We start from the raw sequence: 144,179 nt of genomic DNA, 5'->3' as shown, positions 1-144,179 counted from the left end.
ACTCCCAGGTATCCCTATAACTGTCCAGCCAGGGGAAGCCCACAGGTCTTAGTCTGACTTTCACCTTCAGTGACACTGCTCAGTTTTCATGAATGGTCCAAACTGTTTGTTTTTGACCAGGATGAAATCAACACAATGAGGTCATGCTGCCAGCCAGATGGGTATTTGCATAAACAGCTTTAAGCAACATGAGAAAAGGAACGATGACCAACACATCAGGCTGAATAGTTAGAATCTTCCAATATATGAAGATACAAATTGGGGCTGGAACAATAACAATGAAATGCATCCCTGATGGTGCAAAGGATGGAACCCAATGAACCGAGGAATGGGGGACGTGGGTGAGGACAGCCCAGAGACAAGAAACAGAAAATCTCTGCACCCGTTGTTGTGCTGGATTTGCAGTTCTTGGCCTCTGGACTCCTTTACACTTTTAAAAATGATTGATGACCTCAGAGAGCTTTTGTTTATATCTATTGACATGTACCATTTTATAAATTAAAACTGAGAAAAATGTAAAACAAGAATACCCAGCACACATTCCATTAGCTGACAGAGCTGGTAGTCTTTGGAAAACCCTCAGGAGGAAATGAGAGTGAAAAGGGTAAGTAACATCTTTTGTTTGTTTGTTTGTTTGTTTGCGGTACGCAGGCCTCTCACTGCTGTGGCCTCTCCCGTTGCAGAGCACAGGCTCCGGACACGCAGGCTCACGGGCCCAGCCGCTCCATGGCATGTGGGATCCTCCCGGACCGGGGCACGAACCCGTGTCCCCTGCATCAGCAGGCGGACTCTCAACCACTGCGCCACCAGGGAAACCCAGGTTAAGTAACATCTTAATATTTTCAGGAAAATAGTTTTGAGTTCGCAGCCCCGAGAGGGTCTTGGGGACTCTCTGAGACCCCTGCCCACACTTTGAGAACTCCTGAGCTAGACTGTTAAATAGTTAGCCTAGCTCATTTAATTCTCCTAACACCTTGAAATGTCTGTATTTCCTATTCCCATTTTGCAGATGAGGAAAGTGAGGATGAGAAAGGTCTAGTAACCTGCCCTGAGTGACACAGCTACTAAACAGCAGCCAGGATTCAACCCTGCTCTCTCTGCCTCCAGGGTCTGCATGTGAAGAGAAGACTTGACCACTGGCAGGGCCAGGCCCAGGAGGGGCATAGCTGGAGAGGCTTCAGGCCATAATGAGGGACCCCACGGTGGGACGAAGGGACCTTCCCATCAGGGAGCTGACTGGCCGTGAGGAAGAGCTGGTGCGTCCAAGTTTAACTGTATTGCATGAACGTGCAGAATGTGCACACACCTCGGACAGTGGGGTTCGGGGGAGGAGGTGCTGGAGCTGGGGTGGGGGTGTGGGGAGGCTTGGCTGTCCGTCCAGGCTCCGTGTGAGTCTTGTGCAAGGCACAGCCTGGAGGGGCCGGCCTAGAGGAGCCTTCAGACGACCCACCCTGGGACTCCCTCCCTAGCCCTGAGCTCTCAGCCCTGGATCCAGATGGGAATCCCAGGGTGGCTCGGTCAGCTGGGGGTGGAAGATGGGTCTGTGCAGCCTGAGAGGAAAAGAGCTTGATTCTCACGAACCCACATGGGGGAAGGATCAGCCCAGGCAATCTGGGGCCTTTTCCAGGACAATAATAGGTGATTTCATTCCAAAGCCTGACAGTGGGAGTATTGGTTGAAATCCACCCAGAGTGAGAGTTGTCTATTAGAACAGCATTCCAGAGCTACCGCTGGCCTTCCGCTGGGGAGCTCTGTTTCCAATCTCAAAGATGTCAAACGATTTTAAAGGCACAGGAGCTCGGTTTTACCCAGCAAGGCAACAACGGTGCAGAGCACGTGCCCACTGGCATTACCACAGCAGATGCTCAAGGCAGCTCCACGGCAGCCCCCCACACCATCTCCCCCCGACACTGTAGCTCCAAAGTGGGCTAGAGGAAGATCAGGTCTTGAAAGGGGGTGTGCCCATAGCTACCTACACTTCTGTGTGGACGTGTGTGTCCACAGCCTCAGGCACACCCACGTTCCCTATTCACACACCTGGCTCCTGGGCACCCTGTCCCGAATCACAGGCCACGGCAGGTCCCCCGTGGCCCACGCTCCTGCCAGCCAGGCGTTCTCTGCATGCCACCTCCCAGGCATGCAGAGGTGGCCGCAGGGATGGCGGCACTCAGCAATCAAAAATAACACTAACAGCAGCTGACGTTATGCAGCTCTTTACACCTCACGCTTCACTGCACCTGCCCTGACTCTCGGGAGCTTCGCAGAACCCTTGGGAGGTTTCAGATTTCCGGTTGCCCTCCATGAGAGGTGAGGAAGCTGTGGGTTGGCGAGGTGAATGGGAGAGCCTGAGGAGTGCAGGCCGAGCAGCACTGAGCCCTGGGTCTCTCCATCTCAGCCCAGGACTCTCTGTGCCGTGCGGGGGTTTGGAGTCAGGTGGGGAGCAGCAGAGGCACAGGGCAGCGGAGCCCGCAGCGGGGGGTGCGGATAGCTGACCTCTGCTGGCCCATCAGCCATGAGTCCTCGCAGAGTCATTCTTTGACGTTAGAAACATACAAGTTTCAATCGGTCAAGGAACTTGTTTGACCTTAATTCTCTCTCCTAGGGAGGCCCCCCATTTAGCCCATTCTCCTGTGCCCGGTTACCCTCTGCCTCCTGATTTCTAGGAGCAAGGAGCCTGCCATCGGGAATTTCAGGAGCGTTCCCAGGCAAGTCTAGCCTTTGAAAACCCCTTGTGTTGTGATCAGGGCCACTTAGCGGGTTATTTAATAATGTGCCCCATGGGAAGGGACCCCATCTGATCTTTCAGCCATGACGTGATAGCCCCTGTCTACCATCCCCGAGGTCAGGTCAACAACGAGGAAGAGAGCTAACCTCACTCAGGGGACCCACAGGGAATGCTTTCCCAGATAAAGCCACCTCTGGGAAACAGCTTTTTGCCTGGACCGGAGATGGGAGAACTTCGGGGTGGCCCTGCCAGGTGCAGGCCAGGATGACCTCTAGGGGTCCCTCTAAATCTGCAGCCGTGGGAGGACAGCCCAGGACCATCCTGAACCTTTACACTGAACTTCCCTTCAGCTGTGGCCGGGCAAACGAGGCCCAGAGCAAGCTGCAGCAACGGGCCAGGCAGCCCCCCGGGGGCCACAGAAGCCTCAGGAGCAGGGGCCCAGGTGTGATACAGCCACTGCCACCTCTGACCCTTCATTCAGAGGGATCACGTGCAGGTGAACGATGCTCGCCTGCAGCCTGGCTGAGGACACTGGCCTCCATGTTGAGTCTGAGTTTTCAGCAAAGACCTTATAAGTGAGTGTCACGGAACAGCTCAGCAGACCCTCCAACCAACAACGCCGTCACTCCTGGAGGGCTTTCCCCGGCAGGTACGGTATTCTGGGTCTGATTGTGGCATGGAGGTGCGCTCACCCGGCCACTCAGGGCTTCTGGCTTCTAGTAACATCGATTTCACTCCACCCAGCTGCTTCCTGGGTCCCGGGAGTTTCCACTGAGGGGCTCCTGGAGCAACTCCCTCCACGTGGACGTGGAGCTGGTGAGGATTCCAGCCCTCCAGGTGGAGGCCAGCAGCTCGCAGCTCCACTCTAGGAAATGTCTCTGAGAATCTAAGAAAGGCCCTCTCCCAAGCAAAGCACTAAAATCTGTTCTCTGAAAGCCCACCTCCTCCTATTAAACTGCCGTCTCAGAACTGTGTTCCTCAGCCCTGGCTTCCTCATGGGAGTGTGAGAAGAGCACATTTGGCCCTTCCGTCTGGGTCATTTTGGTGCTGGGTCATCAGCTACAGTGTAAACTGCTTCCTGGGTCACCACGTATGACACTGACAGCCCACAGCCCTGTGGGGCACAGAAGCAGGTGGGACGGCAGGTGGATAAACAAACAACTGCAAGAGAATGTGATCTGTCCTGCGTTGGAGGTGAAGACAAGGTGCTGGGAGAGTAGAGGTGGTCATGACTAATGCCCGTGGGAGCAAAAGAGGCTCTGAGGGCACAATAGCACCTTGGTCTGCTGTGGGGAGCTGCCCGATTAGGAGGCTGATGGCATGCCCAGGTGAGGCCTGGAGGGAGGGCCGAACGTGAGCAGTGAACGAGCTGACCCCAACGTGCGATGACCCCTATGAAGGCTCCCTGGGGCAGCCTGGCCCCTACCTGCTCCTGAGAGAGGATTCTTAGAATTGGCTGCCTATGAAGGTGTGGGGTGAGTCAGGGTCACTGGGGGCAGGTGACAGAAACTCAGGGGGCAACTTAGGCAAAGAAGAAGTCTGAAGGGAGACCACTGAGATGTTCACAGAATCAGCAGGAAATCTGGAGAAACCGGGCTTAAGTAGATGGGAACCAACCGGGGCAGGGCGGCAGCCAACAGGTCAAGGGCATATCTCAGAAATACCTACTGTTGCCAAGAGTAATTTCTCACTGTCGCTGCATCTTGACATCTTTCCTCCAAGGGTCTAAGTCCCAAATAGTAGAGACTTGGATCCCATCTCCGCATTCTGGCTGCCAGCAGGACGAGAGCAGGACCTTCTTTCTGGTTCCTGGTGTCTGGGCGAGGGAGGCCCGGGGTCCTCAGGGACAGACATCAGCTGTCCTCTGAGTGTCCTTTTCTTGGCTGGAGAGCTTCTTCCTGTGGGAGGTGGGCAGCAGTTCTTCCAGTCTTTTATCCCTGCCCCTACACTATGGAAAAGTTTAGGAATACCCTGGGAGACCAGGGTGAGGGGAGGGAAGAGGTTAATTTCCTAGTTTCTGCCTTTTCCAATGGGATAATTTGTTTATCTTTATGGCTTTTTGAGAAAACGTCTTTTAGGCGTGGAGATCCCACTATGTACTATGTGGGATAGGGTAGGGGAGTCCTAAACAGAACATAATGAGGACATCTCTGTAAGGGAATTTTTTATTTATTTATTTATTTATTGTTTTATTTTATTTTTGGCTGCGTTGGGTCTTCATTGCTGCGCATGGGCTTTCTCTAGTTGCGGCGAGCGGGGGCTACTCTTCGTTGTGGTGCACGAGCTTCTCATGGCAGTGGCTTCTCTTGTTGCAGAGCATGGGCTCTAGGCACGCAGGCTCAGTAGTTGTGGCACATTGGCTCAGTAGTTGTGACTCATGGGCTCTAGAACACAGGCTCAGTAGTTGTGGCGCATGGGCTTAGTTACTCCGCGACATGTGGGATCTTCCCGGACCAGGGCTCGAACCCGTGTTCCCTGCATTGGCAGGTGGATTCTTAACCACTGCGCCACCAGGGAAGCCCTCTGTAAGGGAATTTTAACGATCATAATTTATTAAATGTCCACTGTATGTCAGATATTGGGTTAAGTACATATTTTATGTAGCAGGGAGAAAAATTTATTTAAAAAGCTTGCTCTACACTACTTGTAATAGCCTCATACTGGAAACTATGCAAATGTCCACCAACATTAGAATATTATACATTAATTAAGTTGGAGGATATTCATATATTGGAATGCCATGCAGCAGCGTCTCACAGTATGGCCCGCCCCTGTGAGTTCCTGAGATCCTTTCAGGAAATCTGCAAGGTCAAACTATTTTCATAATAATTCTAAGACATTATTTGCCTTTTGCTCTCTGTTAACATTTGCACTGACGGTGCACAAGCAATGGTGGGTTAAAGTCCAGGTGAGTGAACACGAAACAAGGCAGTAACACCCCCCTGTACTAGTTGCTCCTTTGTATTCCTCATTGTCATACATTTTCTCAGCAAAAAGAATTGGCAGTTTCAATTAAGGTGATATCTTGATGAAACAGTAAAAAATATTAATTTTATTAAACCTCAACCCTTAAGTGCATGTCTCTAATGTCCTGTGTGACAGAATAGGAAGTACACATAAAGCACCTCTGCTGCATAGCGAGGTAGAGTAGATGTCGTGAGAAAAAGCATCTGTGTGACTGAGGCTCGAGCTGACCTAGCCACCTCCTCGTATGTGATTCTTGGTCCACATGAACAAGAGGACCAAGGACTAGAAATGGGATTGCTGGGCCATAGGGTATATGTGTTTAACTTCCTGAGAAGATACCAACTGTTTTCCAGAGTAGTTATACTAAATTGCAAGAATGTATACAAGATCTTGTGAATCCGCTTTCTCTCCAGCACTTGGTATTGCCAGATTTTTACATATTTTGCCCCCAAAATTGTTATAAAATGGCATCTCGTTATAACTTTTGTGTTTTCCTAATTATTGAGGTTGGATGTGCATCAACAATTTAATGTAGAGTCTCAAAAAAAAAAAGAGAAATATCACATCCAATTATAATTTAAAATTTGTTTAAAACGTTTTTAAATGAATAATGGTGTGCCTTTATTTATCTATACAATTGCATGCCATTTTCTACTTTAATGTAGCCATTTCCAGTCTAAGTTTTCTCTGCATTTGGGGTCTAAAGATTCTTCCTATTTGAGGCAAATACTGCCAAAGAAATAGAGTTACGGAGCCTGCACCCGTGAACTTGACCTCCTGAGTGTTCTTAGTAAAGACAGTTAATATGTCAGGTTTTGCATGCATTTCCTATTTGGTTAAATGCATGGTTTCATTTTCTCTGTAATTGAATTACATATCACTGGAAATCTGAAAGTCAGCCAGACACTTTTGACGAATGGATGCGTCTTGTCTGGTGATAATCTTCCACGAGGCACGAATAAGCCCCAGCAGCTTCTCACAGCTCTCACTTCCATGATCTACTGGGAGAGACTTGGCTGAGTTTGCCCAGCCTCGTAATGACAACCACGTCACGACTCACTCTTCTATTTGCTGCTAGCAAATTTTGGTTTACATCAATTAAAAGACACAAGCCGCTCTCAGAAACGTGCAAAAGTGAAAGAGGGTGCATCTTATGTTTCTTCTAATTATTTATTAATTAAAATTTAAATATGCCCATATGTGGATACAGGTACAAGTATATAAACGTGTGTGTGTATTTGTGTAGCCAACCTTTACTGAGCATCTCCTAGGCAATAAATTCCATGTCAGGGACTCTCCATTCATTATGTGACGTAGATAATTTTGTGAGGTAGGTAGTATTATCCTCATTCTAAAGAAAGCTAAGATTCGAAGAGGCAAGATAACTTGACCACGACTCACAAGTGGCAGAATCAGGTTTGAAATCCAGCTCTACCTGGCTTCAAAGCCCATAAACTTCCTATCATGCCGTTAAGGGCACAAATGTCAAAGATGATGAGTCTCTTTTTTAGGTATTACTGGGTAAGATCTCAGACAAATCGTTGCCCAGTTTTGCCTGTTATGTCTCTAAGGGTGATGCCTCCGTTTATGAAGAGGTTACTGGCAGGGACAATGGAGGGATTTTCTAGAGAGTTGAGCCATGTTAAAAATAACAACAAGGTTATTTATTCCTAACCCCGTTAAGCTCCCTTGAGCTGTGTGCAAACTGATCAGGGGAGGGCATGTTAACTGGCCCCCGTACACGTGGGCCTAAGGTTGCTGTTATAATCTCCTGCATTTTCCCACCTCAGCCTGGGCTCCGTGTCACTTTTTCTAGTGTTGCTTGGTGCAGAACCCTAACTTTTCTTGTTATGATGAACAGTCGTAAAACTGATGAGCTGTTGTCAACAAAGTGGCTCAGGCTAGACCCTGGAAATGCACTTCTTTTCATTTGAGGTGTCCTAGTCCAGAGTGGGGAGGAGCTCAGGACGGGGGCTGACACATGGTGTCAGGACTCGGGATTTGGGTTTTTGCCAGCCTACAATTTACACACTGGTCTGGTGTGGAGGTCCTACAGGTCTGAAGAGATCTGAGGTGGAGGTGGGAGGGGCTATTCCCCACCATTTGACAGCATGACCCTAATTTGTCCTGGGCAAGTAAAAGCTTGTTTGGTTTTTTTTCAGATCTTCCCAAAGGAGTGTGTTCCTTCACCTTCCTCAAATATATAGCTTTATCTGGCCATTCACACTTTTCACCACCAAAAACCCATTTAACAATTTTTTCCCCATGGGCTTCATCTTTTTTCTTTTAATTAATTTATGTATTTTTTTTTGGCTGTGTTGGGTCTTCGTTGCTGCACTCAAGCTTTCTCTAGTGGTGGCGAGTGGGGGCTACTCTTCATTGCACGTGCTTCTCGTTGCGGTGGCTTCTCTTGTTGTGGAGCACGGGCTCTAGGCACTCAGGCTTCAGGAGTTGTGGTGTGTGGGCTCAGTACTTGTGACTTGCGGGCTTAGTTGCTCCGCGGCATGTGGGATCCTCCCGGACCAGGGATGGAACCCGTGTCCCCTGCCCTGGCAGGCGGACATGGGCTTCATCCTTTGATGGACGTTTATGCACCAAGCTACGGGTTGGATTTTTTAATTCTCTGTGAATTAAGTATGACCAGCAGAAAAAGAGAACTCCAGCCAAAAGCAAAAGAACGTGAGATTTTACTGAGGTAAAACATGATTTTTCTTAGGCCTTTTTTTGAAATGTGGAAATAACTCCATGGTCTCAGTCACTACCTTTTTTAGATAAATCCCCAGGGCTTCAATGACCCGGGTTTGAAACCACTGGTCTAATTTACTCAACACAGTTCACTTAACTTTGTGGTTGACCTTGGGGAGGAATCGCTCTCACCCACCGCTCCTACCTTTGCGTCAAGCCAATCCACCTATCAATGGGATTCCATATTTCTTTAGTTCAAAGATGCCACAACATTTTAAAAATAATTTATATAAGGTGAAATTCACACTTTTTGTTGTATGAGTTTTGAAAAACACATACATTCATATAATCACCACCACAATCAAGACATAGAACAATTACATTACCCCTCAAACTTCCCTTATGTCATTATATGTAGTCATCCTTTCTTCCTACTTCTAGCCCCTGGCAACCACTGATCTATTCTTTGTCCGTGTAAGTCTCCCTTTTACAGAATGCCACATAAATAGAATCCTACAAATTGTTGAATTTTGTGCCTAGCTTCTTTCACTTAGTAAAATGCATCTGAGATTCATCCGTGTTATAGTGTGTATCTGTAGTTGATTTTTCCTTTCTTAATGCTGAGTAGTATTTCATTGCATGGATGTACTACAGTTTGTTTATTCATTGGCCAGTTGATGGACACTTGGGTTGTTCCACATTTGGTGATTTTGAATAAAATCACTATAAATATTTGTGTATGGGTTTCTATGTGAAAATAAGTTTCGATTTCTCTTGGATAAATACCTAGAAGTAGGATTGCTGGGTCAAATGGTAAGTGCTTATTTAACTTTATAAGCTAACAGATTGTTTCCCAAAGTGGCTGTACCATTTTGCATTTCCACCAGTAATATATGAGGATTGTAGCTGCTCTCCATCCTTACCAGGGCATGATATTGTCAATTTTTAAAATTTTAGCTATTCTAATAGGTGTATAGTGGTTTCTATTTGAATTTCCCTAATAACTAATAACGCTGAGCATATTTACATGCGCTCATTTGCCATCTATATATGTTCTTTGGTAAGCTGCCTGTTCAAATATTTTGCCCATTTTTAAAAATTGGGTTGTTTGTGTTCTTATTGAATTTTGAGAGTTCATTATATATTCCGAACATAATAAGCCCTTTGTCAGATGCGTTTTGCAATAATGTTCTCCTAGACTGTGGCTTGTCTTTTCATTTTCTTAGCAGTGTTTTTTGCAGAGCAGAAGGTTTTTTTATTGTGGTGAAGTCTGATTTATCCATTTTCTTTTATGGATTGTGCTTTGGTGTCGTATCTAATAAATTTTTGTCTAACCCAATATCACAAAGATTCTTCTCCTATGTTTTCTTCTAGGAGTTTTATAGTTTTAGGTTTTACATTTATGTCTATGGTGCATTTTGAGTTAGTTTTTGTACAAAGTATGGAATATGGATCGAGGGTCAATCAACAGTTTGTTGAAAAACCTGTTCTTTCTCCATTAAATTGTTTTTGTACCTTTGTCAAAAATCAATTGACCATATATGTGTGAGTCTATTTCTGGGCTCCCTTCTTCATCCCATTCACCAATACCACTTGGTCTTGATTACTCTAGTTCCATAGTAAGTATTGAAATAAGATAATATGAATCCTCAAACTTCATTTGTTTTTCAGAGTTGTTTTGACTATTCTATGTCCTTTGTTTTTCCATACAACTCTTAGCATCAGTTTGTTGATTTCTACAAAAGGCTGCTGAGATTTTGATTGGGATTATATTGACTCAATCAATTTGGGGAAAATTGATATCTTAACAGTATTTAGTCCTTCAGTCTGCTTAATTTGTTTCGATTTTCTTTAATTTCTTTTGTTAGTGATTTTTAGATTTCAGCATACAGGTCCTGCACATATTCTGTAAAATTTAAACCTAAGTTCATGGTTTTTGTTGCTTTGTTGCTGTAAATGGTACTGCTATATTTTTTTATCTTTTGCGGTACGCGGGCCTCTCACTGTTGTGGCCTCTCCCGTTGCGGAGCACAGGCTCCGGACGTGCAGGCTCAGCGGCCATGGCTCACAGGCCCAGCTGCTCCGCGGCATGTGGGATCTTCCCGGACCGGGGCATGAACCCATGTCCCCTGCATTGGCAGGCGGACTCTCAACCACTGTGCCACCAGGGAAGCCCTTTTTTTTCTTAATTCTATTTTTACTTATTTATTTTTGGCTGCATTGGGTCTTCGTTGCGGTGCATGAGCTTCTCATTGCGGTGGCTTCTCTTGTTGCAGAGCACAGGCTCTAGGCGCGCAGGCTTCAGTAGTTGTGGCACACGGGCTCAGTAGTTGTGGCACATGGGCTTCGTTGCTCTGTGGCATGTGGGATCTTCCCGGACCAGGGCTCGAACCCATGTCCCCTGCATTGGCAGGTGGATTCTTAACCACTGCGCCACCAGGGAAGCCTGGTACTGCTTTTTAAACTTAATATTTCAGTTGCTCATTGCTAGCATATAGAAATATAATTGGTTTTTGTACATCGACCTGGTGTTCTCCAATCTTGCTAAACTTAGTTCTAATAGCATTCTTTAAGAGTCCTTGGATTTTCTACCTAGACACTCATGCCATCTGCAAACTGAGACAGTTTTATATTTTCTTTTGCACTCTATGTGTTTTATTTCTTCTTCTTGCTCTGTTATGTTGACTAGAATCTCTAGCACAATGTTGTATCCACCTTTAGATGACAGGCCCTTTGCTTTGAAGAGAGGCTTTGTTATCTCCACAAGATGGTGGAGTTACTACATTCTCCTAAGGAACCTTGATTCTAAGGAAAGAGCTGTTGACGTTCAGCTCATTAATAACGGTACTTAACACGATCAACTGCCGTGTCTACGATCCCGTACTCTGCGGTTTACATATATTATTTCATCTGATCTTTACATCTTTAGATCAGCCTTATGAGATAGATATTATTAACCCCAGTTTTGAAATGAAGAAACAGGCTCAAAGAATGTAAGAAACTTGCCGAACATAACACAGTTTATTCTTTTCCGGTGGTGAATCCAAACCTGGTGCTTTTGTGAACACTTGAGTTGTCAGAAAAGACCTTATAAGTGAGTGTCACGGAACAGCTCAGCAGACCCTCCAACCAACAACGCCGTCACTCCTGGAGGGCTTTCCCCGGCAGGTATGGGATTCTGAGGCTGATTGTGGCATGGAGGTGCGCTCACCCGGCCACTCAGGGCTTCTGGCTTCTAGTAACATCTATTTCACTCCACCCAGCTGCTTAACCAATATCCTGATTGCCCTTAATAAGGGAAAGTTTTAAAAAATAAGGATTTTTTTTTAAGAGACAGCATGACATGGGAAATAGAAAAGTGTAATCTTTCCACAGAAAGATACTTTCTATCTCCAAAGTCCATGTTCTTCCCACTATACTATACTGCTTATGGTCCAAATTGTTTTCAGCAGACCCCAATCTGTCTACACATGATAGGCCTTTGAGGAGCTGTTAAAAATTATGACTACCTGAGTCTGTCCTCCAAAGAGCAATTAAATCGGAATCTCTAGGGCTGGGGCCTGACCCTGGGTACTTCTTACACAACTACCCGGTTGATGTGAGCTACATTCGGGACTGAGAACACTGGGCCTGCTATTCCTAAAGAGGTGGGTACTCCTACCCTTATAGCACAGGGACCAGAGGGGCCTGGTTCTTGGATCTGGAAGCAATGGGTAATGAATGCTTAGCAGGAAGCAACTGCTATGTCTGCTTTGGGCCTGGGAGGCTCAGGGCTATAAAAGGCAAAGCTTTCTCCTTCATTTATTAAATGCTAGTAAATCCAAGGAGTGTGTCATGGTATTTTAGCATCAACTTATCACACATGTTTGTGCTGGCTTACAGTTGAAATCTTGATGGGAAACAGGTGGGACTCCTCAAAGCTGCTGTTAAGGACTTAATGGGTTGCAAAAGGATGCTAATGAAAAAGTTTGATGAGAAGAATGTTGCCATTTCAGAGGATATGGGAGGGCAGGGAAGGGGAGCGCTCACTTCTCAGAGGCACTAGGCCTGCTGGGGCATCTCTCAAAGAGGGGCATCTTTCAAAGTAGAAAGCCAAGTTCCTTGCATCTCTGTGGAAGGCAATAGTATCCCTGAAATGTGCTCCCTGGAGTAGCCATACTTACAAAGAAATGAAACCTTCTCTCCACCGTGACAGATCGAGCCTGTGGTTGGGTTATTGGCACGGTAAAGTAATTGCATTTTTAGACCAGTTATTACTAAAGCTTTAGGATGCCTGTAGAAGTTTTCCCACACAAGGTATGGTATGCAATTCTGGGTAACATTACCTGGTTTGAATTGTCCCTATAACTTGGGTCACATTGTTGTTGTTATTATAAGTTTACTTTTTCCCATAATAAGGATAAAATGTACATAACGGAACGTTTAGAAATTGCAGAATAGTAGTCAACTTGCGGCCGAGGAAATGTGTTTCTAGAACTCTCGTATCATCACTTCATTTAATCCTCGCAAGAACCCCCAGAGAGGAGGAGCACTACCCCTATTTTCAGACAAGAACACTGAGGCTCCTGTGATTTGCTCAGAGCTCCCACCTGGAGGCAGGTGGCCTGGCCCAAAGCTCATTCTCATCCCACTCAACTACCCTCACAGCTGTAGCCCATCTTGGAATCCTTTCTTTCAGCCTTTCTTGTTTTTAAGCAAGCATTTTTATTTTTAATATAATGTCTGGGTTCCATACTTTCGAGCACATAAAACATCCAGTTTTGCTTCCGGCTTTTCTTCTGCATGGACCTTTATCGTAGAAATGGTTTCCCAGGTAGCGTTTAGCCTCTGCGCGTTCATTTGACACGTGGCCCGCTATTCCAACAAGAGGTTTTGAGGGGAGTCCCTCCCGGATGGAGTCCCGCATGGAGGGTTTGTCTTGGCAGACTTGGCTGTGGATGAAAGTCGGTTCAAAGAGCACAGTGCTCTCATGGAAAGGAGTTGGGTGCTGTGGGAGTGAATGATGGGATGGCAGATCCAAAAGGAAGTCAAGAACTGGTTTTTCCCACCACTGAGGCTGATGACAGCTCAACTCTTTCTTAGCAAACCAATATCCTGATTGCCCTTAATAAGGGAAAGTTTCAAAAAATAAGGATTTTTTTTAAGAGACAGCATGACATGGGAAATAGAAAAGTGTGATCTTTTTACAATTATATATAAACCCAGAAAGAGGGGGTGAGGGTCTGTGCTGGCCTCTTGGAGGGAGTGCCTGGCAGAAAGAACCCCCATCCTGGCTCTGCAGGCCGAGCAGGCAGGCAAAAGCTGTGGGAAGCAGAGGAAACAAACAAGACAGATTGAAACAGGCCCCAGGGAGACAAGGGCTGGTGGTGGAGAAGAGAGGCAGGCCTGGATTTCTGGCCAAAAAGGCAAAAAGCAGAGATCACGCTTGTCTTAGAACCCTATGCAATTAGGAAACATCCCCAATCCAAGATGGTAGTAGTTGGCAAATCTCTTTTATAAATTCTGCATCAGGTTGAGGAGACAAAACCCACTTCTACATTTTTCTGGCTAAGGTCTTGCCTTGGTTTTCTTTTTTCCACAATAGATTCATTGACCCACACTGGTGCTTGTGGGTGGGTGGGTGAGTGGGGACCACAAACATGGCCATTAACCACGACAGAGTAAACATTTCTCTGTGCAAGCCAGGATCCCTCTGCTTCCTTTCAACTTACGGGTTTGGCTACGTAACTAGCAGGGCTTCTGGTGGGTGGCTGGCCCCAACACTCCACCAAATGCCCTGGCTTTTCTCCCTTTCGTTTTTTGACTGGGTGCTTTTTTGCCGAAGTATAAAGGAAGGAAAAGTCTGAACTGTTTTCTCCAACTCTCAAAGCCCCGAGTCCTACGAGGGGGAATTGGAGACAAACCACTCTTGGATGCTGAGCAGAAGTGGCAGCAATATCTCTGCTTAGAAATCTGCAGGTGAAGGAGGGAGAGTCTGTTTCTCATTAGAATTCTTGGCAAAGCATTTGGAGGCGCATCTGGAAAAGAAGGGAGAGGGACTGTCGGTGAGGCTTGTTTAATAAGCCCCTTTCTCCCATCACTCGTCTGTTGGCTTTTCCCTCTCAAGGTCATCTGGGACCAGGTTTCCCAGTCCCTCTGTATCCCCCTCATGTGTCTGTACATAATCTGGGTATATTGCATTTAAAGTGGAGAATTCAAATAAGGAAAACCCATTCCGCTCATAATTTTTCTAAATGTCAATTGAAGTTCTCCCGCAGACAATCTCATTTTCACAGATGCAGTGAATTTCAAGGGCAATGATAAGGATATCATATTTATTCACATAGAAGTATTTTTGGGGGGTGATATCTTAGCCATTGCTTTCGTCTGAGCATCACAACATTTGCTTGAGGTAGCAGATCTCCATTTTACAGGTGGGAAAAAACAAAACAGACAAAAAACAAAGAGTACCAAAAGCCTTGAGGCCCAGAGAGGGTAGGTGACTCACATGAAGTTTCACAGCCGGTGAGGGCCACAGCTGGGATTACGAGTCCAATCCTAACCCACCACAGCATATTGTGGATCAGACCACGTATCATCCCTCCTTGGAGCCACCTTTCCTCAACCCCCACCCCTTCCCGTTTCCTGAATGTTTCAGGTCTAAGCTTAAATGCCTCTTCCTCCAGGAAGCCCTCTCTGATCCCACCTCACCCTCAGGCTAAGGTAGGGCTCCCTATTAGCACCCTGTGTATTTTTTTCTTTATGACACTTACCACAAATTTTAATCGTAGTGTTGTGTGATTCTTTGCTTAATATTTTCATCACCAGTGAGACTATAAGCCCCTTGTGAACAGGAACTGTGTCCAGTCTTATTCATCGTTGTAGATGACCAAGACACCACTCAGCACAGTGCCTAGGACATGATGCGCCCCACCACACACACACACACACACACACACACACACACACAGAGTTTGTGAAATACATGAACAAATGAATGAAAAATTCCCCAACACAGTGGTGAAGGCTGAACCCAGTCCAGCTTCCTAACTTCCTTGGTGAGTCAGCCGATGAGGGATTTCACAGGGAAATTTCTGGAGATTCTCATTAATGCTGTGTGAAACCATTTTGCTAAATATTGAGAAAGTTCTGAAAAGGTTAGAGACTGAAAGACTCTGAATCATGCAAGAGTTCTCCTTGTTTCCACCCAAGAGAGTGTAAGGGACAAATAGATCAGGGTGCCTACAGAAGTTAGCTCACACCCCATGAGTTCTTCCCAGCTCCCCATCCAGCTGTGTGCTCTGGGGGACCATCTTCGCTTCCTGGGTAGGTGCCTGAGGGCATGATTCAGTCTGAGTGATGGGCTCAGTCTCCCTGGACTTGCCCACTGGTCCTTTGGCCTGGGAAAGCTCCAGCACTTAGCTGGCCAGCATCAAAGAGAGGTTGGGGCACACCTCAACATATCATCTGGTTCACGTGGGGAAACTGAGGCCAGAGAGGGGGAAGGACTCTGCTGGTGGCAGAGCTGGAACCAGAATCTGGGATGCCAGACTCCTGGTCTGATACTCTCTTCACTGCCACTCAGTCCATCAGAGGTGCAGTCAGCACTTGGCACGTGCTCCGTGCTGTCCAGGCTGCATTCTCAAAAAGAAACAAAAAGTCTTGAAAATTAGATACACAAAGATTAAACATACAAAATAAGTGTAAGCTATGGTCTCACTTTCCAGGAACTTACACTTTCACTGGAGAGTGAAACTAAATTCCCGCAATGGTGACCAATGGAAACTTGTAAGTCTAGGTCATTACCTGCTACATTGTATAGAACAGACCTAAGCACTGAGAATTCTTGGAGGAAATTTGACAACTGTGTACAACTCTGCCTTGAGTGAAACCATGGCACGGTGAGAAATTCCGTATGTTAGGAGGTCCTTGAGGGTGCAGTGCAGTGGCAAAGGGCACTGTCTTTGGAGTTAGACACCCTGGCTCTGCCGCTTCCTCGGCCTGTGACCAGGTCATTGGCCTCCCTCTGACGTGATCTTCAAATCTGTACAATGGGGTAAGATAATGAAGATACAGCCCTCATAATGTTGTTACAAGAATTACATTATGTGACAGTTGTCAGGCATAAGTTAATACACAATAAATAGTATATATTAGTAAAATAAAGCTATCTGGAGCTAGAATGGGTTATCTCAGGAGGCAGTGAGTCTCCAGTCACCAATGATGTTCAGACTCTTGCTCTAAATTATAGAAGGGAGTAGATTATAGAACTAGGTGACACGTCAGGTCCTTCCAAGACTGATCCCAAGATTAATTCTCAGGACTTGAGCTGGTCCTTGAGAATGACTAGGTGCTGGCCAAGTGGGAAGAGGGGAAGGATAGTGTCCTAGAAGGTAGGAACAGCAAGAGGTGAGGCTTGGAGTTGGCCCGGAGCCCGAGGGCATTGTTCTCATTTCCAAAACTCCATCCTACTCCGGTTTTCTGAGCTTCTGGTGGAGGGGTTCTTTATCTACAGTTTACAGAGGTGTGCCCAGGGTTTGCAGTAATGCTGAAGTCTTCCACTTATGTGTATCTGAGTTTCATGAACTACTGAGGGAAAGGGGAGTCTGGGATATGTTTTCTGCATTAATACTAATGGGTTTAGATCATGATGGTTTACACCTGCTCATCAGGGCAGTTTTCCAGTGGGCCTCCCTGATTTCCCTCTGATTGCTTATGAATTCAGCTGAAACAACCTTCCTCCCATTGAAACAAACTGAGGTCATTTACTGCCTTGACAAGCTTTTGCACAAACCTCTATGTGGAAAAGCATTACTGGAGATGGAGCTGGTACAGGGAAGGCATTTCACTAGGAACAATTTACTCTGACATTCTCATGACTTTATAACTTTTTTTTAAAGTAAACACCGTAAGAGTCTGCTGCCACATTCAGTTACCCCAAGATCTAATGATGTACAACTTTTATCAGCAACGTTAACAGGGAAGGATAATGGTTCTGGATTACCCCAAAATGGGGACTTCTGAATTTCCTGCCCAGGGGACCCAAGAGAAGATGCTGTGGACATTCTGCTCAGAGAGACTGAAAGTGATGATTACCTAATATACAAAGTAGCACTTTAAAACCCAACCACCTCTGTAGGACTGCTTGAAAAACTAATTGGAAACAACCTCAGATATTCTATACCCTCTCATTTCAGTTACAACTGGCTGCTTTGTCTACAGTTCAGACAGAGTTGGCAGCTGGGAGGGGATGGGGGGTGGGAAGTCGGCTCCTGGAGGCCCTGACGGGGCCCTTTGCAGACAGCCAATTATTCCCCGACTATCTCCCAGGTTGCAAAGGAGAGTGATGTTTGGGATCCCCCTCCTTGCCTTCCTTGGTGCCTGGGGACCCCCGGAATGAGGAGGGAAACCACATGCTCCCTGTGGCATCGTGCACTTTTCCAGCTGGTGGTTTTAGTGACGGTTCTCTATTGTGCTGAAACAGAGGAAATCAGTTCTGCTGTTGCTCTACAGGGCAACAATTTAAAAAAATAAAAAAATAAATGTACAAAAAAAGAAAATTCATATTTCCTTTTATGGCTGAGTAATATTCCATTGTATATATGTGCCACACATTCTTTATCCATCCATCTGTCGATAGACGCTTAGGTTGGTTCCATGTCTTGGCTATTGTAAATAGTGCTGCAATGAACATTGTGGTACATGACTCTTTGAATTATGGTTTTCTCAGGGTATATGCCCAGTAGTGGGACTGCTGGGTCATATGGTAGTTCTATTTTTAGTTTTTTAAGGAACCTCCATACTGTTCTCCATAGTGGTTGTATCAATTTCATTCCCACCAACAGTGCAGGAGGGTTCCCTTTTCACCACACCCAGTCCAGCATTTATTGTTTCTAGATTTTTTGATAATGGCCATTCTGACCAGCGTGAGGTGATACCTCACTATAGCTCTGATTTGCATTTCTCTAATAATTAGTGATGTTGAGCATCTTTTCATGTGCCTCTTGGCCATTTGTATGTCTTCCTTGGTGAAATGTCTATTTAGGTCTTCCACCCATTTTTTAACTGGATTGTTTGTTTTTTTGGTATTGAGCTCCATGGGTTGTTTGTATATTTTGGAAATTAATCCTTTGTTGTTTCATTTTCAAATATTTTATGCCATTCTGAGGGTGTCGTTTCGTCTTGTTTATGGTTTCCTTTGGTGTGCAAAAGCTTTTAAGTCTAATTAGGTCCCATTTGTATATTTTTGTTTTTATTTCCATTACTCTAGGAGATGGGTCAAAAAGGATCTTGCTGTGGTTTACGTCAAAGAGTGTTTTTCCTATGTTTTCCTCTAAGAGTTTTATAGTGTCTAGTTTTACATTTAAGTCTTTAATCCATTTGGAGTTTATTTTTGTGTATAGTATTAGGTAGTGTTTTAATTTCATTCTTTTACATGTAGCTGTCCAGTTTTCCCATCACCGCTTATCAAAGAGGCTGTCTTTTCTCCATTGTATGTTCTTGCCTCCTTTGTCATAAATTAGGTGCCCATATGTCTATGGGTTTATCTCTGGGCATTTTATCCTGTACCATTGATCTGTATTTCTGTTTTTGTGCCAGTACCATACTGTCTTGATTACTGTAGCTTTGTGGTATACTTTGTAGTCGGGGAGCCTGATTCCTCCAGCTCATTTTTTTTTCTCAAGATTGCTTTGGCTATTCAGGGTCTTTTGTGTTTCCATACAAACTGTAAAATTTTTTGTTGTAATTCTGTGAAGAATGCCATTGATACTTTGATAAGGATTGCATTGAATCCGTAGATTGCTTTGGGTAGTATAGTCATTTTCACAATACTGAGTCTTCCAATCCAAGAACATGGTATATTTCTCTGTCTGTTTATGTCATCTTTGATTTCTTTCATCAGTGTTTTATAGTTTTTTGAGTTCAAGTTTTTTGCCTCCTTAGGCAGGTTTATTCCTAGGTATTTTATTCTTTTTGTTGCAATGGTAAATGGAAGTGTTTCCTTAATTTCTCTTTCTGATTTTTCGTTGTTAGTGTATAGGAATGCCAGAGATTTCTGTGCACTAATTTTGTATCCTGCAACCTTACTAAATTCATTGATTAGTTCTAGTAGTTTTCTGGTGGCATCTTTAGGATTTTCTATGTATAGTATCACGTCATCAGCAAACAATGACCATTTTACTACTTCTTTTCCAATTTGTATTACTTTTTCTTCTCTGATTGCTGTGGCTAGGACTTCCAAAACTATGTTGAATAAGAGTGGTGAGAGTGGACATCCTTGTCTTGTTCCTGATCTTAGTGGAAATGCTTTCAGTTTTTCACCATTGAGTATGATGCCTGCTGTGGGTTTGTCATACATGGCCTTTATTATGTTGAGGTAGGTTCCCCCTTTGCCCATTTTCTGGAGAGTTTTTTTTTTATCATAAATGGGTGTTGAATTTTGTCAAAAGCTTTTTCTGCATGTGTTGAGATGAGCATATGGTTTTTATTCCTTAATTTGTTAATGTGGTGTATCACATTGATTTGCATATATTGAAGAATCTTTGCATCCCTGGGATAAATCCCACTTGATCATGGTGTATGATCCTTTTAATGTGCTGTTGGATTCTGTTTGCTAGTATTTTGTTCAGGATTTTTGCATCTATGTTTATCAGTGATATTGGTCTATATTTTTTATCTTTTTCTGGTTTTGGTATCAGGGTGATGGTGGCTTCGTAGAATGAATTTGGGAGTGTTTCTCCCTCTGAAATATTTTGGAAGTGTTTGAGAAGGATGGGTGTTAGCTCTTCTCTAAATGTTTGATAGAAATTGCCTTTGAAGCCATCTGGTCCTGGACTTTTGTTTGTTGGAAGATTTTAAATTACGGTTTCAATTCCATTACTTGTGATACGTCTGTTTATACTTTCTAATTCTTCCTGGTTCAGTCTTGGAAAATTGTACCTTTTCAAGAATTTGTCCATTTCTTCGTGGTTGTCCATTTTATTGGCATATAGTTGTTTGTAGTAGTCTCTTATAATCCTTTGTATTTCTGCTGTGTCAGTTGTGATTTCTCCTTTTTCATTTCTATTTTACTGATTTGCATCCTCTCCCTTTTTTTCTTGATGAGTCTGGCTAAGGGTTTATCAATTTTGTTTATCTTCTCAAAGAACCAGCTTTTAGTTTTATTGATCTTTGCTATTGTTTTCTTCATTTCTATTTCATTTATTTCTGCTTTGATCTTTATGATTTCTTTCCTTCTACTGACTTTGGGTTTTCTTTGTTCTTCTTTCTCTAGCTGTTTTAAGTGTAGGGTTAGATTGTTTATTTGAGATTTTTCTTGTGTCTTGATGTGAGATTTTATTGCTATAAACTTCCCTCTTAGAACTGCTTTTGCTGCATCCTGTAAGTTTTGTGTCATCGTGTTTTCATTGTCATTTGTTTCCAGGTATTTTTTGATTTCCTCTTTGATTTCTTCAGTGATCTCTTGGTTATTTAGTAGCGCACTGTTTAGCCTCCATGTATTTGTGTTTTTTACAGGTTTTTTCCTGTAATTGATTTCCAATCTCATAGTGTTGTGGTCAGAAAAGATGCTTGATATGATTTCAATTTTCTTAAATTTTCTGAGGCTTTATTTGTGACCCATGATGTGATCTATCCTGGAGAATGTTCCATGTGCACTTGAGAAGAAAGTGTATTCTGCCACTTTCGGCTGGAATGTTCTGTAAATATCAATGAGATCTATCTAGACTATTGTGTCATTTAAAGCTTGTGTTTCCTTATTTATTTTCTGTTTGGATGATCTGTCCATTGGTGTAAGTGGGGTTAAAGTGTTAAGTGTTAAAGTCCATTGATGTAAGTGGGGTTAAAGTGTAAGTGTTAAATTGTGTTATTGTGTTACTGTCGGTTTCTCCTTTCATGGTTGTTAGCATTTGCCTTATGTATTGAGCTGCTTCTGTATTGGGTGCATAAACATTTATAGTTGTTATAACTTCTTCTTGGATTGATCCTTTGATCATTATGTAGTGTCCCTCCTTATCTCTTGTAACAGTCTTTATTTTAAAGTCTATTTTATCTGATATGAGTATTGCTACTCCAGCTTTCTTTTGATTTCCGTTTGCATGGAATATCTTTTTCCATCCCTTCACTTTCAGTCTGTATGTGTCCCTAGGTCTGAAGTGGGTCTCTTGTAGACAGCATATATATGGGTCTTGTTTTTGTATCCATTCAGCCAGTCTGTGTCTTTTGGTTGGGGCCTTTAATTCATTTACATTCAAGGTTATTATCGATAAGTATGTTCCTATTACTATTGTCTTAATTGTTTTCAGTTTGTTTTTGTGGGTCTTTTCATCTCTTGTGTTTCCCGCTTAGGGAAGTTTCTTCAGCATTTGTTGTAAACCTGGTTTTGTGGTGCTGAATTCTCTTAGCTTTTGCTTGTCTGAAAAGCTTTTGACTTCTCCATTGAATATGAATGAGATCCTTTCTGGGTAGAGTGATCTTGGTTGTAGGTTTTTCTCTTTCTCTTTCTGGTTGAAAGAGAAAGTATATCCTGCCACTTCCTTCTGGTCTGAAGAGTTTCCACTGAAAAATCAGCTGATAACCTTATGGGGATTCCTTTGTATGTTATTTTTTGTTTTTCCCTTGCTGCTTTTAGTATTTTTTCTTTGAATTTAATTCTTGTTAGTTTGATTACTGTGTGCCTTGGTGTGTTTTTCCTAGGGTTTATCCTGTATGGGACTCTGTGCTTCCTGGACTTGGGTGACTATTTCCTTTCCCATGTCAGGGAAGTTTTCAACTATAATCTTTTCAAATATTTTCTCAGACCCTTTCTTTTTCTCTTCTTCTGGGACTCCTATAATTCTAATGTTGGTGCATTTAGTGTTGTCCCAGAGGTCTCTGAGATTGTCTTCAATTCTTTTCATTCTTTATTCTGCTCCTCAGCAGTTATTTCCACCTTTTTGTCTTCCAGCTCACTTATGCATTTTTCTGCCTCAGTTATTTTGTTATTGATTCCTTCTAGTGTATTTTTCATTTTAGTTATTGTGTTGTTCATCTCTGTTTGTTTGTTCTTTAGTTCTTCTATATCTTTGTTAAACATTTCTTGTATTTTCTCAGTCTATGCCTCCATTCTATTTCCGAGATTCTGGATCATCTTTACTATCATTACTCTGAATTCTTTTTCAGGTAGATTGCCTATTTCCTCTTCATTTATTTGGTCTTGTAGGTTTTTACCTTGCTCCTTCATCTGTGACATATTATTTTGCCATCTCATCTTATTTTTTGTTTTTTATGAGTGGGATTGTGTTCCTATCTTACTGGTTGTTTGGCCTGAGGCTTCCAACACTGGAGTTTGTAGGCTATTGGGTAGAGCTGGGTCTTGGTGCTGAGATGAGGAACTCCATGAGACCTCTCTGATGAATATTCCCTGGGGTCTGAGGTTGTCTGTTAGTCCCGTGGTTTGAACTCAAAGCTCCCACCGCAGGAGCTTTGGCCTGACCCCGGGCTCATGAACCAAGATCCTACAAGCTGCCTGGGGCTGCAAAAAAAACAAAACAAAACAAAGTAAACAATAAAATTAGACTAAGAAACTAACAGATATGTTAGGAAGAATATAAAAATTAAAATATAGATGAATCAACAACTGGAAGGTATATCAGTACCACAATAGTAAAAAAGAGGAGGAGGGAAAAGAAAAAACAAGGGGGGGAAAGGCCTTGGCTGTGGAGAGCGGGGCCTAAGCAAGGACAAGGTTTGGGCGGTGGGCAGAGCCAATGCTCAGGACCCACAGGGCTGGAAAAGGCCCTGGGGGCTGTGTGGGGTGGGGCTTAGGCTCAAGGAACAGAAGGGGCCCAGGCATGCCCTCCACTCCTGGTCTCAGAGGGCCGGGGACCTCACCTGGGATCCCAGCAGGCTTCCTGGGCTCGAGTGGGTGGGGCAATAGCCCTCTGCTCCTCTTCTGCTTCTCCTGGAGGGCCCCTCCCACCTGCCTCTCCTGTTCTCTCCTTGGCCTCATTCCTATGTCCCCAAGGACCCATGTGGCCTGAAGGGGGTTTGGAAATCAGGGGATCAGCCTGGGAGCTCAGCAGGCTCCCCATGCATGAGTGGGCCAGGCGATCACCCTCCGCTCCTCTCATGTTCCTCCCTGAGGGCCCCTCCTGATCTCCCTGGCCTCAGGGGCGCCAAACCTGGTGTCCACTTCTCCTCCCCCCCTCAGTCCCCCTACGTCCTACCAGTTCACTTTGGGGTTCCTCCTGTCTCCTTGGGTGTCAGAGTCCCCCGCCAGTGGTAGGGAGATGCTAACTCAGAGTCTTCCCACACTGCCATCTTGACTCCACCTCCAGATTAGTTTTTTCTCTAATTATTTAAGTCCTTGTTTCCTTCCAAGAGGAAGATTGATGGTGGAACTCCCTGGATGCTATTAAGGTCCTTCAGAGGGCAGCTCCATCAGGGGCCTGGCTTCCTGACTGATGCATATCCTGTCACTGCTGAGTTCAGGCTCTAGTCCATTCAGTGGCTAAAAAGTGAGTTACAGTTAATAGAGGCAGAGGAGACCAACCCTGGCCAGAGAATTTCCCTTTCTGGAATATTTTTAGACTATGAAAAACTATAAAATTTAATTTCTGAAGTTCCAGGCACAGAGATATCTCTGTTTGTTGTGCCATAGTTGTAAGATTCTGACGCCAGTTCCAGTGTGTGGTTTTTTTCCCACATCAAACGTTTTCCCAACACCAGCTGGGTGTCCTACAATTCGACTCAATTCTGACACTTTCTACCTGGAGATAACATCAGATTACCCTTGTTAAGGTCTTAGTCCTACAAGACTGTTTCCCCACCACCACCACTTCAGATGTGAATTGCACGTCTAGGTTGTCACCTGTGCTTCTGACCAACAGGCTATACACTGGAGAGTCCAATGACTCCATCCTTGGGTTAATTAATTTGCTAGAATGGCTCACAGAACTCAGAGAAACATTAACTTACTAGATTACCAGTTTATTATAAGAGGATATACTTTAGGAACAGCCAGGTGAAAGAGGAGCATAGGGCAGGGTATGTGGGAAAGGGCTCAGAGCTTCCATGCCCTCCCCAAGCTTGCCACTCTCCCTGTACCTCCGCATGTTCACTAAACTGGAAGCTCTCTAAACCCCATCTTTTTGGGTTTTTATGGAAGCTTCATTACATGGGCATGATAGATTGAATTATTGGCCTTTGGTGACTGAACTCAATCTTCAGCTGCTCTCCCCTCCCCAGAGAGGGCTAAAGGTTCTAACTCTGTAATCACACACTGATTCCTCTGGTGACAAGTCCCCATCCTTCAGTGACCTACATGCTTCCCAAAAGTCACCTCATTCAAGACACTTGTACTGCTCTCATTACAGGAAATTCCAAGGGAGCTCCGTGCCAGTAAGAGGGATGTTGATCAGATATACACTTATTATAAATCACAAATTTCTTGTGAAAGTTTTACTTAATACTATAAAGACAAGCTCTTTTAATTGGAAGTTATTGATAGAATAACAACAACTACAATTTCCATTTATTAAATACTTCCTTCTGTTGAGTACTTATTATGTGGCAAGCATTATGCAAAGGACTTTAACTGCAATATCTCATTTATTTTCTTTTTCTAGCTTCTTGTATTAAAATTTTAATTCATTTATGTTCTATCTTGTTTTCCCAAAGGGTACTTCAAAGCTATAAATTTACCTCTAGATACTGCTTTATCTGCATCTCACAAGTTTTGTTATGTATTTTTTTCATAGTTTTTCAAGTCTAAATGTTTTGTAATTTTTATTAAGACTTTATCTTTAATCCACAATATATTTAGGGGTATTTTTATTTCTAATTTAATGGTATTATGGATAGAAAATATGATTTGTATACTACAAGCTATTTAAAATTTGTTGAGGTTTCCTTTGCTAAAGTGATCAATGTATGCTTGAAAAGGATATATATTCTTTTTTCAGATGCAGGCTTCTACATATCTATACTGGATCAGGTTAACTAAATTAGCTCTTCATATCTTACATAACTTTTATCCTTTTTTATCTACTTGATCCATCAGATCCTGATAAAAGTATATTGAAAATATTCTACTGAGAATATGAATTAATCAACTTCTCTTTATAACTTAGTCATGTTAAGTGCATACAAATTCATAATCATTGTATGTTCTTTTTTTTTTTTTTGGCTGTGCTGGGTCTTCATTTCTGCACGCAGGCCTTCTCTAGTTGTGGCGAGTGGGGGCTACTCTTTGTTGTGGTGCACAGGCTTCTCATTGTGGTGGCTTCTCTTGTTGTGGAGCACGGGCTCTAGGTGCGAGGGTGTCAGTAGTTGTGGTACGCAGGCTCAGTAGTTGTGGTGCATGGGCTTAGTTGCTCCTCAGCATGTGAGATCTTCCCGGACCAGGGCTCGAACCCGTGTTCCCTGCACTGGCAGGCGGATTCTTAACCACTGTGCCACCATGGAAGCCCCTCATTATATATTCTTGATGGGATGTTGCTTTTATGATGTATACTTTAGGCTTAAATTTTATTTGGTCTGATAGAAATACTGCTAGGCATATGTATTAGTTTCCCATGGCTGCCATAACAAATTACCACAAACTGGGTGACTCAAACCACAGAAATTTATTTTCTTATGTTTCTGGAGGCTAAATGTCAGTAACAAGGTATTAGTAGGGCTGTGCTCCCTCCTAATCCTGTAGGAGAGGATCCCTCCTTGCCTCTTCTAGCTTCAGGTAACCCTTGACATTCCTTGGCTTGTGGCAGCATAACTCCAATCTGGGTCTCCACAACCACATGGCCATCTTTCTATGTGTCTGTGTGTCTCTCTTCTCATAAGGACACCAATCATATTGGATTAAGGATCCATCCTACTCCAGTATGACCTCATCTTAACTAATTACATCTGCAATGACTATTTCCAAATAAGGTCACATTCTGAGGGGCTGGGGGTTAGAACTTCAACATATTGTTTTGGGGGACACAACTCAATCCATAACCACACGTTTATTTTTGGTTTGCATTGGATGGGTATATCTTTTTCTAACTTTTTATTTTCAATCTTTCTTTGTGGTTTTGCTTTAGGTATAAACTTTGTTCATTTTTTATCTAATCTGCGAGTCTATCTTTTAATAGGTTATCTGTTTACATTTATTATAATGACTAATATATTTTAACTTATTTCTGCCATATTTAGTTTTCTATTTACCACTCCTTTTCTTTGCTTCATTGTTATTTTCCTTTCCAGCTAGCCTAGACTCCCCCCACAAAGCAGAGTCTGAGATAAGGGCTTGTTGGCAGCTTATTTTAGGAAATGATTCCAGGAAGAGTAGAGGAGGGGGCTGAATGGAAAGCTGATCACCACCATGAGCAAAGGGACCCACTACAGACCCTCAGAGGAGGTATATAGAATGCAGCCTTGTCTATAGAGATGTTAATAGTGTTTTTTGAATGTGGCTGTATCATTTTAATTTTCTCTTTATGTATCATATATCATTGTTATGTGTTTGAAGCAGAGGGTATTCCTCCCAGCATGAACTTACATCAGTGTCTTGGCTGTCATTTAACTTTCACATAATCCTATGAGGCACTTTATCACCTCCATTTTAGAGAAATTGAGTCTCAGAGAGGTGAAGTAACTTGCCTGAAGTCACACAGCCAAAAAGGGATGGAGCCAGAACTCATACTCTGGTCTGTTTGATTCCACAGCCATTCCTCTTAACCACAAACTCTACTGTGTTATGTGGTGTTGGGTGCAAGTCGAAGCTAGCCCATGTTTACTTGAGTTTCAGTGGCACGTCTTATCTCAACCTCATCAGTCCTCATATGGGGTACAGTTCTTCCATGAAGAAGAGCAAGCTACTGGACACCAAGCAACTAGATGGTATCTGTGTGGTTTGACCCCATCTCTGTCCAAACAGGAGTATTCTAGAGAGACCCTGAAAATTACAGAAGCAAAGAGATTTCATAACCTTTATTAAAGAAGGGTTTTTGTTTTTGTTTCTGTTTTGGGCCCACGGCTCTATCTACTCCCCACAGAGTGTGGATTACTAGGTAAATCAGGTAATTATTGCCTAAGTCAGGGACTACTGTGATTGAGAAATTAACCATGTCTGTTTTTCTTCTGCAGGCTCACTGGAAAAGAATGTGAGGTATTTTCCCCTCTTCCTCTCCAGAGGCCCCTGTGTTTTGGAGGGCTGGGCTTCTCTTGCCCCAGGGAAGAGTTAGAGGCCTTAGATTTTCTAAGGGTCTGGAGACTTAACACTACTTGTTAGAGATGGAGAGGGCTGGGGAGGGGGCCTGGGGGCCAGAGGTCATTAAAGGCTGGCAGGACCCTTGAGTGCTGGGCCTCCACCAGGCACTCTGGAGGTGGCAGGGCCTTTGGGGAGGGCCTAAGAAGGGGGAAGAGATGTCTGGGGGCCCTTGGTTTGGAGATGTTGCTGTGGGCAGCAACAGCAGCCTCTAACTGGTCTACTAGGGCTTGGACCATAGGCAACTCAGCAGTGACCATCACAGACCTGGTGCCCTTTGCCAAGTTTCGGGAATCCTGAAGTACTCGGAGTTCTGCGTGGAAGGAGAGTGAAGGGCCCTGAAAAGTGGCTGGGATTGAATTATCTGAGGTCCTGGTAGGTGGGGGTCTAAGTATGATTTAATTTGATTTAGAAAATTCGTGAAATGTGTCATGGAACACATTCCTAAGTGTTGTGGAACAATTTATATCAGTTATGCTAATAATGACCAAATCCTGAGGGAATTTTTCTAACATATTTGGTAAAATAGGTCTTACTATTTTTTTAATCTTTTGGAAATGGTTGATCAATAACTGACAGGATATAACTATTCCAAGCCCTTCTTCTGGTAAAAATATCCTCATCCTGGTAATTTAAATTCCAAATTACCTCCAGATGAGGCTTTAAAAACACCCTGTGATTAAATCCACACCAAATGGAGTTTCTGTGGGAACCTTTGCTGACTCAGAGGGACGACCTGTGAGTTTTTTGAAAGGCCCGGGATCTGGACTGGTCTAGAAATGAGACTTGGGGCTGAGGAACCCATGACTCAGCCTTGGGGTTCCTGGCCCCGGACGCTTGCCCAGAGCTGAACGTTCGACTGAAAGGCCTTAGAAGGAGCGCGCTGCGAATCTCTCTGGAATCTCAGGACCCTTTCTCACCTACCCTTATTAGACCAAGGAGGCAGAGCTGCAGGGGTGGGACCGACAGGCATTAGGCTGGGCCTGGGGGTTGGGAGCGAGCCAGTGCCTGAGTCTGTGCATCTGTATGTGTCTTTGAGTCTGCGTGTTTGTCTCTGCGTGTGTGTGTGTGTGTGTGTGCGCGCGCGCCGCGTGCGTCCTTGGCAGGGAGAGGGCGTCAGGAAGGCCCTTGATTCTAGGTTTCCTAAGAGAAAGTGGTTCACAGCACAGGTGTCCAAATTTCTTGGACCAGAAGCCCGCCAGGGTCTCGCAGACCACCTGTAGCCCAGCACACGTGGCTCTGGCCTGTGTTGCGGGCAAGGACAGGATCTTCTTTTTAGCTGAGAGCAGTGGGCACAAGAAGGAGCAGGGTGGAGAGTGTGGGGGGAGCCGGCCAGCACCCTGGGCGAGGGGATGGGGAAACCGAGGCAGGGAGGGCAAACTTTACGCCAAAGCCCTCAGAACAACGGGTTAATTTCCAGCAGGAGGGCTGAGCCTTGCGGCGCGCCGTCCCCCATGACGTGCGCACGCGCTGACGCTAGGCCCCGCCCCCCCGCCATTTTCTCTCCAGTTCCACGCCCGCCTGGGGGACGCTTCGTCCAGTGCTGGGGAATGCGAGAAGGGGTACCGTTTTTTTTCGAGCTCTGCTTTAGTTAGGCACTCTGCTGGGCACATGCCACTTGGGATCTCATTGAATGTGCTTGGTGACGGTAACCTAAGGTTTGTTATCGCTGTTTTACAGGTGAGGAAACTGATGCCCAGAGAGGGGAAGTGGGTTGCTCAAGAGAACGGGCTGATGAGTGTCAGAGGTGAGGCAGGAGCCTTGTGTGCTGAAGGCAGAGTCTTACCTGACAGTCCTCTACCTGTGGACTTATACATTTAGAAGTGCGCGTAGGCACGCGCTCACACACGCACGCAAGCAAGCGCGCGCCTTGAGGGCCCCCTTATGGAAGACGAATGGCCCAGACAGCAAGGGGTTCCACTTTATGGTGGTCTCTATTTACGATACACACAAACAACAACAGGGCTTCCCTGGTGGCGCAGTGGTTGAGAGTCCGCCTGCCAATGCAGGGGACACGGGTTCGTGCCTCGGTCCGGGAAGATCCCACATGCCGCGGAGCGGCTAGGCCCGTGAGCCATGGACGCTGAGCCTGCGCGTCCGGAGCCTGTGCTCCGCAACGGGAGAGGCCACAACAGTGAGAGGCCCGCGTACCGCAAAAACAACAACAAAACTGTAGGCCTAGTGAAAGTTAGCCATTCTTTTACACCCCTCTCCTCTTTCTGGGGATGGAAAATAGTCTCTAATTAGCATAGTGTTAAGAGCATGAGTTTTGGAATCAGCCTGTGATTTCATTTTCCGTTTATTAGCTCTGTGATCCTGATGACTCAGCCTATGTAAGCTTCAACGCCTTCATCTGAAAAATGGGATGATAGTATTTACCTTGTTGGCTGTTGTGTGGATTAAATGAGGCCATGCCCATGGATGAACAATGTTGAATGCCCAATAATCAACCAATAATTGGAAGCTTTATTCACAATAACAACGGTGGTAGCAACAAAAGCAGCCAAAGCACCTGGATGAGCACAGAAGCATCTGGATGATCACAAAAGCAAGGTGAGCTTGGTCCTCTGTAGCAACAGAGGGTGTGACATCTGTGTTTTTGTCAAAAGTCTGGAGGGGTGCCAAAAGCAGGGAGAAAGAGGAGGTGAGCAGCCTGCTGACTGGCCTGGAAGAGGGAGGGGACGGACGTCAGGGACCCTTAACCTTGAGGTGGAAAGTTCTATGATTGATCCGATGGGTGTCTCTAGCCTCCAATTCCTCTGTTCTCAGAGTTTTAATTGGGCACACCAAGTACTCGGCATTGATAAAGATACAAGTGTGACCCAAAATAAGGGCTGGAAGCCAGTACTGGGAGGGAAGGTAAAGGAAGGGGGGCAGCCTGGCACCAGGTGCCAGAGCGTGTCTGCCCTTTGTCGCCATCACCTGTCAGCTGGGAATTCTGCACGTCATCAGTGCAATGGAGTCAAGACCCTGTTATGGACCAGCCGTGGCTTCTGTCAACACCAGTGCATCTCAGGGGGGAAGCATTTTTAATGGTTTTAATGGTCTTGATTAACAAAAAAGATCCTTAAACATTTTAAAAACATATATTAAAGCAATACAGAAAAAGTATGAAAGTAAATAGAGTGATGTAGATTTTTCAGGATGTGTATATTATACACATACATACATATATGTATACATATACATACATATTAACTTTTTATTATGGAAGTTTTCAAACAGACATAAAAGTGGCACAAATACCATGGTGAACCCCCATGTACTCATGATCAGCCTTCAACAACTGGAGTGGTGGGTATGTGAGAGCTCCAATGAAAGCAACATGGCTTTTAACATTTTTCCAATATGTTAATGAGCTCCAGTGACCCCATAATGCAAATGTGTTAAACCTCCTGGTAGCCAAGCACCCCAAATTACTCCCCATCTCATTCCCCAACTGCCTTGAGCCCCTATCTGAATGAAGTAAGAAAGACGTCAGTGAATTAACTTGCCCAGAATCATACAGGAAGCTTGGCTAGTGCCTGAAACATAGGAGGTACTCCCTCAGAGTTGAAAAAACAACCATTATAGTAGAATAAGAACTAATATTTATTGAGCAGTTACTATGTGCCAGCCTCTCTTCTGGTCGCTCTACCTTCAGTATTAGCTCACTGAATTCTCACACCAGACCTGTAATGTGTATCCTCTCTTCATCCCTGTTTTACAAATGAGGAAATCTGACACAAAGAAGTTAAGCCACTTGCCCAACTTCACACAGTTATTTAGAGGCAGAGCAAGGATTTAGACTCAAGCGTCCTGACTCCAGAGCCTGCCGCCTTTTTTTTTTTTTTAAGATGTTGGGGGTATGAGTTTATTAATTTATTTATTTATTTTTGGCTGTGTTGGGTCTTCGTTTCTGTGCGAGGGCTTTCTCTAGTTGTGGCAAGCAGGGGCCACTCTTCATCACGGTGTGCGGGCCTCTCACTATCGCGGCCTCTCGTTGCGGAGCACAGGCTCCAGATGCACAGGCTCAGTAGTTGTGGCTCACGGGCCTAGTTGCTACGCGGCATGTGGGATCCTCCCAGACCAGGGCTCGAACCCGTGTCCCCTGCATAGGCAGGCAGATTCTCAACCACTGCACCACCAGGGAAGCCCAGAGCCTGCCTTCTTAAGCGCACAAACAAAGCCTGACACGGGCAAAATGATTCCTGCTGGGAAAGATGAGTATGGAGAGGAGAGCCTCTCGTATGGAACAGGCACGGGGCTAAACATTTCCCTGTGACATCCTAACAATCCCGGCCACAGAGCCTGTGGACCTCAGTGGGAGAGAATGTCAGCATTCTTCCTGAATGAGGAGCCATCCTGGTTTCCCCAGTGCCAGGCCTTGGGTGAGATTCACGTTTTGAAAATATAAATACCTTATATGTAAAAACTATTCATAGAAAAAAGTCAGGGAAAATATCCGCCAAGTATTAACAAATGCTGGTCCTCACCCACAGTGGGATAGGGTCAGGGGGATGATAGGGATTTTTCTTTTCTTTTCGTTCATCTCAATTTTCTAATTTTTCTACAGTGAGTATGAGTTATTTGTGTTACAGAGAGTAAAGGAAGGGAAGAGGAAAATATAAAAGAAGGGAAAATGGTACTCTCAAGTGGCCTTCAGCACTTTGGGGCTGGGATGGAAACAAGGCAGCAGGTGGAGAGGTTGGGAGCTCCAGGCAATGTGAACATGGGCGGCGGGGGACGCTAGGCACCATCTTGGGTTAGGGCCCGACTGGATTTAAAGGTAACGGTGCGTGGGGCTCCCACTCTGTCCTCACAGGACCTGGTGGCCCTCAAAGGCCACAGCAAGTCAGCTTGTTTAAAAATACACACTGCTGCCCAGCTCTGGTTTCTGGAGGGGCCTGGTGAGCCGGGAAGCAGCCGCGGCCTGACACCTCCGGGCCCACACTCATTTGGCAGATGCTCCAGGGATGGGGCTGTTTGTTCTCAAACGCTGCATCTTTGGGATTAAAAATAACCCTCCCCTTGGCTTGGCTTGGCTCTGCTATCCCTGCCCTGGTGGCAGAGATGGGCGAAATGATCCCAGACTTAGGTGTTTTCAGCCTGGACAGACCTTCTATCCACCATGGTCCCCTGCCCAGCAAACTACCCTCCATCATTAGCCCTTGATTAGAAAGCGGGGGAAAGCAAGGAGTTTGCAGTGTCTACCAGGTAGGAAGGTGACAAAGCCTCACTGGTATAGCCATGCAGATGCCACTAAAATAGCAACAGAGTGCTCTTAAAGCGAAAGTGCCAGGCCCTTTATCAACTATTTATTTATCACCTGTTGAGCACCATACTTACACATGTGAGTTCTGCGGCAGCATGAGGTGGGATCTGAGGGTGCCACAAGGTACAACTTGTCCCCAAATATCTATGCCAGTTAAAAATCCCACTATCAGATTACTCCTTTCAGACCAGAAAGTTGTGCCCCCATAGCCCCCTGTTAAGATGTGTGGGAGGGTTGGTGCTGGGGATTAAAAGTAAGATTTTCTTAGGTTGGTAAAGATCGTTTCAATTTAGAAATCTTACACATACAGGGGCTCACTTCCATTCTGATCCTCAGTCTTGGGGCCAAGGGTCCACAGGTGGGTATAATTTGTCTCCTTTATAGAAGAGCCTCAGAGAGATGAAGGCAGTGGAGGGGATGTGGCTGTGATTGGAACCCATTGATCCTCCCATCATGGCCAATCAGTGACCCCATTACCTGCTTAGCTCCTCAGGACCCTGAGGAGAGTGGGTGGGAGCACAAGTGCCCTTCGGGAGAAAACCCAGCTCTGGCGATGGGGTGGCAGAAGAGGGGCTGAGAGGCAAAGCCACACCTCACGCCTTCACAGCTTGACCTGTGGCCAGCCCGCTTCACAGACATAGAAGGAAGGGTGCTGGAGCTACCCATCCTGCAAACAGGATGACAAAAAGGATTCACCTGGAGTTCCAGCTGCACTTGTTTTGTGCTGCTGCCTGAAGCACCGTGTTGAGAACACGACACGATAGATTATTGATGTCTGCCCCTAGTGCCAGATTAGGGCACGATGAGACGTGTGTTTCAAGTGTTTGCCATCCCTGCCCCCCCGGAACCCCACAGTGAGGATAATGATGGGAGTGGTCCTGCAGGGTAAGGGGTGGAGGGAGGTACAGACCACAGCACCAGACACTTCTTGCCTTAATATCAAGACAACTGCTGACAGCCTGATGCCACTAGCAAATGATGCAGAACCTGATAGAGTCCACTCTCCCACCTGGAAAGTGAAGTCACAGTGTTCATCTGATGCCCGCTTAGAGGCCTGTGAGATAACTGGGGAATGCTTTAGAAGCAAGGTGTCCCATCGATCCAAGAAAGCAGTCTGGAGGTTGCAGCCATGCCCCTGTTTGGCCATCGATGTCTTCCTGAGAGTCAGTGTGGAGAAGGAATGGGATATCTGAGATGGGTAGAGAGCATTCCAAATGTTGAAGCCCAAGGAGCCCAGCCCTTTGGGGCCATTGGGAGGGCTCCACACACTCTTGGGTAGTGGCTCTCATGGCTGGACAAGGAGAAAGAATTACTCTTAGGTGGATAAGACAGCTCCTATAGCCCCCAGTCTTGGGGTTCTCATGGGAAAATGAGGGGCCTGAGTAGCAGTGAGATTGGGCTAGCAGTCACCTCCCCTACATATTAATGACCGTCTTGCTGAGCATCCCTGATTTCCTGCCCTCCTTACCCAGCTCAGCCTCCTGGGACTCAAGATTTCTTTGCCTCTCTTGCTCTCCTAGGACACCCCACTCAGGCTTATTACCAACCCTGCCTTTCTCAAGCCTCCAAACTCAGTCCCTCATGCCCTTGACTTAATGATCTCAGCTTTTCTATTATAAAGACAAAGCTGAAACCCCCCTTTTTTTCCATCATAAAAGCAAAACTTTCCTCTTCGCCTCTAGATGTGTCTCTCCCTTCATGTCCTCCATCCTGCCACTGCTGTGAAAGGCTTGTCTCCTCTTTGCCAAGGAACCGAGCCCACCCCACCACTGGTGTGTTTCATCCCATCTACCCGCTGTTCCCTCCTCCAGGATTTCCCAGCTCTTTCTCTGCAGGGACACTGTCCTGCTTTGGAGAGCTTCCTGCACAGGCTGAGACGCTGTCTTGCACCCGGGGCCTTTGGAGCCACCTGCCAACCCCTCCCTTCCCTTCATTGCCAAATAAAGAGTGTCTCTGGCTTGGTGGGTTGGTTGGCTGATTGATAGATTGCTACGAAGGCTGCCTTAGCCTCCCCATCACCACCACCCTTCCTCTGCCTTTGGGCCCCAACACAAAGGGCTTCTTATCACCAAGCCCTGGGCTCTGGCCAGTCCTGGAGTCTCTTCCCTCCAGCCCACAGACTGCTCACCTGCCTTTTCCTCATGGTTCCCATGCCCCACATGACCTTGGGCGTCCAGGTGTTCCCTGAATTCTGAGCATGACTCACCTCAGAATCAACAGCTCCACACTGAGGAATCTCAACTTGTCACAAAGCCTCTGTTTCCTGTGTTAAATGATGAGGTGACCGTAATACCTGCCTCACAGAGTTATCGTAAAAACAAAATAGGATAATAAGTGCAAAGTACTTAGCATAGTGCTGGATGACATTAAGTGCTCAATAGATAATAGTCGTTATTGATTATCTTAAAGAGCTAATGCATCCTCCCATGCCTCTGGTTATGGGCAGCTCAGTACATCATCACTTAGCCACTTCACTGTTGGGCATCACTCCATTTGTTTAGCAAGTTTCCCTTGTTTTTGTTTTGTTTTGTTTTAAATACTAACAGAATGCAAAGTATGTGCAAGGTACTCTCTTAAGTACTTTACAAATTTTAATTATTTTAACCTCATGGCAATGCAATAAGGTATCCCTGTCTTAACAGAAGAGGGATAAGTAATTTATCCGAGATCATAGAGTTAAGTGGCCAGGAGTTGAACCCAGGCAGTCTGACTCCTGAATTCTTGTGCTTAACACTGTACTCAGCTGCCTGTTAGGTTGAGCTTAATTAAAAAGACACAAATTAACTTCTGCTCATGCAAGCACTCTGAAGTAACACAGACCAGTCCCCACACTGGTTTCATTAAGGTCCAGCCACTGCATCTTATTTGTTTCTTCATTCATTCATTTAAAAAGCATGTAAGGAATATTTAGTATGTGCTGGCAATACGATGTGCTGAGGCCCAGTGGTGAACAAGACAGGCGTGGCCCGGGCTCTTGCACTGCTGCCAGTACCTAACAGCTGCTGATCGTGCCTGGCACACAGTAGGAGCTCCGAGGACTAGTGTGGTCTGGGTCTCTACGGAAAAGCCCCCTATCGTAGGCGGCCGCCGTCATCCCTGCCCCCAGAGGGGTTACGGCTGGAACACAAGGTTCCACTAGAGGGCGCTGTTCAGTAGCGCTGTCGCGAGGACTCACTTCTGTGCAAGAGGGGGGATTTGAAGGGCAGTGTTGGGGGATGTTCAGGGAATCCTGGAGGGTTTTAGAGCTGAAAGGATCGCTCGCATTTTACCGGAGAGGTCCTACAGCAGGACTATGACCAAGTCCCCTGAGTCCAACACGTTGATGGCCGCGGCCAACTTCTGGGCCTTGGGAGAACTTCCTGGGATGCACTGGCCACTCCCCTTTTGGGTTCCTACCAGCCAGCCCAGTGCTGGCCCCTCCCTCTCCATGCCTTTCTCAAGGGCATCCCCTTCCCCATCCCCAAAGTCTCACAACCAGGGCTGAGACAAAGGTCTGGTGGAAGAAACAGTGGGCTTCAGGCTTGGAGTAGTTTGGGGTAACCAGGCTAGATGAACCAGTATCACTTAGCCTCCCTGAACTAAACATAGACAGAGAGAGGAATCCAGTGAGGTAGAAAGCTTGACCCCTGGCCCTATATAGCCTGGGATACAGCCTCTCAGAAAGCTCTGAGGAACTGTCCCGAAGAGATAAGGGAGGAGACAGGATGTATAACAGTTTTTGCCAGGGAAAAAAACATGTAGTCGAACATCGCAAGATTACTGCTAGTCACAAAAACAGACATCTCAAGTTAGTGATTTTAGTGCTTTTCTGTGTATGGGAAGATGCAAGAGTCTGGGCTTATTGGAATTATTCCTTGATATGCACCTTAACTCTCTAAGGCTAGTAGCCTCTTTTTCTCCACCCTGAATTCCCCTCGGGGCTAGCCACATTGGCTGATGGTTTGATGGGGGGCAACACTCATCTTTTACTGCGATGGCAGGCAGCAGTTTTTTGTCCACACACCTTTTGGTTACCTCCATTCAGTTCCCTATCCCCCCACCCCCACCTTTGGAAACCACAGATCTGATCTCTTTTTCTATGAGTTTGTTTGTTTTTGAAGTATAATTGACCTACAACACTATGTTAGTTCCTGTTATACAGCATAGTGATTCTGTATTTCTATACATTTCAAAATGATCACTATGATAAGTCTAGTTACCATCTGTTACCATAAAAGATATTCATAATTATTGACTGTATTCCCCCCACTGTACACTTCATACCTGTGACTCATTTATTTAGCAACTGGAAGTTTGTACCTCTTAATCTCCCTCACCTATTTCTCTCCTCCCCCTACCCCCTTCCCCTCTGGCAACTACCTATTTGTTCTTTGTATCTCTGACCTTCCGTTTTGTTATATTTGTTCATTTGTTCTGATTTTTAGATTCCACATGTAAGTGAAATCATACCATATTTGTCTTTCTCTGTCTGACTTATTTCACTTAGGATAATATTCTCTGGGTCCATCCACATTGTTGCAAATGGCAAGATTTCATTCTTTCTTGTGGCTGAGTAATATTCCATTGTGTGTGTGTGTATGTGTATATATGTATATATACACATACACACACACACACACACATATATATATATATATATACACCAATTTTCTTTATCCATTGATCTGTTGATGGACACTTAGGTTTCTTCCACATCTTGGATATTGTAAATAATGCTGCAGTGAACATAGGGGTGCATATATCTCTCCTAATTAGTGTTTTCATTTTCTTCAGATAAATACCCCGGCATGGAATTTCCAGATCATATGGTAGTTCTATTTTTAATTTTATGAGGAATCTCCATACTCTTTCCATAGTGGCTGCACAAATTTACATTCCCACCAGCAGTGCACAAGGGTTCCCTTTTCTCCACATCCCTGCCAACACTTGTTATTTGTTGTTTTTTGATAACAGCCATTCTGACAGGTGTGACTTGATATCTTATTGTGCTTTTGATTTACATTTGCCTGATGATTAGTGATGTTGAGCATCTTTTCATGTGCCTGTTGGCCATCTATATGTCTTCTTTGGGAAAATGTCCATTGTGATCCTCTGCCCAATTTTTAATTTGGTTGTTTGGGGTTTTTTTGATATTGAGTTGTAGGAGTTCTTTGTATATTTCGTGTACTGGCCCCTTATCTAATATACTGTTGGCAAATTTCTCTCATTCGGTAGGCAGCCTTTACATTTTGTTGATAGTTTCCTTTGCTGTGCAAAAGCTTTTGATGTAGTCCCATTTGTTTATTTTTGCTTTTGTTTCCCTTACCTGAGGAGACAGATCCAAAAACATATTGCTAAGACCAATGTCAAAGAGTATACTGCCTACGTTTTCTTCTAGAAGTTTTATGGTTTCAGGTCTTACCTTTTAAGTCTTTAATCCATTTTAAATTTATTTTTGTATATAGAGTGAGAAAGTAGTCCAGTTTCATTCTTTTACATGTAGTTGTCCAGTTTTCCCAGCACCACTTATTGAAAAAGCTGTCTTTTCCTGATTGTATTGTATATTCTTGCCTCCTTTGTCATAGATTAATTGCACATATAAATGTGGGTTCATTTACAAGCTCTCTTGTACTATAAGGTTTCTAGGTTAGATACAAACATGGTTACTGTCCTACAGGACAGTAAGACCATAATCTTTGGGATAATCTTTTCTACTGGCTGGAAATCTACAAGTTAATGTGTAACTCCCTGTGTCTGTGTTCTGATCAAATGGTAAATAGGTAAGTCAAACATAGGTGTGTCCTCTGGAGCATTAAATAATCTTGGGCAGTGTTGTTAAACAAAGCCCATGTATGGCTTTGAAAGGATGTACTGTACTCTCTTTTGCCTATTTCCAAGTTCTGGATATTTTTTTTTCAACAATAGCATGCATCTCTGTCTGAGATTGTCTTGTGCAATTTTTTGCTCATTACCAACGTCAATCTACTAGAGTTAAAGCTCTACAAGGGCATAGGCTGTGTTGATCCGTGTTCCCAGATTCTACTTCAGTTCCAGGTGCAAAGTATGTGTTTAATAACTATTTGTTGAATAAAGAAAATAAGATATTTATATCAAAAGTTATGATTGGAGACAGAAAGGAGAATAGAGGTTACCAGGAGCTGGGGAGAGGGTGGAGCGAAGAATTATTGTTTAATGAAACTGAGTTTCAGTTTGAGATGGTGAAAAGATTCTGGAGGTGGACAGTGGCAATGGTTGCACAACAACATGAACGTACTGAATGCCACTGAACTGAATACTTAAAAATGGCTAAAATGGTAAATTTTATATTATGCATACTTTACCACAAAAAAAGTTATATGATTATAATAGCAGCCTCTTGTCTAGGGCTTGTTCTGCACCAGGGTTTGTTCTAAGCACTTTGTGTATCTTGAATAGTGTACTTGCCACAATACTTTACACAGTGGGCATCTTCACTTTTCTCAGACTGAAAGTAAAGGAAGGAAGTAGAGAGAAGAAGTAACTTGCCCAAAGTCACCCATCTGGTCAATCATAGAGCTGGTATTTGGGGCCAGGCATACTGTGTTCCTAACCAGGGGTACATTTATGGTGCAGATTGTCCATACTGTGTGAGTTTCTGAGAAGGAGTAATCCATCTGCTCTGGAGAAGTCAAGGAAGACTTCCTGGAAGAGTTGGAATGTTAACCAGACACCCTGTTACTCTGCTGTGGTTGCTTCTTTTGACACATTGCTGACGCCAGCTCTCTGATGCTAGTGCCCGCTCCCCACCCCAGAGCCTACCAAAAGACATGTGTGCTGTGGGTGGAGTAAGGAGGGGCCGGGAGGCAGGCGCGGCCTGCACCTCCTCCCCTGACCTCTCTTTTAGGGGTAATAAGCTGACCTTACTGACCTGGAATGGCCAGCACCTGTAAGGAAAGGGGATTTTCTGGCTGCACCTGTGCCCAAAATGCAGCCACCAATTCCCCCTCCTCCAGGGTCAGCTTAATGAGAGTGCCCTGTGGGCTGCTGGGCCCCAGGGGGCAGGGTCTGCACGCAGCCCTTAAATACTTCATTAGCCAGACAATGCCCCACACCTGGTCCAGCCCTGCAGCCCACCAGCTCCATACAGCTTCCAGGGCCTGAGCGAGAAATGCAGATGTGTGCTCCTGACAGTGGGTTTTTTCTTCTCCTACTTTCTTACCCAACACAGAGAGGCGATTTCACTGCAGATGTTTCCACATTGGAGCTCTCAAAATATTATTCTGCTCCTGCAGCAGTTGGAGGGCACAGACCTGCCCCAGGAACACTGGTCAGACAGGCCCGGCCAATGGAGATACTCTGGGCCCCAAGCACACATTTTATTTAATTTATTTATTTTTTTAACATCTTTATTGAAGTATAATTGCTTTACAATGGTGTGTTAGTTTCTGCTTTATAACAAAGTGAATCAGCTATACATATACATATATCCCCATACCCCTCCCTCTTGCGTCTCCCTCCCACTCTCTCTGTCCCACCCCTCTAGGTGGTCACAAAGCATGAGCTGATCTCCCTGTGCCATGCGGCTGCTTCCCACTAGCTATCTGTTTTACATTTGGTAGTGTATATATGTCCATGCTACTCTCACTTCGTCCCAGCTTACCCCCGCTTCCTCCTCCCTGTGTCCTGAAGTTCATTCTCTACATCTGAGTCTTTATTCCTGTCCTGCCCCTAGGTTCTTCATAACCATTTTTTTTTTAGATTCCATATATATGTGTTAGCATACGGTATTTGTTTTTCTCTTTCTGACTTACTTCACTCTGTATGACAGTCTCTAGGTCCATCCACCTCACTACAAATAACTCAATTTTGTTTCTTTTTATGGCTGAGTAATATTCCATTGTATATATGTGCCACACCTTCTTTATCCATTTGTCTGTCCATGGACACTTAGGTTGCTTCCATGTCCTGGCTATTGTAAATAGTGCTGCAATGAACATTGTGGTACATGACTCATTTTGAATTATGGTTTTCTCAGGGTACATGCCCAGTAGTGGGATTGCTGGGTCATATGGTAGTTCTATTTTTAGTTTTTTAAGGAACTTCCATACTGTTCTCCATAGTGGCTGTATCAATTTACATTCCCACCAACAGTGCAAGAGGGTTCCGTTTTCTCCACACCCTCTCCAGCAGTTATTGTTTGTAGATTTTTTTTTTAATTTATTTTTGGCTGTGTTGGGTCTTCGTTTCTGTGAGAGGGCTTTCTCTAGTTGCGGTGAGCGGGGGCCACTCTTCATCACAGTGCGCGGGCCTCTCACTGTCGCGGCCTTCTCGTTGCAGAGCACAGGCTCCAGGCACTCAGGCTCAGTAGCTGTGGCGCATGGGCTTAGTTGCTCCGTGGCACGTGGGATCTTCCCAGACCAGGGTTCGAACCCGTGTCCCGTGCATTGGCAGGCAGACTCTCAACCACTGCACCACCAGGGAAGCCCTGTTTGTAGATTTTTTGATGATGGCCATTCTGACTGATGTGAGGTGATACCTCATTGTAGTTTGATCTGCATTTCTCTAATGATAGTGATGTTGAGCATCCTTTCATGTGTTTGTTGGCAATCTGTATATCTTCTTTGGGGAAATGTCTATTTAGATCTTCTGCCCAGTTTTGGATTGGGTTGGTTGTTTTTTTGATATTGAGTTGCTTGAGCTGCTTGTATATTTCGGAGATTAATCCTTTTTCAGTTGCTTCGTTTGCAGATATTTTCTCCCTTTCTGAGGGTTGTCTTTTCATCTTGTTTATGGTCTCCTTTGCTATGCAAAAGCTTTGAAGTTTCATTAGGTCCCATTTGTTTATTTTTGTTTTTATTTCCATTTCTCTAGGAGGTGGCCTAAAAAGGATCTTGCTGTGATTTATGTCGTAGAGGGTTCTGCCTGTGTTTTCCTCTAAGAGTTTTATAGTGTCTGGCCTTACATTTAGGTCTTTAATCCATTTTGAGTTTCTTTTTGTGTATGGTGTTAGGAAGTGTTCTAATTTCATTCTTTTACATGTAGCTGTCCAGTTTTCCCAGCACCACTTATTGAAGAGACTGTCTTTTCTCCATTGTATATTCTTGCCTCCTTTATCAAAGATAAGGTGATCATATGTGTGTGGGTTTATCTCTGGGCTATCCTGTTCCATTGATCTATATTTCTGTTTTTGTGCCAGTACCATACTGTCTTGATTACTGTAGCTTTGTAGTTTAGTCTGAAGTCAGGCAGCCTGATTCCTCCAGCTCCGTTTTTTTTTTTCTCAATATTGCTTTGGCTCTTCAGGGTCTTTTGTGTTTCCATACAAATTGTGAAATTTTTTGTTCTAGTTCTGTGAAAAATGCCATTGGTAGTTTGATAGGGATTGCGTTGAATCTGTAGATTGCTTTGGGTAGTAGAGTCATTTTCACAATGTTGATTCTTCCAGTCCAAGAACATGGTATATCTAATTCAACACCCATTTATGATAAAACCTCTCCAGAAAGTAGGCATAGAGGGAACTTACCTTAACATACTAAAGGCCATATATGACAAACCCACAGCCAACATCGTTCTCAATGGTGGAAAATCTGAAAGCATTTCCTCTAAAATCAGGAACAAGACAAGGATGCCCACTCTCACCACTATTATTCAACATAGTTTTGGAAGTTTTAGCCACAGCAGTCAGAGAAGAAAAAGAAATAAAAGGAATCCAAATCGGAAAAGAAGAAGTAAAGCTGTCACTGTTTGCAGATGACGGGATACCATACACAGAGATTCCTAAAGATGCTACCAGAACACTACTAGAGCTAATCAATGAATTTGGTAAAGTAGCAGGATACAAAATTAATGCACAGAAATCTCTTGCATTCCTATACACTAATGATGAAAAATCAGAAAGAGAAATTAAGGAAACACTCCCATTTACCACTGCAACAAAAAGAATAAAATACCTAGGACTAAACCTACCTAAGGAGACAAAAGACCTGTATGCAGAAAACTGTAAGACACTGATGAAAGCACACGTTTTAGAACAAAGGAAAGGAGCATGGGAGCGTGGCTTTACTTGCCAGGTATATGATATTTATGTGTGGGCAGAGGGTGTTTATGAGGTGCCCCCAGTCCTAAAAAGCCGAGGCAGCAGATGCCTCCTCAGCCCACCCGCAGGGCTGCAACTCACCTCCCACTGAGCCCCTTGACCAACAGTGATTTACTGCAGGCCTGGAAAGGGCCTATTCCTGCCAGGCAGACAAAGGCTCTCCAGGGATGGAGAGAGAAGCTCTCAGAGCTCCCACAAGCTTTTAAGGGAGGGAGTTGACCAAGAAGTTTCCCTGAGGCAGTTGGTAAAATGAAGTATTTGTAGGTCAAACCTTATTTCCTGTTCTCTGATAAAAAGGCTCTTTCTTTCAGGTATAAATACTGAAACTGGTGGAGACAAAGGTTATTGTCTCTATCAGTTCCATCTGCTTAAAAGGAGGCAAATCTGCTTTTCGGGAGCTTCTGAAAACCCCCTAGGACAACAGCGACAAGGCAGTACCTCCACTATAGGGCCTGCCTGGGCACGTAACAGCCCCGTGTCACCATAATCCTCACAGAGGCTGCGGGCACGGCCCCCGCTTACAGAGGCAGGCATGGGGGCTGGTGCAGGGCTAACACAAATTGTAGAGATTGTGGGTGGCAGAGCCGGGGTTTTCAAGGGGCATTACAGCCGTTACAGCTCAGCCTCCACATTTTATTCCTCCCTTTCCCTCCTCTGAAAATTTCCTCAGTGTTGCAGGTAAGAAACTGAGGCACAATATCAATGTCTTTATTGGCTTCTTAGGAACAGGAAATAAATCCCAGTCCCCTTTGCTGTCTTTCCTTTAAGGTCAGAGGAGAAACAGCTCTTTGCTCTCCTGCTGCAGCCTCCCATCCCCACCAAGGGGCCTGCTGGTCACTCCAGTGGCTGGCTTGCCAGTAAAATCCCCAGGAAGCACCGGGGTGGGGTGGAGCTTTGTGGGGATGGGGAGATTCTCCGCTCCCCACTGGAAATCCCAAAGAGGTGGGGTGTGGGAGAAGTTTCCAGAACTGGCGTACAGATCCCTGGGAGGCATCCCAGCTGAGCCCCTCTGAGCTGACAGAGCCAGCGTGGGCCTGATGCTCTAAGAGAGGCGGCAGCTCAGCCCACAGAGCTGGAGTGGTGCTCCTGGGGAGGAGGGGCCAGCGGGCAGGGCACCCAGCTCTGCTCTGGGCCCAAGACCAATTCTGAGGGTTTCATATTCCCTGGAGAGCTCACCTGGGAGCCACCTGCAGCCCAGAGGCTCATGACACCACTACCTGTGGGATTGCTATGCTTTCCACCCCTCAGCCTCTCGCTGGGTGAAGCTGGGCAGATATATCTGAGCTTTGCACTCAGAGAATGCGGGTTCCAGTTGCAGACCTGTGTGTGTCCCTGACCGTGCTCCGCTTGGTATGGACATTTATAGCCCATGCGGGAGTTCACCAGTCCTGTGGTCCCACGCTCTGTTCAGAGAGGTTCCCGGGCACACTTTCCTCCACCTGCTTGGTTTCCCCTGAGCCCAGGGTGCCCTCAGCTCTTGGAGCCCTAGTGGCAAAACTCAGGGTTTCTCTCATACAGCAAAAGCAATCCCAGGGGAGAAACAGGCTTTTGACTCCTGGGGTCAGGGGTGCGTGTGTTCTAAAAGCCAGGGCTCTGAGGTCAGAGGCAAGCAGGGCCAGTTCAGAAGGACCTCACCCTTGGTTTAATGCTCTGCTGTCACTGTCCTGAAATCCTTAGTAATTTTATTTTTCAATTCGTATTTTGCGAGTGAAGTCCAAAGTTCAGGGAATGCACGTAAGCAGAGATGAGTAAATGCAGGAGACCCCAGCAATATGCGTGTCAGCCTCTCCGAGCTGCTTCACGTGCACAAGGCATTCGTGGTGCCCCGTGAACACAGAATTCCAGGGGATCCACGATGCAGGAATCCAGCGAGACCCAACCTGAGCACGAGATAAGCGTGTTATGCCTGTGACACTGAAAACCCCAAGAGGCCACACTTTCCAATCAAATCAGAGCTTGCTTCCAATGCAGAAATAAGGCAATGATGTTCTGAGAAACACGGACAGGAAGTCAACTATATATATCCTTTCTTACTCACGGTACTTCTCTGGATTAGCCGACCACCTGTGCTGAGGATGATCTGGTGATTCCACATACAAGTTAAATGCTCTTATGTGTATTTAAAACTGGTATTGCACAATTTAAAGACCAGTAAAATTAACGCTAATGATTAAAATTTTTAATGACATTAAGTAGCAAATAAAAACAGCAAGACTCTAGAGAGAGACACAGGAAGGAAAGAAAAAGCTTTATGTTTTGGTTCCTTTAATGGTATTTTTTCCCCCTGCTTTTTGAACAGGGTGTCCCTCGTTTTCATCTTGCACAAGGCTTTGCAGTTTGTGCAGCTGCCTCTGCAGGGAGCGCTGGGGTCAGAATCTTGCTCGGCACCGCAGCAACCTCGGGTAACTCTTTACCGGTTGGAGTCGCAGTTTCCCATCTGGACAACGGGGGCAATACTTCACAGTTGTTGAGGATTAAGGTAAGTAATAGGGCAGCTAAACCTTGTTGGCCTCTTAGAACAAGCAAAGCACTGTGCTAAGCGCTTTACTGTTTGATCGCCTTTGTTCCTCACAACAACCCTACTGGTGGGAGTCATTGGCCACTGTGTTGGATTTCTCTGATATTTTTGGCCTGGCAGCCATTCACGCTTTCTTCTGGTACTGCGCCCAGCTCTGTTCTGAGAACAATCTCTGTCCTACTCTATGCAGGTTGGCGGGGCTGTCTCGCATCCTCTCTTAGCCAAAGGGTGGCCATGTGACCCTGCAAGGCCGGTCAGGCTCTGTCGCACAGGATTGGGATTCTTCAGGGGCCTGATTCATCCCCACAGCGGATGCAACCTGGGTTTGGGTCTGCTTCCGGGATCCCTGGAGTAACTCTGGGGCCTGATGTTTCTGAGCCCCCCTTTCTACAGCAGTCCCCCTCCTCTGTGAGCTACCTACAGCCAGCCCCTCAGTCCCCCTTTGTTTAAGTGAACAAGAGGGTGTTTCTGATGCCCACAACAAAAGTCCCCAACTGCTTCTCCTCATGTTTCAGGTGAGGAAACCAGGCCCAGAGAGGTAAAGTAATTTGCTCAATGCCCCACAGCAAGTGAGTAGCAGAGTCAGCATTTGAACTCAGGTAGTCTCAGGAGGCAGAGTCCTTACCCTCTTCTGCCCCTCGTATAAGGTACGTGATACAGTATCACTCAATGTTAGCCCCCTTCTTTTCGATTTCTACCCACCCATGGCACACTTGCTGCTTTTCGTGGCTAGTTGCCTCTCAGCAGGCTCTCTCTACCTCTGGCACCCTCAGACTACAGATCCTCACCCCGTGGGCCCCTAACAGAAGAGGTGGAAAGCGAGTGAGGCAGGATGTTCCAGGCGTGCGCTCAGCATGGGAAGCTGACCCAGCCTCTGGCATGGAAGGCCTTGGCTGAACTGTCTTTGTTAAATGTTAGAGGCTCAGGCCTCTCTTTCGACACCAGGAGCCCTGGAGGGAGGCAGAGCCCCACCACCACTAGCTCACCCCAGGCTGGCCCTGTGGACCCTCGTGCTCCAACAGGAGGTCAGGCCCTGTGTGTCTCAGGAGAGCCAGTCCCGTGACTACCTTGGATGATGAAGGGTACTGTTGTCTGTCCTCCAGGCCTGTCTGGCTGGATGCAAACACCCCATCGCATCCCAGCAGGGCTAGACCAATTTCTGGCCTGACTGGCCTCGCCTTATTCCTGCACGAGGAAGCCTGATGGTTTGTCTATAACACGGAACGAACCTGCATGTCTGCCCTCTGCCCCTCCACACACGCTTCCTTTGTCTCCCTCCGCTCTCCTTGTTTTCATCGATGCAAATGCAGGGCTACATTCGGTCCAGAGACACTGCTGTGTAGGTCCCTTTTTCTCTACTAAGGAAAAACTAATGTTTTAAGGAAAAGTGAGGCTAAAGAGGGTAATGTGATATCAACATACAGGTGGTGAGATGGTCCTGAAATGGTATCATTTTTGTTATTGTTAAATGTCACATGTGTGTTTATTCAAGGAACCCTTTCATTACTTTATCTGGTTCTCCTAAAAATCCCACAGCCAGTGGAGCCAGTGACAGGTTCATTGGGACATGAGGCCACTGAGATGCTGAGAGGAGGACTTTGGAACACAGCAAGATCTAAGGGAAACCCAGCTCTTTGCTGTAGCGCCTGGGCCCCATCTCAGGGTCTACCACTTGGCTCCAGGTGAAGCGTCTGACCAGGCCCCTCCCCATGTGGCTCCAAAAGAACCCATGGGCCATGCGCTTCTTAATTCCCACGTGCTGGCGGCTGTGGCTGAGACCCTTCTGTCTGTAGGACCCTCACGGACACTCTTTTTGGGGCAACTTGAAAGTAACCATTGCATTTGGAAAGCAAACCTTGGGCACAGATTAAGATCTAAATCATGACTTAATTCTTTCCCAGATGTCAGAGAGCAATTACGATAAGGCAGTGTTGGTAAAATGCAGCCCAAGCAACTATTCTAGGTCAGAAGAACGGAGCCAAGTCCATATGCTTGTTTGAGATTTTAAGGCCCCTGGTGTTCTTGGGAAGAACCGTGTGATGAAGAGGCTGGAGGATGAGCTCCAGGAGAGCAGGCCCCTTGCTGGTTTGTTCTTGCTGTCTGCCATAGGGAGAGCAGTGCCTGGTACATAGAGGTGCCCAGTGAATATTTGTGGGGTGAATGAATGACCTCCTCTAGTTCTAAGTGAGGTTAAGAAGCTGTCCAAGTGTTGGAGAAGGGTTCTGAACTGGGAGCTCCTCTGGTCATTCTCTGAGAGCGCGCTGAAGCGGGTGTGCCTCATAGGCAGAGAATCCCAGCCTCAGTCTTGCTGAGGGGAACGCAATTAACTAAACTAATAAGGAGCAGGGCCCGGACTCAAATCCAGGACTGACTGATCGCAGCTGAGTTCTCTTTCTCCCGCTGACCCACACCAATGACCCTGGGAGGCCCGGAGGGCTTCACATGGTGACAGCACTGAACCCTCTTTTACTGCAAGGCTGTGTGTCATGGCACCTGTGTGATCTGAGGTGGCCTCTGTACCAAGCAGAGGAGCAGAAACCATAGGGTCACAGTTCTGGAAAGGAGTGAGGACGAGAGTGTGTGTGTGGGGGGGGGGGGGTATGTATCGTCTGGATTCCCAAGGCAGATGGAAGTGAAATGTCCATTAGTTCGTTAACTCATAAATATACAGCCCACAAGTGCATACAGAGGACTTAAAATTCAGTAAATATGAAAATAGAAATCATGTAATATTCATCTTTCCACTCTCAGTGGCTAATACAATTTCCAGCGCATGGTAGTTTCTTAATATACATTAGTTGGTTGAATTGATTGGGCTTTTCACGTGTCTCTTGTTGATTAGTATTAGGGCTCATAAGAAAGAATAGTCCAATATTGACTATGCAGCAAAATAACGATAATCTTATCACACTTTTAGTTTGCACAGTGCCGTTGGGTACTTTCTCTTATATACCTTGACCTCAAGGGATAGGCAGATATCAATCCCCCACGTTAACAGACAAAAAAATAAAGCTACAGCAGACAAGTTAGATGATTTGGCTGAGGACCTCAGAGCTTCTAACAGTTAAGAGGTGGAACCAGAGCGAGACCCTGGCGTCGTCAGTCCCTCCAGCCCTCACACTTGGCCCCCACTCTCCTCTCTCCATTTGCACTTGGGCAGGCAGACCTCTGTACCCCCCAAACAGGAAAGCTTTGAACAGACCGAAAAGAGGCCTCCTTTTTGCGTCTTCACGGCACGCACCACACCTGCACCCCCAGCTCACCTCTAGAGACATATGGGAGCTACTTTGAAAGACAGCACCAGAAAGACAGGCTTCACACAGAGAAGGATTAGACCCCAGGGACGTGTCATTTCTTCTTCTTTTTTTTTATCAAGAAGCAGTTTGTGGTATAAGCACAGCGTATTCTGCAGTGCTGACAAACCCTGCCTCTCAAAGGCCTTCCTAGCAGAAGGTGGCTCGCAGACCTCAGGGGACATGTAGGTGGGGAGGAAACCTGCAGCTGCTAATCCGCTGTGCTGTGAGAATGTGAACTGGTGACTCTGGAGGGTGGGATGAGCACGGCGCGCTCTCAGCTTATTCCCGGCCCCCCCCACCCCCCACCCCCCGCGCCCTCGCCCCTCCCCGGGCGGCTAACGTTACGGGACACTTTGATTGCCCTCCCTCCTGTGATGGACCGGCCGCCACCGCTCCCAGGTATGTGTGAGCCATGCATTCGGCATTCGGCGTTAAATATCTTTCTAAAATAAGCTCGCTCAGATTTTACGTGCAAAGCAGCTGGGAAGAGCAGGCCGGCCCAGCCGTTCTCCCAGCTCAGAGACTCAAAGCCTTCCTCTCAATGGCGTGAAACCCGTTCCCAGGTGTAAAAGGCCTCCGTCCGTCACACCTCCCCGAGGGAGGGGAGGTTCCTGGCTTGGACACTTCCAACTGACGAGATTGTGTCCGGGTTACTGCCCCTCCCCCCGGCCTCGCTGCCCACCATGGAAAGCACAGGTTCCAAACATTACAAGGTTTTGTAAAATGACCTCATTTTCCTGTGAGTCTGCCAAGTCTTGTGCATGTCAAAGAATTATGGGGCCAAGAATCATTTTAGTCGTTATGATGCACTGTCAAAAAGTGGGAATTTTTGCAAAGAAAAAAGTGAGACGCAGAAGGAAGGTCTAGAGGAGGTATTGATGGAATCAATACTGATACTTCTTTCTGCATTTTACACACCCACACAGAGCCAGACACCATGGCCCTCTCACTCATGTTTCTCCATCCCTTTATGTGTATTTCAGTCACAGCAATTATCCAAGGGCTGCTGCATGGCCCAGCCTTGGCACGCACCATCCCCAGGTCCGGCAGTCTAGGGGCTGGAACCGGGGTTGTGCAGTGGATGACCTCCACAGCCGTTCCAGCGGCCTCAGTTTCATCTCGTTTGTCCTATCACCTGTTATCCTGCCCTGCCCCTGCCCCCCATACCCCAACCTTACCCAGGACTGGGCCACTGAGCGCACAGGCTGTACAGTATGTCTTACTTTGGAGGTCCACAGCGTGCCAAACAGCACCTCTACACAGCAGATCCTTCCCAAGTCTGCCTCTGTATCTGCTGTAACCAAGGCTTTTGCCCGCATGTGTTCTGGGTTTTGCAGGGTCTGACTTAGCAGAGTTTGCAGCAGAAGTGTGGGTGCTGCCTGAAAGAAGGCCAGGTCCTGCTGACTTGAGCCAGAAGTGTTTCTCCCCAACCTACAAATCCTGATTTCCTGTCTCCCCCACCGTGTATTTGTCTGGCTTTCTCCACAAAAAATGCTTCGATGCTTAAGCTCAGTGGAAGAAAATGGATGGTGAGCTCTAAGAACCCTCTGGGAGACCAAGAGCCTAATCTAGAGGCCGCAGAGAGCGCTAGATTCCAGCGCCCTCGCTTTTTATCTCATTGCTCTGGGGAAGGCCCACAGTATAAGTGAGTTGAGAGAGTGTGGAGAGAGGAAATCCGTACACGTGTTGTTACTTACTTTTTAAAGGTGTTATTGACTTTAATATTAAGTTCTGAAATAAATGCATGTATAATTCGGTGCTAAATTGCACGGTTCAAAGAAATTACAAAGGAACCTCTCAGGAGCGGAGGACTGGACTCGAGATGGAAGGTTTCCTTCCTTTACAGTTTGTGCTTGAGATAGGCAATAATATTTAAAGAATCTCCATTTGGACTAGGCCCTAGACTAGACACTTTGAATATATTTTCTTATCCTGTCTTCATCACAACCCTAGAGGACAGGAAATTATCATCTCCACTTTATGGACAACAAAAACTGAGGTTCAGAACGATTCAGAATCTTGCGCAAGAGCACATAGCCAGTAGGTAAGGAAGCAGGAAATCAACCCCAGATGCTCTGGCTTGAGAACCCAAGCTCCTTCCGCCCTGTAGTTCCCAAGTTATCCCCTCCCCAGTGCACCTGAGGAGCAGCACCCAGGCGCGTGGAGAACCACCACCAACCTCAGCGCTGGGTCTGTGGGAGGGCGGGCTGATGATCCGTGGCTCAGAGTAGGGGGCAAGAGACCAATGCGTCTCCCTAGGGAGACAGCCCTGCCCCTAGAGGATCTCAGCAAGCGGCCTCTTCAGGCTAACTGATAGGAAACAGCCATCTGGACTGAAGGAAGAGTGAGGCAGGATTCTCCATGGAGAGAGAGAGAGAACAGGGTGATGGAGGTTGAGAGGCAGGAACACTGCTCCCAGGACCCATACCTGGGAGTCCCCCGGTGAGCCCGTTGTGGTCCTACCCTACCTGGGCCCTGGCCACCTCCCTTCCTTCAGCCTGGGCTCTGGCTGCCCAGGGGCCCAAATGCACTCACCTCCTGTCCAGGGTCTGCCCCCTGCCCCCTCTCCTCCAAGAGACACGGAGCAGGCAGGACCACGACAGGCTACCAGGTCCCGGCCCCACTGGCCACCCCAGACGCTTCCCTGTGCCTTTGGTTTCCCATTGCTCGGAGGTGTTCAGTTTCCCACCCTGTTTCCCTACTGCTGCCCCGGCCCCTGCCCTTTCAAGACATTGATGGCCAAAGCCAGGCCCTTCAGGTGTCCAACGTGATTCGTTCATTTTATTGTCTTCACCATTGCAGTCTTTACAGTATTATTTTCTGTTATTGCTGAGATCCCCCAGTACAGTTAGAAAACAGGTTTTATTACTCTTCAGACGCCTAGTGTCTTCAAGTTGAATGACCCCTTAGAGGTCATCCAGGCCCTTCATTTCCCCGCGGAGGGAACTGAGCCCAGAGGAGGGGGTGGCTTTCCAAGGGCAGCATGTTCAGAACAGTTCAGGACCTGCGATGGGAAACTGTCAGAAATTATAATTTCTATAAAATAAGAAAATTTCCATAAATTACTTAACAGCTCTGTTCCTGTCCCTGACTTCTCTGTGGTGTCGGGTTTCGTGGGGCAATTAAAAGCATTCATCCTTGGCATTGAAGCGCTCGGTTCCCACCAGCTGTACCTCTTTATCCACTATAGGCAGCCCACCAACACTTGCAGGAGCCAGGCGAGAGCAGAAATGAAGGCCGCCCTGCTGTATGGCTCAATATTGAAGAGTTAAATATATATATATATATATTTAACAAACTGTTAAATGCAAGTTCTGTCCTACACCCTGACAAACATACCTTCATAACTACCTAGAAGGCTAGCTTTGATTTAGAATTCCCAGACTCCTTGGACTTCTGCTCTGATACTATGAGAAGACCCAGTCTCCAGCCTCCTCCCCTGTCCATGCCTGCCCCTTCCTTCTCTTCCCACTCTCTCCCCACCGCCAGCTCTGTCCTGCATCACCAGAGGCCTCACGTGCATGCGTGCAAACTAGCTCACACACCCCTGCCAACAGCACCCCCTCTGTCACCCTTGAGGCCTGGGAGTACACACATCAATATCCCAGCACCCCTTCAGGAGTATGGATCCAGGGAAGAGACCTCTGTGGGCCTTGAAAGAAGGCTTAGGACCCTCTGGCGGGGAATTCCTGGGTTGCAGGTACCTGGAGCATCATCTGGGGTGCGGAGGCACACAGGCTCTGGGGAAGTACATCCCCTGCCCCTGGGACTCTTGACCTCTTGGAGAGCAACATGGCGAGAGGAGGGCCAGAGCAAAGCCCTCTGTAGCCCATTGGCCCAAGGGGAAGGGGACTAGCTGTGTGATTTTAGGCAAGCCTTAATTTCCTTGCCCGTAAAAATAGGAATAATATCCCTCAGGGGGAGGATAGTTAGGGAATTTGGGATTTACATGTACACACTGCTATATTTAAAATGGATAAGCAACGAGGACCTACTGTTTAGCACAGGGAACTCTGCTCAATATTATGTAACAACCTAATTGGGAAAAGAATTTGGAAAAGAATAGATACATGCATATGTATAACTGATTCACTTTGCTGTATACCCGAAACTAACATAACATTGCTAATCAACTATACTCCAATATAAACTAAAAAGTTAACAAAAAGAGAATTAAGGAGTATTAATAGGTAAAAATAATTATAATAATAAAGACAATTAATAATAATAAATAGGATTAATAGTACCTACTTTGTAGAGTTGCTTTGGGGATCAAATGAGATAGTTTATGTAAAAGCCTGGCACAGAGTAGGTGCTCAGTAAACATTCATTTTCTTCTCTGCCTCTGACCTTCCTAGCTCTTTCCTAGTCTTCCTTTCTCTCCATCACCCCTCCCCCTCCACATCCCCACCCTCATCCCCTTTCCTTTCTCTCTCAAGCCCAAGTGGGACTGGGCTGGGCACACCTGCCAACAGTGGCCCTGAGAAGGGGTCACTCCTCTCATCCTGGCTTCAGGACAGCTGTGATAGTCCTCTGTGAGTTCTTTCTCCATTTAGAAAATATTCCTGGGGTTTTCTGATTTTAAGGAAAGGGAGACGCTGTGGTTTACAGAGTGGGTGAGAACCCTCACATTACTCTCTGGCTTGCTAATGAGAAGTTTGAAAGAGTCCTTTGGGTCCCAACCAAAAACTCTTGGCTTTTCCTTGGCAGAAATGTGATTTCCTGTGAGATGTCAAAACATGCCATGAGCATACCTCACAGAGGTCTATTTTTCATTCTATCTGGTTTTGAGGTGAATGAAAGACACTTCCTTTGTGCTGCCCTCAGCAGAAATGCACGTCTGTGTAACTTGCTCTCCGCCTGCTGGGGCCTGAGGGTCTGTCGAGGGATTCAAGACACTGTCAAGTGCAGATCCCTTTTCAAAGCTCTCCTTTGCTCTGCAAACCCTTCAAGAAAAACCTCACCATCCCATCTTAGTTTCTTATGACTTAAGCCTGTCTTTACATTGTCGCTGCATAGACGGAGAAGCTGAACCTTAATTCCTAGTAACCAGAGCCTGTGCCAGCGGTCAGACCCTCCATCAGCCACCACCCCAGGGCTCACCTTGAGTCTTCGAGGTCAGGGTCTCTTAGAGAGAGACACTTGTCTTTGGTGTTATTGAAACTGTTCAAATGTTGCTTGTCCCACTGCATCCAGTTATTGAGGAATAAAGTTTAACCTCCAGCCCCTCAAACATGTCTGCTCTTCAGTTTTACATTGTTTAGGATCAGGGCAAGAGATCCAAGATTTCTCTGTCTCTGGAGGGAGTGGCCAGAAAATTAATAAAACACTTAAGTTTCTTTCCTTATATGAAATGTTTTCTACAAGCTGGATTAATGCATGTTTTCCTCCAACTTTTACGCAGTTCTATATTCATCTCGTTTTCCCATCTCGGAATGAACTTGCCTTTGAGCTATAGGTGATAAACGCAATTCACCATCATTCCTACCTTGATTTCATTCATTTGGCAGATAGACAGTTGAGCACCTATTCTGTGTGAGACAATATCAAGTACTGTGACGGATGCAGAGATTTATGAACCATGGTCTCTGCTCAAGTTTTTTAAACCAATCTTGGCTTGGTTATTCTTTCTATTAAGATGTTTTGTGTCTCTCCCATGTGTATCTGAGTCAGTGACGCTTTCTTGGAAGCAGAACCAAGCCTATGCATTTCTTTGTACATTTGGATAAGAAAGTATTTATATAACAGATACTGTGTACCTGCCCCAAGTACCCAGCACCAAGGAGATACAGAAAAGTTCAAGTCGTGAGCTGCTCCCCAGTGATCCAGATGAACAGAGAAGACAATTATTTGGTGATATAAGACAGATGTCCAGATGTAAACAGATGCAAAATTTTATAGTTAGGTGATTTTCAAATGATGAGAGGCAAAATTTAAATTTGACAATTATAGAATTTACTAAAACTTAGCATGTACATACCCGAAGACTCAGCAATTCCAGTCTTAGACATGAACCCAACAGAACTGTGTACACATATTCATCAAGGGCACCTGAAAGAATTTTCATGACAGCAATTCTTTGTAATAGCTCTGTACTAAGAACTACTCAAATGCCCTTGGTATTGGGTAGAGAGAATAAATTGTGGCATAATCAAATAATGGGATATGGTACAGCAATGAGAATGAACAGTCTATCTGAATATGCAAAAATGTGGATGAACCTCACTAGAAAATGCTGAGCTAAAGCAAACAGAAGCAAAAAAAATTATTTTTCCATTTCTAGAAAGTACAAACAGACAAAAGTATTCTGTTGCTTAAATGTCAGAATAGTACATCTGGGGGGGGGGATAGTGACTGGAAAGGAGCAGGAGAGGACTTCTGGAGCTGGAAGTACTCTTTTTCTTGATAAACGTGCTAGTTATGTTGGTGTGATCAGTTTCTGATCCTTTATTTGTTCACTTTTCTGCCTACATATTATACTTCATTAAAAAGTTTCAAAGATTCACCACTTTGAAAATAGCTAGAACTCTGAATCACAAGGCAAGAAGCCCAAGCCTTAGACCTGATTCTGATATTTGAGCATATCCTTGAGCAAATCATTCTCTGTGTGCCTTGGACCCTTCCTCAGTGGAATGGAAGTAAGGCTTTCTTCCTGTGCTCCCAGCTGGATGCTTTATTCCACGTGGAGAAAACCTAGCATACCAAGAGAGCCTGTGAGCTTCTGTATGTTATTTCACTGCGTGTTTAGGAGCCTGCTCTTGGTTAAAATTCACTTCATGGAATCTGGCCTTTTCAATGCAGACTTTGAGTTGGTCTTTGAATCATACCTTCTTTTCACTGTGTTTATTCTCTCCACCTCCTCAGTCTCACAGAACAATTCCTCAGTCTGAATGTCTTACCCTGTGACATTATTTGGCCTCAAAAATGTCAAATGAACTATGGCATCCACTGGGAATATGTAATTTTATTTGGTTATGTTCTGGAACACTCCACACAAGTGCTAAATTTAGAGCCAGTGAGAGGGAATACTGAGAAGGACCTTCTTGCCGCTCTTAAGTTCAGTTCTGAGTCTTAGAAATTGTGGTTTATTTGCAGCTGGCTGTGGCCTCCTCCTACGTCCCCTGGCCTTGCAGCACTGCCTGACCAGGGGCAGGGTGTCCAGCTTCTGCCGTGGTCCCTCCCCAGAAGCCCTGATCTCAGATGCTCCTGACCTGTATCTTCTCCGCTAACAGTCCCAACAGAAAGCACATGGTAAACTCCTTAACTTACCACGCCCCCCTTTGAGTGAAGGTATACCGCTTCATATACGTATGAGAACTTTACAACACAATGGCTCCATTTCTCCACTCCTGGCCTTTCCGCTACTGTCACACATTTTACTTCTACATATTTCATAAATTCCACACTACATTGTTTTATTTTATTTTATTTATTTATTTATTTATTTATTTATTTTGCGGTACGCGGCCCTCTCACTGTTGTGTCCTCTCCCGTTGCGGAGCACAGGCTCCGAACGCGCAGGCTCAGTGGCCATGGCTCACGGGCCCAGCCGCTCCGCGGCATGTGGGATCTTCCCGGACTGGGGTACGAACCCATGTCCCCTGCATCGGCAGGCAGACTCTCAACCACTGCGCCACCGGGGAAGCCCTATTGTTTTATTTTTTATTGAGGTACAATTAGTATATGGCATTATATAAGTTTCAGGTGTGCAACATTATAATTTGACATCTGTATGCTCTACAAAGTGATGAGCACCAAAGGTCTAGTTCCCATCCATCACCATACAGTTGACTCCCTTCACCCATTTCACCCACCCCTCAACCCCCTTCCCCTCTGGTAACCACCAATCTGTTCTCTGTGTCTATGAGTTAGTTTTTATTTTGTCTTGCTTGTTCATTTGTCTTGTATTTTTTTAGATTCCACATATGAATGAAATCATACACTGTTAATATTTTTGCCCCAAACAGTCAAATGTCACTTAAGGAGAAGTAAATAATTTTTAAAATTATACTCATTAGCCATGAGGTTAACATCTCTGGCGTTGTTCATTCCTTTGCTGAGATCTGTATTTCCATCTTGTGTCATTTTCCTTTTGCCCAGAGAACTTTCTCTAACATTGTTTATACTGCAGTTCTGCTGTTGATGGATTCTTTCAGCTTTGTATGTCTGAAAGGTTTTTATTTCACCTTTGGTTTTGGAAAATAGTTTTGCTAGGTATAGAATTCTAGGTTGACAGGGGTTTTTTTTTTTTTTTTTTTAGCTTCAATCCTTAAAAGATGCTGCTCCACTCTTCTCGCATTGTTTCCAAAGAAAAATAACTGCTGACCTTCTTATCTTTGTTCCTCCATACATAACTCATCTTCTTTCTCTGGTTGCTTTTAGAGTTTCTCTTTATCATTGGTTTTGAGCAATTTAACTGGGCAATGCCTTGGTGCAGCTTTATGCATGTTTCCTGTGCTTGGAGTTTGTTGCACTTCTTGGACGTATGAGTTTATAGTTTTCATCAAATTTGGAACATTTCAAATGTTCAAATGTTCAAATTTGAAACATCAAATTTGGAACATTTCAAATAACTTTTTCAGTTTCCCAGCTTTCTCCCATTCTCCCTCAGTGACTCCTCTTTCACGTATATTGGGCTGTTTGAAGTTGTCTTGTGGCTCACTGATGCTCTGTTCATTTATTTCCCACTATTTTTTCTGTCTTCTTTCTATCGGATAGTTTTGGATCGTTTCTATTGTGAAATCTTCAAGTTCATTATTCTTCCTTCTGTGACATCTAATCTTTCATTAATCCAATCTCAGACATAGTTTTCATCTCTAGAAGTTTGATTTGAGTCTTTTCTATATCTTTCATATTACCTTTTAACATGTTCAGTCTTTTCTTTAGCTTCTTGAATATATAGAATAGTTATAATAATTGTTTCAATATCCTTCTTGGCTAACTTTAGCATCTGTGTCAGTTCTGGGTCAGTTTTTTATTAAGTGTTGTTGTTGTTGTTTTTAATTTATTTTATTTATTTATTTATTTTTGGCTGTATTGGGTCTTCATTGCTGCATGCAGGCAGGCTTTCTCTAGCTGCAGCAAGTGGGGGCCACTCTTGGTTGCGATGCACAGACCTCTCACCATGGTGGCCTCTCGTGTTGCAGAGCACGGGCTCTAGGCTCGTGGGCTTCAGTAGTTGTAGCATGCGGGCTCAGTGGTTGTGGCGCACGGGCCCAGCCGCTCCACGGCATGTGGGATCTTCCTGGACCAGGGCTCAAACCCACGTCTCCTGCATTGGCAGGTGGATTCTTAACCACTGCGCCACCAGTGAAGACCCATAAGTGTTTTTGTCCTCACTTTATTTTTATTGAAGTATAGTTTCTGGGCAATATTATATAAGTTACAGGTGTACAATATAGTGATTCACAGTTTTTAAAGAATGGCTCAGTTTGGGTTGATTGATTTATTGCCTCAGTGTGGGTCTTATTTTCCCACTTCTTTGCATGCCTGACAATTTTTTTTTTTTTTTGATGTCAGACATTTTTGGGCACTGGATATTTTTGGATTCCTATAAACATTCTTGAGCTTTGTTCTGGGACATGGTTCAGTAATTATACTTGGAAACAGCTTTTGGGTTTTGCTTTTATGATTTGTTAGGTGGATCTAGAGGACTCCACCTAGGGTTAATTATTCCCTACCACTGAGGCAAAACCTTCCTGTGTATTCTACCATTGCCCTGTGAGTTATGAGTTTTTCCATCTGGCTTGTGGGAACAAGCACTATTTTCAGTTCTGTGTGACCTCTGAGAATTGTTCCTTCTAATCCTTTAGGGTGGTTCTTTTTCCAACCTTGGGTAGATTTTTCATCTGAATGTGCTTTTCGGTACTTGGTTGACTGCTCTGTAGATCTCTGGAGTTTTCTCTCTGTGCAGCTTTCACCTCTCTGGTACTCTGCCCTGTGAAACCTAGTCACCTTGGCCTCACCAAACTCCCAGCTCCATCTCCTCAACTCGGGGAGAGCACCGAGCCTCCACGTGGGTCCCCTCTCCCTGTGCTGGAGCCTAGAAACTCTCTCTGCCATAAGCTGGGGTAATTGTAGGCTCCCCTCATTGGTTTCCCAGCTCTCAGAGATCCCTGACCTTCCTTGCTTGTTGTCCAATGTCTTGAAAACCATTGTTTCATGTATTTTATCCAGTTTTTAGTTATTTTAAGTTGGTGAGTAAATTCAGTTCCTACTACTCCACCTTGGCTAGGACGGAAAGCATACGTAAACCCAGTTTACTGAAAGATGTTTATGACATCAAACACTTTTCCCATCATCTTATAGTGTTTGCAAGGCTAGTATCTTTTTAACTTTTTGTTTTGAAATAATTTAAAAGTTACAAAATAGTTTCAAATATGAAGAATTCTAGTACATAACTTTACCCAGCTTCCCCTAATGTTACTATTTGTATTGGTATTTTTTTAAGTGAATTGTTTTTAAAAAGTAATGAATGCTAATGGTAAAAAAAAATTATATATAAGGAACATATATTTAAAATGTTATATTTTATATTTGAGAATATAAATAACAATAATCATATGTCATGAATATTCTTTCCATGTTGTATGTATTGGGGAAGGGGAACACTCTTCTTTTTGTATTTCTACCACAGCAAATAGAAGAGGGAACCTCCCTCCACTCTCCTCTCCCCAGAGAGTGTTGGAAGGAACACATCCTTCTGTTTTCTCTCTCCACACTCACCCACTCTTCTCAAGTGGGCAGAAGTGACTATTCTGGTGAGGCTCAACATTGGGCCCTATTTTGCTAGTGGGCAGAGTCAAAGCGTTAAAGGCCAGCTCCTGAGGGTGGGCTCACTTGACCTCTCCTTAGCTTCCTGTCTCCATTTGGTAAACTCATCCAGGGCAAAGCCCAGTGCCTCCCTCTTTTATGCTCTTTTTTTTTCCTGCAGTAACTATGCATGTGAGACAGGCCTGTAGTCCATGATGCCAGCTGGGGAGCTGGACTCGGAGATAATTGTGTGGGTCCAGCTGTTCCTACAGACAAGTCCTTAGGTCTCTAACCAGGGGAAGAAGGAGGCTCTACTTTGGCATCAACTCTAAGTCCTGTTCTCCCAGATGCTGATACAAGAGAGCCTTGGGGGTTATTGGTGCTTCCCTGGTTAGAAATGAAGCTATTATTTTGATACCCATTTGCCTAGTGATTTTTCTATTGGCCAGAATCCTAAGGAAAGAGGGGGAAATGGTAAGATTTGTGTACCCAACCTCACACCCAAACCCCCAGAAATTTACTTTACAGCATAATTTTTAACAACAATGTAGAACTACTTTGTATAGTTATATTCATGATGAATTCGTTCAGTTCCCTGCTGTTGTACATTTAGCTTGTTTTCAGTTTCTCACTATTATAAAAATGTTGTGATTATAATAATTTTATACATTAATGTTTTCATAGTAGCCTATTTTTTTTTTAATTCTTGTCATGTGGATAAGCTTCTGCCGGCTGAATAATGGTGCCTACATCTAATCTTGAAATCTCACAGATAGGTTTTCCTTAGGTCTGGATAAATAATCCAAAGATGCTACTAAATTGTGTTTTTGTAGTAAGATCATTTAAAATATCAAAATAGCAGAGAATAAACAATTAAAATTAATTTTTACTATATAAACATATGCCACTTTAAATAAGACTTAAACGTATAGAATTGATGGCAAATAAAAAAATACAAACTCTTTAGTTCAGTGTGGTAAGTTTCATGTTAACCTTTGATTCTTCTCATTTACTACAGTATTTAATATAAGTTGTTCCTCAAATCTAAGCAGAGATGAAGCTTCTGATTTACCTTTAATTAGTATAAAAAAACTCCTCGAGATGTTCCTATTTTTAATGTGTGAAAATTGAGGGTTTTAGGGAAGGTTGACAACCTATTTCATTTCTCTGTAATGGATTTGCCTCCCTATCTGTCTCCCTAGGACTTGTCTAAGATGGGCTACACTTGTCTTTACAGATTCCGGGCCTTTGTCTTTCCTCTCCTTGGAGCAATCAGTGGTGAGGCCTTTTCCCATCCCCAGGGCCCAGCACGGCACCTGACACAGAGCAGGCTCTTGTAAATGCTTGCCCAGGTTCTTACAGTGAACACTGCCCCCAGCCACGGGCTGACACCTGGACAATGTGCTCTCCCAGCAAAGACTGTACTCCATTAACTAGATCCTGAGCATTACCTGGCTTTGTTCCCATAAGAAGCGTGGTCTTGAGTTCTAAGGCCACTCTGTAGGCACAGTGAGAAAATGTCTTTCTAAGGTCATTTTTTTTGACCAAGAGAGAGCCCCAAGGCACTATTTCAGAGGAGGGCTCTTGGAAACACCCCCCCAAGTTGACTATTTTGAGGCACTGGAAACTATAGATTCCCATGACGGGGGCTATTATTCCTTTAGAGCTGAATTGTTTAAAGAAGCTGGGTAGGGCACAAAGGGTCATTCAGAGGGTCATTCCATTCTGTCCACCCCTGAGCCAAGAGTCACTGCTAGTCTGGCCTGTGTGTGCAACAAGGGAAGTAGCCCCAGAGCTAACCTCGCCACCAGGGCCAGGAGTCCACAGTCACACCACAGCGACGTGGGAAAGGACACAGAAAGGTCAGTAATGCAGAGACAGGGTAAAAAGAAGTCATAGAGGCTAAGGACCTAGAATGCTGGAGGCCCTCAAGAAAGGGAGTTGTTTTCGTTGCTAAGATTATAAGAAAGAGCAACCTTCCTGGGCTAACTGATCTCTCTCCACCTCCTCCACTGTCGTCTCTTCCTCTGCCTTCCCTTAAGTGTTCCTTCTTGCTTTTAGCGTTCTCTCTGGGTGATCCATTTGACATTTCTACAAAGACCCCAGTGTGCCTAATGTTGAATCCATCTCAGGTCTGCCTCTCAGCCTGTAACCTCTATGCCCTGGACTCATCCTCACCAGATTCATGGTCTGGTCTGATCTGGCTCTCCTTCTCCATCACGCAAGTGACTAGGTTTTGTCAGTCTATCACCAACGTGCTTCTCAGACTGGCTCTTCTCTTCATCCCACTGTCCCTCCCTTGGTGCAGACTCATCCTGTCTCCCTGGACTGCTGTGATCCTCTCCAGCCTGGCCTGAATCCAGTCTCATTCTTCACTGAACTGGACATTACAGTGCTGCCATGATTACTTATAAAATCCCAGGTCTGACAATACCCTCCATGGCTTCCATATCTGCTGTGGCTAAAGCCCAAATCTTTATATATGTATAAAGATTTTTCAGATTCTTTTCTATTATATGTTATTACAACATTTTGAATATAGTTCTCTGTGCTATACAGTAGGTCCTTGTTGGTTATCTATTTTATACTTAGTAGTAGTATGTATCTTTTAATCCCAAATTCCTAATTTATCCCTCCCCCACCCTTTTCCCCTTTGGTAACCATAAATTTGTTTGCTATGTCAGTGAGTCTATTTATGTTTTGTAAGTAAGCTCATTTGTATCTTTTTTTTAGATTCCACATATGAGTGACATCATATGATATTTGTCTTTCTCTGTCTGAATTACTTATTATGATAATTTCTAGGTCCATCAATGTAACTGCAAATGCCATTATTTCACTCTTTTTTATGGCTGAGTAATATATATATATATATATATATATATCACATCTTCTTTATCCATTCGTCTGCCAATGGACATTTATTTTGCTTGTCTTGGCTATTGTAAATAGTGCTTCTGTGAACATTGGGGTGCATGTATCTTTTTGAATTCACGTTTTCAACTTTTCTGGTTATATGCCTAGGAGTGGGATTGCTGGATCATATGGTAACTCTAGTTTTAGGTTTTTAAGGAACCTCCATACTGTTCTGCACAGTGGCTGCACCAATTTACACTCCCACTAACAGTGTAGGAGGGTCCCCTTTTCTCCACACCCTCTCCGGCATTAATTATTTGTAGAATTTTTGATGATGGCCATTCTGACAGGTGTGAGATGAAACCTCATTGTAGTTTTGATTTGCATTTCTCTAATGATTAGTGATGTTGAGCATCTTTTCTTGTGCCTATTGGCCATCTGTATGTCTTCTTTAGGGAAATGTCTATTTAGGTCTTCTGCCCATTTTTTGGTTGGATTGTTTGTTTTTTTGATATTGAGCTGTATGAGTTGTTTGTATATTTTGGAAATCAATCCCTTGTCGGTCGCATCATTTGCAAATATTTTCTCCCAGTCCATAGGCTGTCTTTTGGTTTATCGTTTCCTTTACTGTGCGAAAGTGAAGCCCAAATCTTTAACAGGCATTCACAGCGTACTCCCCACTGCACAACTCACCATCTTAACATGAATATCCTGTATTAAAGTTTTCCACATTGGTTACAGCTTGTTCAGTATCTGCCTCTGGTATTTCTTTTTCTTTTTTAGTCCCGTAGCATTTCAGTCTTCTCAAATCCAATGGTTATGCTCTTTCTTCAAAGTTCTTTGTCTTTCTTCTCTATTGTAGAGTTTCAAGTCAGTCTTGTGGTCTATCTGCTCTCCCCATTGATGTTTAATATTTCTTCCATGGTTTCTCAAAGCTTCTACCATAGTTTAACCATTTTTATACTTCTTAAAACTTTCAAATCCATAATTAAACAAATAAGAATTCAGAATGCACAAAATTCTTTGATTAAGTATATATACAGTTGAGGATACCTGAATTTCACACACTTTTACGTACTGTTCAAAAAACATTACATGGAGTGGGAATTCTAAGTTTAAATTCGAGAAGGTGAACTACATAAATAATCAGAAATGTATATGATTCTTATAAACAGCTCCGTACGTGCCCGTCACCTCTCAGTATCAATATTTATATAAGTTAATAGACATGCTTCTTATAGGATCACTGAATATTTTCTATTCTTTGGCAGGAGTGACTAAGTAAAAAAAAAAAAAACATGCCCAGATGAACTCTAAGAAAAAGGACACAGTGTTTTATGTAGCCCCATTACAGCACGAGCCCACTGTATTATAGTGGTGGAGGGGCTCAGCCTGCATCCCACCACCCAAGGACTGATTGGGCATTAGGCTGTGCTCCATAAATGCTGCTGGGGCCATGGAGAGGGGCAGTGCTCATGTTTTGTTAGCCAACATGCTGTCTCTAAGAGTGATACCAAGGCACAGCTCTTTAAAAAGAACAATTGCTCTTCCTGACCTAACTTCAAAAGTTGGGGGTCTTTCCCCAAACATCTGTGTCTCCCTTTATAGTTCAGTCATCCCAGAATTTGTGCTATAAACGTTTACATTCCCCAACCTGTTCCAGGGCTTACCATGAGAAATCAGGCGATGTGATGCTTCCTCTCCTTGGTCCTAAAACTCCTTCTTTCCATCCTCAAGGAGACTCCTCTAGAACCAGTATCTTGAGACTGCCAGTCAATTCCACCATATCTGCTCCTTCCTGAGCAGCACCTATAGCAGTCTAGTCTGGAAAGGTGATGTGACTTTCCCCTTTGGACACTATCCCTGGTGCCAGCACAGCACCTGCCCATGGTAGGCACTCAAGGCATGCTTGTTGAGTGAATGACTGAACACCAAATATGTACCCCTGCAGACTGTTTCATGTATGAGCCCCAACTTCCCTAGAACTTCATGACTCAACTGTGGCTGGGTTAAATTGACTCAGGCTTTGTTAGCGACCACATTCCAAGCCTATGGAGGCAGGAAGGCAGAAATACAGACTTTCTGCCTGAACCACTAGACCACAATTTTCCTGTGCAACAAAAGACTGTCTGATTCCCTGACCTCTCTCCTTATCCCTCTGTCCCCGGAACCCATGTCAGGGAGGCAAACTGCTATCATCTACCAGGCAGCTGGGTTCAGTAGCTTGATATCGGGTCGTAAGCAGAGAACCATAAATTTTAAACAAACCCAGGGCTGTTGTCATTGTTTAAAGTTTCTCCAGGGACCTCCCTAGACAGGAGCTGGCTCCATGCAGACACATTTCCCTAACAGCTCTTTCCACAGACCATCCACTGAGGATCAGTACGTAGAAGGTCCTGAATCATGAGCCATCCAGCTGAGATGTAATTTCCCTCCACAAGTTGTCAAACATTCTGTGACGTGTTGAGACCTGGCCGTCAACTGGATGTGTCCCTCCTCTCTGCACAGTTCTCTGCTTCCCTATGGTCAAAGTCCCCGTGTGCAGGTGAGGGTTGCTGGTTGAGTTCTGGGCAGAAGAGTAAGTTAGGCTGTGAAATCAGATGCCATTTCACAAGCTCAGGCTTTACTTCAGATAGTAGCAGGTTACTGTTCACTCACTGAGCAGTTGTTGAGTGCTTCCTAAGTGCTCAGCGAGGTTATAAGGACAATTAGACGTGGTTCTTGCTTTCATGTATCTTATATGGTAATGGGTCAACTGATAGTTCGATGAGTAATTATAATCCAGTGATAAAGGCTATAATGGAAGAAATGTAGAGTGGAATGTGCTCTACTTTTTCCCTCTCTTTCACTGGGAGATGTACATACAGAAAAGTCCATACACCACATATACAAACTAAGAAATAATTACAAATAGACACCAATAAGACCATGACCCAGGACTAGATTGAGAATATTTACCAGTACCCCAGAAGCCCTCTGTCTGCTCCTCCCTGATCAAAAGCAAATCCCACCCACACTCACCCCCCAGGTTAACCACTCTGCTGACTTTTGAAGTAATTTTTTTGCCTTCCTTTTTGTTTTACCCTCTATGAATACATAAGCAAAGAATATAGCTTAATTTGGCCTGTTCTGGGAACGGAGTCATCCTCTATATATTCCTTAGTGTCTGGCTTCTTTCTTTCAAACTTGTGTTTGTGAGATTCATTCATTTTGTCTTGTAAAGTTACGTTCTGTTCATTTTAATTGCTGCATAGTATTCCATCCTGTAAATAGACTACAATGTATCTGTTCAACTATTGATGGACATTTGTGTTGCTTCCAGCTTTTGCCTATCACACACACTGCTGGGTCATGTGATGTGTGTATGTTCAGTTTTAGTAGCTATTGCCAGTTGTCCACAGTGGATGCTTTCATCCTCAGTATGTGTGAGTTCCTGTTGCTCTGCAGCCCTGTTTACACTTAATACTGTCTGATTTTTTAATTTTTGCTAATCTGTTGGGTATAAAATGGTATTTCATTGAGATTTTATTTGACACATCCCTGATTACTAAGTAGATTGGGGAATTTTTTTTCACACACATCTGGGCTATTTGTATTTCTTCTCTGAAAACGTCTGTTGTACATTTTGCCCATCTTTCTATTGGATTGTTTTTCTTTTTCTTGATGATGCATAGTTATTTTTATGTTCTGGAGGCTAATTCTTTGGCGATTATGTGTGTGTCACATGTCTTTTCTTATATTCTTATCCTCTTTATAAAGGATGTCATTTCATGAAGAAGTTTCTAACTTTAGTGTAATCATATTTATTCATCTTTCTCTTTATGGTTTCTGCATCTTCTGTCTTGGCTATGAAAGTCTTTTCCACTTTGAGGTCATTAACACATTCTATATTGTCTTCTAAACATTTTATACTTTTCCTTTTAATTTTGAAATAGTTATAAACTTCCAGGAAGTTTCAAAAATAGTGCATAGATGTGATATCTTATGTAAAACTGTAGTACAGTGTAAAAACTCAGAGACTTCACATTGGTAAATACTGTTAGCTAGATGACAGACCTTACTCAATCTTCACCAGTTTTTACATGTACTCTGTGTGTGCGTGTGTGTGTGGTTTTTATGTGATCTGGTCCCATATATAGATTTGCATTTCATTGTTTAGTGCTTAACCCACATGGAATTGCTTTTATACATGGTGTGAGGTAGGGATTCAGTGTCCCTCCAGTCCCCATGGATCATTTATCACAGATGTCTAGCATCATTTATTGAATAGTCCATCCTTTTCCCCACTGATGTGCAATACTTGTTTTATAATAACTCAGATTTTCATATATGTTTAGGTCTGTTTCTTATCTCTCTATTGCACTCCACTGATCTATTTATCCATTCCTGCTCTAGCACCACACTATCTTAAATACTTTATGTTAATAAGTCTTGCTATATGGCAGGATAATTCCCAGGACTTTGCTCTTCTTCAAGAGTGTCTTAGCTAGTCTTGGACTTTTTCTCTTCAATATGAAGTTTAGAATAGGTTTTTCAAGTTTCACAAATGGTGTTGTTAGGATTTTTATTGGAACTATATTAAACTGCATTGTGGAGAATCGATGTCTTTACAATAAATAATAATAAATAATAAATCTTCCTATCCAAGAACATGATTTTGTTCTTAATTCAGCTAAGTTTTCTTTAATGTCTTTCAGGAAAGTGTTGCAATTTTCTCCATAAAGAGCTTGCACATGTTTGGTTAAATTTATACTTTGCATTTTTTGTTTCTCTTATAAATTTTATCATTTCAATTACATTTTCAATTACATTGTTGGTGGTGTGTTGAAGTATAATAGAATTTTGTGTGTTGACTTTTTATACATTAGCTTTGCTAAAATCTCATTAATTCTAACAATTTATTTATAAATTCTTTTTTTCTGAGAAAACAATCATGGAATCTGCAAATACTACCATAGGCGTCTATAGTTGCCTTGGATCAAGTTAATGCATTTCCTTCCCTTCCTAGTGTGTTTATTTGCTCATCATTTCTCCTTCCCCATTCTTCCTTCCCACATTATTTTTCTTCTTAAATTATGTCATTTAAAACTCCTTTTTAAAAAGTCTGTTGATGATACTCTCTCTTGATTTATGTTTATCTGAACATTTTTTTGCTGTTGTTCTTACAAGAAAAATTTAATGTTCAGAAATTCCATGTCCCATAACTTTATTGAGGTATAGTTTATATATCATAAAATTCACCCATTTTAAGTGTGCAATTCAGTGTTTTTTAGTGACTTTACTGAGTTGTAATGTAATGTAACCATTATCATAATCCAGTTTTAGAACTTTTATATCATCCCAGTAAGATCTCTTGTACCCACTCATAGTTAATTCCTTTTCTCACTCCCAGGCAGCCACTAGTCTACTTTCTATCTCTAAAAATTTGCCTTTTCTGGACATTTCATATACATGGAATTATGTAATATGTGCTTTTGTGTCTGGCTTCTTTCACTCAGCATTCCACTCAGTCTTTCGTGGTATGAACATAGCTCATTTGGTTTATCCAGTCACTAATTACTTGTTTCCACTTTTATGATTAATGATGCTATGAACATTATGTAAGTCTTTATGTGGACATATGTTTTCATTTCTCCTGGGTATTATCTCTAAGAATGGAATTGCTGGGTCATATGGCAAATTTACGTTTAAGTTTTAAGAAACTGCCAAACATTTTTCCAAAGCAGCTTCCCACCAGTAGTAATATATGAGGATTTTGATTTCTCCACATCCCTGCCAATATTTGTTGTTGTCTGTCTGTGACTCTAACCATTGCAATGGGTGTAAAATGGTATTTCATTGTGGTTTTAACTTGCATTTCCCTAATGACTAATGATACTGAGCATCTTTGCATGCACGCATTAACCATTTGTTTATCTTCTTTGGTGAAATGTCTATTCAAATCTTTTGCCCATTTTTCATTGAGTTGTTTATCTTCTTATTATTGAATTGTTAAGAGTTCCTTGTTTATTCTGCATACAAGTCTGTTACGAAATGAACGTTTCTGTCCCCCCCAAATTCATATGTTGAAATCCTAATCCCCAGTGTGATGGTATTAGGAGATGGGGCCCTTGGGAGGTCATGAGGGTGGTGTCCTCATGAATGGGATTAGTGGCCTTATAAAGGGATCCCAGAGAGCTCCCTAGCCCTCTCTCTGCCATGTGAGGATACAAGAAAGTAGCTGTCACCAGAACCTAACCAAGCTATCATCCTGATCTTGGACTCCAGTCTCCAGAACTGTAAGAAATACATTTCACTTGTTTATTAGTCACCCAGTCTATGGCACTTTGTTATAGTAGCCTGAATGGACTAAGACAAAGTCCTTTCTCAGGTATGTTATTTGCACATATTTTTTCTCAGTCTGTGTCTTGTCTTTTACTGTGAACATATGTGCCTTGATACTTTATCTGTGTAATTCTTTGAGGCCTGGATAGAAGTTGCATTGCTCCAACTGAATTGGGTTTGCTTCTGCCAGTCACCTGGGGGACTTGTGTGATCCAAATGGACTCCCCCCACCCCGTGTTTACTTTCCAGACAACAGGAAAAGGCAGGAGGGGGAAGGGCAGGACATGCTTCTTCACTTTCAGGGCAGATGAGTAAGTTACACATTCACTCCCACTCACGATCCCAGAACTTAGTCATATGATCATACATAGCCATAAGGTAGGCTGGGAAATGCACCAGTTAGCTCAGTGACTATGTGCCCAGCTAAAAATCCTATGCAAAATGGTAGTGCACAGTCTAGTAAATAACAAAACCCACATCCAAACTCAGGTCTGTGTGATCCCAGAGCCACACCCTTTGTACTATGTTAGGGAAGAAGCCAACAGAATATTATGTTTTAATGGACTCCTAAGAACCCTCACACACCAAACCCCCACCGCCCCGCCGACCCCCAGCGAATGAGTGTCAGAGCCAGGGCTTGAGCGTGGGTCTGCTCAAATGATCATTTTCTTGCTCCACCACCCTGCCCTCTGGACTGTTCCTGAAAGGGGCATTTTCATGGTCATCTGGGTAGCATTGTACTCATTCTCTATTTTTCTGGGGAGGCAGAAGTTACCCTCCCAAATGCCATCCCTTCTTCTCTTTCCAGAGAACTAACTTCGCCCATGTGACAGGTGGTATTCCAGGCACCATGAATAAAACAGCTACTTCCCTCCAGGGAAATGTGGTGGCTTTCTGTCACATAGAGTCATGACAACAGGTAATTACAGCAAAATATGCCAGTGCTCTTCTAGAAGACTGAACCTTGTATTGTGGAGCACAGAGGTAAGAACAGCCCCTCCCCTTGGAGGTGTCTGAGCAAAGTTTGAAGGCAAGAAGGCAGAGCATCCCAGACTCAGGCACCAGCTTGTAAAAGGCAAGAGAAGGTCAGAGTTGGTGGCATGGGGAAGGTTTCCAAGCACTGCAGTGGGATTAAATGCGTGGTTCTGGAAGACATGGAGACGGAAAGAGACACGGGTGGAACAGTGTGCGCTGGGGTCTCTGTGGTCCCTCTATACCCATTCTAAGCCTTTCTCTGCCCTGCTCTTGCCCTGGAGGCTGACCTCTATGATCTCCCAAGCTGCTGCCTTCCCGCTGGGTTTAGCCAATGGGAGGCAGCAGCAGCAGATCAAGAAGGAGGACAGGGCTTGAGGTTGGGATGTTGATTCCTGCCGTCCACGAGCTCCCTCCCTGCCAGGTCTCCCCGGCCCCTACAGCTCTCTGCAGGTTCCAGTACCACTGCTCTTCCCTCTGTCCCTTTAGGCTTCGAGGTAGGACTAGCTGCTGTCTGATATGAGGCCTTGGAGGCTGCACTGTCGGGTCCCTTAACTTTACCAGCCCCTCTGTAACAGTGCCTTCATTAAACTCTCTTCAGTTGACCCTTAAAAGTGGGCATCTGTTTCCTGCCAGGACCCTGGCTGGTACTGGAAATTTGGGTAAAACATAAAGAACAACCATGCCAAGGAACGACCATTGCTTTCTGTTTTGTTTTTATTTTGCAATGACAGTGGCATACTATTCTTTTGAACTCCCATAAATTATAAACTGAAATAAACCAGACACAAAAGACCATATATTACCTAATTCCATCTGTATGAAATGTCCTGAAAAGGTAATTCTGTAGATGCAGAAAAGCAGATTAGCTCTTGCCTGGGGCTGAGGTGTAAACAAGAAGGGTCTACGAAGTTGCACAGGGGATCTTTTCAGGTGATGGGTTGTGGTAATGTCATACAACTCTGTAATATATTAAAAATCACTGAATTGTATACTTAAAATGGATAGATTTTATGATATATAAATTAAACCTCAATAAAGCTGTTATGATTATAAGCCAAATATATCAATAATATGGAAAGTTTGGAAAATAGAGAAAAAAATCACCTATAAGCCCCACGCTAACATAACTATTATGTTTTTCACATTCCATTCCAGTTCTATACTATCTACATTTGGCAATTATGGAAATAATGACATTAGCTAACATTTATTGCATGCTTACTAGAGCCCAGGTGTTGTGTTAAACACATAACACACATTATTTCACTCAGTTCTCACAACGTAGTATGAGGAAGGTACTATTTTTTTTTTACTGAAGTATAGTTGATTTACAATGTTGGGTTAGTTTCAATGTGTACAGCAAAGTGATTCAGATATATATATATATATAGATAGATAGATAGATATCTTTTTCAGATTCTTTTCCCTTATAAGTTATTACAAAATGTTGATTGTAGTTCCCTGTGCTATATAGTAGATCCTTGTTGGTTATCTATTTTATATATAGTAGTGTGTATATGTTACCCCCAAACTCCTAATTTATCCCTCCCCCCACTTTCCTCTTTGGTAACCATAAGTTTGTTTTGATGTCCTTGGGTCTATTTCTGTTTTGTAAATAAGTTCATTTGTATCATTTTTTTTAGATTCTGCATATAAGTGATATTATGTGATATTTGTCTTTGTCTGGCTTACTTCACTTAGTATGATAATCTCTAGGTTCATCCATGTTGCTACAAATGGCATTATTTCATTCTTTTTTATGGCTGAGTAATATTCCATTGTATATATGTACCACATCTTCTTTATCCATTCATCTGTCGATGGACATTTAGGTTGCTTCCATGTCTTGGCTATTGTGAATAGTGCTGCTATGAACATTGGAGTGCATGTATCTTTTCAAATTATAGTTTTCTGAGGAAGGTATTATTACTACCCACATTTTATTAATAAGAAACTTGAAGCTCAGAGAGATTCACTGACTTGCTACGTAAATGTCACTTTCCACCTTGCTGTAGTATTGATGCTTTTAATGTCTGCAAAATCATTTATTGCGTTTTTATACTACATAATGCTTAACTCTTCCCTCTTCTGTAACATGTATAATGTTTTCATAAAAAGTGTTGTGATGAATATCTTCATTAGAACTAGCTGTATCTATATTTAACATCATCTTCTTAGGGTGCTTTTCTAGAAGCTGGGTCAAAGGGAATAAGGCCATTTGAAAATGTCTTGAAGTGAAATCAATTTCCAAAGGGTTGGGATTAAAATTCCCACCTGGCAATTTTGTCCTAGCCTCACCGGCACTAAATATTGCTAAGTTTTTTATGTTCTGCTTAACTTAGTGGCTTATTTGTTCCTATTTTAATTTTCATTCATATAACTACTAGAAAGGTTGGAGTTTTTACCATAGCAGTTGAGTGTCCACTTTTATAATATCCGAGTTTTCTGCCCACTTGTTGATGGGTGTCTTACCGGTTTTCTTAACCATGTGTATGAGTTCTGTGTAAATATGTTAACCCTTCATGTTTCATCTTAGCTGGAAATGTTTCCCATTTGCCTATTTCTTTATTACACAAACTGCTTTTACCTATTTTTACATAACGAAGCCAATTATTCTTTCCCTTTGTGAGTTTATCCATGGCTTTCAAAGACACCTCTCTTCAAGGCTTTGGTAGCATTCAGTTATATTTTCTCCTGATTTTTCTGTGGTGAAGTTTGTTTTACATTTAAGAAAACCCACCATTTATTTTAGTGTATAGTTTGAGATGGGAGTCTAAATGATTTTTTCTCCCAAATCATTACCCAGCTTTTCCAATACCAAACATCACTTCCTTTCCCCAGTTTTGTGTTACTTCCTTTATCATATATTATGTTCTTATAAGAGGCTCCTTTCTGCTCCAGAGCCAAACTCTCTTAATAATTCTTGTTTGACAATATGCTGTTGTATTTAGTAGGTCTAAAATGTCTCATCTGTTCATCCAGGAGAGGTCAGGTCATCCCACTTGCAGGGCACCTGGGTGAACAACAGGAAACATGGGTCTGGTGCTCAACACAGGAGGCTGTTGCTACAGTTTTGGGGGAAGCATGCCATGACCCTGGGGGTGACTGAGACCCCCAAGGAGAATAGTGAGCAGGAAACCTGATCCTGAGATGCTTAGAACTAACAGGGCCAGAAGAGCCTTCCAAGACAATTTCACATAATTCCTTCAGTTTATAGAGAAGAAAACAGAGGTGAAGAGATAATGTCTTTTACCCAAACCCACAGAGGCACTTAGAGGCAGAGCTGGAGCTAGACCTGGGCCTCTTGACGGCTGGTCAGGAGTTCTTGAATGTTCCCCAGAAAAGAAAGGTCATAAGGGGCAGAGGTCCACGTGGGATGCAGCACCAGGGAAGACTCAATAATCATGAAGACGGCTTATCTATGAGTGCCGCTTCACTAAATCCTCGCACTCCTACTATCTGCAGCTGGTCCTCACCTCAGCCCTTCTGTCAAGTCCTGTGCAGAGTCTCTTAACCAAACTCCCCTTAACTGACTGGCCAGGTCAGCTAGCCCCAATCCTCTGTCTTAAATACACCAACTGATGCTTCCAGCTACGAGCTCATCTCTTACCTGCCTCCATACTTCTGCTTCCACCAAATGTTTACCAAGAATCAATTATTTTTGTTCCCAGATCTATTTATGACACTTTAACACTGTAGTTATTTAATTTAACCAAAAGGAACATAAACCAAAAGAGAGAAGTGGAACAAAAGACAACTATTGCTGTTTTATGACAAACACATTGCTTTAGAAAAACTTGACAAAGGTGAACCACTAAAAAATCTTTTCAGGGCTTCCCTGGTGCTGCAGTGGTTGAGAGTCCGCCTGCCGATGCAGGGGACGCGGGTTCGTGCCCCGGTCCGGGAAGATCCCACATGCCGCGGAGCGGCTGGGCCAGTGAGCCATGGCCACTGGGCCTGCGCGTCCGGAGCCACAATGGGAGAGGCCACAACAGTGAGAGGCCCGCGTACCGCAAAAAAAAAAAAAAAAAAAAAAAAAAAAATCTTTTCAAACAAAGTATGGATGGGATAACTGTAAAACACGGAGAGCTTTGTATGAATCTAGGATTCTGCACTCAGACTATTTCATAAGTGACTTAGGTTCTCTCTTTATAAAAACAGAAAGTGAAAATTATGAGTGTGGCTCGTGTGAGACAGAGGATTGTCATCAGGGGGCTTTTTTTTAAAAGAAAAGGCCATGGGTCCAGATCACAATAAGATTATATGTGTCCTGTTTTATGATTTTCCAGCTCGGCCAAACTTTTCGATTAATCAGCCGACTGCTAGTCCCAATCACATAGGATAAGAAGACTTCCGTTTAACCAATATAAAATGATCCCCATTTTCAGATGAGTTGTCCAGGCTCTAAGCACCCACCGTGGTCAGACTCTGAGAGGGAGGCCTGTGGATGTGACCTGGGTGTGATGCCACAGAAGACACTGGGCCCAAATTCCAGCTCCACCCTAACCAGTTGTGTGGTCTTGGGCAAATCACTGATGCTCTTTGAGCTCGGTTTTCTCACCTACTTAACAAGATCTGTGTCTTGGGATTATTGTCTAGTTGAAAGGACGTTGGTAAGCACCCAGCAGGGTGCCAGACCCACTTTTAAACATGAGCTTCCCCTGCTGACTCTAAATGGAGGAAGCGGGGATGAATGAGCCTTGGTATGTGGACTGCATGTGGATGAGCGTGGGAGATGGATGGCATCCCTCCTCGTTGGCAAATTCCAACTCACACAACGAGACAGCCTTAGGAGAGGGGCACCTGCGACGTGGTTCTGTTAGGTGCACATTCAGACCTTGTGCCCAAGAGTCGAGACAGGGGGATCCTGGGAAGAGAATGTGCGGGATCATCCTGGAGCCCAGGGAAGGGGAGCTTTGGGAGCCTGCACGAGTTGGGAGCAGCCACGTGAACTGGCGTGGGAAGGAGTCCGTTTGCAGAGGGCCCCACACCTTGCAGGTGTGCCTGGCACTGCCTCGGAGGGCATATTCTGAGTCCTGGGACTTGTAAGCTATTTTCCCTGGTCATCATCACCCTGTAGCTTCCCCAGCTGCTGGGCCAAGAGCTGAGGGGCACCCCAGCCTCAGTGCTAGAAACCCCACTCTGTCTGTCTCTCTGTCTCTCTCTCTGTGTCTCTGTCTCTCTCCTCCCCCGCCCTAGCTGTGGCTGAGTCTGATGGAGCAGTCCTCATGTTTCACTGGTTGGCAGTTTTGGCCTTCCCAGAATGCCTCTGCCCAGCCCACAAGACACAGAAAGAGCTGCTGCTAGCATGAGTTATTTCGGTCAGCTGAGTCACCGCGCCAGAAAACAAGATATGACCCTGCCTCGTGTCTGATCTGAGTGGCTGGGGCTGCCTGGGACCTCAGGAAAACTGAAAGCCTTCACTGAGACATCACCCATTTGAGTCCAGGGTCCAGCCTCTGCCCTTGTGACCCAGCCCCTAACTGGAGAGGGGAGCCACCCTTCTGCCCTGGTGATGAGGACCCTGAAACCAGGGTGCCTATCCATCATCGCAGCCCCTCTGCAGCCTCTGGGCTTGACATTGGCACTGCTGCTCCCTGATGCCCCCTGACTTGTATTGCAGTTAATGGTAGCTGGGACTTGGCCGCCTGCCCCACTAGACCCTGTGCTCCTTCGGGTGAGGGACCACACCCGTTTATATCCCTCTGGTACATATCACAGTGACTGGAACACAGAAAGTGTTCAATAAACATTAGCTTCTTTCCCTTTATTGTTTCTTTACTGCAAGACGTCTGAATGTCAGCTCCTCTACCTTTAAGCATCTTTCCTGCTTAGGACTTCTCGTTTGCTCTCTGTAGCCAAGTCTAAGTCAGGGTCCAGACCTCAGCCACGCCTGACCCCTAGAATTGCTGCCCCCCTCTGGCTGCCTCCAACACCTGCTGCCTTATATCTGCTGCCCTTCACTCTCCTGCATCTCCTGAAATCACAGGCCGAAGTGGTCTGCATGTGGGCATAGGCATCGTCTTCTGGGAAATCGCTAGCGTCTTTTCATCCCCAGAAGGTTGTGGGGGTGGAATGAAGCTTAGAAAGGTTTGGGATAAGCAGCCCTTTAGCAAGACTGGCCTGGGTCTGTGCTGGTGGGCTTGCCTCCACCTCTTTTGTAAGGTTCCCTTTTGGGGGAGGGAACCTTGGCTGAGGCTCCAGGGTGGTGGCACGTTAGTGTGTGCACACCTGAGTGCCTCCCCTGCGACACCGTTCAAGCACTATGCCTAGTGGTGCCCATCAGAATAGCCACTTGTTAGGCTTGTCATCTTTACCATTTTTCATTGTTTTACATTCTGAACGTTTTTAAGGCAGAAGTCATTTTCGCTTGGAAACTCGAGATGGAGTGAATCACCCCAGTCTCACCTGAAATAGATAACAAGGCTGAGTTTGGTGAGAGATATAGTCAGCCTTTTGCTTGGACACCACACACAGCTGCACGAAATGATACCCCCTTGTAAATAAATCACCGGCTGGCAGCCTCACCTTGGAATATTTATAAGGAAACAGACCTGGGAAGGAAGAACTAGGCTGCAGAGATGATTGGAAGAGGGACTTCATAGTGTCCAGAAAGTGTGATTCTTGGTTGCCTATAGGAAGACAGGGGAAAAAAGGAAGGAAATTCTATGAGGAGGGAAACGGTGTCTAACATTTTATTTCATTTTCAGTGGTGCCCCTGTCCTTGTGTGTTTGTGTGTGTGTGTGTGTGTCTGTCTTTTTTAAATTTTTTTATTAAAGTATAGTTGATTTACAGTGTTGTGTTAGTTTCAGGTGTACAGCACAGTGATTCAGTTATATTTATATATATAAGTTATACATAAATATATTATAGTTAAATATATACAATATATATCCAGTTTTATATATATAAATATATATATTTATTACACGATATGGAATATAGTTCTCTGTGCTATACAGTAGGTGCTTGTTGGTTACCTATTTTTTATATATAGTAGTGTGTATATGTTAATCCCAAACTCCTAATTTATCCCTCCCGCCGTGACTGTGTGTGTCTTTCTCACCACAGGAGAGGGGAGCTTACAGGGGAGGTCTGCTTCCTTCCTTACTAATCCCCAAGCTCTGGCAGGGCAGCCCAGAGCAGGAAACCCTCAGGTATCTCAGGGGAGTCCCCGAGTTTGTTCCCAACTTATGCCAAAGCCTTGTGTGTGTCATGGACCACAGGGATGCCGGCCTGGCGCCCCCTTCTCCAGTTCTAATGTTGATGAAGCACTTTGGGTGAAAGGAGATCTGCTGCTGAGAACAGATACAGCTGGGCCTGGGAAGTATCAGGTACGCTTATCGCGGTGCAGAGCCAGATGCTGCAAGGGGACGCCCCAAGTCCAGTGAGCACGGTGTAACCTTAGACAGGCTGCCGCCTCTCTGAGCGTCTTCCCCACCCCACCCCTTCCAGCACTCAGCTTGTCCCATCTATTAAATTCCTCCAGAGACATTGGGGAATCGCACCTCCACCTCCCCCAGGAACACCTCAGAGAACCCCAGGAAAGGAACCTCAAGGTGTAGTGGAAGGGGTACCAGGCAAGGAGCGGGGAGCATTGAGCTGCATGGCCTTGGGCCATTGATTTAGGCCTTGCTGAGTTCTCATCAGCAACAGCTGATTCAACAACCACTCCTGTACTACATCCTTGACCTACGGGCACCACTGCTCTAGGTAATGGGATGAAAAGATGCAAGAGGCAAGATCCTGTGCGTCCTGGGAATCAGAGATATGAAAGCAAGCTGCATACTGTAACATGAGTCACAGTACAATCAAGTAAACTGTGCTAGACATTCATGGAGGGTGCCGGGGGTTGAATAGGGGGTACAACACCCAGACAAAGGGCGGAGCTGTGACAGGGGGGAGCATCTGAGCTGAGAGCAGAAGGATGAGGAGAGGTGAGCCAGGCCAAAGGGGAGGGCCCTTCTGGGCAGAGGGGACAGCAGAGGCAAGGTCCCAGGGGTGGGAAGCATCATGGTACATGGAGAAAATGAGAGCTTTTTGGCATTGCTGATGGATTTGGCCAGAAATAGTCTGGATCTATAGTCAGGACCAAAACAGAAAGGACTTCAAACTTCAACCTAAGCAGTTTGAATCCTGTAGATGGTCTTTTTAAAATGTAGCCTAGAGCATGTCACTCCTCTATTCAGAACTCTGCAATGGCTCCATTTCCCCCACAGTAAAAGCCGGAGCCCTTACAATGGCCCATAGGCCCAGCAAGGCCTGGTTTCCAACTGCCTCTCTGACCTTATCTCCTTGCAATACCCCTGCACACTCTCACAGCCTCCTTCCTCTCTAGCCCTCAAACAAGCCAGGCAGCTTCTGCCCCAGGATCTTTGCACTGCCTTTTCCTTCTATCCTAAATGCTGTTTTCCCAGGTATCTACATGGCTCACTCCTTCACCTTCTTTGAGTCTTGTTGAAATGTTATTTCTTGGTGAAGCCAGACCTGACCATCCTTTTCCAAACTGCATTAGCTTCCTTCCCTCATTCCACAGTCTAAACCCCCTTACCCTGTTCAATTTTTTTCTTTCAGAACACTTACCACCTTTTTTTTTTTTTTTTTTTTTGCGGTACGCGGACCTCTCACTGTCGTAGCCTCTCCCGTTGCGGAGCACAGGCTCCGGACGCGCAGGCTCAGCGGCCATGGCTCACGGGCCCAGCCGCTCCACGGCACGTGGGATCTTCCCGGACCGGGGCACGAACCCATGTCCCCTGCATCGGCAGGCGGACTCTCAACCACTGCGCCACCAGGGAAGCCCACTTATCACCTTTTAACACACTGTATGAGTTTATTATTTATTATGTTTCCCCCATCTGGAATCTAAACTGGACCAGGGCAGGTGTTTTTGTCTGCCCTGTTTATTGCTGTATCCCAGCACCTAGAACAGTGACTAGCACATAGTAGACTCTTAAGAAACATTTCTTAATAACTGATTTAGCTAGGGAGCCAATGGCAAGATAGGGGGGTGACATACTCAGATTTATGATTTACAATCACTCTAGGTAGGCAGTGTAGACTCATGGTGGTTTTCCCACTCCCCCCCCCACCATTTTTAAATCATGACTCACAGTTAGAAATTCATTTCAATTTCTTGTACATACACTGGAACATACAAAAACATCTAACTAAAACAAAAGTTTCATGAAACAGTAGTTACCTTTTCACCTTTGCAATGCTCTGTGATCTATTCTCTTCTATGGTGACTTCATTTTTTAAAATTACTAAATTGACTTCACAGCGCCCCAGTAATAGACTAAGGCTTGGAGTTCAAAAACCAGTGGTATAATATTCTGGAATTTGATAGTGATGATGATTGTACAACATTGTAAATGTACTAGAAAAACCACTATGGAATCTAAAAAAAAAAAAATTGTACTGATGAATGTAGTGACCTAGTGGCAGGGCGTAGACATAGAGAATGGACTTGAGGACACGGGGGTGGGGAGGGGGAAACTGGGGCGAAGTAAGAGTAGCAGCGACATATATACACTACCGAATGTTAAATAGATAGCTAGTGGGAAGCAGCCTCATAGCACAGGGAGACCAGCTCGGTGCTTTGCGATGACCTAGAGTGGTGGGATGGTGGGGGTGAGAGGGAGACACAAGAGGGAGGGGGTATGGGGATATAGGTATGGATATGGCTGATTCACTCTGTTGTACAAAAGAAACTAACACAGTATTGTGAAGCAATTATACTCCAATAAAGATCTATTAAAAAAAAACCCCACTGAATTGCACACTTTAAAATAGTTTAAATGGTGGGTTTTACATTATATGACTTTTATCTCAAAAACAAAATCTTTTTTTTAATGGTATAAAGGATTAATCTAAAAGAGACCAACCTAGAGATAGGAAGACCAATTAGAAAATGATTAGGGGCTTCCCTGGTGGCGCAGTGGTTGAGAGTCCGCCTGCTGATGCAGGGGACACGGGTTCGTGCCCTGGTCCGGGAAGATCCCACGTGCCGCGGAGCGGCTGGGCCCGTGAGCCATGGCCGCTGAGCCTGCGCGTCCGGAGCCTGTGCTCCGCAACGGGAGAGGCCACAGCAGTGAGAGGCCCGCGTATCGCAATAAATAAATAAATAAATAAATAAATAAACTAGTAACTGATAACATTCATTTAAAAAAAAAAGAAAATGATTATAATCGTCCAGGTAAGAGGTGATGAGTGGACAGAGATAGTCCAGATAGACAAGAAGGGCAATTCCAGAATGATTTAGAAGGTTAAATTGGAAAGCATGAGAAATAGGAAGCGTCAAAGATGATTCTAGACTTCTGCCTCTGCTACAGGGGCATGATGGTGCTATCAAGTGAAATCAAGAACACAGCCAGTACACATAGCAGGAAACCATTTTGATTTTTAAAAGCAACTTATGTGTGTGCATGCAAACATTTGTCAAAGCAGAGAAGAGTTGTGAGGCTCCCCGCTGCACTGTTGGCTAGCCAGGGAGGCCTGCTGTGTGAGGCTAGAGGTCCACCAGCGATCAAGGGTGGGCAGCGGGAGGGGAAAGCACAAAGGAGGCCTGGGAGGGAAGGGATCCAGAGAGACCAGGGGTGCCACGTTGCAGAAGCCAAAAGACTAGAGACTTTTAGAAGGAAGGTGACCAGCCAAGACATGCAGAGATGCGGGGCCTGGAAAGTGAAGGGGCCGCAAAGATAAAGGCAGAAGGGCAGGAGTCTGGAAGGTCAAGACCTCCCTAACCAGTCTCAGCTCTTTTTTTTTTTTTTTAACATCTTTATTGGAGTATGATTGCTTTACAATGGTGTGTTAGTTTCTGTTTTATAACAAAGTGAATCAGCTATACATATACATATGTTCCCATATCTCTTCCCTCTTGTGTCTCCCTCCCTTAGCTCTTTTCAGGAATAGCTCCCCTAAGTGATTCTTGGCCTCAGAAGCAGCTGGGCCTCGGGCCATGACAGGCCAACCTGCCTTATTGTCTTCACCCACCTTCCTCATTCTCTCCTGCCCCCAAGCACAGCCAGGCTGGCTCTTGCTCCCTCGGCTTTCCTATGTGGAGGTGCAAGTGGCCGCTGGACATCCCTGAAAGGAATTTGCTGTTAACAATCTCCCCTCCTGCGGGCTGGGCAAAGAGTGGATGGATGTGATGACGCCAAGGACTGGATTGGGTGGAAATAGGAAAATGGACAATTTTCACTCTGGGGGAAAGAAATGCACAGTCATTTTTTCAGCTAGCCCCAGTCCTCACATGATTCTGGTAGTAGAATCTTCCACTAGTCACCCAGGTATGTGGTGGGGCTCTGAGACCCACCTGAGAAAGGGGAGAGGCAGACTGCTATTCAGGAGGGAGGGGCTGAGACCTTTCCAGAAAGGGGTCATGATGTGGGACAGATTTCTTAAATCCTTTCAGAGAAGTATGCAGTGTCTTCAGATTAACAAAGTGAATCACTCAAGGGGCCCGCAGAGGCAGAGCTAGAAAAGAGGGCATGATCAGCTCTGTTCATCGATAGCCTTGAATTGCTATTCAGCACTTATGGTAAAGAACTGGGCTGTGTCACCTGCAAAGCAAAATGATGAGAGGGGCACGGACTAGGCCCCTTCTCTCCTATACAGCATCTTTGTGTGAAATAGAAAAAGTCATCTCTTCCTTTGGGCCAACGCAGGCCGTTGCCAGGGAGCACAGCTTGGTGAGCAAAGCTCAGGCTAAATCAGATCCCACAACCCCCTCCCCATACCCCATCCCCTGCTCCCCACCCAAGCTGGATGCTCTTGTGCAGTGTCCAACCTGTGCAACCATATGCAGCAGCCCCAGAGACAGAGATGAATATGGCAGCGTCTTCAACCCCCAGAAGTTCAAAAACTGGTGGGCAAACACTCACGTGTAATCAGCCAACTAACGAAAGCAGCCTCTGAGAAATGCTAAAACAGAAGGGCTAATGGTGGCGGGGAGATTCACCCTAATGGGGAAATCTGAGAAGACTTCCTGAGGAGATAGAATTTGAGGCAGGCCTTGAAATGTTGACAGAGAGGGGAGTGGAGAAAGGACGCACAAGATTTCAAGGTGGCTTCTCGGGAGGCGGAGTAGATTGTCATGGCTGGAGGAAAGGGGAGCCGGGGGAATGGAAAAGGGTACTGGGGAAGACATAGTGGGAGGTAAGCCTAAGGGCTAAAGTTGTGGAGAGCACTGACTGACTTACTGAGGGATGTGCACTTGGAGAGAGCCAGAGAAGTTTGGGGAATGGGGGTTCCCCGTCCAACCTGGCTCTCCTGGGTCTTTCTCAGAAGTGGGGTTGTCCTGTAAGAGAAGTGCCCCAGCTTCCAAAGTGCCCCAGCTGCTCTTTACAAGAGCTGAGAAAGCCCCTGAGCCAGGTGTCGGTGTGACTGCATTATGCAGAGGTGCGGTGTGAAACACCTGTGCAGATTCATCAGTGGGTCAGGGAAGGGCTAGAGAATGGCCGTCCAGCTGCATCTATTAGAGGTCATCTCAGACAGCCCTGGCCCTGCTCCAGCGGTGGAGGGGACACTCCTGCTCTCCTTGAGGGCCCTGTGGATGTGTACACCTCACCGGAAGGCCACCTGAAGAAAACATGCCTTTCAAAATCCATAGGATGGAGCCCAGAACCCATGGCATCACCTGGTCCAGGTAGACCTAGTTACTGTGAGAAGGGACTTCCTGTCCCAGAATTCTTCCATCCAGGATGGCTCAGTCCTCCTCACTCTCTGCTCCTACATGAGACAAACAATCATTGCAGAGAAACATCCCATGGCTAACCACTTTGTCCTTCTGAAAAGTCTCTTCCTTGAGTTCGCCTACACCCTTGCTTCTCAAAACACCGTCTGCAGACCAGTAGCATTAGCCCTGCCTGGGAGCCTTATGGAAATGCAGAGTCTTATGCTCCATCCCAGACTTACTCAGCCAGGTCTGCCTTTTTGCGAAACCCTCAGGTGATTTGTGTGTCCGTTGAGGTCTGAGAAGCCTGTCCTAAACGGTTCTTTCCTGCTCTTTGTGTAGCTCTCTGGCAACTCTTTCTCAGTCTCCCTGACCTTGACTCTTACCAACCCCTTTTAATGCTAGGAGATCCTCTGCCCATTACCTCCCCCCTCTGCCCCTCTCCCTGGGTGATCTCGGACACTCCCACTGCTTCACGTACCATCTGCTTCTCAAGGATTCCCTCATCTGTACAACCAGACCACTCTTCTGGGTGCTCGACCCCTAGATCCAAATACCTATGATATGGTGCCATAAACAACCCCTCACATTCCACATGCCCCATATTGAATTCATCTTCTCTCCCTCGGGCCCCCAGGCCCCCTTTCAGGGACTCATCCCAGACTCCTCTCTCACCCTTAACTCCTAAATTCATTCTACATGCTGGGGGTCCACTTCCTAAACTTTCTGATCGTGCCCCCTAACCCCTCCATCCTCACTGACACCACCTCAGACCCTGATCATCTCTGCCCCAAGATCCACTGCAGGTCTGGCCAACTTAGCAGCACAGATGTCCTCCAAGTGGCAACTCTGCCATCTTGTAGCCACTGGAACACATAGGCTCCTTGGTGGCTGCTGCAGGGGAGGTGAGCCCTGGAAGACCTCACCCCAACAAATGCTTTAGCCCCAGACTGACACCCACGTCACTAAGGCTCACAGCCCATTGGCCAGAACTAGTCATGTAGCCTCATCTAACTTTTTCTTTCTTTTTTCTTAAATTGAAGTATAGTTAATTTACAATGTTGTGTTAATTTCTTCTGTACAGCAAGGTGATTCAGTTATACGTCTATATACTCTTCTTTTATATTCTTTTCCATTATGGGTAGTCATAGGATACTGAATATAGTTATCTGTGCTCTACAGGAGGACCTTGTTGTTTATCCATTCCATATACAATAGCTTACAGCTGCTAACCCCAACCTCCCAGTCCATCCCTCCCCAAACCCCTCCCCCTTGGCAACCCCAAGTCTGTTAGCCCCATCTAACTTCAGGGGGTGCTGAGGGAGGGTGAACCTGCTGGGCCGTAGCCTGGAAGGGGAGGGCCGTTGGGCATAGGTGAGCACTAGAAACCTCTACCAACCATCTTCCTCCTCTGCTCTGTCTTCTCCTTAGCCCTTATCATCATCTGACATAGTGTGTATTTGCCCATTTACGGATTTTTGTCCTGCTTCCCCCACTCCTGCTAAAGAATGTAAGCACTCTGAGGGCAGATCATGTGTTTGGTTCATTGCTGTATTCCCAGTACCTAGAACAGGGGTTGGCATGTAGTAAGCACTCAATACATATTTGATGAATGTTACTAATAAAATGAATAAATAAAGAGCTAGATGGTGTGTGTGTATGGGGGCCAGCAGTGGGGGAGGGGAGTGATGTGAGAGGAATGTGAAAACTAAGAAGGGGTAATATCACAAAAGGCATTATAAGCCAGATAAAGAAGCTTTTGCTTTATCCTGTAGAGTGTAGAGAACCATGGGGTGGGGGGTGGTTTAAAAGGGGAGAGATGTTCTGGAAGATCACTTGGGATGCAGTTTGGGAGATGGATTGGAAGGGGTCACGCAGGAGGCAGGGAGACCAGCTGGGAAACAACGGATGGTGGTTTAGATTAGATGGTGGGATTCCTGAAGGAGGAGAAACAAGGCTCTGAGGGCGTGAATGTGGGGCTTGAGAGAAGGAGAGGATGGCTTTAAAGGGTTTGGCTGGAGTTACTAAAAGGTTAGAAGGAGGGAGTTCCCTTTGTTCATCCTCAAGCCAGGAGGACTGAGGGGTGGAGGAGACCTGTGGGGAGGGTGGTAACAAGGAATTTGTTTGAGACACAAGAACTTTGATCTGGTCGACGTGCCCGGGCCTCGCTAAATGGCACGTGACTCCACACTTAGATGATTCATTTCCTCGCCACTGAAATTTTACCCACCCTGTTTCCTGCCCTTGAAGAATGTTCCCTCCCTCTCTGTCAACCACTCCTAGCTCTGACCTCAGAGAATAAATCAGAAAGAACCCTGAGAATATGGGCTCTCTGGCTGAGAGCTGCCGCCTGCCCTGAGAGCACAGACCTGCTCCCCTGTGTTGAGGTCTCAGGGCAGAGGGGAGGCGTCAGCTGGGCCCCTTGCGGATCAGGATGGGTGGATGGACAACCTCCATGCAAGGGCCAAGGCAGCCATCCTGTTCAAAGGCAGGCACGGCTGCCAGCTCTTGTCAACATAGTTACTTCTCGGTGAAATGCACTTCTCCCCACTGTGGCTGCTGCCTCTCCCCCCTCCCTGGGTTCTGGTCCCCAGTCTTGGCCAAAAACAGTGCCCCTGTCAGTCCTGTTCTTGGCCTGGCCCTGCTCCTTGTGCTGACTTCCCTCCCACATGCCATCCTTTTCCAAAGTTGTCCAGGATTGAAAGTGATCCCCCCGCGCCATCACTCAGGGCAAAAGACAGAAGCCCTTGTGCCGTCTCTCTCTCTCTCCTTGAGGGAAAGAGGTGGGCTTACTTAATCCAGTCCACAGGAAGTCCTCCCCAGCCACCTGTGGAAACAACGTACTAGGGACCAGTGTGGGACCACTGTTCAGCTACAGCCTGACTCCAGTGGTCTCTAGGCTGGTAATTTTCTGCATAGTTAGCTGCTCTCCTGCTCCCACCTGCTGCACTGGAGGTGATTGAATATCACCTCATGCATTAACCATGCACAGAAGAGGGCTGCCAGAGCTCCGTTACCCACCTGCCCACCTGTGGCCCCCATCCCTCTGTCACAGGCCATCTGGATTGACACCTTGATTGATTACAAGGGTTCCATCGTGTGTGGAGCAGCTGCAGCCTTACCTGGTGGGACAGGGAGGGCTGCGTTGTAGCCAGCCCGTCCATCTATGCTGAGTGTCCCCTCCTGTGGGACCTGGGCACCTCTCTCTGACATATTCCTCAGAGCCCTTGTTTTCTAGGCGCCTGTCTCCTGCTAAGACAGCGTCTGCCAACCCACCATCTGCTCCACATCCTATAGAAGGGGCTTTGGCAAAAAGAGTCCGAATTCAGCAGTTTTGATAAACCCCCAGAGAAGATCACCCCTGTGCCATTTCCAAGAAATACCCACACCAACTTGTGAATTACAAAACCCAGCCACAAAATAAAGGGTTAGTAGTTTGCAGAGAAGTGGACACAGCCAGGAAAGAGAAGAGAGGTGCTGCTGATGAATGCCTCCTCTTTCCAAATACCGGTGGGTAAAGAAGAAATGGCCAGCCACTGGATTCAAAGCCTTTGGAGGAAGAAGGAAATAATGCAAGAGTTTGATTTTGGGTTGCAATACAGAGCACTGTTGCTGTAAAAGCTCAGCAGGAGGGGAATAAGAGGAGGGAGGCTAATATTTGTTGAGTTCCCGGCACGTGCCAGATGTTGTGCGGGCAATTTCGTGGATGTTACCTCGCTGAGTCTTTACCACCGCAATGTGAGACAGGTATTTCTGCACTCATCCCTCAGGGGAGGCAGCAAGTTCAGAGAGCTGACACAGCCTGCCCACCGTCTCACAGCTCACATGGCAAAGCGGTGATTCAAGTCAAGCTGTCTCATGCTGAAGTTCATCCTCTCTCTGCTGTACCACGTGTTCTCCCCAGCACATTCCAGGAAAGTGGGAAACCAGAAAGGATCTTAACTCATATTAAAGGAAAATCAGAACAAGAAACTTGAGAGCAAGTGTCATTGAAGAAAATTAGTTTGAATAATCTTTTTTAAGGGTCCCATGAGGCATCCATCAAGAGGGAACAGTAATTGTGCTTTCAGATACCATCTGCTGTTCTCTGAACATTTTGGCTCTGAGAATCTCTGTACCCCTCCCCTCCTTGCCCCCTGACCCCCCTCATCAACTGAGTTGCTTACCTTCCACCAGTATGCTGAATGAAATGCCCAGCATGGCCTCACAATTGCTTTCAGAGCAGCTGTATGGCTGTCTTAGTCTGCTTGGGCTGCTGGCACAAAGCATCACAGATGGGGTAGCTTATGAACAACGGAAGTTTATTTCTCACAGTTCTGGAGGCTGGAGCATAAGATCAGAGTACAAGCATGGTTGGATTCTGGCGAGGACCCTCTTCTCATTGTATCCTCATATGGCAGAAAGAGGGCGAGAGAACTCTCTGGGATCTCTTTTATAAGGGCACTAATCCTATTCATGAGGGCTCCACCCTCATCACCTAATCACCTTCTGAAGGCCCCACCTCCTATTACACTGAGGATTTCAACACAGAAATTTTGGGGGGACACAAGCATTCAGTCCATTGTAATGGTCATTGCTAATCTTAACCATAATAGTTGTAATTTTTCAAAACAGTGGAATTGAAAGTAAGGGTTTAAAACAGCTCTGGGCACAAGGTCCCCCAAACCATTTCCTGCTCACCCTTCCCACGTCCAAATTTTTGTAAGGAGGCCTGGGGATCTTAAAGTTGAGTGCTAAGGTCATGAGGCAAGGGGCCAGCGGCACTGTCTGGTAGAACTTGATGTGACACTGGAAATGTCCTTTATCTGCGCTGTCCAATATGGTGGCCACTAGCCACACATGGCTATTGAGCGCTGGAAATGTGGCTAGTGTGACTGAGGAAATGTACTTTCATTTAATTTTAATGAATTGAAATTTGAAACTTAAATAGCCACATGTGACTAGTGGCTCCCAGATTGGATGGTACAAGAGAGGAAACTAACCTAAAAGTTGGGAAAATTCTAGAACATAGGCCTTGTCTGTAGGGGGCCAGCCTTGATCAGGTACCACTTTGGGAGGTTGCTAAGCAGCTCTGGGCATCTGAGACACAGAAGGATAATTCTAAAGGAAGGAGGATGGCTGAGGAGGGTATGAAGACAGCCTTGCCAGTTCAAGTTTGTCCAGAAACAGCCCTGTTCATTCACCATTTGGAATTTGACCAGGTAGATGTGGCTCCAGGGTGTGCAACTGAGCTCCAAGCTTTACACAAGCTCTGGGAGGCACACTGCTGTGCAGGAGGCCATGTGACTTGACACTGACTCTTCTTTGATTTCAGGCCCATTCTGTCCATGCCATTTGATTCCACAAGCTGGAAGAATTGCTGCTCTCTCCATTGTTTCCCTAGATCCCTGTAAGTACCTCCTGGAGAGTACCCACTCTGATTTCAGCCTTCTTTCTTTTCTCCTTCCTCCCTCCCTCCATCCCTTCCTTCCTTCCCTTCTTCGGTAAAAAACATTTTTGATACAATGAAACAGAACTGATTGACAGGTCCTAAATTTCGCCCTGGGGGTTCCCTTATCCTAGCAACTGCCTCTCTCAGTTAATGTGTCTGTCACCTTTGCCTGAGGCTTGTGATTGCAATTCTAGAGGCCACTTTTTGTTTTTTTCTTAGACCCATATAGGTTGTGATCGGCAGAGCATCTCAGACATCACGTGTCCAGGTCCCTTGTTATATATGAAAGGACAGATGCTCAGAGAGCGGGGAGACTCACCCCAGGCCTTTCCATGAACTTTTTGGTGGAAGAGGAGGGATTAGAAACTGTGCATGACGTGCCGCGGCCTCCTTATCCAGGAACCGCTCATCCTCCCTGCCTAGGATAAATCTTCGGTTTTGCCAGCTCCTTGTGTGCTTCCACTGTCTCTAGTTTCCTCCAAAAGGTATTCCTCTCCCTGTCTGCAGGGATGCAGCTCAAATCCTTAGAACTTCTAACACAGTATTCTCCCTTTATCCAACCTCCCAGGCTCCAGTGGAAGTTAGGCCACAGAAGAATCACTTTCCTCCACTGGGCTCTATTCAGAGCTCTCTTTCTCTCCAACGCTGATAATCTAGGATAATCTGGGACAGCCTTCTCAAACTGTAATGTGCATACAAATCCCCCTGGGGTCTGGTTCAATTGCAAATATAGACTTAGTAGGTCTGGCATGAGGCTTGAGACTCTGCATTCCTAACAAGATCCCAGGTGATGCTGAAGCTGCCGGTCCATGGACCGCACTTTGAGTAGCGAGGCCCTAGACTCATGTTTTGGTCCTGGAGGGCTAGAGCTGAAAGAGACTTCTTGTAGAAGTGCTCTCCAGAGAAACTTGTAAGATGGTGTAGGATGAGGCAGGGGAAGAAGCTAAGCACAGAGGTTGAACCCTAACCTCAGCCTGATCCCAAGGGCAGCTCTGGAACATAAGTGACCCCACAAAGTTTTTCTGCCCTGAGGCAAGGGAGCCAGGTTTTTACACGGAGTATCAGTCAGTCATTGACTGTGGGCTGCCCTTGGGAAAAGGACATAGCCTCCCTGGATAACCTCTCAGGCGTTTTCAGGGTTGGCAGCTCCCATCTGGTCAAGGGCAAATCTCCACAGAAGTACACAGCTGTGAGCCATCAGTATCAGACTCACAGCAGTGGGATGTTGGGTCCTCCCACAGTATGGGGGAGCTGGGCTAACAGTCTACCACAGAGGCCTAAAGCTCTTCCAAGCCAAAGGCCCATCCCACTTACTTTCATATTAGAGATTTTATCTTTGAAAGCTGTGTATATGTACATAGAAAAAGAGAACTAGAAATATATACACAAGCTGTTCAGAAGAGTGATCTCAAGTCAACTTCCTTGTCTTTTTCTGCATCTTTCAAACTTGCTACAGTGAACATGCACTAATATAAAGCAGCAAAATAAACCACTGATACCCCAGCTCAGGATCTTAGAAAACATTTTTATTTAATAACTATTTATTGCGTGCCGGTTATTCCCATTTACACTGCTGTGATCCTGATCAATGTTTATAATGGGATAGTAATGACAGGGCACAAGTCTGAAATGCAGTTTGTGGCAAAGAGAAATTGTAGACTATTCAGTACAGTTTTAAGTTTGAAATTATTTATTTTTCCAATCCTCTGAAATTTGCTCATCTGCATAGCAAATGCCCTGTAACTGGAACAGCCTGTCCATGAGGTTTAGCATTGCAAACTCTTGCTCCCCTCAGGTCTTGGCCAAAGGGCAAACAGAACTCGGACCTCCCGACTCCTGCTGGTTCTCAAAGACCACACAGCCTGTCTGTGTGCCATGAGCTATTTTCATTTCCACAGTCTTCCTCCCTTTTTTTGTGCTGCCTAATTAAGCAATCAAGTTAATTGAGATTAATGGCTGGCTATTTAATAGGGATTAATAACTTGCAAAAACTCCCTTGGGTTTGGAACCCAGCTCAGAGCAGCAGAAATGCTCCTTGGGAAAGCTGGAGACGCAGCCCTCGGGTCTCTCTTCTCACTTCTCCCTGCTCAGGCCTTCTGGAGGCAGCGGGATGCTGAGGGCAAGGAGGTGGGGAAGGAAAAGCTTCCATATTAGCCTGGACTTCAGTGCTGCTCTCTGAGCTGCAAGACCCTACAGCTCCTGCCCACACCACAGCCAGCACCCTCTGCTGAGCAAGATGCAATCCCCCCGTGTCCAGGGGCTGGGTCCCCAGCTTGTGAGTGTGCCCCAGTGGCCTGGGCTCCTGATGAGTGCTAAGGAACCTCCAAGTCCTGACTGCTTCTGGGTCTCATGGTCTCAACCCTGGTTCATTTGTTTGCTTGTTTGTTTTTATTGCAGTATAGCTGATATACAATTTTGTGTTAGTTTCTGGTGTAGAGCAAAGTGATTCAGTTTTTTATATATATATATATATATATATATATATATATATTCTTTTTCAGATTCTTTTCCATTATAGTTTATTACAAGATATTGAATATAGTTCCTTGTACTATACAGTAGGACCTTGTTGTTTATCTGTTTTATCGATATATACAGTAGTATATATCTGCTAATCCCAAACTCCCAATTTATCCCTCCCCTGTCCTTCTCCCCTTTGGTAGCCATAAGTTTGTTTTCTATGTCTGTAAGTCTATTTCTGTTTTGTAAATGAGTTCATTTGGTATCATGAAGTTCGTTTGGTATCATGAGTTTGTTGGTATCATTTTTTTAGATTCCACATATAAGTGATATCATATGACATTTGTCTTTCTCTGTCTGACTTACCTCACTTAGCATGATAATCTCTAGGTCTGTCCATATTGCTGCAAATGGCATTATTTCATTCTTTTTTATGGCTGAGTAGTATTCCATCGTATATATGTACCACATCTTCTTTATCCATTCATCTGTTGATGGACACTTAGGTGCTTCCATATCTTGGCTATTGTAAATAGTGCTGCTATAAACATTGGGGTACATATATCTTTTTGAATTATAGTTTTCTCCAGATATATGCCCAGGAGTGGGATTGCTAGATCATATGGCAACTCTAATTTTAGTCTTTTAAGAAACCTCCGTACTGTTTTCCATAGTGGCTGCACCAATTTACATTCCCACCAACAGTGTAGGGGGGTTCCCTTTTCTCCACACCCTCTCCAGCATTTGTTATTTGTAGACTTGTTGATGATGGCCATTCTGACTGGTGTGAGGTGATACCTCATTGTAGTTTTGATTTGCATTTCTCTCATAATTAGCAATGTTGAGCATCTTTTTGTGTGCCTGTTGGGCAATCTGTGTGTCTTCTTTGGAGAAATGTCTATTTAGGTCTTCTGCCCATTCTTTGATTGGGTTGTTTGGTTTTTTTGTTATTGAGTTGTATGAGCTATTTGTATATTTTGGAAATTAAGCCCTTGTCGGTCACATTGTTTGCAAATATTTTCTCCCATTCCATAGTTAGTCTTTTCATTTTATTCATGGTTTCCTTTGCTGTGAAAAAGTTTATAAGTTTGATTAGGTCCCATTTGTTTATTTTTGCTTTTATTTCTACTTGTGCCTTGGGAGATAAACCTAAGAAAACATTGCTACAATTTATGTCAGAGAATGTTTTGCCTATGTTTTCTTTTAGAAGTTTCATGGTGTCATGTCTTATATTTAAGTCTTTAAGTCATTTTGAGTTTATTTTTGTGAATGGTGTGAGTGTTCTAACTTCACTGATTTACATGCGGCTGACCAGCTTTGGGGGGAGCTTTTTAAAAATGCTGATGCTCTAGTCATACCCCAGGCATTTGGATTTAATTGGTCTTGCAAACTGGGGGGCCATTTTGGTAAAAGTTTCCCAGGTGAGTCTAATGTGCAGACATTGATAGTGAGATCAAGGAGTATTTGTAAGCAGGTTGGCGTGGAAGAAAGAAAGAAATTGAACCACAGCCAGGGATAAACCACGGACACCAGGGCGTTATCATATTGAGGGGAAACACGGCAATCAGAGCAGGACGGGAGACACACCAAAGGCAGCTGCCCCTCTCTCTCGTCTGGCAGCTGTGGAAGGATTCTGGTTGTTTCTTCTTATCCTCAGTGGAAAAAGAATCAGGGACATGGATTTTTCTGTCCTGTTTTATCTGGACTGATCTCCTTGGCTCACTCAGCAGAGGCCTCAGAGAGGTGGGACCTCTTGTCTCCCATAAACTGCAGCCAGCCTGCATGCTTTGACTGTAGGGAAGGCTGCTCCAGCTGCCACCTGCCGCCCCTCCCCAGATGGACAGACTCTGTCCCCTCCCGTCCCACAGTCACTTAGCCTGCAGGTCTGACATGGCCATAGGAGCCAGACTCCAGCGGGTACACAGGCCTGCCGGCCAGATGATGATTCCAGTGTTATAAGACCCCCTTCTCCCTCCTAAACATCAAAGGCTTCACAAAACATAATTGTGTGGCTCTGGGGCAGAGACCTTTGGAAAGAGGTAGGAGGCTGTGCCTATCGAATTAAGTGGACCTTGAGTGGACTGAGAATGCTAAATTGATTGTTGGTGGGAGAAGCCAAGAACCATCCATCTTGAGGGGTAAAGGGGAGTAGAGAGAGAGACGCTCCCTGAGAGCCTGGGGGTGTTTTGAGATGGGACAATGAGAGACCTTGGAGCATCCACTCTACTCTCACAAGGTGGGTGGGAGCAGATGTGTGCGAGCCCAGGATGCTAAACGTTTGGTTATGCTTCTTGGATATATTGATACAATCCCCTTAGATGTTTTTCAAGAGAAAACAGAAACAACTTAAATTGCTTTTCATTTATATTTGGATGTAGGGCCATTGTTACTTCTGAATGCAACACCTCATGAATGAAAGCTAAAGCTTAAACCGAGAGTCCCGAGTTTATTCTGGGACACAAATATCTGCCAGGTGCAGGTGAGGATTGAATTGACGACACAGCAAACGCCCAGCAGCACAGTGCCTGGCACAAAACGGACAGGTCCCTGCTAAGTGCTGGATCCCACTACACCCTCCCACATCCATCCTTCCCTAAGCTGATCCCAGAGAACCGTGTGTTAGCCTAACTGCATGACACAGGCTGTGTCTCTTTAAGGGGTGACCAGAGGTTTTGTGGGCTCCTAGGAAATGGCTTAAGGACAGTCGTGACCCAGTGGCAGGGGTACACTCACACACAGGCAACATTGCAGGGTGAGGCTTACGGACAGTTTACTCTGGGTACCAATATTCCCTGGCAAGCTGAGACCCCGGATGGCTTCCTCTGAGATGTGGTCACCCAGGTGACCTCTGTAGCCGCCATCCGTCTGCCCACACCCTGTCCCTGTCCCTGGCTCGCTCTGGCTCCCCTTTCAGGCCGGGCTCTGGCTGAGCCTGCAGGGGCTGCGGTGGAAGCGGCGAGTTGCCGTTGGACATTCCAAGATCAGTGTCTGTAATTTGGCCTGGACAGAGTGGCCACCCAGATGCAGGCAGTTTTGACTTTGATGAGAGCAGAATTATAAAGAATCATAAAGAGAGCCTATGATTTGGGATGAAACCCTGCCAAGGCAGTCGGGTCCCAGCCCTGGGTCTTTCTGAAAAGAAATACTTGAGAAGTAAAAATCCTTAACCCCAGCTGGCAGCAGCCTGTGGGACTGAGCCCTGCTGAGCCTCCCAGCCCCACCCCCACCCATGCCCCGGCACCCATGTTAGCCTTCCTCAGCTCCTCATACCGGCAGCACTCCTCCCCCTCGCAGCCCTTGCTGCACATCGCCCATTCTGCCTGGAAGTCACCCCTCCCGGCAGTCACCATGCACCTGGCCTGGCACTGCTCCAGGGAAGGCCCCCTGACCTCCACCCTCCAGAAGAGTTTGGGAGCTGCACTGCCCTTGCTTACAGCACCCCACACCCCTTCACTGCACTCACCACCTGATCAGTGACATCACCACGGGTGATTACTAACCCTCTTCTCCGCTGTCAGACTGAATGTTCCGTAAAGACAGCGACCACAGCTGTCATGCTCAGCCCTGTGTCCAAGAGCTGGTCCAGGGCACCTTTGCTAAGTAGACGAATGAATAACAATGAGCTGGCTTGTCAATGGGACATTTTATGTTACATGAAGAGTGCATCACACAGTCCGAAGACAGGGATCGAGGTGGAAAACCTCCTTCTACCAGAGGAGAATCCAGATTTTGTGAATCCTGAAACTTATATAATTTGGGAGCCCCTCTGAAGAAAAATAAAGTTGACAAAAACACGATGTGGGAGTGTGAGTGGGGACCACGCCCAGGACTTGTCAGCGAGGAACTCTACAGCCTCACTAGCTTCCTAGTAAATCCACCCGCTCTGGCTCTAAGTGAGGATGGCCAGTGTGAGTTCCAGAATACCTGTGCTGATACACAGCTTTGGGGTGTAAGGTGCAGGCCTCCCTCCTCAATGAACCCTCTGCTCTCGCCCCTCCCTTTCCTGAGCCTCAGTCCTGTTGGTTAATTTGGGTGCTGAGAGGTTAGAGGTGCTGGGGCGAAGAACAAAAACACGTAAAGAGTCATTTCAGGGCGCTCTCCGTGCCCCTCGCAACCTCATCTACATAAAGTCACTGCTGCCTTGAATCCTTTTAGCAGGAGCAGAGGTCCTCTGCCCAGCCCTTCAGGGCCATCTCAGTGCTTACCAGAGACTCAAGAACAACCCTCCACAGCGCTCTCTCCTCTCCTGTGCTCTGTGCTCCACATCCTAGCCACCTGGGCCCCTCTGAGTCTGCAGCTCTGTTTTCTCAGTTCGGGGAGACTGCTGCTCTGTGCATGCCCTCGCCTCTCTGTGGCCTGGAAGCTCTCCAGACAGTGAGCTGGGACTCCCTTCTCTCAGGGATCACTGTCCCGAGCTGTGTTACCAAACCAAACTGGGGTCCACTTGCCCACGTGCAGTAAAGCCAGTCTGCTGACACCGGGTTGTGGCGAAGGACAGTGCAGCGTTTATTGCAGGTGCCAAGCAAGGAGTCCCAGGCAGCTAGTGCTTAAAAGTCCTGAACTCCCTGAAGGCTTTCAGGGAAAGGTTTATAAGGACAGGGTGAAGGAAGGGGGTTGTGGGGTTTGTGATCAGCTCGTGGACCTTCTTCTGATTGGTTAGTGGTGAGGTAATTGGGAGTCAGCATCATCAACCTTCTGGTTCCAACAGATCTGGGGTCTACGTGCTTTTGGACAGCAGACAGTTAACTTCTTGGCAAAACAGCTCAAAGGATGTGGCTCAGGATATTATCTACAGTCCTTGAGGAGGAACTAAAGGTCCTTGACTTTGTTTAATGGCTAAAGTATTATTTTGGCTTGCTTGACTGTTTTCCTTTCTTTCCACAGTTTCTCAATTCTCTGATTAAATTTATTCTTTGGCTAAAGTTTTTCTGCAGACAAGAGGCAGGTGAAGGACATGGTGGGGGTCTATTCTGGGAAGGCCTCATAGGGTCCTGCTTGGTTACACTGTCTGTTGTCCAGTATCTGAAGACCATTATTTCCCATATTTTGTCTGGCTTTTTTTTTTTTTAAGTTGTTTAAAGTGAGAGAATAAATTCAGTTCCTGTTGCTCTAGTTTGACCAATAGTGAAAATCCACTTCAGCCAGCTTCAGGAATCTGTGTGCCAGATACAAGTGTAAAGAACTGGAGTTTGTACATCAGTCATTCTGAGCAGGGTCCCACAAAAAAGTGGCTAGTTCAGCTTGCAACTCAAAAAGTGGCACAAATGTTTGTCCTGTAGATGTTCACTTGGGTACACAGCAGCGTACATCCCATTTCATCACCCAGAATATTAAAAAGACACCTCCTCAAGGGCTGAGATTTCATATAATTAATAGTTGGACTGCTTCATCAAGGACATGTCTAACTGTAACTGGCATTTTCTTTCTTTTTATCTTTGTGTTAATCCCAAATTCCTAATTTAGCCCTCCACCCCCATTTCCCCTTTGGTAACCTTAAGACTGTTTTCTACATCTGTATGGCATTTTCTTTCTTTTTTTCCTTTTCTTTCTGATGAAGATGATGACTGGTTCACGCCCAGGTGCCCACCTTCACACCCGCCTCTGCTTTTGCACCAGCAGTGCAAGTGTTGTGCAGCCGTGGTATCACCATGAAAACTGTCTGGGCCTCTCAGACCCCCTGAAAGAGTCTCAGGGATCCCTGAGGGTCTGCAGGACATTCTGTGGGAACTGCTGAGTTGGGGGACCCCAAGTAACCCCCAAACCATGGGCTTGTTGGACCTCAGACTCCCCAGAGAAGCAGCCTTGCCGTGGATGCATTACAGCTTTCCTAGTCTGTTTCTCATTTTCAAAAATGAGTTTCCCCCCAGTGTGAGCTTGGTGGTGTTTCTGTCCTCCCTGCTCTCTTTTCTGCCTCTGGAGCCAGGACTCTGGAGTCAGCTGCGGTCACCCTCCCAGAGCAGGAAGATTCCAGCAACTGTTCACGAATTCGGCTCATTCCGACTGAGTGGGCTGATGGAGATACTAATGACAGCCGACACTTCTTGATTCCTTATTCTGTGCTGAGAAGTTGCAAACATTACATCACACGCTCTGGAGTTTTCTTGACATGCTGCAGTCTGAGCCCATCAAGTCTCTACTGAGGCAGGTCCTGTCCCTGGGAAAACAGTCCAGAAATCACCCCTTTCTTTCATGCTGTGCCTGACAGATGTGTGGGTGTGTGTTTATCTTTGTTACATTTTTTTAAAATTACAAAGTAATTCTTTCTAGAAGGTAACAAATGAATTTATTTTCTTCTCCGCATTTTAATTTCCTCTCTGAATTTATTCAATGGCAAGGAAAATAATAAAAATTTTGTCAAGTGTGTTCTCAGAGCTGGTAGCTATTTGCCCCACTCTTTTTTTTTTTTTAACATCTTTATTGGGATATAATTGCTTTACAATGGTGTGTTAGTTTCTGCTTTATAACAAAGTGAATCAGTTATACATATACATATGTTCCCATATCTCTTCCCTCTTGCGTCTCCCTCCCTCGCACCCTCCCTATCCCACCCCTCCAGGCGGTCACAAAGCACCTAGCTGATCTCCCTGTTCTATGCGGCTGCTTCCCACTAGCTATCTACCTTACGTTTGGTAGTGTATATATGTCCATGCCTCTCTCTCGCTTTGTCACAGCTCACCCTTCCCCCTCCCCATATCCTCAAGTCCGTTCTCCAGTAGGTCTGTGTCTTTATTCCTGTCTTATCCCCAGGTTCTTCATGACATTTTTTTTTCTTAAATTCCACATATATGTGTTAGCATACGGTATTTGTCTTTCTCTTTCTGACTTACTTCACTCTGTATGACAGACTCTAGGTCTATCCACCTCATTACAAATAGCTCAATTTTGTTTCTTTTTATGGCTGAGTAATATTCCATTGTATATATGTGCCACATCTTCTTTATCCATTCATCCGATGATGGGCACTTAGGTTGTCTCCATCTCCGGGCTATTGTAAATAGAGCTGCAATGAACATTTTGGTACATGACTCTTTTTGAATTATGGTTTTCTTAGGGTATATGCCCAGTAGTGGGATTGCTGGGTCATATGGTAGTTCTATTTGTAGTTTTTTAAGGAACCTCCATACTGTTCTCCATAGTGGCTGTACCAATTCACATTCCCACCAGCAGTGCAGGAGTGTTCCCTTTTCTCCACACCCTCTCCAGCATTTATTGTTTCTAGATTTTTTGATGATGGCCATTCTGACTGGTGTGAGATGATATCTCATTGTAGTTTTGATTTTCATTTCTCTAATGATTAATGATGTTGAGCAATCTTTCATGTGTTTGTTGGCAGTCTGTATATCTTCTTGGGAGAAATGTCTATTTAGTTTTTCTGCCCATTTTTGGATTGGGTTGTTTGTTTTTTTGTTATTGAGCTGCATGAGCTGCTTGTAAATTTTTGCCCCACGCTTTTTGAGGAAAGAATGATCATATGTGACCTTTTACATGCATCAGATCTTCGTTGGAGTGGAGCCATGTGTATAATGAATGAATGAATCCAGACTCTCGTTTAATTAGTGCCCCAGAAGCTAATAAAAGTGCCTGAAAAGAGCCCTCTTCAAAGCTGAGGGGAGAGGGCAGTGGGGGGCAGGAAAAGAAGGTTTTCAGATGTGAAAGGACCTGGGAGTACAGGAACAACATTGGAAAGCCAGATTGGGTTCCTTATCAACCTTTTCTTCTCCTCAATTCTGGACTACTTTTCCTGTACTTTTTCATTCCTTAGTCACATGGATATTCCCGGGAGCCATGGGAAGGAAAAGCACTACCCCAGCCTCTGTGCTGAGGCTTGTGTGACACCACGGCTAAGAGAGTGGGTGCTTGAGTCAAGGAGACCTAGATTCAAATCCAGCGTCTGCCCCTCTTCACTGAGTGCCCTTGAGGAAGTTATTTAACCTCTCTGAGCCTCAATTCCTCACCTATAAAAGGCAAAATAATAATAGCACCTAGCTCACTGGGTTGTTGTGAGGGTTACATATAATTTAGGGAAAGTGCAGACCGTAGTGCCTACACACTAAACCAGGGACCAAGGTATTACTCTTGTTGCTCATAACGATATCAAGCTCCTGGTAATTCTCCAGAACAGTGGTTGGCAAATTACTGCTGCAAGCCAAATCTGGCCTTTGGCCTGTTTTTGTATGGCCTATGAGCTAAGCATGGTTTTTACATGTTAAAAGGGTTATTATAAAAGGAAGGAGGGGGCTTCCCTGGTGGCACAGTGGTTGAGAGTCTGCCTGCCGATGCAGGGGACACGGGTTCGTGCCCCGGTCCGGGAAGATCCCACGTGCCGCGGAGCGGCTGGGCCCGTGAGCCATGGCCGCTGAGCCTGCGCGTCCAGAGCCTGTGCTCCGCAGCGGGAGAGGCCACAACAGTGAGAGGCCCGCGTACTGCAAAAAAAAAAAAAAAAAAGCAGGAAGAAGAGGAGAAAGAAAGACGGTACTGTACATCTAGCCTATTATGGAGGAAATTTGCCACCCCCTGCTCTAGAAGCCCAAAAGAGGAGCTCATTTTCAGATTAGTGACAGCCCCGCCACCAGTATCCTCTCAAATGATCCCAAATGTAATGTTTCCATCTAAGAATGGAGAATTAAGCTAGACCTGGGCACCTGCCCTGGGGAACTCTCCCCAGATTCCTCAGGTCTGGGTTGTCTTTTCCTTCTTCGAACTTCACCTTGTGCTATTCTGGGCACCTTCTCCTGTCCCCCCCAAACAGGCATTCAGCTTCCTGAGGCCAGGGACCATCTCTTAGACCTCTGTGTCCATGCAACCCCTTGTAGCATATTATCCTGGTTATAGTAAGTGCTCAATAAATATTTATAGGATGGTTGGATTGGTGATTTAGCAGACACTAATAGGCTGCCCACTTTCCTGATTCTCCTAAACAGGAGAACCTCTCTGTGTGGCAAGCAAGCAGACAGCAATTAGGTACAAATGCTGATTCCTGTGGTCCCAAGGCAGCATGTCAAGTTACAGGTGTTTCATTGGCCTCTAATGAGTGCTGTGTCCAATCCCTACAAGACGGCCGATTCCCTGAACTGGCTTTTCCCTGGGGCAGGTTCATAGCCTGCCTCTGGCACTCTCCTCAGTCACCAAAAGCCAGATCTGGGGGGGGCAGCCCTTGCTAGAAGTGGGGTGCAGGCTGAGGTGGCCTTGAGGAGAAACAACCAAAGGAAATCTGGGCTCCAGGTAGCAAGCATTGGGGCACCCACCTGCTTACCACTGTGAGTGGACAACCACGGATGGAGGGCTTTCAACAGGATGTGCATCATCTGAAAATGTGGGCAAAAACATGATAAATGAGTGAAGTAAGTCAGAAAGAGAAAAACAAATAGCATATGCTAACACATATATATGGAATCTAAAAAAAAAAAAAAATGGTTCTGAAGAACTTTGGAGCAGGACAGGAATAAAGACACAGACGTAGAGAATGGACTTGAGGACACGGGGAAGAGGAAGGGTAAGATGGGATGAAGTGAGAGAGTGGCATGGACTTATATATACTACCAAACGTAAATAGATAGCTAGTGGGAAGCAGCCGCATAGCACAGGGAGATCAGCTCGGTGGTTTGTGACCACCTAGAGGGGTGGGATAGGGAGGGTGGGAGGGAGGCGCAAGAGGGAGGGGATATGGGGATATATGTATATGTAGAGCTGATTCAGTTTGTTATAAAGCAGAAACTAACACACCATTGTAAAGCAATTATACTCCATTAATTATACTCCAATAAATATGATAAATGATTTATTAATACTGTATTACCATACATGACAAACTAATAGAACCTGTTTGAGATGTGGTGGCCAGCCTGTACATGTCTGGCACTGAGCTAGAAGCACTTCACAGGTGTTATTTAATTTAATCCTCACACTGTCCTAAAAAATATTTGCCACCAGTTTACAGATAAGGAAACAGGCTAACAGAATGCCTCTGGCCCATGTCACACAGCTGATTAGAGGCCGAGGCCGGATTTGCACCCAAGTCTATCTGACCTCAAAGCTGGTTCCCTAAGGACCCCCCTGTGTAGGAGACAACTTGCCAGATGCTGTGGAGACCAGGAAAGGGATGGATGTCAGGCCCTGCCCAGAAACAGCTCACCCTGGGTCACAAAGACAAGATGGACAGAGATCTGAAGGTTGGGGAAACCTTGTCTCTAGGGAGCCCAGAAGGCTTCTTGGAGGAGGCAAGCCTGATCCTCTGCAGGCCTGTAGGCCAGTCGGCCCTGCTGGGGGCAACTGGGGGATGGGGGGCCGGCAGGAATGCCCAGAGCAGGAAACCAGGCAGTATCCTGAACCTACCCTGATCCTAGGCCGATCAGACCTGGATGGGAGCCAGCAAGTGAACTCATTTCCCCAGGCTGGCTCCGAGCCGCGGTGAAAGGACTTGGCCCAGGGATTGGGACTCAGGCTCAGCCCACATGTCTGGTTTTGCAATAGCTGACTCCTCTGCTGCCCCAGCCTTCCCTAGAGGCTTCCTCCTGCTCTACCCAGCACACTAATCTCCTGCTGAAAGACACAGCCCTCCCGGCATGACAGCCCAGAACCTGGGCTGAGGACATGTGGCACTGGCCCAGTGATCCCTTCCCGGGCCTTGGGGACTGAAGAGTAAAAAGTGACCCCACAAACATCCCCTGCAGAGCGAGAGGGAAGTGATTTAGCTCCCAAGGCCTTGGGAAGCACCTCACCAATGGCCATTATCGTATTATTATTGTTGCCATCATCACTGGCTGGCTTCAGAGTCTCCCACACTTTCTTGAATGACTTTCTTCCCCTTTCCTTGACTCCATTCCCTTCCACCTTTCTCTGTAGCATCTACCTCTCCCACTCGGCTTCCCCTCTGTCCCAGGCTTCAAAATATATCTTCCCTTGTCTTATTCCATCAGCACCTGGGGAGTCCCTGAGACTCAAAGGCATCCTTTTCTAACAGATGGTTTATCTGTGAGTTAATCTGCTAAACGAGCCCATGCTGACATGTGAGAGAGGCAGGTGGCTCCACATGTGGCCTCTCACACACAGTATGGGGAAGACACAGACCTTACTCTAATACGTGTTTATTGAACAACTATTTAGCGCAAGGCACTGTGGGGGACTTGGTCAATGTCCTCCAAAGCTGAGAAGGGTACTTGAGAAAGATACTGGAAGAGGCATTTCCTGAGCTTAGTTCTCATGTGTCTGTCTGTCTGTCTGTCTTAGCGATTTGTTCATGTTTTCATATTTCAGCCGTCAGATCTAACTCTTCCCCGGGACACAGTCAGGAGGATACAAGAAAAAGAATGGCAGAGGGAAGAACAAAGAGAGCCCACAGAAACCCAAGCTGTGTATGAAAAAAGAGAGGCAATGCTGAGCTGTGGCCATGGGACTCTTTCCCTTCCAACATCAACCACGGTGGGGAGAAAGAGGGTGAAGGATGTCCTCCACCCTTAGTTAGAGCTGCCGGGGATTGTAGAAAGTTCCACCAGAGGTCTGGCCCACAAGGACTGAGACGAGAGCTTGGGTTGTGTTTTAGATATTAGGCAACTGAAAATAGAGTCATGAGCCCACTCTCTTCTCAATCCCATGGGCCTCCCTGGAAAGCCATGCTCCGGAACAGTCTGGGACCCACAGAGAGAAAAGCCTGAGTAATCACGCCAGTGTAACTAGAGATCCTTCTTATCCATCAATGTGACTCAGCCCTGTGCCACAGTAAACTTTCCTTTTTGTTTCTGTGAGCACCGCAGCAGGGCTGGGTTTCCTGCCCTGGAGAGGGACCCGCCAGCTCACTCTGTTCCCTGCAGTCTCCTCTCTCTCCTCCGAAATTCCTGGGAAGAGGCCCAGAGCAGAAGCCAAATTGATGCAGAAGATGCACCACGATGTGGTTGGAGCCCAGAAACTCACTGTGGGCACAAGGCTCCTTGGGGGCTTAGCAGCCAGCAGTCCTGCTTGTGTTCCAGAAGCTCTAGGATGGATGTGCCCTCCTAACTTAAGCCAGAAGGACCCTGAGGAGAACTCTCTACTAACTTGCAGAATGAAGAGATTTCTTTTATTCCCCCTTTTCCTTTTTTTCAGAAATCATTCTTCAGAAGCTGCTGCATAGCACAGGGATATCAGCTCAGTGCTTTGTGACGACCTAGGGAGTGGGATAGGGAGGGTGGGAGGGAGGCTCGAGAGGGAGGAGATTTGGGGATATATGTATGCATATAGCTGATTCACTTTGTTATACAGCAGAAACTAACACAACATTGTAAACCAATTATACTCCGATAAAGATGTATAAAAAATCATTTTTCGACAGTGGAGAAGCTCTTTAATTTTTTCCTAATTAGGTAAATAATATATACTCTATATTATATTTTTTAATTGAACACCACAAAGAAGTTCAAGGAAAATAAAAATCACCTGAATTCCCAGCACACTGAGCTATCACCACTAATAATTTAGTAGCCATCATTTCATTCATCATTATATGCAGATACACTCACACACACATATCTTAACATGAAAAGGATGTCACGCATGATGCTTAGTCAGAGACACTTTGACTGTGTTTTTGTTTAGGTTTGGTTTAGTTTGGTCTGGTCTGAGCTGGTTTAGTTTGGTCTGCTCTGGACTTGACTGACTTGGTTGGGTTTAGTCTGGTTTAGTCTGGTCTGGTTTAGTTTGGTTTGGTTTGGCTTGGCTTGTTCTGGTCTGATCTGGTTTGATTGGTTTTAGTTGGATTTAGTTTGGTTTGGTCTAGTCTGGTCTATCTTGATTTGGCCTGGTTTGGTCTGGTCTAGTTTGTTCTGATCTAGTTTGGTTTGGTTTCGTTTACTCTTATCTGATCTGGTCTGATTTGGTGTCATCTGGTTTGGTTTGGTTGAACTTACCTCCCTGGTTCCCTCCTTGGCATGCATCCTCAAGTACCTTTCTTCATGAGGGGACTGGGAGCATAGTTAATTTCACAAAAACTGAGACTTTGCTGTATACATCTCTCCACACCTTGCCTTTCTTTTTCCTGATACCTCCTGGAAGTCCCTCTGAGTCAGTTGGTATAGATCCAACTCATTCCCTTTAATTGTTGCCCAATATTCCATGGTATGTGTGGACCCTATACACTCAGCCATTTGTCCACCAAGAGGCTATGGCCTGATTTCCCGTGTTTGGCCACTGCACGTGTGTTTCTGTCAATGCCAGTATGCTATACACACCTCCAAGGACAGCATTCACATAACTGTGCCACCCTGCAATTAATATTATCCTGTGGCTAGTCTTCCATTCTGATACTTTTATTCCTATGAGATGCACATCCAACAGTGAGCTTGCTGGGTCAGAAGATATGTGTGTTTTTACTTGTAATAGGTGTTGCCATATTGCTTCCCTCTCCTCAAAAAAAAAAAAAAAAAAAAAAAAGTTGATAACTTATATTTCCATTGGCAGTATATGAGCAAAAATTCCCATCATCTCCCAATTCCAACAATATCCCATTGTTACTTTGTGTAACAATGTAAGTAACAATTGTGCATTTTCTAGATTGGTAACGAGGCTGAGCATCTTTTCGTATGTTTATCAGTCAATTTGGACTTGCTCTTTAATTTTTCTATTGAGCTGCTTATCTTTTTAATTTAATTAATAAGAATCTTCTATTATAGATTTTCATCCTTTATCTGTCATATGCAATGCACATCTATTCCCTGACCCCAACTTTATTTGCTTTTTTATCTTATTTATAGTATCATACATTTATTTCAAATTTAGTATAGCAATTTAATGTAGTAATTCATCTATTTTTCATTTATAGCTTTTAGGTTTATTGTCTTAGTTTGAAAGGTATTGCTATTCCCTACATTATACATGTTTTCCTAGATTTCAATATTTTTTGTTTTATTTTTTACATTTAGGCCTTTCATTGATCTAGAATTTATTTGTAAATACAGTATAAGAGAAGGATTCAACTTTATTTTCTTTCACATGGATGGCCAGTGATGCCATCATCATTTATTACAGAAATATTCATTCGCAACTGGAATAAAATGTCACCCTTGTCACATATTATAGTCACAAACATTGTGACTCTTCTGGTGCTTTCTGTTGTGTTCTATCCATCTATTCCTGTGCCAGTACTCTTCTGGCTCTGATTGCAGAGACTTTGTGATATGTTTTAATACCCTGTAAAGCCTTCTAGCCTTGTTTTCCAGAAGACATATGAACCATTGAGATCCCAATTAGAATTGTATTACATTCTTATTATATTAAGTTTTCTATCCAAGAATGTGGGATATGTTTCAATTTGTTCAGCCCTTAAGACTTTAAATAAGACTTTAAGTTTTCTTCATAAAAGTCCTGTACCTGTCTTTTCAGATTTATTCCTAAGTTTATTATAACTTTGATGCTGTTATGAATGAGTTATTTTCCATTTCTTCCTATGGCTAGTCTACTATTAGTTTAGAAAAAAACCCTACACTTTAAAATAAAATATTTATCTCAGTACCAAGTGGCAAATTTCCTTATTAGCGCTGGGGGTGTTTTGGTTTGGTTTTTTTTTTTAACTAACTCTAAAATACAAGATGTAATTATAGCATCAGCAAAATGGGCAATTTTATCTCTTTTTCCAAAATTTTATAGAAATTATTTCACTTTCTTGTTTTATTGCACCCATTAGAACCTCCAAAACAATGTTTAATGATAGTGGGGACAGTGTTCCTGATTTAAATGGAAATGTTTTAACATGTCACCATTTATAATATTTGCTGTTGTCTTTTGATAGTTATATTAACTATTTCCTTCTATTCTTAGGTTTGGTTTTTTTTTTTTTTTTTTTTCCAGTACGTGGGCCTCTCACTGCTGTGGCCTCTCCCGTTGCAGAGCACAGGCTCCGGACGCACAGGCTCAGTGGCCATGGCTCACGGGCCCAGCCACTTCACGGCATGTGGGATCCTCCCAGACTGGGGCACGAATCCGTGTCTCCTGCATCGGCAGGCAGACTCTCACCCACTGTGCCACTAGGGAAGCCCCTTCTTAGGATTTTTATTAGGAAAGGCTGCTGAATTTTACTGAATGTCTTGTCAACCTCCATTGATCTGATCACATTTTCTTCCTTTAATCTGTTGATGAATATAGAAGTAGAAGTCTAAATAAAACATTAGCATTGTAACAAAAGAATAATATACTTTGATCCAAGGGTTTATCCCAAATATCAATATGTAAGAATATGTTGGTATCTCTATTCACAAGTTAGATTATTTAGTTTTTGTTTTTGTACTGTTTCAGGTTTTATGTATTAGTTTACAGCATTGATCTACTCAAGTTTTTCATCTCATTGCATCTATTTTTGCTTCACCATTTCTTCTAGTTTTCAAATTTGTTGCTGTAGTCACACCTTCCTTTGCCTACAATTGCTCTGATTCCTTCTACACCTGTGATCACACCTCCCTTCCTCAGGGCTGGTCTTCTGTACCTCTGCTCTCATTTTCTTTTCCCCTTGGTCACATTTTTTTTCTATTTTCATTGGGCTTTTCAAAAATAGGAATGATGGTTAACACTGAAATCTGGCTATTTAAAATCTTACATACATGTTTTTACTAAGTGAAGTAATGTGGTTGCTGTCCCATCTTGACCCGCCTTGATTGACACAATTCCTTGGGTGTTCTGACTCTTTCACCTGAAAAGGTGACACCCCCACCACCACCACTGTGACAGAAGAGGCCCCATGAGACTGTGAGTTTTTTCCAGATGAGAACTCTCGGTTCCTGATTCCTGGCAGAGGCCTGGGCCCTGCTGGCCCTTCAGGAATGTTGAGAGGAAGGATGCAGGAAAAGTTGAATTTGTCCCCTAGGATGGTTCTAAAGGAACGGGAGAAGGGAAGAGATGTTTCAATCACGCTCTTGCTCTCTCCTTATTACAAAGGCAATATTTACTCATTGAAAAAAATTAGAAAATATGGATAATCAAGAAGAACATTTAAAACCACCCACCCCCCCACCCCACACACGCACACCCAGAGATTAAATGTCACTAATACACACCACTGTTGAGGTGGTGGTTCATGGCAGCCGGGGCTCAGCATCAATAGACAATCTCCACTAGCCACTCCGGTGGGACCTCAGGCAAGCGAGTCCACCTCCTGATCCGCATTTTCCTCATCTGTAAAACAGAGAGAATACTTCACCACACAGGTTTGTTATAGGATCAACTTAAATAATATTTACAAAGCACTTGATACATAGTAAGAACTCAAGGGACAGGTATTATTAATAACATACTTTATATGTCCATTCAGTCTTTTCCTCTATGCAAATCTACATGATATAGACACATACACCTATGCAGTAAAAATGGAAGCTGGGTCCCGGTACATTTCTAGAATAAGCGGTGAATGCTCTTATTTCACTCCAGCACATGAGTTGGCTTGCTTTCTACACCCTCAGTCCACACACAGCATGCACGCTTCTCCTTGGCGGTCAGACTGGAGCCTGCCTCTCACTTCCAGGTGTGAGCTCCTCCTAAACTCACCTGGGGGTTATTAGTGGACAGGATCAAAGGAAACCTAGTTGATGTTTTTTCCTTCAGTGTGACCCATGTGTTCTACATCCTACTCTTTAGTGCAATGATACTTGTCAGAATGAAGCAAGAGTTCACTATTTCCAGCGTCACAGGGTATAAATAATTTAAACGCACTCCAAAAATACTGTTTTAAGCTGGACTGCCCAGACAGGCTGGACAAAGGGAGGTTGAGAGAGTCATTCTATCCTGTCTAATCCTGCAACAGTCTGGGAGGGATCTCAGAGATTCCCTCATATTTGTAAAATATCTAATATTTATAAAATTCTCTTCTCTAAAATTTATACAATTATTTCAACATTTGGTATATTTCTGTCTGTACCGTAACACTTGAGCTCTTTATTCAGCTTTCGTTGCCTAGAGTTAGACATGGAGTGGATACTGGTACTGCTCATTGAACAAATGAATGAATGAGTGGGTAATGATCTCCTGCCCAAGCTAGAAAGTAAAAGAGAACTAAATCCAGAGCTAAAATCCAGATCTCATGACCCCTGACCCCAATTCTGATATCTTTCTGTCTTTTCACTAGGATAAATTATATCCTATACCAAACCCAAACAGCCGTTTTCAGTCCTGTTCACCCTCCATTCATTCATTTAGCTCATAGTCATTGGGCACCTACTGTGTGCCAGGTGCTTCCTCTAATAGTTACACGGACAGAATTGTGAGTGATGACCTTGGCCATTGCTCTTATCAGAGAGTCCAAGTCGTCCAACCCATGCTTCCTGGGGAGAGCCCACTTCTCTTCTCACCCAGCTCTAGCCCAGCCTGATAAGAGAGTCAGGATATGGAGGTGGAGGTAGGAGGGAGAAATATCATTCTAAGGGCTTCCTGTGCCCTGATCCCTTCTTTGGGTGCAGAATCCCAGGTTCTCAAGTCCTTCCCGCCAACCCCTCAGCTCCCTTGGTTCCCAGCTATTGCACTTCACCCAGGTTGTGCTGCCTCAGGCTTCAGACCTCTTCCTCCCCCTTCCAGGAAGGATCTAAGGCCACCTGTACCCTGTTCATTGGTCACCTACAGCATGGCCTCTCTCCCCACATGCTTCAACTTCTTAGCACATTCTACCTTATGTTCTGGTTATCCAGTGTGTATCTTATCTCCTCTACTAGATTATCAGCTCCTTGGTCTCAGGACCCATGTCGTATTCATCTTTGCATCTTCAGCTGTGCCTGGCATGGTGCCTCATAGTGAATATTGCTTAATCCTTGTTGAATAAATGAATGGCCGAATGTGCAGTGGACGAGGAAATGTTACTTGATGAGACAGAGGTTAGAGAGAACAGGATTATTTGCTTAGCGTAAGAAATGAACTAGAATTGAGGGGAACAGAGGAGAGAAAAGAGGAAGGGAGAGAGTCTGTGTACATGGCAGGAACCCAGGTCAGTAGAAATGGCCAAGGGACTTTTTTAAGAGCAGAAGAATTTGATATTTGAATCTGGAGTTTATAGGGTGTGATGGAACCATGTTTTACCATATCCTCAATCTTCAGTGACACATGCTGCACTTATAGAAACCTTGTATGAATCATTTTTTTCTGTGGGAAATCAAAGAAATGGAGCGGTGTTGCACATCTGGAGTGAAGCCAGAGAGGACAGGTATGGGGAATCCACAGAATTAATTCATCAGATCCTGGCACTCACAGCCCACGGTGATGAGGAAAAGCTCAAGCTCCCTTCCCCACCAGAATCCATGGAAAAATTAGGAGGGAGAGGGAGGTTCCCACCACACATGGAATGAGGTTGAGCTTACTGTATTTCATTTGAACCTTAAAGGCCAGGATACTTGATACCTGGCATATGAATGAATGATAAATTAATTATTGCTAAAGTGTTAACGAGCTATAGTAGCTTAGTGGCTTACTGTCCTCCCCCTCCCCCCAATAAAAACATTTCCAATGGCCATCAGTGTCTCATGGAGTGGCTTCAGGGTCCATGAGAGAGATGCTTTTGAGCTGAGACAGTTATCTGAGGGTTCTTTAAGTGTATGAGTCCTGATTTCAAGGACCTTTTTAACCCTACCTTGCTAGATAAGTCACTGTCCCAGTGAAGCCAAAGATGAGTGGCTAGAAGCATCTGACCGTTGTTACACGCTGCCAACCAACCCAGTGGGCACAGCAGGAAGCTAGGCATTAAAATGATCTGATTTCAAACCCCAGTTCATGAGTTCATGTGAGTCTAAGCAAGCCAGTTCATATCCTTGAGTTTCTGTTTGCAGACCTGTCAAACTGTGGAAATGTCACTGTCTGTGCCAATGACACAGTGTTATAAACCAGGAAGCTTGGGCTTCCCTGGTGGTGCAGTGGTTGAGAGTCTGCCTGCCGATGCAGGGGGCACAGGTTCGTGCCCTGGTCTGGGAAGATCCCACATGCCGTGGAGTGGCTGGGCCTGTGAGCCATGGCCGCTGAGCCTGCACGTCTGGAGCCTGTGCTCCGCAACAGGAGAGGCCATAGCAGTGAGAGGCCCACATACTGCAAAAAAAAAAAAAAAAAAATCAGGAAGCTCTCTGGGAAGCCCAATCAAAGGGCTCATTCTGCCATGGGCACAGATTGTATTTTACTTCATTTTAAACACAGTCCTTCATGGAAACAACCTAAATGTACATCAACAGATGAATGGATAAAGAAGATGTGGCACATGTATACAATGGAATATTACTCAGCCATAAAAAGGAACAAATTGAGTTATTTGTAATGAGGTGGATGGACCTAGAGTCTATCATACAGAGTGAAGTAAGAGAAAAACAAATACCATATGCTAACACACATATATGGAATCTAAAAAAATGGTACTGATGAACCAGTGGCAGGACAGGAATAAAGATGCGGACGTAGAGAATGAACTTGAAGACACAGGGTGGAGGGGAGGAGAAGCTGGGACGAGGTGAGAGAGTAGCACTGACATATATATGCTACCAAATGTAAATAGGTAGCTAGTGGGAAGCAGCCACATAGCACAGGGAGATCAGCACAGTGGTTTGTGACGACCTAGAGGGGTGGGATAGGGAGTGTGGGAGGGAGACTCAAGAGGGAGGGGATATGGGGATATATGTATACATATAGCTGACTCACTGTGTTGTATAGCAGAAACTAACACAACGTTGTGAAGCAATTATACTCCAATAAAGATATAAAAAATTAAAAAAAAAACCCACAGTCCTTGGTTTCCATGGGCAATCTTGATTCTGCTCCACGCTCAGTTCCAAACAGAAAGTGGGGAAGTGCGTGGAAGTCGTGGAAATAGATGTGCAGGCAACTGGCTTCAAGAAGTGATGACAGAGAACAAAAAAGGTCACAAGGTGGGAATCTGAAAAAACAACAGCTCTGAGAACAAGACAGACCGAGCTATTTATAGGGCTATAAAGCTCCATCACCCCATAAAACTTAATAATCCCTAGCAGGATCTCTGGGGAGGTAATGGGCAACCGAGCCGTTCTGGCCAAGTAAGTGATGGCTCAAGCCAATTACTAGGTCCTTCCTTAGTGCTCGAGCACATACTGCAGACAGTGGCTTGTGTTCACAGGGATGGCCTTGCAGCACCAAGAAGAAGCTGGATTGTGTTGCTCCATGTTTACTAAGGAAAGTACGTACCGGTGAAGCATATTTTAGAAAGATTTTTGTTAAAATGGTAGCAAGGGGAAGTGGGAAACTCACGCAGACGTGGATTCAAACCCAACTCCATCCTAACCAGGCCACTGAAGTGTGCAAGTTAACACCTCTGAGCCTCAGTTTCCTTATTGGCACGATGGGAATAGCAAGAGCCACCTCACAGAATTGTTGAGGGGCTTCGGTAACATAACATAGACTGCAGCCAACACACAGGTTGCCCTTAAAAGATTAGGTTTCAGTGATCAAGGAAATTTGCAGATCTAAAGCGCTGGACCCCTGCCACAGGGCTGGGTAGATGAAGCATTGCATCATTATTGCCACTTGCATTGCTGCTGCTGCTACTACTACTGCTAATACTAACCTCGTTGTTACTCCATTCCCATGGAGAGAATAAGGGGCAGCCATCGACCATAAGGGCAGGAAAGAATTTATCAGCAGAGGTAGGCTGTCAGTTCACAGACTCCTTCCTCAATGAAAACTGCTCTCACCACGGGCCTCTCCCAGGCAGGTGGTCCCTCCCTGCTCTGCTCTCCCCAGACATTTGTCCACACTTCCATTAGTCAGGCTTTCCGATCTTGGAGGTGCTTTTTAACGACGGGTAAGAGCAATCCATTGCATTCAGGAGGACTGGGTTCAAACCTATGTATATCCCTGGCCAAGATATTTTACTTCTCTGTGCCTCATTTTCCAAATCTGTAAATGTGGCATCATAAATTACCTATCTCATAGGGATAGTATGAGGATGAGTTGAGTTCTTACACGTAAATTTCTTGGAGCAGTGCTTGGGGGCATCGTAAGTGTCGCCAAGTATTAGCTAGTTATGATGAGGATGAGTTGTATATACTATGTATATATTTATGTGTGTGAATATATAAATGACACCTCATACAAATGGACATTGGGTAAGTTTTATAAATGAAAGTAGATGGGCTGGGAGAAGCTCTGACTATTTCAATGAATTGCTGGGTAGCTTTGCTAGAGGGGCTGTGACCTTTCCTTTCTAATCAATAGGCTTCTGGTGGTGGGGAGAGGGTTGTGAAGCAGAAGACACTGAATCCCTTTCTTGATTTTACGAGACTCCCTGTCTTGTGATAGCACAGAAGAGGAATTCAGAGGATGGAGACCCTTGCCGGAGGCATTCAGGAGAGGAATTCCATCTGCCGTCCTATATAAACAAACAACGCGGCAGGGGCTAGTCCCTTCTCTCCATAGGAAACCACTTGTTCCCATATTTTGTTTTTGCCCTCCTCTGCCTTTATAGGATGATAAATCACTAAAATGTGATGTGGCTTCAAAAAGCTAACGGTGCATTTTTTTTTTTAACATCCAACTCAGCAGATCTTCACATGCATGGGAACTTGCTGTTCCACAGAGACTTGAAAAGGTCCCCAGGAGCCCTCCCCCCATCAGAGCTGGAGCAACAGCCTCTTGTGCAGTTCCCATCCCCCTCTGCTCAGGGACTAAGAGAGACGTGGGGAGTCTCTAAATGACCTGCTAAGAGCAGGAGGCACAGCTAGGAGTTAGAGAGACTTGGACTGAAATCTCAGTGCTGCCACGTTCTGGCTGTAAGAAATTGGATGAATTGCTTAAATTCTCTGAGCCCCCATGCCTACATCTGTGAAAGGGGGACCAAATCCCCCCCTCCAAGGACTGTTGTGTGGATTAAGTGATAGCTAGTCATAAAGCAATTAGCACATGGAAGAGACAGCCAATGTGTGGAGCTGTCTTTGGCCTACATAGGAATGTATAGTCCCTGGAAAGACGTTCATCCTGAGTTGAGTTCTTTCATGCCAGTGCCAGCCCATGGACGCGTCCTGGAGTTTGTGCACATCATTTAAGCGCTCTGCCTCAGTTTCTTCTGTGCAACATGAAGATAAAAATAATTATCCAGCTTACTTCCCAAATTTACAAGAAGGTGGAAAAGTTTATGAGTGTACTTTGAAAGTTCTTCGAAAAAGTAAAAACTGTTTAACTTCTTTTTTCTAAAGTATCAACACCAGAATTTCTTTGAATTAATCAAGATTTGCACTGTGGCCTTTGATAGACCAAAGCAGACCACCACTCACAGATGAGACTTTAACTCATTAGAGGCACATTCAGAGAAAAGCCTTGCATGACTTTAATTCTCACTGCAGTGTCCATGACTGATAGCAGAGCCTTTATAGAGAGAAGATTTTGATAGAGCAGAGGAGGGAGTGAGCACAGAAGCATCTGTGGGCTCAAAATATGCTCCCCAGAGGGGCACCTGAGAACATCAGAAACACGCTTTGCCCAACTCATCCATAGCCTTAGGCTGGTCTGGACACACAATTGTTCTAATTGCTGTGTTATGCTGTCCTCTCTCAGGACCAGCTGCCTCCATCATTTATAAACGGAGAGGCAAGAAGAGCTGGTTATTAAAAGGTATCTCGTTTCATAAACAAGTGTTCTTGCTACAAATATTCCAGCAACAGGCTGCCTAGTGTCCCCAATCTACCGAAATCCAGGACAAGTGTTCCTGCCAATCTCCAGCCATCCATCTGTCCGACAGATCCACAAATCATCATGGAAGTTAAAGAGCTGCTGGTGGTCGCAGCAGGGTGACCTGGATCCTCCCTGTCACCCATCAAAGCCCCCTGGCCCTCAAGTCCCACAACAACAGTTCCTCTTCTTGTCATCAGGCCCAGGTGATGAGCTCAAAGAATGCCCCAGAGGGAGCCAGGAATGTCTTTGTCTGGCTTGGCAAGTGGCTTGCCTGCCCTACACTGGTCAGGATGTGGGAGTGGAGAACTATTTTTGTTTCCTTCTGGAAATGACCACAGTGACCAGGGCCAGCCACAAATCTATTAACTGCCCTGAGGGAGATTTGCCTCCCTTCAAAGGACAGTAGGAGGAAAGCTTGTTTGGGAAGCCAAAGTGTCTCCAGGTGCCACATTCTACCCCCGGGCCACAAAATGAAACCAGGAGGGCCTATCTGGATGAGAATGAGACTCTTCACTAGATTTTCAGACCCCCCCCCCCAAGCCTCTGCTGTTACCAAACCAAACTTGGGTCCACTTGCCTATGCAGTAAAGCCAATCTCCTGACCGGGTTGTGGCGAAGGACGGTGCGGTGTTTATTGCAGGCACCAAGCAAGGAGTTCAGGGCGGCCAATGCTTAAAAGACCCCAACTCCCCAAAGACTTTCAGGGAAGGGTTTTTAAAGACAGGGTGAGGGAGGGGTTTGGGGGGTACGTGATCAGTTCATGAACAGTCTTCTGATTGGTTGATGGTGAGGTAATCAGGGGTCAACATCATCAACTTTCTGGTTCCAACCCATCTGGGGTCTCCCTGCTTGTGGTCAGCTTACAGTTAACTTCTTCCACCTGGTGAGGGTTTCAGTCTCTGCAAAACAGCTCAAAGGACGTGGCTCAGGATATTATCTCTAGCCCTTGAGGAGGAACTAAAGGTCCTTGACTTTGTTTAATGGCTAAACTATTTTTATTTTTGCCTTCCTTGCCTGTTCTCCTTTCTTTCTTCATTTTCTCAACTTCTCTGATTAAATGTACTCTTTGGAACTCCGGGAAGCGTAGGAGGCTACAGTTTTTGAGGCAGGCAGAGGACATGGGTGAGGAAGGCTGTTCTGGGAAGGTTCCATAGGGTCCTGCTTGGATACACTGCCACTATGGCTATCGGTGACTGACTTTCCCACTGGTGCTTCATTTATTCAATCAGTCAGTGATGTGTGCCTGGCCCATTGTGTGCCAGGCACTGTGCTGACAGAGAGGAGAGGAGTCTATGGAAGGATTCCAGTTCCACACCCTCCAGTTTCACTTCCCGGGTCATGAGGAGGTGGGAGGGGGAAGGGAGATTGCTACTGTCTTTGGCCCTGGAAAAATGCTTCCACTCCCATGTGAAACGCTTTCCCTCAGTGAGCTTCTGCAGAGGTGGAACAGGTTGAAACCTTCTAAGGAGTTTCTGTTAAATTCTAAGAGTACAGAGAGGGAGAGGGGAGGATGAATGGAACTATGATTTATTCAACTGCTATTTGTTCAACAAATATTTAATGAGCCAGTATTATGTGCCAGGTAGTGTGCCAGCAATGAGAAAACAGGTGGAAAAGGGCTATCCCCTGACCTCAGGGGATTTGATAAGCTCAGATGCTGAATTCGTGGTCCACTGGTTCCCAGGGAGTAGCACCCCACTGCCTACTCAACCCCTTCCTTCCTTCCACTGCCAGTCATTTTATTAAAAAATGAAAGCCTAAGGTAATTTGCTCTCCCATGTCAGCTAGGAGGACTTAAACTCGCACAGGCTAAAAGTTCACACTAACAGGCAGGATTAATTAGTAGTTGTCATGGAAATGGAATATCATTAATTATACAATTTGAAACTATTCAAGTCCACTTGCACCAAAATTACATCCTGAAACTACAGCATCACAAAGCCTTCACACACTCTTGACTCACATTTGAGTCATGTACAACACTTAAGTATTAAATATTATTTGCAAAACAACCAGTATTGTCCATTTATGTGCGATGGGGTAGGAGAGTTGGTGCTCCACACACAGAAGGATGTCTGAGCATGTGGCCCATTATTCACACCTAACACACATCAGTACATCTGTTTTGAAATGCCGTTGCATCCAGACTGTTGTCTAGTGGATAAAGCCTCCTATGGGCCCCATAAAGTGTGCAAGGTGCCTGCATTAGTCGTTTACTGTTGCATGACAAATCACCCCAAAATGTAACAGCTTGAAACAGCAATAATCATTTCACATTTCTCACAGTTTCTGTGGGTCAGGAATTTGGGAACAGCTCAGCTGGAGGCTCCGGCGCAGGGTCTCTCCTGAAGTTGCCGTCCAAGTGTCAGCTGGAGCTGTACCTGAAGGCTTGACTGGGACTGGAGGATCCTCATCCAAAGTGGCTCACTCTTATGACGGTGAGTTGATGCTAGCTCTTGGCCAGGTGCCTTTTCCCTCCATGTGGGCCTTTCTGTGGGGCATCCTGAGTGTCTTTAAGATATAGCAGCTGGGGCTTCCCTGTTGGCGCAGTGGTTGAGAGTCTGCCTGCCGATGCAGGGGACATGGGTTCGTGCCCCGGTCCGGGAAAATCCCACATGCCGCGGAGCGGCTGGGCCCGTGAGCCATGGCCGCTGAGCCTGCGCGTCTGGAGCCTGTTGCTCCGCAATGGGAGAGGCCACAACAGTGAGAGGCCCGCGTACCGCAAAAAAAAAAAAAAAAAAAAAAAAAAGATAAAGACCAGGGCTGAAGTGGTAGTGCCTTTTAGGACCTATCCTTGGTCCTAATTGTCATTTGTACGATATATATTAGTCACACAGGCAGCCCCGACTCAGTGTGGGAAGGGCTCATACAAAGGCTTGAGTACCAGGAGATGTAGATCCTCGGGGGCCATGTTGGATGCTGGCTACCACCAGTGTTGATCATTGCAAATGCTTCCTCTGCTTTCCAGCGTAGTCAGGCAGCAGGATATTCCCATCCATCAAATCTCTGCATATTTGAGTGAAGCTATGTGTAAATTGATGCATTCCAGAGCATTCTGTAATAATAAAATAGATAATACCAAAACAGCAGTGAATACTATTTGGACTGTTTTCGGACATTCAGAGGTCTCTTGATTCCAGAATCTACAGATAATCACTATTAACATTTCAGCATATGTCCTTCCAGGTCTTTTCCATGTCCTTTCCAGTGGTTCTTCTCCTAACAGCATTTAAAGGTGTTTATGTCTGTCCCATCCTAACACCACCTTTCCTTATCCTCTGTTTCCCTTCAGCTGTTACCTTATATCTCTTATCACTTCCACAGTCTAGCTTCTTAAACAGCTTGGCTAAACTTCTCACCTCCCGATCGCTCCTCACACCACTTAAACTGGCTTCAGTCCCCACTATTCCATGGGAGTTGTCCCTACCACAGTCACCCATGACCTTCTCATTGCCAAATCCAGTGGACACTAAGTCCCTTTCTTTTCTAACCTCTTAGCGCCATCTGATGCTGTTGACCACAAATCTCCCTTCCCTGGTTTTTCTCTTACTTCCCTGACTGCTCCCTATCTGTCTCCACTCTGAGCATTCTTCTATCCACCCCTTAAATGTTGGGGTTCATTACTTCTATCCACCCCTTAAATGTTGGGGTTCCTCAAGCCTCTGTCCTAGACCACTTCTCACTCTACACGTGTTGCCAGGGCAACCCCGTCCATCTCCGCACCTTCATTTACCAGCTATAAGCCAGTGCTTTTTAAATCTACGTCTCTAGCTCAGACGTCTCTCCTGAGCTTCAGACCTATATAACCAACTGTGTGATGAGTATCTTTGGTCACATCTCGAGCTCAACGTGTTGAAAACTGAATTTATCATTTCCACCGGCTCCGCCAGTGTCCTCGCATCTCAGTAAATAGCACCTTTATCCACTCAGTTGCCCAAGCCAGAAACACAGGCATTAATTATCCCTGACACCACTCTCTCCATCTCTCACATTCATCAGTCACCATGTCCTGGGGATTCTACCTCCAATATATCTCTAAAATCCGTTCACTTTTCTCCATCCCTTACTGTCAGCTCTCAGCAGCTCTTAACTGGTCGTCCTATCTCCAGTCTTGCCTAATCATTTACTTAACCACTCTTCTATCAATGGATGTTTAGTTTTCTTGTACATGATTATACTTAAGAAAATTTTTTTTTGGTTACCTGAGCTCTTTGTTAGATTGGGTTTTGATTTCATGATGTTAACATATTTGCCTCTAAGGTATGCTTTACAAATAAAGAATCAGGAATAAACATCTGATCCCCTTCTCTCCAGACCAAATCTCTCTCCAAAGTCCTGTGTGGTCTAGATTCCAGGGGAATGGATTTCACTATGTTCCCAGGAGTGGACACACCATTCCTCAGCCTGACAAAGCCCTCTGTAACCCAGGCTGGCCGCATCTAGCCAGCCCCGTTCCCAGCCACACACTCTTCCATTCTCTTATGCATCTGGTTGTTCCTTCATCAAGTATTTATCTAGTACACATAAGGCACTGTGCTAAGAAATATCCTCACTGTAACAGGTCTGTATCCTCATGGCATGCTCCACCCCACCTCCAAACTACATTTGATTTCTGATTCTGGACCTTTGCTCACCACCACCCCGCTCCCTGGAATGTCCTCTTTCATCCCCTTCCCAATAGCCTCGTCTTTCCCATCCTTTGATGTAAGCCTACCTTCACTGACCATCCCAGACCACAGTGATCCCTATACCTTTCTTATCTCTTCTCTCATTTCAAAACGTAATCAATGTATCTTGCATTGCTATTTTATTATTTCTCATATCAGTAGTTCTAACTGTAGCTGTATCAGTACTGTCTCCCCATCTGGATTTAGACCCCTGGAGAATCAGAATCATACTTTTTTTTCCTTTCTAGGGAATTACTTAAGTAGGAAATTCCTTATTAGTAGCTGATTAATTAACTAGTTAATTATTTTACTTCTCTGAGCCTCGAGGTCTTCATATCTAGTACTAGATAATAATTCCAACAATTTAGGGTGGTTGTGAGAATTAAAGATGGCAACAGATGAGAAAAAATATCCTATTGTGCCTGGCACACAGAAGGTGCCCAATAAATGTTAGTTCTCATCCCTGTAATGTCTAATCCTGGGCTGAAAACACAGTAACTAAAAGTACTTACGTGCAAAATGAATGAATGAATGAATCGGTAAATGAATGACAAAAGGCTGAAGGAATGAAATAATGCATTCCCTGTCAGAGAAAGAGACGGACTTTCCTTGGCTGGTATGGGAGCGTATTCTGCCAGAGGAGAGACTGTAGATAGATTTCCTGCTCGGCTCCAAGATCATGAAATGTTGATTAATGGGAAATCAGGTTTGATTTGGGTATTTCTGCTGCAGCCAGCTAATTTTTGTAAGTTTGACTGAATTTGTGATCTGTCAGAATTCCCAGAAGAAAGTAGCAGGCACATGTTTCTTATAAACTGAAAAGAAATTCTTGTGTAAATTAATTTTCACTGGCATAGATCTGGCTCCGGGTACCGTAAGAAATGAGAATATGTTGGTTTTAGAGCCCAGGCCATAAATAGTTATCCCCTCACTGTCACTGGTGTTTGTAGAAGCTCCTTTTTTTTTTCACTAATGGTCATTCCATTTGTTTTGAAAAAGACATCAAATGGTCCAAAAAGTCTTGAAGGTCATGACATAAAAGGCCTTTGGGGAGGAGGACACTAAGAAGAGGGGGTGTCATCTCCAGATGCTAACCATTTGGTTTTCTAGCTTCACATGTTGAGTTCATGGTATTAATTTTGCGTTCTTCGTGGAGGGAATGACTTTGTGGTCAGCTGCAGTCAGCAGTGACAATTAACCCCTGTCCTCCTATCTTCACCACAGGAGATGACAGAGGTGACAGAGATTTCTCCATTATTCCCCTGATCCCCTTCTTCATTCCCTGCTCCCCTCTCCTCCCCATTCCTAACAGACCTCCCCATCACCCCACACCATATCTTCCCAACTACATGGAATGTTCTCGAAGAAGGGGAATCATGATTAAGGACTGCAGTCTTGGCACATTGACCCTCCATACATGCATGAACAAATTGGAGAAATTTATTTTATGTGGCCACAAAATGGCAAATCTGGAAGGGACATCACAGATCACCTAGTTCAGGGACTCCTCAGCAGGGTCCATGGAATTCTAAGGGATCTGTGGATAGAATTCAATGAGTGCACACATTTGGATGAAAAAGGTTTAAATCTTTATTTTCATTACTAACTGAAATTTAGCATTTTCTTGAATTACAGATAAAGGTAACACCCCACAATAGTGTTGGCACTATCTGTGACTTTTTCACCAAAGAAGTCGTACTTATTTTTCATATCTCATTATAGATATTGCAAAAATCTCAAAATAATCTTTTATTTTCAAAATTACAGCAAAATGATAACATTATAAGTAAAAAATTACTTGCCACCAGATCTCATTTGATGCATTAGTAAAGAAGCGTATCTATTATCATGTCAAGTATTTATTCTCTATTTCGATTATATTGAAAGTTATATCAACATAATTGGTTTCTTCTGTAATCCTTGGTATTTTGTCTCATGCATTTAACAACATTCTACTGAGAGGGGAATCCATACATTTCATTTGACTGCCAAAGGGGCCACAGGACAAAAAAGTTTAAGAACTCAGATCTAGTCCCTGGAAGCACAAAATTTGTCTCACACCATATTCCAGGATCTCTGAGAAAGATAATGAAGACACATCAGGATGCAGAGGGAAAGAATACTGTGATCGATTAGCAGTGTCTGTCAGGGGCACAATATGAAGAAAGTGGTAGAATGGAATTGCATACTTTCCAATCTAGGCCAGTGCTGCAAATACAACTTTGTGCAACGATGGAAATATTTTATCTGCACTGTCCAATATGGTGGTCACTAGCCTCACATGACTTTTGAACACTTGAAATGTGGCTGGTGCAACTGAAATTTTGAATTTTTAGTTCTATTTAATTTTAGTTAATTTACATTTAAATACCACCTGTGACTAGTGGCCACTGCACTGGACCACACAACTCTAAACTAATCCCACCAACACCTACCTTAGTCACCTCCCACTCCACCCCACCCCCTCTCATGGAGGAGGAACCTCTACCCAGAGAGAGATGGCCTTTGCCAAAGGTCATTGGACCCATTGGTGACAAACCCACATCTCTCTACCTCCCAGTTTGGAGTTTTCTCACTTATACAGCATTTCTAAACTATCATTTAGCAGGATGTTCATTCCCTGAATAATGCCCAGTGTGCCATGAGAGAAGAAGTTATTCAAAGTTATGTAAGTCCTCTTGGTAAAACAAGATAAGGCACTATCTCTTCATTGCCGTGAGGTCTGATTTAATGATTTCCTTTTTGTTTATGTCAGTTTGAAGGGCAAAGGGTGGAAATAGGAATTATTTTGCTTTTTTGGTCTGCTAATTTGCTTTAAGAAAATGTTCACAGATATTCTGCATAAAAGTATATTGTTTGCTGTTTTGCAATCTCCAAATACTTAAGTAACCTGCTGTAAGCCAGACTGTTTCTGAGGATGATTCACGCCCCAGAGCAGGTCCCCATCTTGAAGATTCAGGGTTAAAGAACACAGACTGTACCGTGCCCACTCTGTTTGCAGGAGGGGCCTGTGTTGATGAAGAATTGGTGGTGAGGAGGCCTGAGGCGGGGATGCATTCTGATGAGGTCATGGGGAGGGAATGCCTTCCTCTGCAGAGGTGGGAGCCTGGGACAGCTGCCAGGAGTGTGGTCTGGGAAGCACAGCCCTGGGACAGAGGAACAAGAATTATGCATTTGCCCTTCTCATTAGAAATCTTTGGGGGCCTCAACAAGCTGCTTCATAGTTTCACCTTCCTGCAAGCTCAAGCCTCAAGAAACAAAACAAAACAAAGACAAAAACAAAACAAAACAAAACAATGGCCTTTTCTCCTGTCTTGGCTAAGAGAGGGCTTAACCTTGAGTTAACTTTGCCGATCTGACCGCAGCTAAGGCCTGCCACAACTCAAAGCATTCATAGACAGCAAAACTGGCCAACACACTGATTATAATGTTTTCTAAAGTTTCAGTGGTATATAAACAATTTTCAGAGACTTCTTACTGTGAACCAGCAGGCCCTCCTCCAGACATGCTGAATCAGAATTTTTGACGATGTGTCCTAGGTATCTAGGTCTTAAACAAAACTCCCAACTGATTCTGATGTACAGTTAGATTTTAGGACTGCTGGCCTAAAAGATGACATCCATACCCTTATTCCTGGCATCCAAGGCCTCTGGGAGCTGGCCCTGCTCTATACAGGTGGAGCATCATAGTGGGAAACATACAAATTGTGTAGTAATTGTCAACTGAAAAAAAACACACACACACAAAAAGCTGAGAGTTCTGTTTTATTTGGAGACCTTACCGAGGACTATAGCCTGGGAATCAGCCTCTCAGATAGCTCTGAGAAACTGTTCCAAAGAGGTAAGGGAGGAACCAGGATACGTAGGGGTTTTTGATGTAGTTGAAGAGCCAAAGATTACTTCTAATGACAAAAACAAATATCTCAAGTTAATGATTTTAATGCTTTTCTATGTGTGGGAAGATACAAGAGTCTGGGCTCACTGAAATTATTCCTTTGATAAGCATCCTAACTATCTAGGGCCAGTATCCTGTTTTTCTCCATCCTGAATTCCCCTCAGGGTGCACCATCAGGGCTGGTTGCAGTGGCAGGTGGCGGGACACTTTCCTTGTTTACCGAATGGCAGGCAACGTTTTTGTCCACATAATGATATCAATAACAACAGCTACCATTCATTGGGTGCCTGCCAGGTGCCAGGTATAGGACTAAGAGCTGTAAGTGAATCACCATTTAATCTGCACGTTGGCTCTATTATTACCATTTTACAGATAATACTCTGAGGTTTAGAGTGGTTAAATAATTTGCCCAGGGACACACAGTCAGGAAGTGAAGAAATGGAACTCATCCTGAGGTCTATCAAATTCCAAAGTCCATGCACTTAACCCAGGGTGAGCAACTATCCCAGTTTGCCTGGGACTGAAGGGCTCCATTACACATGGCACCTTCTGTGCTAAAACCAGGACGGTCCTGGGCACACCAAGACAAGCTGGTCACCCTATCTCAACTTGGAGATTTCTGCCTGAGATCAGCTCCACCACTTGTGACCAAATTACATCAGGCAAGCCTGCCCACCCTTGGGTCTCCCAGGTTCCTCGTCTGAAAACAGGAACTGTCACATCTGTCCCAGAAGGTGGCTGTGAGCATTAGATGAGATAGTGCCTGTAACAACATCCACTGAAGGAAGAGGTGAGCTTCCCCGCAGGCCCACCTGGTGGAGCCCTGCGTTGTGTTGCTCAGTATGTGTTTATTTGAAATCTGGAAAACTCTCAGCCATGATCTCCTCAAATAATTCTTCTCCATTTCCTCCATTCTCATCTTCTGGAACTCCTATCCAGTCATATATATATTAGCGTCTCTCAGTTAAGCCTACACATCTCAGACATTCTCTTTCCCATTTTAAAAATGTTTTGTGGGGACTTCCCTGGTGGCACAGTGGTTAAGAATCCACCTTCCAATTCAGGGGACACGGGTACAATCCCTGGTCCGGGAAGATCCTTCATGCCACAGAGCAACTAAGTCTGTGCACCACAACTACTGAGCCTGTGCTCTAGAGCCCACGAGCCACAACTACTGAAGCCTGCGTGCCACAACTACTGAGCCCATGTGCCACAACTACTGGAGCCCACACACCTAGAGCCCATGCTCCGCAACAAGAGAAGCCACCGCAATGAGAAGCCTGGGCACCGCAACAAGGAGTAGCCCCTGCTCGCCGCAACTAGAGAAAGCCCACACAGAGCAACAAAGACCCAATGCAGCCAAAGATAAATAAATAGAATAAACAAATTTATTTAAAAAATAAAATCTTAATAAAAAAATATATTTCGTGACACTCTGGGAGAGGTCCTCGGTGCTCTCTTCTGTCTTAGTCTTTCTTCAACTGTACCCAACTAAACCTGACAGTAGTTATTGAGTTTATCAATAACTACATTTTCATTAGCAGAATTTGTAGCTGGTTTTTCTTCATACCCAGCTGGTCTTGCCTCCTATCTGCCTGCTTTTTGTTTTACAAATGTCTTGGGTTTTCAACTTTCTTTCTCCTTATATCCCCTTGAAACACTTCTGTTTGCTGATTTTGGTGACCGTCTTTCCTGGCATCCCCTTGCCTCCTGGTTTGGAATTGAGGTTTGCAGGTGGCTCTGGAGTTGGAGCTTGCTGTGTTTCACTGTGCGTTCTTCCTCCCTCTCTGTTCCCCCCTCTCTGTCACCGTGGTGTTGCCTCCTCTCTGACCCAGCGGCCCCAGTTAACGACCAAGTCTACTACTGATGGTCTGGCTTCTCTCGGGGGCAGAGACTCTGGCAAGGTGCTGGCATTGCCCTTGACCTGCCCACCTGGCCAGGTCTGCTTCCTTCTCCCTCCCTTGGATGGCAGCTTCTGGCTGGTGGCCGCCCAGGCCATGGCCATTGCTTCCCTACAGTCTCATTTCACGGGTAGGGGGGTGCTCTCTGGTCCCACATAGGGGGCCTGGCTTTGTCCCTACCTGACTTGGGGTGCTTTTACTCCCCATTATGTCAAAAGGAGCCAAAATGGCCAGTTTCCCTCTTCTGCTCTCAGACCCAGAGCCCCATGCCCCAGCCTCACCTACCCCCACTCACAGGTTTGTGTCCTGTGCTGTTTTTTTTTTCCTTATTGAAGTATAGTTGATTTACAATGTTGTGGTGTACTTTCAAGTGTACGGCAAATTGATTCAGATAGATAGATAGATAGATTCCTTTTCAGATTCTTTTCCATTATAGGTTATTACAAGATACTGAATGTAGTTCCCTGTGCTTTAACAGTAGGTCCCTGTGGGTTACCTATTTTATATATAGTAGTGTGTATACATGTGTCCTGTGCTGTTCATTGAACACTGGGATGTTTTACATCTACGTGTTCCTGTGCCTTTTTGGTTTTCTCTTATTTCTAGTCTGTCTTTACTCAGCATTTGAGAACAGAAGATCCTGAAAGGATCGTCCTACAAAGCCATCTTGACTTAGGTATTTCCCTGAAATTGTGTTTCAAAAGAAAATTAAAATCAAGGAAGATTCAAAGTTCTCATGAATGTTTCCTTTGGCACTTAAAATAATAGTCCCAGGCAACCAAGAGAAAGGAACAGGAAGCCACACTGTGATGACAGCATCTTTATGTGATTTTTCCCAGACCAAAGGCACACTGGGTGGACAAGGAAAGAGCCCGATGCTGGGGCCTCATCTAAGCATCTACGTTAACTCAGTGCATGATCTTGGCTGCCAGTTATTGAGCTCCTCCTCTCTCGCTGTTAGACTGAGACCTCCCCCACCGTTTCTGAAAGCCTGTGGTTCTCTAACCAAAGGGCAGCATAGCCCAGTGTCCTGTGATCCAGAAGCAGTGTCCCAAGTGTTCCCTTCTTACCTACTCCCACCCTCAAATGACTGCCTGGCCACCACCTCCAGGGCTGCCATTCCAGAAATTACAGCACTTAACAAAGTCTGTTTGGGGTCACAGAGAGAAATTTTGCTCAAATGCTACTTAGGCTTTTCATTTTTCTTCTTCCTTTCCCTCTGACCCAAATTTGAATTCCTAACTAATGTTTCAGAAAGTCCCAGTTGGGAGGTAAAGGGGAATAGGGGTGACTGTCTCTATTCCACAGAGGAGACGTTGCAGCCAGCAAAGTTTCAGGAACTTGCACGAGGTCACCCAGCAAGTGGATAAGGCAGGACTTTTGAAGGCAGGTTCATCTGCTTCCACAGCTGCCCTGCCTCAGCATAGCGTGCCATTCCCGGGCAGATGGAGGGTGGTCCTCTGAGCAGCTGCCATAGTAACAAGGGTCTCTATAGTATCTCTCCATCCCCATTGATGGCTCTCAGAGCAATTCCTCAGTCAGAAAGCTGCAGGTGACCACGGGTACTTACCAGCAACTCTAGCACCCACCCAGGTTTAGGGCCAACTTTTCTACAAATATCCCACTAAATCTTTTCAACTGGGGCCTTTATTGAAATCCCGGGGCACAGTTTTTGCAGATCAAGTCAAGATCTCTTTCTCCACTCACCATCACTTAACTCTCAGGGCACTGTTACAACCTCAGAGCGAAGCTCCTCTGCCAAGACAAATAGGTCTCTACTTTCTGTTGTTTTCTTGACTTCATAATTCTTGGCTTCGGGCAAAACTGCGAAGCTGGCAGCTTTCATCCCCACCACCCCTGCTGGCTCTGCTCTGCACCCTTTCCTCCCTTCAGAGGCCCTGTCACCCTCACCCCTGCTCCTCAGTCCCACCCCTTCCTCACTCAAAGCTGCTCACACCAGAAAGACAGAGATTTGGGCATGGCAGCAAAAAGGGGACTCTGTCCCAGGGGATTTCCATATTGAAGAGAGTGCATTCTTTAAGCATGCACCTGTCCACCTGTGCGCACATGCGCGCATATACACACACACACACACACACACACACACCACACACAAGGTGTATTGTTTTATGATTAGATAATTGACACATTACATCACAGAAAATTTGAAAAGTACAAAAAATATAAAGAAGAAAGTCAAAACCTGTAATCCAACCACCCAGACAAACCTCCATTAACTCTTTATTCCCTTCCAGTTCTTTGTCTTAATGTATATGCGTATATGCATGCATGGATATATCATACATATATACATTCTAGGGCCTGTTTCAACGCTATCTTGTTTCATTGCTGTGACTGCCAGTTCTCCCTCAGTACCACAGTGCTGACATTATTATTGTTTTATAATCAACTTTAATCCCTGATGGCTCGAATTCTCCATCATCACTTTTTTTAAACATTTTAAAAATTACTCTTAACTCTTTCTTTTTCCTGGTGAATTTTAAATTTATTTATTTATTTTTGGCTGCATTAGGTCTTTGTTGCTGCACGCGGGCTTCTACTCTTTGTTGCTGCACACGGGCTTTTCTCTAGTTGCGGCGAGCGGGGGCTACTCTTCGTTGCGGTGTGCGGGCTTCTCATTGGGGGGCTTCTCTTGTTGCGGAGCACGGGCTCTAAGCACGCGTGCTTCAGTAGTTGTGGCACAGAAGCTTGGTTGTTGTGACTTGTGGGCTCTAGAGCGCAGGCTCAGTAGTTGTGATGCACGGACCTAGTTGTTCGGCGGCATGTGGGATCTTCCCGGACCAGGGCTCGAACCCATGTCCCCTGCATTGACAGGCGGATTCTTAACCACAGTACCACCAGGGAAGTCCCCTGGTGAATTTTAGCTTCATTGTGATAAATAAGCCATTGCTTGTTGGGTTGCAAGTTTATTGCACTTATAAATTAATTGGGTAAAATTGGCATTTTTACAATATTCGAATTTTCCGTCCAGAAATATTGTATGTCAGACCTAGATCTTCTTTAATATGTTAAAGTGAAAAGATTTCCTTCAGATGGGTCCTACATGTTCTTTTTGAGGTTTCTTAATATTTTTAATTTTTTGTTGGAAATTGGGATCTTTCTTCTTTACATGCTTCTGATTTGAATTATTGACTTGGAAAACTTATCCTGCATCTAACCCTTACTCTCTAAATAATTCTAATACTTTATCAATTGACTCCCTCCTTTTCCCAGGAAGATAATTATACCATCTGCAAATAATAATTTTATCTTCTCCTTCATATGTATAATTTTGTGAGTCACTGTACAACTTTAAGAACCATGTTAAATAATATCAGTAAAATCAGTGATTTTTCTTAATTTACTATGGATTATTTCAATCGATTAAGGAACTATTTTTCTAATCTTAGTTTTTAGTCTTTTTTTTTTTTTTTTTTTGCGGTACGCGGGCCTTTCACTGTTGTGGCCTCTCCCGTTGTGGAGCACAGGCTCCGGACGTGCAGGCTCAGCGGCCATGGCTCACGGGCCCAGCCGCTCCGCAGCATGTGGGATCTTCCCGGACCGGGGCACGAACCCGTGTCTCCTGCATCTGCAGGCGGACTTTCAACCACTGCGCCACCAGGGAAGCCCAGTTTTTAGTCTTTTAAATCGAGATTGGATATTGAAACTTCTCAGATATATTTTCATAATATGTTGAGATGATCATATTTTTCTTATTTTACTTGTTAATGTTAGAAATTACCATTATAATTTCCTAGCACTAAAGTATCTTTATATTTCTAGGATCACACCTACTTTTTCCTGGAGAATTTTTTTTTTTTTTTTTTTTTTGCGGTTATGTGGGCCTCTCACTGTTGTGGCCTCTCCTGTTTGGATCTTCCCAGACCGGGGCACGAACCCGTGTCCCCTGCATCGGCAGGCGGACTCTCAACCACTGTGCCACCAGGGAAGCCCTTCCTGGAGAAATTTTTAAATGTACTCTTGAATTTGATTCATTGATGTTCTATTTAGGATTTGTACAGCTGCCATATGCACAAGTGAGATTAGTTTACAGCAGCGTGTCCCAAAGTCTGTTCTATGGAACACTATTGCTATGAATTGTGCTACAGAAAAGGGAAGAGAAGGGAAGTCCTGTGTTAAAACTAATATAGAAAATACTACATATCCCTCTTGGAGATTCACAAGGTATATTCCCATTTTAAGATTCTGAGACAAGCTGGGGTTAAAAAGAGAAAAAAGAGAGAAACTTGGGTTTAAATTCGCATAACCCAGCATTTCCCAAACTGATTGACCATACGAGTCCCTATCTGACATAATTCCTATTAACATCTTGCAGAGCTCATGTCTGAGGCATGCACTTTGGAAACTGTCTTTGTCAGTGTTGACACTGGTTTCGCTGGAAACCTCTTCCATCAGAAGTTCTAATCAAAGGCTTATAATCAATTAAACTCTGTTGCTGCTACCCTACACAATAAGATACTTATTGTTTCTTCCAATTAAAGTTGATGCCTTTCAGTTTCATGATTCTGAGACATTGTCTCACTCCACTGGGTCCCTTTGGGATCTCAAGGATGCAGAAAAACTCAACCTTCAGAAGGATCCAGTTCGGGGTTGTCTTTATTTAACCTTCCCTCCAAGCTTGACTGGTTCTTCCTTGATCCTCTCCTCAGTTCACGGGACTACATGGTCTGGGCCCTCCGCCAGTGATGTCTTCACTCCAAAGCAGCCTGACTCTTCAACTCAAGTGACCTTATGTGGCCTAGGTAACTTTTCCTCCATCCTTTGTCCTGCATCCTGAAACTGTCTATTTCCACTCACCATCCCCTTTGCTCTCTCTTCTCCTCCCAACTCCAAAATCCCACTTTTTCTATAGATACCCAAGAGATACTCAAGACTGAGAAACACATAATCTTAGTTGCTAAAAAGTTCCCAGAAGCAAAACCCTTCTAGACGTTGCGAGGGATAGATAGATTTACCGTATGGCCTCTGCCCTTCGGCAGCTCTGATTCTTGTGCTGGGGATGAACAAGTATCAGATCATTGCAGTGAACCTTTTGCCCAGTGCCTGGCATAGGAAGAGCTCAGTAGCCATTGACTAACATCACACTGAATAGAAAGTGATAAGTGCCTTATAGAGTTATGTGTATGGTGTGTGGTTAATCTTCTGAAGAATTCACAGAGCAGTGACATTTGAAAAGGGTTTAAAAGGATGAATAGGAGCTCATGTGGTAGAGCAAGGAGGCAATGAAACACTTTGCAGCTGAATCAGACTTTCCAAAACTCTTTCACATACCAACCCCACTTGATCGTCACGACACTGTGAGGTAAACTTCATTGTTGCTAAACCCATTTTTCTATTGAGGAGGTTAAGGATCACTTGCAGCAATGAGCTTTCCCAAATCAAAAGATTTCAGGAATACATGAGTAGCTGTCCTAGCACTCTGCTAAGAAACAGCCATTCTTAAGAGGTGTTGAGGTCCCAGGAAAACAAGGCAGGTGTGGTCCCTGTCGTCATGGAGCTCATAGGCTAGATTCACAGAACTTCAGGGCTGCAAATTCTCCCCATATGGAGGGGTTTTTTTGTTTCGTTTTTTTTTTTGAGGTACGCGGGCCTCTCACTGTTGTGGCCTCTCCCGTTGTGGAGCACAGGCTCCAGACGCGCAGGCCCAGCGGCCATGGCTCACGGGCCCAGCCGCTCCGCGACATGTGGGATCTTCCCGGACCAGGGCACGAACCCGTGTCCCGTGCGTCAGCAGGAGGACTCTCAACCACTGCGCCACCAGGGAAGCCCCATGTGGAGGTCTTTAGCTCAGCAATTAGAGAGAGAGCTGAAGAAATTGCTTTTTTCCACAGACTGAAGCTGGGCCCACCTTTAGCCTAGGAGTAAATGGTGCAGCAGCCAGAGTGTGAGGCCGGCAGACACCCTCAAGGTGGGGGTAGGCAGGGGGCGGGGGGCACCCCTGGCTTACATCTGAACCTCCTGGGGAGCCATAAAGAATACTGGTGCCAGGTGTGCCCTGGACCACTGAAGTCAGAAGCTGGGTTTTGGTGGGAGGGGGTAGTCATGTGTTCGTTTAAGTGTCCCACTTGATTCTAATGTGCAACCAGAGTTCTAAACCAGTGTTCTGATAGAAAGGTTGGGGCAGTATAGGGACCCAGTTGTGAAGTTCTAATTCTGCTCCTTTACTTCTCTTTCCCCTGCCTTCCTCCTGCATCCCTGCAGCTCCTTTCTGCTGGTCCCATTCTGAGCACCCACATCTGCTCCATCCCAGCTACCTAACATGGGGGCTGAGATGGGCTCCTGGGTTCATCACCACGAAAAGCTTCACTCTCGGATCCTAAGGATGCATTTAAAAGGGGCCTTCTCAGGGAGGACTTAATGGTCATAACGGTGACAAATGAGGCACAGAGAGAGCCAAGGTGCAGTGGGCCTTCGGGTTTCTGTTCAGTCGCACCACAGAGGCAGCCATCTGCTGGGTTAGGGCTGGGCCTGGTGTACAAAGGTAGGTCAGCTCTCACTGGTGAGACTGCCTTCTCTCTCCCCACCCCTGCCTCAGATATCTCAGGGGAGTTAGAAGAGATTCATATCCTGCTGCTTGCCCATGGGCAGAATGGCTCCAGGTACACAGCCCAGCAGAGGCCAGGGCCTGGAGCAGAGCAGGTGCCAGCCCAGCTGGGGAGCTCATTCCCCCCCGCCCCACCCACCTCTCACCTCCCCTCGGGCATTTTCTCAGTGACCCAGAGAAGGAAAAGAAGTCCTGCAGTCTCTGCTCAGACACGTGGTATTATGGGCCTTTGTGCAGCTGAGCCTGCCCTGCCCCAAGACCTTGATGCTTTCCTAGGGCGGGGGTGATTCCCCCAGCCTGCAGCAACTGGAACATGTTCTGGAATTCATCTGGATTACCAGGGGCCATGAGAGGAGGTGGACAGGGACACTGACCAAAGGTCCCAAAGCGATACAGTCCAGCTTACCTGATGCCAGAGAGTGAGATGTTATGGTGACAGAAGCCAGCTTTAGGACTGTCATCCTATTGGTTGGTTATCACTACTGTTATCTGATTTACATATTTCCATAAGTATTTATTGCACTAGATCCCTCTGGCCTTAAGTCAGTGATGTAATGGGAAAAAGGACCCACAGATGAAACCCTGCCTGTGGATGCAGAGCGTTAGATGGTAGACTCCCCAGCCATCAGCTGGATGGAGGTGGGTGTCCCCGCAGAAGTCTGCCTATTGGTCCTCCTTGGCCTGATTTCTTCAACTGCAGAATCAAAAGAGCACTGCTGACTCCAGGGCTGCTCCCCTAGGATGTTGTAAAAGTGAACAAGTTATTGATGGCAGGGAACTGGCCGTCTCTGAGTGGAAAGGGTAATAAATCAAACATTCCATTATGTCTGTTTCCAATTTCTCCTTTCAGTGAATGTTTGCTCATCGTCTATAGCATGTAGCAGCATGCCCCTGCTCTAGTAATGCTAATCTTCTGTGTGTCAATAGGTTAAGAGCATAAACTCGGGATCCAGTCTGCTTAGATTTTAATCCCAGCTCTCTACTTCCCAGCTGGGTGACCCTGGGTAAGTTACTTCTCTTCTCTGTGCTTCAGTTTCCTCATCTGTTAAGTGAAGATAATAATAGTAGTTACCTCACAGGGTTGTTATAGAGAATAAATGTGTTCATATATATAAATGGCTTAAAATCGTGCCAAGCACATGATAAGTGCTCAACAAATTTTCACTACGAAGATGATTAATACATAGCACTTTCACATGAGTTCACAGAAGCTTATTTATGTTTGGCACCTAAGCTCTAACACAGTGTTTTTCTAACTTGTCTGGTGTTTAAAAAACAAAAATACCCAAGGTACTTGTGAAAAATAGAGGTTCCAGGCCACTGCCCTGAAGATTCTGATTCAGCAGGTCCGGAAGGGATCCGAGAAGCAGTATATTTAACAAATGGCCCAGGTGATCCTAATGAAGCGTTTAGGGAATCAGCTGCTACAATGGGGCTAAGAGGAAAAACCTGGCCTCTTCTGGGCTTCCCTGTACTCCCTCTACCAGTTAATCTGAAACGCCAGGGAGGGGAAGGCTCTTTCACTTTGGAGCTTTGGGAAAGCTCACATTGTCTCCCCCATCCCATTTCAGCAAGAGAGGCTTCCTAGAAGAGGTGGAGGGATTTCCAGGACTGGAACAAAGGGAGAGACCTTGACTCACAGGCAAGAAGACCGTGAGTTATTGCATGACTGGGGACGCAGGAGAAGACGTGGCCATGGCAGGGTGGGCCAGGGGTGCCTAGAGGCACCCGAGTTTGGCACTTCTTTGAGAATTGCACGTGTTTAGAGTCCTGAGCTTCACGGCATCTGGTCAGTCTCTCCAGGCATCTGTTATTCCCTACACCCAGGATAAAATCCTGAGGTCCCTGTAAACTACAGGCCCATTTTCCCAGAAATTCAGACGCTGTTCTTGAATCAGGTGTTCATTGATTGAACCACATCTCCTAAGCATTCACCAGGCATTGGGAACACAAAATTGTGTGAGTCTATGACCAAGAGCTTCTCTCCGAGTGTGATTCAGACCTCTCTCCATGGAGAAGCTCGGAAGCTTGGTGTCCCGTGGGAAGGACATGTGAGAAGCGATTAGCAATGCCAAGTGACAAGTATGTGCTAGTGGTCCACCACCGCTGCCATGGGAGCTCTGAGGAGAGGCAAACTCTTCTGGGGAGGTGAGTGTTGCAGTCTTGGAAGGCTCCTCAGAGGAGTTGAGCCAGTTCTTGAAGGATGAGAAAGTGCAGTCAGACTGCCAGAGTAAGAAGAGGTATTCTTTTTTATATAAATTTATTTATCCATCTATTTTTGGCTGTGTTGGGTCTTCCTTGCTGCATGCCGGCTTTCTCTAGTTGCAGCGAGCAGGGGCTACTCTTCGTTGCTGTGCACGGGCTTCTCATTGCAGTGGCTTGTCTTGTGGTGGAGCACGGGCTCCAGGCACGTGAGCTTCAGTAGCTGTGGCACGCGGGCTCTGTAGTTGTGGCTCGCGGGCTCTAGAGTGCAGGCTCAGTAGTTGTGGCGTATGGGCTTAGTTGCTCCGCGACATGTGGGATCTTCCCGGACCAGGGCACGAACCTGTGTCCCCTGTACTGGCAGGCAGATTCTTAACCACTGCGCCACCAGGGAAGTCCCAGAAGAGGTATTCTAATTTTTTTTTAAATTAGAGGAAAGACAGCAAGGTGTAAAAGGGCACAGATGTGGCTGGAATGCAAAGGCTGAGGAAGGGGGTGGGAAAGTAGGTTGGTCTGGCTCCCTGAGATCCCTGGGTTCCATGCAAGACATCCCTCCCTCCCCATGGGGAGAGCAGCAGGGACGAGAAAGCCCCAGGATGACGTCCGTCCCCAGCAATGTTCTTCACTTCCATGGAAAATCCAGCCCCTCACTCATCTAGGAACAGGAAGCAGCACTCACTGTAACTGAACCTTCTTCCGGGACTTGCTTTACCCACGATCAAATCCTGGCCCAGTCTCTGCCTGAGGCCAAATTAGGCCCTGGTGTTATGTGCTAGCCAAGTCTCCTCTTGTGAGGGGGGTGTGGCTTCGTGGTCATTTTGTAACTTCCCGAATGCGTCTTTGAAGCTTTGGAACAAGCTGGGACCTATCTGTGCTCTCAGATCTCAATGAAGGAGAGGGTATAGTTAGAGCCGTTATCCCCGGAGTGTGCTGGGCAGGCGGGGGGGGGGCGGGGGGGCGGGCTTTAGGATGGGCCCTTGCTCCTGCCCAGATGCCCCTCCCACCTGTCATGATGCTATAAATTCTTACCATCTGAGTCACATTTACAATCCTGTAGAAGTGGGTAAGGGTGTGTCACCTTGGGTTGGTAAGTCACAGGTGTTTATTGGTGCTCCTTCCACACTTCTCTATCTTTGCACCTGTCACCTCTGTTTAGACCACTGCCACATTTGTCTGAAGAGCAGGCCTATTAGCTGTGCCTGGTGTTTTCGATGGCCAGCAGGACATTTATGGCTGAGAGCAGTGTATCCTTGTTGTTAAGGACAAGGACTCCGGAGTCCGTCTGAGTTTGGAACCAGTTCCACCTCCTATGTCACCTTAACTTTTCTTTGCCTCAATTCTTTTATCTGTAAAATGGGAATAGGAAAGTACCTGCCTCCTTGGGCTGTGGGGAAAAGAAAATGAGCTCATACACATAAATTTCTCCAACAGTGCCTGGCACACGGTAAGCACACAATAAAAATTAGCTGTAAGTATTATCTCCTTTCAGAAGTCCTGCTCTCACTTCAAACTCGTATGTCAAAATGGAGACCTGAGTTCTTAGTTCTGGCCTGGTCCCTCCGTTAAAAAGCTCTAGAGGCTCTTATATAACAGGCAAAGAAATGAAGCCCAGGGTGATGAAGCGACTTGCTCAGGGTCACACAGAAAGCCAAAGGGAAAGCTGGTGCTTCAGACTCATGGCCATTTCCCACGAGCCTGCTCGCACCAGCCTGGTGACCCCACAGGAAGCTTCGGGCACTGCAGAGAGCCCTTGAAGAACAATTTAGACTTAGTGCCACAATCACCTGGGCCACTTTTTGAAAATGCACATTTCTGTGGTCCCCTATTGAATTCTGATCCAGTAAGTCTAGGATGGGGCCCCAGATTAGCATTTTTAAAAGCACACCTTCTTCCCTTCCCCCAACCAGGCAATTCTGATTCAGCTGGTCTGCACTTTGAAAAATGCCTCTCAAAAGCCAGTCTCCCTCACGTGCTGCCACTGGAGATGAAATCCCAAGCAGGGCCCAGTAAGGCCCTCTGGCCAGCCCCAGGCTGCACCAGTGCAGTTACTAGGCATGCCTGTGATCCCTCAGAGGTATTTCAGGAATTTGGTCACATTGTTTCACGCTCTCATCCTGAAAAGGAACTGCCAGTCCTTCAGACAAAGATGCACCTGTACCCCTGCAAAATCAGTGGGGCATTCAACACCAAGATTATCATTCCACTGAGCATTGTTTACTGCAATCGGACGCCGGGAGCTAGGGGGCTTGTGGGTAATCTGATTCATGGCACCTCCCTCCTCCATGGGTGACCTCATCAAAGGCTCACTGCATGCAATACTGCCTCAGAAGCTTCCGTCCTAACTTTCCTTACAACACTGACTGTGTGGCCCTTCTTACCAGAGGGAGGAAATCAAATACTCGAAGAAAGAACAGATACTCAAAGAGCAGTGTTCTGAGATAGTGGCAAGAAGGACAGTTCTTTATATCTGCTTATTAAGGGACTCTGGCTGTGGACAGCTATCCACTAGGAAAAGAGAAAGCATTCCCAAACTAAGTGCTCAATTCTGAGATATTTTTAAAAACGTTGACAGGAGTCATCCAGCTTATGGAAGATTTCATTTTGGAGGGTTTTAAGAGCTGTTTCTTCTCAGCCTTTGACTTTCTCTTGCTCAGAACTTGTACCCGGGCCTGTGTTCATTTATTTCCATTTCTGAGTTATCACTGGGACACAGAGATAACAAGGTCTGCTGATCAGAATACAGCTGTGAGGACTAAGAAAGACCATAATAACTGTCCTGCAGCAATCTGAGGTTGGCCTTTCTCAGCAGGGTGGCCCGCAGGGGCAAGTGTATAACCTTCAGGATCACCCAGAATGGGTTCCAGTCCCAGATCTGCTGGTCTCTGGCTGTGGGGACTTGGACGGGTTACTTAATTCTGAGTCTCCATTTTCCTGTCTGTAAAATGTGGATACTTATATTGAACTTATAGGGCTTTTGTGCTGATCAAAGGACACAGTGAATGTCTAGCATGATGCCCATCACAAGACAGCCAATATATAGTTGTTATTCTTTTGTTCCCTATTTTCTTCTTGGTAACAGTGATTGTGATTGTGCCATTGTTCAACTAAAGAGAAAAGGAATCATTCTGAAGCTAGAAGAAAGGGAAATGAAATAAAGCATATTTAACCCATCCAGTGGAAGACAATAAAGCAAAAGAGAGAGAGAGAGAGAGAAGGAGAGACACAAGTAACTAGAAAACAAAAAGTGGTAGAAGTTAGTTAAAATATATCAGTAAACAAAACAAATATAAACAGATTAAACTCATCTGCTAAAGAACAAATTTTCAGATTGGATTTACTTTTTTTTCCATTCACTCATTCAAGCAATAATTATCTACTATGTTCTAGGCACTGGTCAAAGCACTGGAATCTAGCTAAAAGCTATTCACAAAATATACATGTAAAGACAAAGAAAGAAGACAGTTAAAAGCAAAAGATTAGGGAAAAATACACCAGGTAAGTATTAACTAAAAGAAAGTTGATTTAGCAATATTAATTCAAAACAAAATAGACCTTAAGACAGAAACTTGGCAATAAAGAAGGTCTTGATAAAGGGAACAGTTCACCCAAAAAATATAACTATCTTGAACCTATACTCATAACATAGCCTCAAAATACATAAAGCAAAAACTGACAACATTATAAGGAAATACTGACAATCTACATCACAGTAGTAGACTTTAATCACTTCTCTCAGAAAGTGTTCCAACAAACAAAAATTAGGAAGGATATAGAAGATTTGAACTACAGGTTAAATTTATGACCCTTGCATCTCATAAATAAAGAATAAATAGCTTTTCAAGTAAAACTTATAGGAATTAATCAGTACCATATGCCACAAAGGCACTAAAGAATTGATAATATACAATTAATTCTCTGTGCAGTGCAATAAAATTATAAGTCAGTAACCAACACCTTTCCACACAGAACCCATGTGTTAAGAAAATTCCTAAGTAGATTTCTAAATAATTAATGGGTCAAAGGAAGAATGATCATGGAAATTTTAAAATATTTTATAACTGAATAACAGCAAAGTATTACATAGCAAAGAGCAACATAAATTCAATTACCACCCCACGGGCATCTCCATAGCACAGCGATATGCGAAGAGCTTGGGGCTCAGACAGCAGACGGAAGCCTTGAAAACTAGAGCAGGTGGAGTTACAGTAGTGCTAGCGAAGATTATTTCTCAAATACCTTTTTTTTTAAAATTGAAGTATAGTTGATTTACAATATTGTGTTAGTTTCAGGTGTATAGCACAGTGATTTAGTTATACGTACATATATATCTCTATCCTTTTTAAGATTCTTTTCCCTTATAGGTTATTACAAAATATTGAGTAGAGTCCCCTGTGCTATACAGTAGATCTTGTTGGTTATCTATTTTCTATATAACAGTGTGTACATGTTACTCTCACATACCTTTTATTCCTCCCTGCTTTCTCTTACACTGTTGCCTCTGTCTGGAACGCCTTCCGCCCCTGCATACCCTCCAACTGCCTATGCACCCTGACCCTCATCTGGTGAACTTCTTTTCGTACGTTAAGAACCAGTTCAATCGTCATTGACTCAGCTAACGCTTGGCTCCCACAGCATCTCATTTCAGGAGCACTTTTTGATCACAAGTGCTGTACGGTGTACATGTTTCTTCTTTTCAATAGCTATAAACTCTAAAGAGTAGGGGCTACATTCTAGTCTTCTTCACCTGCCTAGAGCCACACACAGTAGGCACTCGGTAAGTTTTTGTTGAAAGACCATTGGGATTTTCATCTCCACCCTATGTCTTTAATTACCTGGAGCATTTCAGACTGTGGTCTGCCTACCGTGGCTGGAGGGAAGCCCTCCACTCTGGTTTCCAGAGCTGTACCACAGAAGCTCCCACCATTTCTGTGTCAGGAAGAGCCAGAGAGCCACATTCCTACCAGGTCATGGCCCCCACTGAAACCACAGTTAAAATGCAATGCCACCCTGAAGGAGGACGCTTTAAGTCAGAGCCCAGTATTTTTAGCAGATTTCATTTCACAATCTGCCCCTGGAAGTCTGCAAATTTGGACTTTGGGCCCAAACCCTGCCTAGAAATTGACATTCACCTGCTTTTACAGAAAGAAGTAAGATTTCACTCTAGGCAAGGAAAAACCTCAATAAAGACTGCATTTACCTTCCTGGGGAGCCATTTGCCTGATGTGAACTGAATCCTAAAATGCAAATTCTTTCTTGGGGAATGAGTATGGCAGCTGATGTTGCAACATTGCTCAGAGCAATTTGAAAACAATTCTGTTATTATTACTATCATTATCATTATTTCAACCTAGCAATTAAGTTAATATGGTTAAGTCAGCATTTTCAGCAAATTGTTATGGCATGAAGGAGTGTGTGTGTGTGTGTGTCTGTGTTTGGGATTACAGCTGTCATCATCATTTCTATTCTGCTTTAGGGGTTAAATATTTAACCACAAGTATGTGCTGCAGGCTGAAACCTGATGAGTGAGGGGGAGCCAGGGAGAAAGGGGGGCTCCTAACCATACTTCTTATTAATATGAAGGTAATAAACATGATTGTTTAATAAAGTACGTGTAAGCTGGCCTATGAGGCCACAATAGATCACGTGTGTACACATCAGCATCTCAGCACCTCCCATGGATCCTGGCATTCTCCATGTCTGAGCACTGTGGCAGCCCAGAGGAGGCTAAAGTGAACTTGACTTGAGCAAGTGGAAGCAGCACTTGTGGTATATATCCCCCAGAGGCCACTGCTTGATTTATTAGCACATCTACAATTACCCAACACTTCAACAGACCTGTAAAGCAAGCGGTGAGGGGGGTGGCGAATAGCACTAGATCCCTTCCATGGAGTCAGGGCAGCATCATTGAAAAAGTTGGAGTGTTGGAGTCAGCCAGACCTGAATGTGAGTTCTAGCTGTGTGACCCTGCGGAGATTACTTAACCTCTCTGAATCTGTCTTCTCATCCACACAATAGTGGCTATAACCCTCTCTCTTAGGGTGGTTATGAAGATTAAAAGGGATAAAATTTATATCACGTTTACTCTCTGCACATGCACTGTAGGCACTCACTAAAGAGCAGCTACTTGGTTGTTACAGTTATTCTGTTCTCATTAGTTCATGTCATCTCAATGCCTATTTTCTAGCCCAGTGCCTACCTCAGGGCTCCCATGGTACTTGTTGACCAGGGCCATTCAGAACCTTGATGGCCAAGAGGACTGTCCTGAAGACACCCAGAAAGATGCACCCCACCTCTGGGAATCTCTCCACTCTCTCCCCTGGCCCTGGGAAGTAATTTGAGATGTCCGGCTGGGCATTGCTCTTAGAGGACAATGTGTTTACAAGCACTGCTAGGGCCATGGTGTGCAGGCTGGGATGGGACCATCCGCTCAGGGACTGGGTTTGGGTCTCCCTTCCCTGGGGACTCCCTGTTGATCTGTAGTGTTCCTTGGGAGGCACTCACGTAACATGCCCCTACATGCACACACTCATACACGCACTTGTACACACGTACACAGACGTACATTCACACGCACACACACACACACAAACACACACACACACAGACATACACTCATACACAGCGTTACGCCTCATCTTTTTGGAGACTTTGGTTTGAACTGAATGTCTTGTGCCATCACTGCAATGGCAGTACCCCTGTTGAGAGCATGGACATAAAAAATACATAAATAATCTTATCAGTGGTTTAATCCCCCATCCTTAAGCTTACTTTTTAAAACTTGGAAATAATAAAAAGGTAGAAAATAGAGGGGAAATATCTATAGTCCCACTCTCCACAGACCTTTGCTAACACCTAGCAATATCTCTTGCAAGTCTTTATGCATATCTTATTTTACATCGTAATGATTATCCTATGTATTTAATATCTGTGTGTATGCACTGCTTCTTTCACTTAATTTTATAGAGTAAGCATCATTTTAATAGTTGCATAATATTCTGTAAAGAAGGACACACCACGATTTATTTGTCCCAGTCATTGGAATCTTAGATTGCTGTCCAAATGTTTGCTCTTATAAATGGAATTATGAAATCAAGTTTTCTTCTGCTTTGGGAGTTATTATCTCCGGAATTATTTTCTAGAAATATAAGGTTAAAGGTTATATGGCTCTTAATACATTATCACCAACTGATTTCCAGAAGAGTCACATCAGTGTATAAACCCCCAAACTTTTGCTCTTGATCGTCACTGATATGATCCCCCAAGAAAAACCCCGGCATCCTTGGAGGATGCCTCCTTCAGGCAGCAGGACATAGTTCCACCACTAAGTTCATCAGTCATCAAAAGGTGTCTCCAACACCACTGAGTACCGGAGATGACGTTAGGGTTCAAAGAAACAAAGTTCTTAAAGTATTAGAAAAACTATGAAATATACAAAATCCCTGTTTCCGTAAGTATTATTGTTTAGGACTTGGCTAAAGTATGTATTTCAGTTTTGTAAAAAGAAGAACTACTATGTAATAAAAGTGCAGACCACACACTCTTATGATAAAAGCTGTGAAAGTGCAGCAGCAATGTCCATCCTGGTCAAATAGGCGGAGCCCAGCCATGCCCTTAGAAGGAATTAGGGACAAGGGCAGGAAAAATGAGCGAAGAAAATGGCTTTCCACACACACAGGACCACATGCTAATGAAAATTCAGAGCCCCTTGGAGGGTTGGGGGTAAGGTGAGGGCAGCATTTTATGCTGTTATCAGACACTGTTACCTGAGCGGGAGGGAGGGATCTAAGAAACTGAAGGGGCCGGAAGAGACCTTAGGGTCCTAGACTCCACCATGGGGGTTGAGGGTATGGGGAGGAAGGAAAAGATGAGAACAGGCAACTCAGAGGGAAATTTTGTACACTAATTTGCCAGTTTCACAACGTCACCTTGAAAACAAGCATCGTCCACCTTGAAAACAAGTTATCATCCAAGTAAAGGCAGAGCTGAGTCATGTTTCCCTGGTGCTGAAATATCCAGGTGATACAACATTGTAAATCAACTATACTCCAATAAAAAAATTTTTAATAAATAAATAAATTTTAAAAATAAAATATCCTGTTGTGTGGCAAGAGCATGATCTTCAGATCAGCCAGACCTGTGGGCAGATCCTGGTTCTACCACTTCCTAGCTGTACGAAGGCTCAGTTTTATAACTTTGAGTGGGGATGGTAGTGCTACTAATTTCATCGCACCACTGGGAGGACGAGAAATGATGGATGTGCCCAGCCCAGTACCTTGCACAGAGACAGGCTTCCGTAGAGGCCAGTAGTAAGAGCTGGGGAAGGAGAGGGAGAGGAGGAGTGGGTAGTAGTGACAAGTAGTGACAGTGGGGGAGGGAAGAAGATGGGGGACATGATATGGTGTTGAATAGCAGTAGTGCTGCTGGTGGTAATTACGCTCACCCCCCCAATAATTCTTGATTCTCCTCTGCAGAACTCAGAGGACATCCTGCCTCACCCAGTCTTTTTCAAAGGAGTCCCAGCAAAGGAGAGGTGCCTGACTAGGGAATCCTACATACCTACCAACTTCCAAAGGGCCAAAACTGGTAAGAACTGTTGAGAACCTATGATTCAACTATAGTGGGTTAAATGGTGTCCCCCCAAAACTCATGTCCACCATGAACCTCAATGTTACCTTATTTGGAAATAAAGTCTTTGCAATGTAATTGGTTATAGATCAAGATGAGATCATACTGGATTAGGATGGGCTCTAAATCCAACGACTGGTGTCCTTAGAAGAAGGAAAGAGGATACACAGAGGGAAGAAGACCATGTGAAGACAGATACAGAGATTGGAGTGACGGTACCATAAGCCAAGGAACAACCGGAATCACCAGGAGCTGAAAGAGCGAGGAAGGATTGGATTCCCTGTAGAAACTTCAGAGAGAGCACAGCCCTGCTGACAGCTTGACTTGGGACTTCTGGCCTCTAGAACTGTGGGAGAATAAATTCCTGTTGTTTTAAGCCACCCCAGTTTGCAGTACTTTGTTGCAGCAGCCTGAGGAAACTAATCCACCAATCATCTCAGTTTACAGAGGAAGAAACCAAGTCCTGAAGAGAAACCAAGGTCATCACTGTTCACCCACAGAAAGGTAGCAGCTAAACAGGGGCTAGAACCCAGCCCTCAGCCCCCATCCAGGGCTCTCCCCTTAGGGAATGCCCCAAGTCTTTGGCATATGATCTCACACCTAGGTTCGGGCCAGAGGAAGGCCTATTTTGACAGAGCCACATATCCCTGTGTGTGTATGTCCTCCCCAGAGAGCACTCAGTGAGTGGAACCCACTTTTCCCGATAATGACTGACTCCTCAGTTCTGGGTGAGAGCTCTGACTGGTACATCATCTTGAGAGTTTGCTTGTAGCTGTCATGAGAGAGGAAATGCCAGCAAGCTCCCTCCCCCTGCTGAGAAGTTAATCCCCAGAGACCTTGCTGACTGACACATGGTGGGTGCTTCATAATAAATGAAAAATAAATGATGTGATAAGTACCCATTGCATCAGTGAGTGTTGCTGCATTAATATGCCCAGGTGTCCCTTTAACAGTGCACAGAGTTTTCTGTTCTCATGTGAATAATTGCTTCCATTTGTCGGGGAACGTCCTAGGAGCCAGGTACTGTGCTAAGTTTCTCCATCAGGCCCCACTGGAAGCAGGTTGAACACTCATGTCACTTCATTTGAGGAGAGTTGAAGAAAGGGGCTGTTTACAAAAGTGTGGGCAGGGTCTGGAGGAGACTGCGGCGCCCCAGGGTGGGTGGTGTGGAGCCATCGCCACCCTGGGCTAGAGGGATAAGAGGTGGGAGGGGCGAGAGCTGTGAGGACAGGAGCTGTGACATGGGGTCGAGGGCCACGCCTGTGGGTGGCGCCCAGCAGGGAAGGAGCCAGCTTCAGCCTCCTTGTCCTGTACGGGATCCAGAGGGGCAAAGGGAAGCTTGCCTCTCCTCTCAGGTGTCAGCTGGCTTATAATTGTGTCCGTTAATTTTCACAATAACCCTGTGAGGTAAGTGCTATTGCTACCAGCCTGTTTCAGAGATGAGGAAACTCAAGTGAAAAAAAGAAACCATTTCTGGTCATCGATGGGCCAGGATTTGAACCCAAATCTCTCTGACTCCACAGACTATAGAGTTCTGTTCTCGTGTATTAGGCCATAATTTGCCATGAAGTTAGCACCAGATAGATGCCATAGATGTAACTTCAAGAACACAGATGATAGTCAAGTGTCGTAAAACAATTAAGAAGTAACAAATTTTCAGTATTTATTAAATTTTGTTTTTAATAGAATGTATTTAGCTATAAGCTTATATAATTTACTCTTTAATAATGGCAATGTTTAACAACTGACTTGCAAAGTTCCTGAAGACTTAACAATCATCTCTTGCAAGCCAGCATGGGCTATGTCCAGCACCCCTGAACAGCTAAATTTCTCTTCTGTGGCTTAAACAGTACTATCTCCCCAAATTAATTACTGTTTTGGGGAGAAGAGTATATTCATAATCTAGTAGCGCTATTAGATCATAGAACCCACATGCATGCAGCTCACACTGATGGAAATGTTGAGAAGAAATCCAAAGAGAGGAATCCATTTCCACTGGTGACCACAGACGACAGGACATGGAACTTCTCCTTCCTTGGTCCCTGCTGGTCCCTAGGATCTGAGGGGCCATGAGAAGGACTGGAGAGGACAGGATGGCTGAGCTAAATGGGCAATACTCTAGAATGGATGTCCCAGGGCAGGGGTATCAGAAGCAAGGACTGGAAAGGATGGATCCAGAGAGTTAGAAACTTCTAGTGGCAAGGAGGAGAGGTTTCCAAAGGAGCTGGGTGGAGATGGGAAGACCTGGACCCTTGCTAAACTGTGGGAGAAGCTCAGGGTTTGGTGAACCAGGTCAAATGCCACTGGGACCTCTGCTTGTGAGACTTTAAGTGCCTTTTCTTTAAAATTCAGGAACAAGTCCAAATTAATAAGAAATAGGACTGTTCTTCTCCTATGTTATAATTCCAAAGTGGCCGCAACCTCTTCAGTAGAGAACTCAGCTTATGCCTTGTTCAGCCTGACATGGCTGTTTTAGGAAGCCCAGTAAGATGGGGTGGCAAAGGAACACTCATCCATTCACTGGCCTCAGAGGAGAGGGACCTGTAGCCTCTCAAGCACCCAGTGACTCAGGGTTCCAGGAGGCAGACCTGCCAATACTATGGGAGGCCCTGAGAGGACCGGCAGGTAACCCACCCTTCTGCTCACCCCTGTAGATTTGAGGATGCTGCCTTCTGGAAGGAGAGGGGAGGGACCCCACGTCTGGGTGGCATCCCTGACCCCGCCTTGCACATAATACTGTCGTGGTTGCTTCAGTTGCCTGCTTCCTCCCCTAGATCCTATACTCTTGGAAGGGAAGAGAAAGTACCATCCCTAGCACAGGATCTGGTGAGCAGGTGCTCAACAAATGTTCGGGAGTGTGAACGAGACCCCAGAAGGAGCACCTTCAGTCTTCCCAGGAGAAGAAAGCTCCGAGCAGCTGGAGGCAGCAGTGAGCGAGTGAGGGACGCAGGCCCAGGAGCACCCAACAAGATGTGTAGTCGATGGACGAATGGCATGTTTGGCTCCAAACCAGCTTGAGGCACTGGGAGAAGACAGAGAAGGAGAGAATGGACCCTGGCCTTCAGGGACTTCCCCAAGGTAAGGCGCTGCGCACACCTGAGAGGAGCGAACAAATCTGGACTTGAGGTGAGTTCATGGGCTCCTCTGTGACGTGGGGTGACTCATCTAAGGTCTCGGCAGCAGGATGAGGATCCTGCCCGGGTTTCTTGCTCCTCAGCCAATGCCGGCTGCTCCCCCCTTTCCCGGACCCAGCAGTGGTGTTGAGGAGGGCTGGCAGGTCACCTCCAAAGGAGGAGACCTCAGACACGTGAGGCTGTTCCAGGGCTTTCCAGGGGTACTGGAGATGCCTGGTGGAGAGAAAGGAGGAAAGAGGAGAGGAGGCATCCCTGGAGGTGGAAAAACACAAGTTAAACCTGGAAAAATGCATGGAGGTGTGGATGGTGCTGGGGGTTAGGTGGGAGGGAACGCGGGCCCGAGTTGGAAAGGTTTGGTCGTCCAGAGGCTGGAGTGCTAAGCATCTGGCACTTTCA

At 45.1% G+C, this 144,179-nt stretch overlaps 1 long non-coding RNA gene across 2 annotated transcripts; it reads left to right on the top strand.

Moving 5' to 3' along the window:
- The first annotated feature begins 27,818 nt into the window (after window positions 1-27,818).
- LOC115864872 (uncharacterized) lies at window positions 27,819-143,710 on the top strand. 2 transcript variants are annotated; one of them, XR_009562763.1, is made up of 11 exons: window positions 27,819-27,962; window positions 29,268-29,334; window positions 29,894-30,140; window positions 45,195-45,374; window positions 87,605-87,679; window positions 115,082-115,233; window positions 127,928-128,020; window positions 130,750-130,826; window positions 140,496-140,607; window positions 140,738-141,153; window positions 143,424-143,710. It is a non-coding gene; the product is annotated as an uncharacterized lncRNA (long non-coding RNA). The 2 variants fall into 2 exon arrangements; XR_009562762.1 differs by lacking the exon at window positions 143,424-143,710 and having other exon boundaries at window positions 140,738-141,502.
- Window positions 143,711-144,179: the final 469 nt, after the last annotated feature.

This window comes from Globicephala melas, chromosome 2 (assembly GCF_963455315.2).
Source record: "Globicephala melas chromosome 2, mGloMel1.2, whole genome shotgun sequence".
Lineage (NCBI taxonomy): Eukaryota > Metazoa > Chordata > Mammalia > Artiodactyla > Delphinidae > Globicephala > Globicephala melas.
The sequence above is the reverse complement of the archived record's forward strand: the minus strand, read 5'-3'. Positions and strand labels throughout refer to the sequence as shown.